The following is a 144,179-nucleotide window of genomic DNA, read 5'->3' as shown; positions in this document are numbered from 1 at the left end:
TTCTCCCTTTTATCCTGATTTTGTGCTTCTTCAAAGTTCATGATGCCTTTGGTAGAGGCTTTTCTCCAATTGGAACGCTTGCAGGCCAGTGATTCCCAGTTGTCAGTGTTTATACTACATTTTTAAAGATTTGCCTTGAGAGCGTCTTTGCACATTTCTTATGTAATATAAAGCAATAATCTGGAATGCTCAGTAAGAAGGCTAATGAAATGAAAATCCAGACAGATGTTTCCCACTTCCCGGCTTCTTTGGTTTCTCGTTTCCTTTTTTTGCCCGAGGCTACTGGCCAGGGAGATGAAGGTGGCTGAAACTGTTTCATCAAGTGAAGTTAAACATACACCCAACTTCAGAGGAAAACTTCAGCCAAGACTGCAGAGTGTTCATAAAATGGCAGAAAATCAGCAGAATGTGAATTGTCAGCTTGGAGCGGGGAGAGGTTCAGTGATGGACATTAATGTAATATGCCTGCTTATCACTTCCTGTGGATATTTTTGGGGGGTGGGAGGGAATCGGATGAATGCTAAACTTGCAATCCTATACTTAACAGGGGGCAAACTCTATTGAATTCAGTGGGATTTAACTTTTAGTAGACATGCATGTGTTAAGTCGTGGGTGACCATATCAGACGACACAGCAATTCTTCAGACAGCTCTTGTTTATTCACAGGCCAGAACAGAACTGGGCTGAAGGGTTCAGCCAGCCTGATTACCGTATTTTTCGTCCTATAGGACGCACCGTCCCATAAGGCGCACCTAGTTTTTTTTGGAGGAAATAAAGGGGAAAAAATTATTTCCCCCCCAGGCGCGGGGCTGGGGCGGGGGAGGCCCGAGCTTCCCCCGACCCCAGCCCCCGAACAGGGAGCTCTCTGCAAGCCGTGGGAGTCCAGCGCTGGCTCCCGCGGCTTGCTGAGAGGTCCGCGAAGCCTGGACGCGCTGAGCTCAGCGCGCGCAGGCTTCTGCATGGAGGCAACTCTCCGCAAGCAGCGGGAGCGCTCCCACTGCTTGCGGAGAGGTCCGCGAAGCCTGGACACGCTGAGCTCAGCGTGTGGTTTCAGCATGCAGGCCACTCTCCGCAAGCAGCGGAAGCGCTCCTGCTGCTTGCGGAGAGGTCCGCGAAGCCTGGAGAGCGAGAGGGGTCGGTGTGCACCGACCCCTCTCGCTCTCCAGGCTTCAGCGAAAGCCTGCATTCGCCCCATAGGACGCACACACATTTCCCCTTCATTTTTGGAGGAGAAAAAGTGTGTCCTATAGGGTGAAAAATACGGTATATAGAGCTCAACTATAAACAACAGTAACAGCTTTCTGTAACTATCCAATCACTGAATATCACTTTCAATTCCTTATTTGCATAAGTGGACCTGAGTGAAAACTATCTAAAGTATCCCCCTGCTGGCCCAGGGTGAGAACTTCAGTACATAACAGCATGATTATCCTTCTGCAGGCTGTTTGCATCACAGTCTCATAACAGATTCTATCAAAGTTAACATTTGTGCTAATGATCTGGAGGGGAGTGGGAGCCAGTAAAGAGAACCAGTGTGGTTGAAACTAACCTGAACATAGGTGCCAACTCCCTGATGCCCTGGGTGCCCAAGCACCCACTAAATTCCCCATGAAGGGGACGGGCACCCACATATTTCAGTTCCAGGGCCATGCATGCAGCATGGCACCTACAGCCCATGGCACCCATGGTTGTAGGGCCAAGCTAGCAGTCCTGAATTTGAAAGTTGTGAATGGTGGGTTTGTTGTTTTCTGTTGTTTTTAAATATTCCTGTTTTAAATGTTTTTAAAGACAGAATCATAGAATAGTAGGATTGGAAGGGATGAGGGATCATCTGCTCCAACTTCCTGCAATGTTGGATTTTTTTTGCCCAGTGTGAAGCTCGAATCTACAACCCTGAGATTAAGAGTCTCATGCTGTCACCCAGTGCTTTTTCCTGGAGGGACACAGAAGTATGCATACCCCTAAACATTTTGTGAATCTCTGTACTTTTGTCCATTTACTGTATCCCCCGCCCCCCCCATTTGAACTATAAAATGGTGGTTTTCTTGAGTCAAAATGAGAGTACCTCTAAACATTTTTTTAAAATGCACTGGCTGTAGCTACTGAGCTTTTTGTTTAATTTTTAATTAATTGCATTGTTTTTCTTCTTTACTGCTTGATGCCTTGGGCTCATTTGGGAGAAAGGATGGAACAGTAACAAATCTTTATTGAAGACTTAGAAGCATGTTTGCTCTGTCCATTACATCCTCAAATATCACTGCGCGTTCCAAAAAACTACACTACAAATTGGAACCGACACGTGAGCGAGCGATCAGCGCCAGTCAGTTGCCTCTGCTTCCCTGTAGGGGGCAGTGCTTCAAAATCCCAAAGCGAGCACTCACAGGCGCCCCCGCCTTACTCACATGGCCGTGACGTCACCACCCAGTACCAGCACCCCTTAGGCTGGAGGAAGAGCTCTTCCCGTCGCCCTCCTTTCTACTCCCCTCAGAGTGAAGGCTGCGCTCTCATTGGCCAGGGCTCTCTACGCACGCGCAGTTTCAGTCCCCTCCCTTTTCCCCTGTCTTCTCTGCAGCCCTGACACTGACCCGGACCACGTGACAGGATGCTGAGGGGAGGAGGAGTAAGCGGAAGTAGGAAGTGGATTCCCGAAAGGAGGAAGGAAAAAAAAAAAAACTCCACACGGAACACAAACAAGCCGGGATTTTAAAGAAGCAGCAGACGCCCTCGAACCGGAGCTCACTTTCCTCCCACTTTTGCCGGCCCTGAAGCGCCGCCATGTCCAACATGGAGAGTATCCTTGGTAACGCCGGAGGGGGGAGGCGGGGGAGGGGGGATCTCCGGAACGGAGCCTGAGGGGGCAACGGGAGCCCCTCCCCCGCTGCGGTAGACAGGGGCGAAGGGCGTGGCTATTGGAACCACCCGGACGGCAGAGGGAGCTCTCGATTGGTGGGCTTCGGGTGTTCTATGGGTGGGCGGAGCTTCGGAGCAGACCTTTCCCCACCTTGGTGTTTCCCTTCGGGAGCGACAGCTGAGGGAGAGGGCTCTAACCCCTTCCCCAAAAACCCCTCTTAGGAGGTGTACTGCTCTGTTTACAATAATAGAGAGGGTGGGGGGTGTTATTGCATTTTTTGCATACTTGTTTTATTTAATAATAATAATAAATTTTTATTTATGCCCCGCCCTCCCCAGCCAAGACCGGGCTCAGGGTGGCTAACAACCAATAATAAAAACAAATTGATTAAAATACAATTTAAAAAGATTAAAACACAACATTAAAACATTAGGATGCAGCCTCTTCACAGGAGGAGAAAGGAAAAAGGAAGAGGGGAAGGGAATGAAACTGATTCTAAGCCAAAGGCCAGGTGGAACAACTCTGTCTTACAGGCCCTGCGGAAAGAAATTTATTTATTATATCATTTTTCGTCCAAGAAGCTTTTGGTTGGCCTCCCCATTTTTTAAAAAATCCTCACAACAAACCTGTGAGGTAGGTTAACCAGAGAGGCAGTGGTTGGCCCAAGACCACCTGGTGCGTTTCATGGCAGAGTAGGCATTTGATCCCTGGTCTCCCAGGTCCTAATCTGACAATTTCCCCCCTTTTCCTTTAGATGATTTTATTAATCACTGCACCACACTGGCACTTTTCCTCCCACACACCTTTGCCTGTGTGGTAAGATGCTTTGAGGGGGTGGGGGCTAAACTGGCCCTAAGCTACTGCTTTGTGGCTGAATTGTACTTTGAACCCAGCCCTGATCCAGTGCTTCAACCTGTACACCACTATGGTTTAATGGCACTACTTCCTAAGGCAAAAGAAAGTATCTGTGGTGGTACCATAAAAGCTGATTGCAGGTTTATTGCAACGTTGGCTTTCATAGATGCACCAATTTGTGCATCTGTAGAAGCAGATCTGAAGGTATTCTTACATGAATGAGTACAGAGAAAATAATTGCATACAGTAGCGGGTGAAGAAAACATGAAAGGTGGCCTTTCTTTCTTTTTTCAAAACACCCTGCAGCATATACAATGTAATTGTACAGTGAAACCTTGGTTCCCAAACTTAATCCATTCCTGGGGTCTGTTCGATTCCCGAAACAGTTTGGGAACCAAGGCACGGCTTCTGATTGGCTGCAGCAGCTTCCTGCAGTCATGTTCGGCTTCCAAAGAATGTTCAAGAACTGGAACAATTACTTCCGGTTTTCGTTCATTCGGGAGCTGAAACGTTCGACTCCCAAGGCGTTTGGGAGCTTAGGTCCCACTGTACTGTCCATACACAAGTGTAAATGGTGGTAGTATGACCTTCTGTGCTTTGTGTTACTTTATGGCTGTATGTGTCTTTGTGAAGTGTGGATGGCATATAATTTACAATGTCTAGTTCATGGAAGTTTCTGCCACAAGCCATTAGGTTCTAGCAGTACCTTAAAGACTTCTCTCAGTGTGCTCCTTCTCCCTGTTCTTGTCATAGATTAGCATGGTTACCCCTCTCGTGCTTGCTAAAATAAACAGGAGCAATACAATTTCCTTCTAGGATTTTCCCCACCACAGTAGTCCTTCTCAAATTAGGGCTTGGGACCATTCATTTGCAGGGGTCCCCTCTTCTCCTCTCCCCCCTCCCCCAAAATTAGGCCACACACTCTTAGATGTTAGGCTCAAATATCTCAAGATCTGTTGCTCTGCTTAGCCCAGGACTAGTAAGGCAACAAGTGGGAGACCATAGTGTTTTCTTCATTATCTTTTAGCAGCAAATACAGTTTTCATTCATGTGTTTAAAAATCTTGTACAGTCAAGTAAATGGACATAAATTTATCTCTTTCCCCCACCCTCGTCTCCTTTCCTCCTCCTCCTCCTCGTTCCCATTTTCCCCCCCACCAGATTGCCCATAATGGAATGTCTGTCATTATAGGGTGTGTCCTATCCTTTTTTGACTGTTTCTTAGGAGTCCAGACCAGTAGGCTCCACTCTATATGTGTGGAAAGACGCACACTATTGATGTATTTCTGTGAGTCCTTTTAAGCTGTAGGAAATGACAGCAAAGGGGTAGTCACTTCGAGTTGAGGCAAGGGCAAGAGCACCAACAAGTCTGCTTGGTTTTATGCTGGGGTAATGTGTAGTATGGCTCTATGAGGTGTGGCTGCAGTTTATGCCCATACTTGGTTGGTTAGCGGTCCCAGGACTGTTCAGATTGTGAGACTGATTCAGGCCTGTTGGGCTGGTACCCTGGGTGAGAGACTGGGTGGGGATTTTGTTTGTTTCCCAAAAGAGATTTGGGTGAACAAATTATTTAACTAGTGTTGTTGGTAAGACGGTTTGCTTCCTGTTACTGCCTGTAATGTGAGTCTATGGTTGGCTGGAGCAGTGTGTGCTTCTGGAGGGGAGGGTGCTTGACAAATGTGTCTGGGAGGGACACAGATCTCAAGTATTCCTGTGGGTGCAGGGAGAGATAGATATAGCTGTATGGAGACACTTGCAGATGCTTGCATTATGTTCCCTGCTTCCCATCTGTAGTATCACTTGAAGCTTGTCCGGTGTGCCTATTAGTCTGCTGTTGTTTTATTAATTTTCTTTTCTCAAAACAAGTATCCAATATCATTGCTAAACATACATTTTCCAATTTCCCCCCTCCCTGTTGACTTTCCTCAATTACCATTTCTGGTTTATTACATCAGGTGATACATTCTGCTGTTTATATACAATATTATGTTATCACATTGTTGTACTTCTGTGTAAATAAAATTGTCAATGTTTATTTAAATCCTGCCAGCGAGATCATTTCTGTTGTTTCTGCAGATATATTGTAAATGGTTCCCATTCTTTTTCAAAGTCACTATTCTCCCATAATGACCCTGTTGATCTTCTAGATGATCTGGATGTTGATCAATTCTGGATGAGAGACTGGGCAGGGGTAATCAGGAATATCTTTGGAAGCTCATCCAGTGTGCCCAATGGTCTGGTGTTGTTGTTTCTCAATGCTACTCCGATTAATAAAAGGACCATGTTGAACATCCTAACATGAATGAATAGCTGATGTAGTCTGTGTTGCAGGGCTAGGTGGGCCTGATCTGACACAGCTTTGCCCAGCTGGATACCCTGTGTAACACCAGTTCAGACCAGAGCCTCTGAAGATGCCATAGTTTATAGAAGTTCTCTTTCCTTTACTAGGAAACCTCTCAGCTTAAGAGCTGGACTGGAGAGCCCTGCATGTGGCATGGGGCCATGGAGACTGATTGGGGATACTGTTGATGTACTTTCCACTTTGCTGCCCAACAGCCTCCCTTACTGAGCTAGCTGAGGTGGTCTCTAGTGTGGGTTTGGATAGACTCAGGACTCTAGCCCTGGGAGACTTCACTACCTATTTTGATAATGCCTCGGAGCCAGCTCAGGATTTCATGGGAACCATGGGACTGCCTCAGATGGTCTTTGGTCCCAACCCATAGAACAGGGCTTTGGAGAGAGGGGGGGGGCATCTGAATATGGTAGGAGGGCTTGTCTTAACCCTATTGTCACTGTCAGACTGCATCCTAGTGAAGTTTGGACTTTTGGCAGCAGTCCTACTCTGCAGGAGTGATAACTGATACAGATGGTCCAACCCAGAGGATAAATGAACCTGGTAGGTTCCTGACTGCTCAGGAGGATTTTCCAGAAGCCAGAGCTAGTGATACTTTCAAGTCCCTGCTGTCATTATGGGATAATGAGATGAGGAGGGTTATCAACTCAAACACTCCCAAGATGGTCCTGCAGAGTCTGCACTGCATAAACACTCCCTCTGGTCCTACAGAGTCTGCACTGCTTACCAAGGAGCTGCAGAATTTATTGAAGGGATCTGTAGTTAGTGAAGCAGACTTGGAGACAACTGGAGTGTTGGTGGCTGAAAACTCACTCCAAATCGGACACAACTGCATACCAGGCAGTACTGAGGGCAGTGAAGGAGAACTACTTTGCTGCTTCCATTGCATTCTCCAAGAGCCAGCCAGCCAAATCATTTTGGGTGGTCTGGAGACTAGTTGTACCAGGGATGATGGCTGGACTTCTGGAAAACTTGGCAGAAAGTTGTGAGCACTTTGCATGGCACATTGAGGATAAAGTTGCTTGGCTCCATAGCGCCATAGATACCACTGTTGTTGCAACTCCAGCTGAAATGTCCAGTGCAATGCCTTCTCAGTGGGATCAATCACAGTTTATGTGGCCAGTTGATACAGGCAGGATTCTTGCAATGATGCAACCAACTTTTTCTTTTATTGATCCGAGCCCATCCTGTTGTTGGGTGCCTGTAGGTGGACACTACAGAGATTTTAGAGAGTTATTGTTGCTCTTATTATTTGTTGCCTGCCTCATTACTGGAAGAGCTGATATTTCTACTGTGTCCCTCCCCAAGACTATCAGAAGGCTAATAGTCGGGATATACTAAAGAACAGGTTCCCCCTCCCTTTTGGAGAGATCCAGGAACTTTATATAATAATGAGTTTTAGGCTGTCCAGACAGCTGGGAAATGGCTGAAATTTAAATCACAAGATACTTGGGTTGGCTTTGTCTGTATCATGGTACCTGGTTGAAGGACCAATGAAATGGCAGTGGCAGAGCCGAACAGATCTTCTTCTCTGATGCCATTGCATCAACAGAGATACTCATAGTTGTGAGGAGACATTTTTGTGTGCAGATCAAATGTAGAATTTTAAATCATTGCTGATTACAATCTCTGGGATGTGGTTTGAGTCTAATGCTGCTGCAGCAGAGCCTGGGCTGGAGATGTCACAAGCAGTTGCTTAATTGCTTCAGCTTGCCCACCCCTGAAGAAAGTAGACAAGGTGCATGGATTTTTGGAGGGCACTATGTATAGCTGACTGGTAAAGGGCAGATGAATTTATTGGGAATTTTATTGATCAAGGTTGTCAGTACTTCCCGTTAGGTGGGATTGGGGTGTTGGAGTCCATCTTTTTAATAATGGCCTTGTCAGCAGTGAACTATCAAATCCAGTACTGAATTTAGAGAATTTTGTGTACAATGCCATGGATATAGCTTTAAAACTTCAACGAGACCATCTTCATACTGTCAGCATTTATATTACTTGTTAACTGAGAACATCATCCTTAACTTAAATTTAAGAGCATCTTTTTAACTTGAAGTTTGCTGCCAAAGAACTTAACAGAAATGCCAAAAAGTGTGATAAAGAAGAAAAGGTTGAAAAAGCCAAAATTAAGAAGGTGAGACATGAAATTATATTGGAAGTTCCCCATATATACTGTTTGATAGTGTGTGAGCACGATCTTTCGCTGTGACAGTAGGAAGCTATAAATAAAAGTTTGCACTGTTTATACACATCATTGGTGATGGCACAGTTGCTTACTGCAATATGTTTGCATTAGAAACTAAAAATAACATATTAATTTATTGCAAACTAATTAACAGAATATCTCCATCCCCCAACACATGTAGATAATGGTTGAACATGAATCCTTGGACTCTAAAGCAGCCATTTTCAAAGTGGATTTTCTTCTCTTTTCTTTTTTCCCTTTCCCCATCCCCCTTCCCCCATTTTTTTCCTTTTTCAGTTGGGGGAATTATTGAACCTTACCCAGCAGTAAATTTACTGGCCGAAAAGCCTTTAAATCTACAGTGTCAGTTTTCATACCCATCCATACAGTACCAGCTCCTCATTCAGAATCCAGTGTGTGTGTCCAGGAGAGTGGGTAGTGATGGGTAGTGATGTTATCCCATCTGTAGCAGATCATCTGATTTGATCTTTAGTTGGACTATTGGTATGTGTCTGCCAGCATTTGCAAAGCTTTGATAAGCTCTCCTGAGGGACCTGCCAGTTTGGTGTTGTTAATGTAGAGTGCTGGCCTTCTTCCTGCATTTTTTTTAGACAATGAGAGCACTGGTACCCAAGGAAATAAGTGTAATAGTAATCATATGCCATCATCCTTCTTATTGCCATGTGTGTACCGGAATCTGACGGTGACGGTCTAGGTCTGAAAGCTAAGATTTATTAGGGTGCATTTCTTAATTAGTTGAAAAGCTGTGTTCTGCTTCTCTTTGTTTAAATAAAAGGCAATTCAGAAAGGCAATACTGAAGTGGCAAGAATACATGCAGAAAATGCAATCCGGCAGAAGAATCAAGCCATCAACTTCTTGCGGATGAGTGCTCGGGTTGATGCTGTAGCGGCAAGAGTTCAAACAGCAGTAACAATGGGCAAGGTAATCAGCTTTATCATGTTTTAGCAAGAAACACAAGTTTCCAAAAAACTTGCACTATGTACGTTTTCGTAGGATGGTTTGTACCACAGACCTTTTGCTGCTAAGTAGGTAAAACTCTGTAGAATTTCAAATGCTGTATTAAATAGAAATGTGGTCTATTTGAATCTCCTGAAGAAGCAGCTAACTATTGTAACAGTGGCTAGTGTTGTGCAATTTCATGTCATGTTAGTTTATTTTGGGCTATAGTTGCCCAAAGTTTCAAATAAGAAATTTAAAAAATGTGGTTACTATGTACGTTGTTCTCCTAGGTAACGAAGTCAATGGCTGGAGTAGTTAAATCGATGGATGCTACGTTGAAAAGTATGAACTTGGAAAAGGTAAACAAATAAATTCAGAAGTTGAGTTTTAAGGTATTTCCTTTTGTTCCTGGCTTGACATCATTTGTGCTCCTGGCTTGACATCATTTGCTTATGTGCAGATATCTGCCTTGATGGACAAATTTGAGCAGCAGTTTGAAACCTTAGATGTTCAGACGGCACAGATGGAAGACACAATGAGTAATACTACTACACTAACAACACCACAAGTAAGTAACATTGAAGTAGATATAATTTGCAATTGGCAGTCCTATCTAGCTGCCCCTGGGAGCTTTCTTGACTAATATGAGAGAGAGACTTTCAGAGAAAAATATGGCTGGGCTAAATAGACTCTGCCCTTAGAGCTGGACCTTCTCTGACTCAGCTAGAGAATGGAGTCAAGTTTACTCCATTTATTCTGCTGACAAAATAATAATAATAATAATAATAATAATAATAACAACAACAACAACAACAACAACAACAACAACAATAACAATAACAATAATAAATAATACAGTGGTTTTTCACTGGGCTTCCTCAAGTGCTTCTCAGCGATTATTTAATGAAGAAATCAGGAAGAGCTTGGAAACTCTCCTGAGCAGCAGCTTGTCCATCTCCTCTGATTTTTTGCAGTGGCCTGCTGCCAATATATTTCGGATGATGGCAAGGCCCGGAAGATGTGCAGCCTAGAATATTCAGAGAATATTCTCTACAATAAGCAGGGTTCCTCTGCAGACGAGTCAGTATGGAAGGTTCTCCTTGAAGACAGAAAGTTAGAAAACCATTAGTGCATCTACACTAGGAACTTTGTCAGTATTAATTATTGGGTGTGTGTTTTGTTTTTTTAAAAGTAGGAAAAATTAGTACTGTTACACCTTGAGTTGAATGTGCTTCAGGTTGAGCGCTTTTGGGTGGCACGTTACTTCCGGGTTTTGCCGTTCGTGCATACGCAGACGCTCAAAATGGCGCCATGTGCGGAAGCGGCAAAACGTGACCCATGCATGCACAGACGCGCCGTCGCCTCTTACGTTCCATTCAGGATGCGAATGGGGCTTCGGAACGGATCCCGTTCGCATCCCGAGGTACCACTGTAACTGTTTTAGTAGAATGCTGAAGGCATCCCTGTGGAAAGCCCTCCCTTCAGATGTCAATGAGATAAAGAGCTACATAACTTTTAGAAGACATTTGAAGGTAGCCCCAGTATCGGGGAGTTTTTAATGTTTGATATTTTACTATGTTTTATATGTGCTGTAAGCCACCCAGAGTGGCTGTGGAAACCCAGGCAGATGGGCAGGGTATAAATAATAAAATTAATATTAGTGGTAGTGGTAGTAGTCTCAGCAGCAGCACCTTTAAGCTATAAAGTATACATGCAAATGGAGTGATAGCATCACTAAATGATGAATAAAAACAAATCAAAAATAGGCTTGAATGTAATGCAGCACAATCCTATGAATGGTTATTTGGAAGCAAGATTTGCTGAGTTCAGTAGGGCTTACCCCCCCCCCCAATAAATAGGCATCGATAACATTAGTTTTAATTGCTTTTTAAGAAGCTGCATTTTGAGAGGCCAGATTTGCTTTGTGAATGTGTTAGCTCCCTCTAGTGGTATTCAAATAAACTGCACATGATCTTTTCTATTACGCTGGATTCCATGTCTGTTACAATGGTAAAACTGATTTGGTTCTCATTTTTTAGAACCAAGTGGACCTGCTTCTGCAGGAAATGGCAGATGAAGCTGGGTGAGTGTAAACATTTGAAGACTGAAACATCGAGTATTCTAATGGCAGTGCTTAATAAGGTTTTAATGCACTTGAGATAGCAATAAATGCTGCCTTTCCTCTGATCCAGGAAGCATAATGTTAACTAAATATGTTGCAATGATAATAGAGTGCTGCTCTCTCAGGACAAAACATGGCTATTTCCACCTTTAGATAGATAGATAGATGATAGATAGATAGATAGATAGATAGATAGATAGATAGAGATAGATAGATAGATAGATAGATAGATAGATAGATAGATAGTGTCAAGTACAGTATCCTTACTTTGACTGAGAGATCACTATGAGACCAGAATGATAGAAAACTACTTGTTGGACTTCTCTGAAATAACTTGAGTAAGAAAAAACTTGGAACCCTCTAATAATGCTATTTAGTAGCAACAGTGCTAAGCACTATTTATTTATTTATTTATTTATTTATTTATTTATTTATTTATTTATTTATTTCTAGGCTGCACTTTTAATTAAAAAAACAGCAAGGTGGTATACCACATACAAAATTACACAGAAGTGGCATAGTCTCCATCTTGAACACTGCAAAGATAGAAGAGGGCAAAAGTGAAGGGGCAGAAGAGTAACAAATGTGAGGACAGCAGAGGATTAATGCACCTCTTCAGTGGTGCAGATATTTCATAAAGCTGATCTCTTATACCTGCTACTCTGTTGTTAATTGGCATATTACATGTTGAGGACTGGAGATAGAAATGAGCACAACTGGGAAGCTTTCAGCTTGTGGCAATAAGTGCACCTGAGGTGTGGGGCTACTATCAGAATAACTTCTTGTATACTGGTTTCTCTTCTTCTGAACTCTAGCCTTGACCTGAATATGGAACTACCTCAGGGACAGACAGGCTCTGTTGGCACAAGTGTTGCTTCAGCAGAACAGGTAAACCCTCTTTTTGCTTGCTTGGTATTTCTTCTCTATCACAGGAGTGGGGAACCTAAGGCCCAGGGACCAAGCGCAGCCTTTTGGGGCTTCTCCATTTGGTCCTCAGGACACCCATTATCAGTCCTCCTCCACACCCTCCTTAAGTGCATTGGCTTAGCTGGAATGTATGCTTGAACTGTAGTGATGCTTCTTGCTTGCCTGGGTGGAGAGAGGTGTGCGTAAGCCTCTGCTCTTGTGGGCCCGGAATATAGCCTGGTTTGCAGAGGTAAGAGTCTCACCTGTTGCTCCATCAGGCCTTTGGCTCTGCCCACCACTGATGTGGCCCCTGGAAGGATGCCCATAAGGAAAAGTGTCCCACCTCTGCCTTAATAGCATGTAAGATTGTCTCTTCAGTTGGAGCAAGCTATTTTAGATGTACATGAACTAACTATTGCCAGCTCATAGTTTGGCTAGATCTCATACCAGGACAAGCAAGCTAAGAAGCAGCAGCCTTACTGCTTTTCATGCCCTCTCAGTTTCAGAGTTTGCTCGTTTTCCTGTTCCTTCCCATTCCTCTTGCACTGTGTTTATAAGCCTATACAGAGCTTAGAAGGAGTTAGTACAGGCAACTCCCCCACTTACGCAGGGGTTACGTTCTGGGGCCCCATGTGCATAAGTGAAATTGCATAAAATGGGCAGCACCCTCTCTGCCACTCTTGCTTCAGCCCAAACCAAAAATACTGCATCCCAAAATATCCACAATTAGAATTGACGCTCTGGGGTCGGGAGGAGGCTGGAGGAGAAGTGGAAAAGCTGTTGCTGCGCTACCATGCACATTAGCTGTTAGGCAGGGAAGCTGAGCAGCATAAATAAAGCCCCACTGCACCACCAGTCTCTTCAGGGCTTCCTCCACCCTCACTGATGTCCTTTTTGGGCTCCATGGAAGGTCTCGTGAGCCATGAGGACTCTGCATCTCTCTCTTGCCATTTCCAGGTTTGAATTGAATTATGTAATTATTTCCCAGCGCTTCCCTTGAGTTGATCAGGCATAAGAGGGTAGTTACCCGTAGTCTTATCATTTAGATGTAGATCTTCAAGCCTAGCAGAGCTCAGTCTCTCTTTGGTCTGGCTGCTGTTCTTCTAGAAAGTTAAGTCTTTGTCCCTTAAGTAGTGCATTAATGAATGCCTTTTGTTGGTTGGTCTGAATTCTGCAGGATGAGCTCTCACAGAGACTGGCGCGCCTTCGTGATCAAGTGTAACAGGAAGAGTTGGAACTGCTATCTTCTGCATTTGCTTCCAAAGCATTCTGTGTGCATAAATCACAGCCTGACATAAGGTCTCCATCTCTAATATTTCCAGTTAGATATACTTAATGGGCGCTTCTCTTTTTGTCCTACTGTGCTTTTAAAAATGTGTTAACCCAATGGTGATATGAACTTCAGTGTATTTTCTAGTTTTAAGCATTTTTTAAGTCAAGGGTTATATTTTTGCAGATACTTTTTCCAAGACACAGATTGAATTTTGCCAAGTGTCACATTGGATTATCAATCCGGAAATAGAGTAGCACCTTTTAACATATATGATTTTAAGTTATGTAGCAGGGTTTTAAATTATAAATAATCTCTCTCCCCCCCCACCCCCGCAAAAGTGGGGAGTCCCTCAATATCTGTGGGGAAAGACCAGTTTGACAGAATGATATATTTGTTTGTGTGTTTGTGTACTGTTTAAACATCCCTGGATAATCTTTCCATAGTGTTGCAGAACAAGCTTACTTATGGAACAAGCTTAACTGTAGTAACACAACAAAATGATAGTTGTTATGCTGTCCTTGTAGCTGGAATCATTAGCATCATCACTTGACCGAAGGAATAAACTATATTTTTAAACACTCCTGCCTAGATTATATACTGTATATATTACACTCTCCCAGAAATTTCAGGAATGCTTCTTAAATAACTAATTAAAATGCTAGCTTTGAAATGTCATCTTATATCGTGGCAAAATTGTATTTTATATTCTTCTATTGGTGGGGTGGGACAATGGATGTCTCAAAAGTGGAAATGAACTTGCATAGATAAAAGTACATACTCAAAATTCTTGCTCAATCTTGTTTCACAGCTGAGCTTAAAACTAATGGCAGCTTCTTAAAAAGGCAGTTAAAAAGCCTGCATTTAAAATGCAAATATTCTGGATGCTTCAGTTTTGCTAGGATTTACAAGCCTTGGTTGTCATCATCTGTTCAAATCATAGATGTCCACAGTGCCCACCATTTTGATGTATCTTCCTTCTATCATAATTAACTAAAAAGTTCCTGGGTTGACTGAAAACCACTACTAAAAATTGGGCTGGTATAATAACTTGCACGTGCCTATTGGTGCAAATCTCAAGACTGTCTTTGTGCAATTTAAGAGTGCAGTGTTTAATGAGGCCATCAGATAGGACGGAGGGCAGTGTGATGTGGTACAAAAGAGGACAAGGAGAAAGAATGCTATCTGGGCATGTTAAAAATTCCTACACTTGATTTCTGACTTGTAGACATTTTCTTTGTATACAGCCAGAAATGTGAAAGTCCAAACAGTGTGCAAAACCAAAAATTATAAAGCTGTCTTCCTAGTGAAACAAAGGTAACATGCATCTGAAGGAAAGCCTATCTTTAATTCTGTCATTGGCATCCATTCCCATTGTTTTATTTCCCCCCTATGAAGCCTACAGTCTTGTCGGCTGAGGGGCTGGGGTATAACTGGAGACATCAACTTTCTACTACTACACGGCAGCAGCTGCTGCTGCTGCCCTTCTATACAAGGGCCAGGATGTATAAAAGGGGTGAGAAGAAAAGAAGTTCCTTCTGTTCAGACAACCTTTACAGTGACGTTTATTGATTGCACTTTGTGTGTTTCAGGATGGAATTTAAAATATAGTTTATATCCCTTAAACTCAGGTCTATTTTTAAAGCAACGTTCTGTTGCTTTTGTTGAGACATTGGAGCGGGATTAGGTACAAATCCAGATTTATTCCCACCAACCCCTCCCTAAAAAAAATGTGTACATTTTTTCAAACAGGACACCTCAATGGAAAATACATTACAGTGGTACCTTGGGTTACAAACACCTCGGGTTACAAACACTTCGGGTTACAGACTCTGCTAACCCGGAAGTAGTACCTCGGTTTAAGAATTTTGCCCGAGGATGAGAACAGAAATCGCATGCGGGCAGCAGCAGGAGGATCCATTAGCAAAAGCACGCCTCAGGTTAAGAACGGTTTCAGGTTAAGAATGGACCTCCAGAACGAATTAAGTTCTTAACCAGAGGTACCACTGTATTATACTACATTTTCTCCTCCTGGGTTGCTTAGAGTGGTGTACATTGTTCTCTGTCTTCTTCCTTTATTCTCACACTAATCCTCTAAGGTGGAATAGGCAGATGGTGACTGACCTAGATTCAGCCAGAGAGCTGCTTTGTGGTTGAGTGAGGATTTAAACCTGGGTCTGCCTGAACCTAGTCTGACACACTAGAAACTGGACCACAGTGCCTCTTTGACTTGGTATTGCTCACTGCTTAATATTTTCTGTAGTAGCTTGCTTTTGGATTTCTGTGTAATCGTGAGAACAAGCAGCCAGTGTATTTTTAAAATGCTCCTTTTTCCTGCTTGCCTTTTTTCAATGGAACCAGCAGAGGGAAGTAGAAGACCTATCTTTTGATGGGAAAGGTTTGCTTAAACAGCAAAGGCTAGGTATTGCAAATATATATTCCCCCTTCTGTCTTGCTTAGAGGGTCTGTTTAAGAAACCGGAGCTACTTGCTTGTTCTAAATTTTAGATTAGATGCCATCACTCCTTTTGTCATTTTTTAAAAACCAAGATTTTGATAATTCATGAAAATAAGATAATGTATATTGATGATTTATTGGTTAATTTCTATATCACTTAATATATTAAAAATATCTATGTCACTTAATAAGTTTTTTTAAATCTCTCAAGTGGTGTACAAAAAACTGAAGCAACAACAGACAACTTAAAATATTACAAAAATACACAGTTACATATAAAAATGTTACATTAATTCAAAGTTTGTTGTTGTAGTTTAGTCGTGTCCGACTCTTCGTGACCCCATGGACCAGAGCACGCCAGGCACTCCTGTCTTCCACTGCCTCCCGCAGTTTGGTCAAACTCATGCTGGTAGCTTCGAGAACACTGTCCAACCATTTCGTCCTCTGTCGTCCCCTTCTCCTTGTGCCCTCAATCTTTCCCAACATCAACGTCTTTTCCAGGGAGTCTTATAAAAATCTATATCAATTCATTTTCCTTCTGACACACCCTCTCTCTCAGCCTCTGGGTTTTCACCCAGGGTTCAAACAAACTCTCAGCTCACCCAAAAAAGTCTCACAATGAGATTTCCTGGAAACAGCAGACATCACCCTAGTCTGCCACTTTAGACTTGCTTTTTATGAGCAGGCCCAAGGTGGATGGTATTTCCTTAGGCTGCCCATGGCTGTGTTCTGCTCAGCTGCACTCTGCATACCCAGCTCCAGGTACTGCAGATTTGATGAGTTTCCCAGGGGGTCCAAAGGAGGGGAAAAGGCCCCCCCTCCACTCACAGCTCGCTCTTCACTCTGCAGTTCTCTCCTCCAAGCAAACCTTAGAAATGTCTTGCTTGCTCAGTTCAATTTCCATCTATTGCAGAGTTGGGGGACCTGTGACACTTCAGAAGTTGTTGGACTCCAACTTCCATCAGCCCCAGCCAGCAGAGCCACTAATGAGAGGTAGTAGGCATGGTAGTTCAGCATCTGGACGGCCGTGGATTCCTCTCCTAAATCTAGACTTGCCATTTGCGCATCCTAGAAAGATCAGGGCAGTGCCTCCAAGGTGGTTTACAAAGGCAAAAGAGTCATTGTCTTGTTTAACCACCCAAATGATCAGATATTTAAAGAGTGGCTGCCTTTAAAAAGTGAATGGAGGTTGCATTTGGTTACCATGGCTAGTAGCCATTTCTTAATTTGCCTAATCCTTTAAAAAAATCAAATTCTTATCAATCAAATTCTCAGTTTGTTACACCCCCCCCCCACAAAAAACCAAACAGACAACACAAGCCCACATGCAATGATATCAGAGTCCTAAAGAATGTTTGCATGTTGATTATTTTGCAGGCAGGGGGAAAATTACCCAAGAACAGCCGTGCTGGATCAGTCCACTGGCCCATCTAGTGCAGCCTCCTGTTCTCACAGTGCCCAACCAGCTGCCTGTGAAGTCCACAAGCAAGACTTGAGTGCAATGCCACTCTCCACAGCTGTGATACCCAGCAGGTGGTGTGCAGGAACATAATGCCTCCAACATGGGGGTGCAACGTAGCCATCAGGGTTAATAACCATGGAAACCCCATGAATTTGTCTGTCTTTTAAAGCTATCCAAGTTGTTGACCATCACTACTGCTCAGGGGAAACTCCATAGTTTAAGAAGGTCTACCTTTTGTCAGTTACAGATAGGTAGCCGTGTTGGTCTGCCATAGTCAAAACTGAATTACAACTTATCACCAAACTTAAAACCATGGAGAAACCTGGCTTGAACAAAGACCTTGGATTCTTATCTCATTATACATGACAAAGCCATTTTTCACCTTTTCACCCCTTGCTTCTTCCTGTAAGACCTATTGCAGTCGTTAAGAGTCGTCAACAGGCTCATCACAGCTATCTGCCAACCACCCATTCCCACCACCCTTCTGAGTAATACCCCTCCCCACCTTCTCACTATATAGAAGGGTCTGGAAACTTCTGTTTCAGTGTATCTGAAGAAGTGTGCATGCACACGAAAGCTCATACCAAGAACTGACTTAGTTGGTCTTTAAGGCGCTACTGGGAGGAATTTTTTTGTTTTACCTTTTGTCAGTCCTGCATCTTCCAACATTCACCTTCATTAGATGGACCCAAGTTCAAGTAGCAGAGGGAGAAAAGCTTTTCTGTACTCATTTTCTCCATGGGAAACGCTTATTATGCCTACTCTTATGTGCCTTTTCTCTAAACATTAGAAGCCCCAACATGTTGTAACTTTTCCTTCTTAGCTAAGTTTCTCCACGCCCTTGGTTGCCCTTTTCTTGCTCTGCAATGTCTTTTTGGGGGTGAGGCAAGCAAAGCTCTGCATGGGTGACCACATAATAGTTTTGTATAATGGCAGTGTTATATTGGCAGGTTTATCTTCCATTCCTTTCCTAATAATCGCTGGCATGGAATTTGCCTTCTTCAGAGCCATTGGACGCTATTCATTCAGCTATCCACTCCAACCCCAAGGTCTTGTTCCTGGTCACTCACGGCTAGTTCAAACCCTTAACCAGATATGTGAAATCAATTTTTTTTTTAATGGTAATAATTTATTACTTGTACTTCGCCATCCTGTACTCTAGGCAGCTTCCAACAGAATATATATATAAAAACAATGAAACATCAGACATTAAAAACTTCCCAATACAGGGCTGCCTTCAGATGTCTACAGAAAGATGCATAATTGCTTCTCTCTTTCTCATCTGATGAGAGGGTATAGTGGGAGGAGTCCACTATACCAAACCTTGGAGAGCTGCTGCTAGTCAGTGTAAGCAATACTATGAACCAATGGTCTGACTTGGTATAAGGCAGCTCCCTAGGTTCCTCTGGAGCAGTTGGGTTTTCACCCTATGAAGCCCAGCTCTCCTCATCGCCTCCTTGATTTGTAAATTTCTTAGTAACTTCTATTTGGCTTTCACGAAGACTACAATAAGAACTAGCAGTGATGCATTTTAAGAGTTGTGAACAGCATGTTGCGTGTCTTTGGGGAACTCCTCTATACCTGCACATCTATGCTGATTTAGTATGACTCTTCTAATAAAGAGGAGCAGAAGGTCATGCTGGAGCCTGTTGGGCCGCTAACATACCCTCCAGGGAGTTAAAAGGGCTCAGCTGACGCTTGAAATTGGTTACAGATTGTCCCAATAGGCCTTTTCCTTTATTTGAATGGTAATGACAGGATAGCATGCTTTGAAAAGAGACTTGCTTCCGATACATGGAAAACCACTGACCTCCCTTGTCATTTTTTTTTACTTTTTTTTTTACCAAACACACAAGTACTTGGCCGACATGAAGACATCAGGCAGCACTTTCTGCGGGCTCCAATTGAAATATTGGAAACACCACATTTTAGAAGCAATTTTAGCTACATTGCAAATACATCACGAAACAGATTTCTATCAGATGCCTTCCAGATCCGCAACTGAGGCTGACCCTCAGTTTCCTCCAGGGGATCTTAAAATTCTGCATGTGCATGGTAGCCAAAAGCATTGCAAGAAGTTCTTATTTGGGCTGACTTAATAGTCTGAAGGTTCTTCCAGGCCATTGCAATTTCCGGGTGGAACTCAATCACACATTGGCAAATTCAGGTTGAGCAGTTATAGTTTGTCGGAAGGTCTTGCTCAGCAAGCCCACTTTTCCCCAAAGATCTGACTTTTTGTGATGAGGAAAGTGATGGAAAAATGTATTGGGAAGTGTGGGATAACACTTGCTTTGGTGCAACAGCATTCATCCTCCCTGCTAACAAATCAGAATGAATGCTAAGTATGTCATCTGATCTCCCTGCAAACAAATCAAGGTGGATGCTCAGTAAACAAATAGGATGGTGTATATCTAGCACAATTGGCAAATGAACTTCCCTCCATCTCCACATGTCCCACTAAATCTATTCTGGGTTGTACCCCCAAATTTGGAGGTGCAGATTTGGAGAGGGCATGGGGGTGGGGAGAGGAGAGGAGAGGGAAGGAAATTCCATTCCACAAGCAGAAATCTTTGAGCTAGCAGATCTCTTTATAATTGGATGCTGCCCAGTGTCTGAAAGCATTCTGAGCTACAGATCAGGTACCTCCGCAGTAGCCTTTCCTGTGAACTTGGATTGGCCGTTGTCTGTCAGGGCTCATCTACACTCACCTTTGGCCCCATGCTTTCTAAGGCACAGGTTTGCTTCAGTTCAGTGGTAAAGAGCAGGTATTTTTCAGGGAAAGCACCAGGCCAAAGCAAAAAGAGAGAATAAGTGCTTGGGTATGGTACGGACCTGTGACTAGAAACGCAACACAAAAGGAAGTCTGGATGAGCCTTCAGCTTCACTCCTGCCTCCTTAGCACTATTTATTTGGAATATTTATAAATGGCTAAATCTTTACAAAAGGCCATAACATGGCCTCATTCTTAGTAAAACGATGCAGGATATATGACAAAAGGTGAGTGCAGACTGATAGCTAGAAATGTGATAAGGGGGCTTAACAGGCTGGGGAATAATTGCAAAAATATGCAAAAATTCATTAACCCATGACATTTCAACACCACCTAATACATGGAATCTTAAATCTTATACAATGCCAAAACAATAATAACATATGCAACTCAAAATCTTAAAGCCAAACAGTCCAAATATTCCTGAAATATGTCCATGAGAAAAACTCTCTATGCATATATTTGTGCTGATGCAATCCCAAAGGAACTTGGACAACGTCAGTTTGTGATCGTGTTTATTTTCTAAAAGGTCCTCAAGGAAATTTATCGTTTTAGTGCAAGTGGTTCCTAATATGCTTCTGATTTGATCCCGGAATGTCCCTATTTCCCCCATTATTACCGTCACTGAGCTTGAGGAGGTGCCAGAGCCTCTCTTGAGTGGTGGTGGCGGCAGCCGAGTAACTGCTACGACGAAACGCCCCCTTGCCTCCTTCCTTGGGCAGCTTGTAGCAGCTGCTGGAGAGCAAGCAAAGGGGGGGGGGGGAGGCGTGGCTGTCAAGGTCCAGCCCCATGTGGTGTGTCAGCTCTGAAGGGCAGGCAGAGAGCAGGGCCACCCTGCACAGGAAGAAAGAGAGAGCCAAGCAGAGAATAAGGAGCCTTGATTTTTATTTTACCAAAAATAAAATAAAATAATGTGTTGCGCTTCCACGTCTAATCTTGCTTGCCCCTTTCTGAAATTTATTTATTGGTGTGTGTTTTTTCCCCCGTAAATCTACCAAAGAATAAAATAAAAGCAGGATTAAGGGGTTTTCTCAGGACGGTGGAGGGTGTGTGTGCTGTGTCGCATTGATGAAGCTGTGGTGGCACTTGTCCTTCCAATAGGAAATGCTCTGAGGGGGGCAGGGACCCCAAAAATAGGGGGAGGGTTTGAGGAGGGTCAGGGGAGGGGAGCGAGAAATATCCCTATTTTCATCTGAGGAATGTTGGAGGGTATGGTTCAGTTAGGTCAACAGATTGAGCAGGTGCAGAGAACACCAGTTCTGTCTTCCCCAATATGTCAATACAAATTGTATTTTTTTTCTACAGTTGAATCTACATACCTAAAGCTTCTCCTTGGCTCAATCAGTAGAGCATGAGACTCTTAATCTCAGGGCCATGGGTTCAAGCCCCACTTTGGGCAAAAGATTCCTGCATTGCAAGGGGTTGGACCAGATGACCCTCATGGTCCCTTCCGATTCTACAATTGTTGGATTCTATGATACACAAATTTTGTACAAAAAAAGAGGATGTGCATCCTCTTTTGGGGTGGGATGTCTGCTTGAGAACTGCCACAGTCATGGAGAGAGACTGCCACTTTCCTTTCCTTTCCTTTCCTTCCCAGACCAGACCAGACCAGACCAGACTACTGGTCGCCACCAGTGCTGTAAGTCTCCTGAGCCAGAGAACCCATTCCCAAGAATTTAATTAGTTTTCGTTTATTTTATTTAAACCATATCTTGGCTTCCAGAGTAAACGTTCCAGGGCAGCTGACGACAAAAAATGGAAATCATCCAATCAAAACATGACACCAGTGCTACCATAAAGCAGCAATAAAAGCAGAGACAGCAAAGATAAGCATCAAAGCAGAAAGATCCCAAAAGTAATAAAAGCAGGGGAAGGGGGAAGAGAGAAAGCATCATTAAGAATAGAGAAATTGTAGCAGCACATCAGGTCTTTGATTCAAAGTTTGGCATGCTGCTGTTGCTCATTGTAACCATAAGAAATGTGGCCTACCCACTTTATCCTAACAACAACCTTGTGAGGTAGGTTAGACTGAGTGAGAGTAATTAGCCCCGATACAGAGTATTATGAGTTTTGAAGTTGGATCTCCTGGCTCCCAGCTTGACACTTGAACCCAAGACAGGGAACCCTTTTCAACCCAAGGACTGCATTCCATTTGGGGCAACCCTCTGAGGGCACCATGCCAGAGGTTGGGTGGGGCCTGAGACAAAAAGTGGGTGGAGCAACAAATATGAATTTTTACCTTCATGAAAATTCTGCACACCCCTCTCTAGTTTCCATTTGGGCAAGCGAGAAGCATGGTCAAAGTTCAACAGTTTGTTCCAGCCAGGCCTGGGAGAATCCAAAGGGCCAGAAAGACAGGCAGGGTGCATGTCGTCCCCTGGCCTGACGTCCTCCACCCCAGTTTTAACTCTCTTGCCCCTCCTCCCCATACTTGATGTGACAATGTCTGTCATTGTGGGAAGGCAGGGTACACAACTAGTCTTCATTTCCCTTTAGGGGAAGACATGTTTTGTTGTTGCCGCTGTTGTTTAATTCCCCTTCCCAGCAGGTTCAGGTGCCTAACTGCGAATTTAGATTTTGTCCGGTGTACAAACTTGGTTTCCATCAAGATGGTCATGGTAGCATTTGACTCATGGCATGTGTATATTATTCTCTCCCCAGCCCCTTGTGTTTCAGTCTTTGCAACTATAATAAAGTGCCCGCCGTGTGGTTTGAAGCTCACGGCAGGCACAGACCTTTCCATCAGGAGTGCTGTAAATTAGTTCCAGTCTGCAGGAGAACACTGGAACTAATTGATGTGACCTGGAAGTTGGCAAAAAAAGAAAGAAACGAAGAATAATAATAAAGAAGTCCATAGCAGTGAAATCAACCTTTCCCTTCAATAACTTGATGCATATATAATCTTTTCAGGTTGTAAATAGATGAGGCCTCCTGCTCTGTCCCAAGATTAAGGACCTGGCTTCCCTTGTCGAAGTGATAATGGCTTTCAGTTTTTCAGTTGATTTGTACAGCAGGTGCCTTTAAAATAAAATAAAGAAGAAGAAGAAGAGTTTGGATTTGATATCCCACCTTTCACTCCCCTTCAGGAGTCTCAAAGCGGCTAACAGTCTCCTTTCCCTTCCTCCCCCACAACAAACACTCTGTGAGGTGAGTGGGGCTGAGAGACTTCACAGAAGTGTGACTGGCCCAAGGTCACCCAGCAGCTGCATGTGGAGGAGCGGAGACGCGAACCCGGTTCCCCAGATTAGGAGACTACCGCTCTTAACCACTACACCACACTGGCTCCCAAAACACCAGGAGGTGGGGTGGGTGCAGGGAAGGTGGTGTGGGGAGGATGGGGAAAGGAGGAGATGCTAAAGAAAGCAAAGGCAAATATCAGGCGCACATACCCGCTTCCTATATCAGTCTTTGATTATCCAGTTACATTTTCCTCTGGATCTTTTTACTTATCAGATGTAAGTCCCATCACTTAAAAGAAGGCTGAGGAATGTGCAAAGGTGAACACATAACCATAAATCTAAATTGGAGAGCGGGCGTTTAAAAACACACAGTACCAAATACTAATTTCACTTTGCATTCCTTGTTGACAGCTTTTCTTTTTTACCGTAACTTGGGGGTGTAATTTATTTATTCAAAATATCAGATAGGATTTGTATCTGAATTTCTTCCATTCATAGTCTCAGTGGTGTCACATTTGCTGCACACAGAAGACCCCAGGTTCAATGCCTGGCATCTCTGGGTATTGCTGGAGAAGTTGTCATTTTTAAATCCTGGAGAGCTGCTTCCAGTCACTGGAGACAGTATTGGGATAGATGAGCTAGTGGTCTGACTTGAAATAAAGCAGCTTCCTATGTTCTGATTTAAACTAGCCTGTTGTTCAGAATCACAGAATTGTAGAGTTGGGTCTGCGTGGGTTGTCTAGTCCAGAGGTTTTTTAATAATAATAATAATAATAATAATAATAATAATAATAATAATAATAATAATATCTTTATTGTCATTGCCCCCTCTCAGGGACAACGAAATTACTTGGCTGCTCCATCCACCCAGATAGGGCACTCCACTTAAAATCAAAACAACTATAAAAACACCAATTAAAACAATATAATATAATACAGCAAGGAAGATTAGATTTTGCCTGCAGCCTCTCACTCTTTTTCAAATAACCTCCCTTGTGGAGTCTCCCATCGGCCTCCTCTCTTTCCCCCTCTCCTTGAGAGTCCTCTGAGCAGCTGCAGCTGCCACCCCCTAGTCTCTGAGCTGCTCCCCCTTCCCCAAAGAGAGGTGCGTCCCCACACTGCCCCACCGGGACCTGGGAAGCACCTGCTGGCCAGCCCCACAACCAAGCTTTGGGGAGGCAGAGACACAGAGGGCATGAAAGGACGGAGGGAAGGAAAGAGGGACAGAGGCCGGTGTTGCCTGTGGAACCCCTGACCATCATTCAAGGCACCCCAGGATTGAACAAGGCACCCCAGGGAAGCCCACTGGTTGAAAACCACTGGTCGGGTCCAACCCTCTGCAATACAGGATTCTTTTGCCTAAGGTTGAGCTAGGACTCCTGACACTGAGATTAAGACTCTCATGCTCTATCATGAGGGGTAGAATCTTAGGACTCATCCACATTTCCACCTACCTGTCCCCACTGCTTCCTCCCAGGAAAACTCGCTGTTTGAGAACCCATGGAAGTGTTGAATTTGGCATGGGGGGGCGTTTTTTATTTTATTTTGCAAACAACTTTGCCAAAAAAAGCTCAGTGTCCATATTTTCACTTTTTGAAATATAAGGGTAAAAGTAAAGGGACCCCTGACCATTAGATCCAGTCATGACCGACTCTGGGGTTGTGGCGCTCATCTCACTTTATTGGCCAAGGGAGCCAGCGTACAGCTTCTGGGTCATGTGGCCAGCATGACTAAGCCACTTCTGGCGAACCAGAGCAGCACACGGAAACACCGTTCACCTTCCTGCCAGAGCGGTCCCTATTTATCTACTTGCACTGCATGCTAGGTTGGCAGGAGCAGGGACTGAGCAACAGGAGCTCATCCCATCACGGGGATTCGAACCGCCGACCTTCTGATTGGCAAGTACTAGGCTCTGTGGTTTAACCCACAGAGCCACTCGCGTATCCCCCAAACTTACATATAGTTACCCAGTTAAATGACCTGGTTGAAAAATAAAACCATCATGGGCACCACCATTCCATGTTATTTTGAAGCTTGGATAGCCTTCCAGTTGCTGCTGGACCACAGCTCCCATCATCCCTGATCAGTGTACATGTTGCCTGGGGCTGATGGGAAGTGAAGTCTTACAGCATTTGAAATAACTTAGCTTGGGGTACATGCTCTGCCCACAATGACTTGCTATTCTTCAAAGAATGAACGGGTGTGTCTACTTCAGGGAACCATGGAGTGAAGCAAGTAATATTTCACTAAAAATGTTATAGAAACACTGGCTCCACTTTTGCTCCAGAGATATTTGACACCAGCATATAATTATAGGTATAGCAACCATTTCAAGTTAGTTTCCCCAAAAGATGTAGGGTCTTGGAATCTTGGCTCTTCCTTCCTTCATTTCTTCCTGCTAAAATTGGTGCCTCTTCACCCTAAATTGCCCTTTATAGTTCTCTTTCCTAGTTATAAAACCATTGAAAGCACCTCCCATGTTTAAACAGATGTTTAATATCAAGGTCCATCATCGACTTGAGTGTGGTTTCCAGTCACTAGCGTGCTTCGTAGAAAAATGTAGTAGGTACTGGCTGTGTACCCTTGGCAGAAAATAAGACAAAGTAAAAGACGCAAATCCTGAACCAAGAAGGTAAGCCAAATGCCCCTGTGAGAAAGACTGAATTGTATGCAGAGATGGAATAAGGGGACGTGATCTTTGAGGCTGAATTATGGCTATGAATTTGGTTTTGCATTGTAAAGATGTACAACAAGATCTGCTTGAAAACCTTGACAGTCATTGCCAGTCAGTGTAAGCCACTGTTCGGGTAACTCCAATCTATTGGCCAAATTTGGTCCACCAAGGGTTCAAATGCGGCCAAGTCCATTTTCCTAAAACTGCACACATATGCCTCATTCCTGACATCATATATGATGTCAGGTCGCTATGTATGGAGACAGAGGGTGGATCTAGGCACAGGTTAAAAATACTATAAATAAGTCAGAAATTAAATCGTTACAACAAAAGAAAGGGGGGAAAGCTTATCTAAAAATCCATACAAACTCCGTTTTGCTCTCTGGCACCATCTGATGTTGGATATTTATATCGTATTCAAAAGGTATTATTGCGACGAATGCAGCTGAGTCAAGAGGTACATCCACCAATGAGAAACTGGGAGTACTCCTTATTGTACATTGGTATGAGAAAGCAAGGGACGCGGGTGGTGCTGTGGGTTAAACCACAGAGCCTAGGGCTTGCTGATCAGAAGGTTGGCGGTTCGAATCCCTGTGACGGGGTGAGCTCCCGTTGCTCGGTCTCAGCTCCTGCCAACCTAGCAGTTCGAAAGCACATCAAAAGTACAAGTAGATAAATAGGTACTGCTCTGGCGGGATGGTAAACGGTGTTTCCGTGTGCTGCTCTGGTTCACCAGAAGTGGCTTAGTCATGCTAGCCACATGACCCGGAAACTGTACGCCAGCTCCTTCGGCCAATAAAGTGAGATGAACGCCGCAACCCCAGAGTCAGTCATGACTGGACCTAATGGTCAGGGGTCCCTTTACCTTTATCTTTATGAGAAAGCAATCTTCAGCTTGTGGGCAGTAGAGCCAAAGTCTATTGGTTTGGCTGTGCAGACGATGCCTGCAGAAAGATGTATAGCTGCTTACAATATAGCCGAAGTCTGAGGTGTTTTAAAGTGCCATGCAAATCCTCTGACTACCTTGCAGTGCCTTTGAGACTACATATTTGCCATAACTGCATTGTTTCTGGGGCTTTCAAGCAAATTGCTTATAGCACTACTTCTTTATTTTAGAAAGGTACATCAGAGACTACCATGTTTCCTAAATATTTTAAAACATATACCTTTGGATTGTTTAATTTGGGAGAGCCATAATTCGCAGTCAATTCAATGGCTATATGATCCCAAATTCAAAAAAATGCTGAAACCTGCTGACGTTTAACATCGCCAAAGCTTTAATTGATTCATTGCATGGTATAGATATTTGTATGTCATTACATGCTGCAGAAAGCCTTTGAACTGATTCTATATCCTTGTTGCAGAAGCTGTTGTATATATCAGTCAAGTATGTTACGTGACAGTATATTATGGTAAGACTGCCTGACAGACACACCAGGGGTGGAGAGATCCTGGGAGGCAGCTGGTAAACATATTTAACCGGTGGGGTAGTTAGTCACACTTCTGGAGTTTTAATTGAATTACCTTTGACAGTGAACAGCAAACCTAGTGGGCGATCTCCTAAATTAAACTGACGAATGGGTTCCCCCAAAATCAATTAGCATAGAAAGCTGGGGGCATGAACACATCCTGTTGCTTAGCGGGGACTCGAAGCAGACTTAGAATGACAGCAGCAAATGTGAGACCAAGTGAAAACAAGCATCTCCTAGCGCTGCTGACCTCTGCTCCCAAACATGAAAGAAAAACAGGAGCTCAACAGGAGCTGAAAAACTAGAACAGAAAGTCATTCGAGATCCGTTCTGGCTGAGATAATACAGGATGCTTCGAAAGAGCTTGATTAATGCCAAGCAGTATATTAAAGAAAAGATCCGGCAAAAGTACGGAAGCTAGTTTGAAGTGCCTTGTCCAAGATATAAACATTCACATCTGCTCCATTTTTTTATTTAGAGATGAGCAGGTAAGAAGAATGTTCGTCCTTCTGATGGCTTCAGTTCATGGGACTGGAGGAATCCTTAATGACCAACCGCATTCAACAGATGCTATGACCAGAGTGGGCAGGAGGGAGAACTCAGGTCAAGCTGCATATATGAATCATATATGATTCACCATTTGCATGAGAATGTAGGAAGAGCCCTGCTGGATGGAGTAGGCCAAAGAACCATCTATTCCAGCATCTTGTTCTCACAATGGCCAAGTAGATGCCCTGAGCACACCAACACCTGGAAGGCTAAGATAAGACAACGTAAACTGGTATAAAATTAAGCAGCATGTTAGTACAAATTTATTCTAAGAACATATTTGTAAATTCAATTTTGCTTAATACACCAATTTTTCTGAATACAATGCATTTTCGTTTGCAATTTTCATTAATATATGCATTTTGTATGCACAGATTACCCGAGTATGTGCATTTTATGCAAATTTTGGATAAGCGCAAGTTTCAAAGATTTGCTGTATTTTGGTTTGTGTATTGTTTCGGAATGTGCAAGCTGAGTGGGTTCGCCTATAAATGCAAACTGAGTCAAATGTCTTCCCGATCCCAATATCCATCACCCAATAAGAGATAAAGCCCTTCCTTATTGGGATTGGAAGATATTTGATGATTGGACTCCATATACCGTAGTCCAAGACCAAGTGATTTGCTTTTATACTGAGGGAATGGCTTACTCACAAAGAAGGTATGTCTGTAGCTAAAGATTACGACCCACACACAATCCAGATATGTGCTGTTTCATCCCAGAATATCTGGACCCCTTAGAATGGGGTTGGTTGGGGGGTGGTGTGCCTTTCTTTCACTTCAGAGGCTGTTCGGTTGAATGTCTGTGAGTGACAAGCAATATGTGACAACTGAAAATCTGCTGGAACTGATGCCCAGACTACTGCTGAATATTTTTTGGAGGGTAGATTCAAGAAAATGGGGAGGGAGTAGAAGAGGGTTGAACATGAGTACACCATACAGAAACCTTTTATTGTAGGGTCCATTTGTAAATCTATATTTCACAAAAAGGAAAGAAAAAATGTGCTTATCACCAGGTCTGTCTGGGTTGGGTTTTTCCCCCCAGTATCCCAAGCAAAGAAGAACACATTTTCAGAGCTGAACAATAAATTTTAATTCTATGCTCTTTCAAAGATCATGATTACACCCTACAGCCCTGGTCTTGTGAGGATTACATCACTTCATTTGCACAGCAAAGGCACACCAGGGAAGATCAACATGTGTGAGGGTTTTATGAAAATGGGAAGCACTCTTAGGAACAGGATCTCCAATCTTCCACTGATCGCTGGGTTGTCCTGCCTAGCATTTGGCTGGATTGAAAGAACATTCTGAACTGCTAGAACTGGGGAAGATTCTCCAACAGGAATAGGCAAGAAATTTGATCCAAGGTGAACATGCCTAATTCACAATGCCTGAAACAACGTGAGAACCAAAATACAGTCACTCTTCAAAGCTTGCACTTTCTCCCTTTCTCCCTGCAAGGCAGTTCTCCAGATATGTAATGTCAGTGGCGTAGCGTGGGGGGTGCAGGGGGGGCCGGCCGCACCGGGCACAACATCGGGGGGGGGGGGGGGCGCTCGCACTCGCAGCTCTCTGCCCCTACTAAAATCCACGGGTTAGGGGGCGCAAATTACTTGCCTTGCCCCGGGTGCTGACAACCCACGCTACGCCACTGTGTAATGTGTCAGGAAAATTGCTTTGAAATACTGTACATTAGGCAATGTTACATTAAAAATGTGTAAACTAGGAGAAATCTGCACTAAATTTCTGATTACTATTAACGACGACAGATAATAATAATCAGAAACTGATGTAAAAATGTGGGGAACTTAATTTAAGATTGGAAAAATGATAGGGCAGCCATATGTCTGAGTGGAAATTGGGAAAATGTCTGTGAAAATCCGGACGTATGGCAGCCCATGGCAGCAGCCCATGCTGTCCCCCCCCCAAAAAAAAAAATTGCCCAAAATGTTCAACGATTTTTCTGCCTGGGTTTTCAGTGTTTGAAATACGACAACCCTAAAAAATTAAAACAGAGGGAAATAAAAATTGATAAACTCCATCATCCCTATTCTCCAGTGATGATTTCAATGACAGGGCAGTTGCATATAGGAGAAGGTAGCCCTGCAGACAACTGGACCACAGGATTGTTATGGGCGTTTAAAAAATAATTGAATAGGGCCTGGAAATGGGCCAGGAACCATGGCAAATGACAAAGCACTGGTGCAATGTGGTAAGTATTTACCATTCCCCATTGGTAAATGAATTGCCCTTTGGACCAACTGAATTTTCCAGGTAATTTACAAATGGGCTCATATGCCAGGTATTTCTGGTAGTATGTATAATTCACAGCATCATTGCAATAAATTAAAAGTTATTTGTATTGATGTCTTCCTATGCCTTGCATGTCCAAACAATGTGGCTGAAATTGAAATGTGGAAGTCCTTTATATTGTGAGGGGTTAGTGGTGTACAGCAATGGTTCCTCTCATGCCCAGACCTCTTTTTTTTATTTAAGGGGTCTAGGACCCTTTAATTAGCCCGTGGTACCTCGGTTTAAGAACAGTCCGGTTTAAGAATGATTTGGTTTACAAACTCTGCAAAACCAGAAATAGTGTCCCAGTTTGAGAACTTGGTCTAAGAATGGAATCCAAATGGTGGAAGGGTACCAGCAGCAGGAGGCCTCATTAGGGAAAGTGTGCCTCGGTTTAAGAACAGTTTTGGTTTAAGAACAGACTTCCCGAATGGATTAAGATAGTAAACTGAGGTTCCACTGCATTGTGTTTGGACGCCTGCTGATGAAATGGCTAATATACTATCTCTTGTGTAGTCATGAGCAGCTCTTGGAAGCGCTTCAAGGTGAGCCACCTGTTAAAGGAGCACTGGTATCTAATCAAATAGCATCCAAGAAAGCTTATATTTATTTGTTTCATAAAATTTAGACACCACTTGCTTGTAAAAAGAACCTCAAAGCAGTTTACAAGAAGATAAAACGATAAAATCCTGGAAACTAAAGGGATTAAGCTGTCTGCCTTTTGCTTTTGTTTTGCTCCTTATTTAGCTTTCTCATCCTGTCTTTAAAATAAAATTGTTTTCAAAATATGGAAAGTAGCAGGGTCATCAAGAAGGCTGATGACATTCCAAAGGCCCGAGTAAGCAAAAGGAGGTTTACTTTGCCCCTAAATGAAGCCAAAATGGGTAACAACAAAATATATTTCAAGAGGGAGTTCTGTATTGCAGCCACTGCCATAGTATCAGTGGTTTGGGTTGTTAATGGGGAGCCATAGACAATATTGGGAGCCATAATTGCATAATGGCCAGAGTGTTGGACTAGGACCTTGCCTCCCAGGGTTTAAATCCTCTCTCAACCATGAAACTCACGAGGTGACTTTACGCCAGGCACAACCCCTTCCCAACAGCCCCTAAATTATTGGTACAAATCATCAGGCAACAATGACAGTAATTAGGCCAATTTATCCTGTTTATCTAAAGCAGGAGTGGGGGATCTTTTTCAGCTTGAAGACCACATCCCCACCAATAATGGTTGGGAGATCAAAGCAAAAGTGGGGAAATAAATGAGTATGAATTTCACCTTTCTACAGTCTCTAGGAACACCCACACCCCTGTCTCCATCATTGTCAGTATTAGCATTCAAGGACCCATTCCAACCAAATGAGGATATGAAGCAAGACTGACTAGAAGTATGGCCTGTGCGAAGAGGGTGTGGCTTGTGAGGAGGTGTGTCCTGAGGAAAGTCCCTAGCTCCAGACAAAGAGGCTTGAAGTTCTGCAACAATGGAATATTAATATGTTTTTCAGGAAATTTTAGAAGAATTTGCACATTGGTTGTGTGTTTCTGTGTCTATTTTGATTCCTAACTGTCACCAGATTGTTGACAATGCTTGGCCTCTTTACAGTTAGGAACAGTTTGAGAAGCAATTAAAAAAACACTGCTGCTATTTTGGTTTCTTGCAGGAAGTGGAACCAAGGTGTATTATGGGATGGAATCCCAGGATTCAATGGGAACCCCTTTTATGGACCCTTTTTATGGTGGGCTCTTGAAATATGTGGTGTACCACGGCTGGAATAATTTCTGTGATCAACTCAGTACAGCCCTGTTGCACTTCAAATGGAGACATTCCGTTGGCATTTTGTGCAGTGGCTGCAAGCCGGTCTCATGGCAGAGGAATTATCCCAGTTGTTGTGATCTAATGCCAAAGTCTTTGTAACAGAATTACTCACAGCCATACATTTGGGGTAGGGAGGTTGTAAGTGGGCACATAATAAGCTGGTTTCGATGTTTGCAGGAATTCATAAAATAAACAGCACCCTCGTGTAAGAAATGAGAACTTAAACATTTCATCCGGTTGTGGTGACATTTGCCATAAAATAGATTAATTATAGGGTTCCCCCCTTTTCTATTTTGTACTAAGCAACCATTTGATGGAATACATAAGTGTGTGCATACAAATACATAACAGTTTCTTTGAGTCTTTGTTTGCTCAGCATAGCAATATTTATATACAGTAATGATGTGCAATCATGGGCTCATTTTAATGGAAAAGTATTCAGAACAGAAACTGTTGCTTGAATGTAAGGGATAGATCTCATGTACAGCAATGCACTGTGCACCCATGAGGAACTCCCTGCTGAACCGGTGTTTGGCACTGCTCTGCAAATGCTGCTGACGTATTGCCTAGCTTCAACAAGCCCTGAAAATACATCATGTGGACTTACATTATCTGAGCTGACTGGGGATAGAATCTGTTCAGCAAGGAGGTGAGATTGGAGGCACCTATGTCATGTGGCCCTTGGAAGGTTGCCTGTGAGCAGTGGTTCCCCCCCCCCAAAAAATGTTTAGGGGTACTCTCATTTTCCTACTCATATTGAAATACTGCTCCTCAATGAGGCCAAATTTAGATTCACAAATTGCTTAGGGGTATGCGTACCCCTGCTTCCCCCCAGAAAAAAGCACTTCCTGTGAGTATCTGTGGCCCTCAGGCCAGGATCGGGCCAATACATTTTTGTACCTCCGGAGAACCATATAATGGCACTCCACACATACACTGAGGAAGAAGGGGTGAGTGGAAATCTACATCAGAAACAAGGGCATGGGGAATCAATCAACCTTACTTGACAGCTGAAGTGGGAAGCAAAGACCGTCACAAGGAGAAAAGGGATCCACTCCATCATGCTGGACGGGTGCAGACCCCAGGAAACCCTAGGGGTGGAAATAGCCACCCTCCTATTTGCCCAGAAGCCCCTGTGGAGGTGGCATTGGGTGGGAGCTGCCAAGGAGGTACAGATCCATTCTCCGAGAAGTGCACAGCAGCAGGGGATGTGTTGCTTGAAGACCAGATCTGCTGCCCCTGTGGATCCTGGTGCCTGAGGCGGTCGCCTCACTTTGCTTTATGGGTGGGCCAGTCCTGATCCAGGCTGAAAAAGGTTCCCCACACCTGATCTAGTAGTTCATACTTAGTCAGGCACTCCTGATTGCCCTTCCCATCTCTGCTGCACGGGAGCAAATTTCATAGTTCTAGCTGTCCATTGTGTGAAGAAGCATGTTCTTTTGTCTATTCTGATTGTTCCAACTTCCAGTTTGAAGATCCAAGATTCTAGTATTATAAGGAAGGGATAAGCTCCCCATGCACACACCATCTTGGTATATAGCAGCAACACTCTTGTCTAGAGTAAAGGCACAGCATTGCCCCACTGTACTGGCCGATCCTGAGCACATAAGTGTATCTGGATCTGCTCCCATCACTGAAACTAAGACAAAAGCCGGTCTATATTAGGGTTGTTTACAGTTCCCCCAGATATGCCACCTAGCCCCAGTCTGTACCTCCTAGGGGACCACCAACCCTAGACCCCAAAGTAATTGTGGAGCTGAGGAAACCCTCAGTTCAACATATGGTTGGGTTGGGGAGATAGGAAGGGAATATGCATACTATGTCTTCTTCTCCCTAAACTCTCCTCCCCCACAACTGAGAGCAAGGCAGGTTCAGTCTTGTGGGATACTGCTCTGGTTTACAGTGCTAGGAAGTTGTTTGCTTGTGAAGAATGGAATCCTCTCACTTGCCAGCTGGTAAGTGGGAGAATACGATCCATTCCTGTGCCACGCTACACAAGTGGCTTTCCCTACACTCACAGTGAAGCTGTGATGGATTCCTCTTGCTTACCAACTGTTAAGGAGGAGGATTCCATCTTGCATGGTACTGTTTCAGGGGGTGGGAAGAAGGAAAGGCCTGAGGGGAAGCAGGAAAAGTTATGCAGGAAAAGCACTCACCCACTCCTACCATCTGCCATGAATATATAGCTGCCTTGCAGCGCCTCTTTATCATTGTTTATTATTTTTATTTTCTGCCCACACCTGCCACTCTCTCCTGTGCCCCATAACCCTGACAGACCCAGATCACTCTGGGTCACCCAACCCACCTGCAGTGATCCAGGGCTATCTCAACTTGACTCAACCAACACATGGACTCCCTTGAATTAGCCTGATTCAGTTCAGGGCTCAGGACTTGGCTGCAATCCATTGCACAGCCCTTCCATGTATACTAGAATGATGTGCACATCAAAAACACAAGTGAAGACCTGGATCTAACTTGTGCCATTTTAAATAAGCAATATGGATACTGAAGGACATACGAGTCTCTGGACTGGGCCACTGATAAGTGTGTGTGTATGTCCCCCCCCCCAATCGCCCCTTTAATTCTTAAAGCTCCATTTCTAATTGTGTAACATTCTGATGAACCATGTCAGGCTGAAATCCTGGATTCAGAGGCATGTTCAATCAGTCCGAAGAATGCTCTGCTGTCTCGTTTATTTCCAAAATAATGATAGATGACAAGTTCGCAAGAAAGGATAGCCAAATCCCGGAGTCTGCAGAACAGATGACAGTTGCACAGGGAAATGCAGGGCTGCTGCAGAGTGATGATTGACGGCCAGGGTCAGAATGTGGAATGCATTTGTAGGGCGCTGTCAAATCATAGGGAGCTGCTGACAGCTTATTCTACAGTTCACTTCCTTTGCACACTGTTGAGATTTATGCTGCAGTTCTGGAGGTGCTAATTAAACTCTGCTTTGCAGATGACTCATTTGAATTGTGTGGCAAATTTATCTACCTGACTGTCTGTCTGTCGTCTACCACTTTTACAATCAGTCTTTATTTAATAGCCCTGTAGGATTTAATACAGGGCTGCAACTTTTGTCATTTAAAAATATATATATTATAATAGGGATGAAGGAGAAATCCTATTCCATATGCATTTAAAGGTGAATCTGTTAAATTCACACTTTATGAAACAATATGTGAACTGAAATACAACTTCTCGTTAAAGTTCACACTGATCTGAATTTTGTGGTGCTGTTTCTCTAACCAGTGTTTACAAATATGTATAAATTCAGGACAATTGATTGCAAAAATGTGTACATTAGTCAAAACTCCACATAATAATGTGTTTATTAGGAGAAATTAATAGTAAAATGCTGGTGAAATTTCATGAGGATTTTATTTTTAAAAATCTGTAAATATCTACAAAATGTGGAAAAATTAATTCAAGACTGGATAAATGAGAAACAAGAAGAACTGAAATTGACAGAGCCTCTATATTACAGCATATTATTTTTGTAGTGAGGACAGAACCAATGGTAGAGAGAAAAAGGGCCGAAGCAGACACACAGCTAGTTTAAACAGGACTTAACTATTCTGAGAGCAGCAAGGTATACTTTAGCATCACAAAGGCAGGGGCCTTGGATCTGACAGCCTGACTGCTGACAGGAGCATCCAGCAGCATAAGTACTGGATAAATATTACTTACTTACTTATCTGTCATTATGTTCTTCCTCCAAAAGTTACCCAGGGTGATAAACACACAAACAATAAAACAATTAAAACATCTAAAAACATCATTTCCTGATTGGGAAGATCTTTACTTAATAGACTTATTGGAAGAGGAAGAACTTCAGTAAGTTGAATAGACAACAGAGATGTTGCCTGTTTAACATTTAACGGGAGGGAATTCCAAGTGGTAGGGGCCACAGCAGTAAAGGCTCAGTTCTTCTATTGTGCAGAACAGGAGTCTCTCTCCTGCAGAGCTCAGGAGAGTGGGCATAGAAGTGAGATGATATTGTAGGTATCGTGTGGCTTCATATCATATAGGTTGTCATACACTAGAGCCAGCAACTTGAACTTTGTCCAGTAGCTAACTGGCAGCCAGTGCAGACATGTGGGAAGGAAAGCTGAATAAGCAGAGCCAACAGAATATACCTTTCCTCTCTGCCTACAGCCACCAACCTGGAGGTGTTGAGCTGGCCTGTTAAGCCCTTGAGCCCCATGAAAGCATGCAAGGAGCATCCCCTGCCACTGGTTATGGTATGTACATATAGCCCAATCGCCCTGAAATGTCCGGCTATGGTGGATGCACCTAAAAAAAATGTTATGAGCCACCCCAAATCCCTGCTGATTGGTGTGAGATTCTAGGGGTCTTGACACCTAACCAGGATTTGCGTTTCCACTGGAAAAATTGGGCACAGCGGAGACTGTAGTGTCTTTAAGCTATATGGTTATTTCCACACATATACACCTGAGGAGTACTCAGGTACTCAAGAGAACTCCCTGCTGTGGAGAGAGTTCAAAACATTTATAGTCCGTGAAGAGGCAGCAAAATCAATAAGAACAGATTTGCAGAAGACTTCCCCCAACACACACATGCCTTTATCTCCCAGGATGAAGATGAAACCAAGAGCAACAGACATTTTTCATCACTTTGGATCCTTACATGTTGACACTTAAGTGGAAAGAACATGTTGAGTCCAAAAGAACATGTTGAGTCCCTCAGGAAGAATCAGTTCAAGCAGGCATGGGACAAAGCTGTTTCCCCCACAAATAGGCTCTTTTGTTTTCTGGGGTTGCTGTAAGTTGCAACATACACATATCTCATGCCAGATGATTCATAAACTGTGCAGGACCAATGGGAAACATATTGATCTTCTACTTTTGACTGGTTTCCAGTTTGTTAGAGAAAGGAGTCAGTGTTTGTTTTTCAGGATGTCAGTTGAGTAACTGACTGGGACATCTCTGTTCATCAGCTGCAAATCATAATGAGATGAAGGGCCGTAGCACATGTGCTTCATGCAGAAGGTCCTAGGTTCAATCCCCGGCATCTCCGGGTAGAGCTGGGGATGTTCCTTGCTCAAAACCCTGAAGAGATGCTGCCAGTCAGTGCCAACAGTACTGAACTAGATGGGCCAATTGTCTGACTTAGTATAAGCCAGCTTCCTACATTGTTCCATCCTATGTACCATTATGAAACCTGGCTATGTCTTGCTTTATGCGTTGTTTCAGGAAACACAAATTAGGCAGGTTTGCCTTTAAATGCAAACTGAACTGAATTTCTCAGCATCCCTACTCTGCATACATGCTCAACCCAGGATTTTATTTTTCATAGCAGAACTGGGTGAGCACACAGTCCTTTCACATGCATAAGGTTTGTTTCAGCAGCCTAATTAGAGACCCCCCCAAAGTGTTTTGTTGCTGCTGTTGTTAAACTGGCGGCAGCAACATGGCCCCCAGTGTGCCTACCAGTACCCCTGATAGCGACCATGAAAGGTATCAGTAAATATTCCCTCAAAACTCCACAATGCATAAGAAACTGTTTGCTCTAGCTGATCAGTCCCTGTTTGCACTGTCCTGGCCCCTGCTACATTGAAAATGCCCCCTTAAATATTTCCATATTTAGATGCCAGGAGTGACTAGCCACCCTCCCTACCATTCTGAACAGAGGAGAGGTGGAAAGAGCTTCTCTCTGTTAGTGTGGCAGTGGCTGATGCAGTTACCTTCTTAAATGAATGCTAATAGGAGGGGGTGGTTTACAAAGAGAAATACACATGCCTGGTTGCCATTTTGCCTAACAACATCCCTCTACTTCTTAGTAGTTACATCCTCTGCTCATTTCTAAGCCAAGGAGTTGATTTCGGTATAAATATTGGGGGGGGGGGATTTCCATGTTGTGGCAAAAGCCACCAGGATAATTCGCCTTTTGTGTATGACCAGAGCTGGGCTTGCTTGATGCTAAATCAGGCTGTTGGGTTGCTTCTTTTAAATCTGGAATTGAAATTTAAAGTGACGCTTTTGTTTTCCATGTGTTCCTCTGGGCTTGCCACCTGCCTCCTCTGTCTTTATCCAAATAGTTTGGTTTTCAGGGATGCCCGTTTGGAGGTCAGTGACCCACACTGAAGAAACACCATTTGTCTGTTTGTTGTTCCAGTACCAAGAGGTACAGATAATATTTTTTTCCAGAGTAGATTAGAAAGTAAGGTGCCTTCTTTTCAAATGTCTTTTCTTTTTCGAATTTTGGAAAAATAAGAAGTTATTGAAACTCCTAGGGGAGACAAAATTTGGATTGCCAACTTTTGTACTGGCCCTGCTCCTGTGGCTTAAACTAGTGTTGTCACTTGAAAGTACTTTCACTAGACAGATTGCAGATTTAACCAGCAAAATAAAGGAGAACAGTTTTAGAAGTCTATCTGCATTGTCCAGCTCCTCATTCTCATTCTGTGATGCTGAGGCTACCAGATGCTGAGCTGTTTTCTTTGGATAACTCAAGCTGATCCCAAAGGCTGCAACCTGATGCTGCTGCCTTAGCCGCCCCTTCATCTGCTTCTTCCACTCTTCTCCCCAGATTATATGTCACAAGGGCCATCCTCTGGCATGTACCATCCATTGCTTACACATGTTTGCCTTAACCTTTCAGGCTGTTAATTTGTTAGTAGATTTTCAGCAAATCTCACAGGGGCATAATTTGTCTCAATGGACCTCCAGCTTTAATATGTATTTCATTTAGGAGACCCCCCCTTTTTATCCACCCCCTTTTTTTCTTCCTGTAACTGATGAAGCCATTGGAATGTTGTCAGACTTGGTCCTACCTAGGAGGTCTTATCAATGGTTATTGTTGCTTCACTTCAGAAGACAGGGGTATTGGAGAATGGTCTTCCACCAGTGCTGCTGAATAGTAGTGGTGCTAATAGTAGTAGTAGTAGTAGTAGTAACAACAACAACAACAACAACAACAACAACAACAACAATGTTTCAAATCCATCCAGGCACATATAACCCTATTATCTGGGAGCTCTTCACCCAGATATATGATGATTGATGCTCTGTAGCTAATCAGTGGTTAAAGAAAAATATTGTGCACCTGCTTAGAAGTCCAGTCCTCTATTTTCCTTTGTATGTTTCAGATTTAAGCCCTGAAATTCAAAACAAAGGCAAAACAAATGCAGTGGGATGGATCCCGCTGGCTGTCTTGGCTTCCTCTTTAGCTCTTTGGGGCTGGGGGGGGTGGAAATATTTTTTTCCCTTGATTTCCCCCTCTAAAAACTAGGTGCGCCTTATGGAGCGAAAAATATGGTAGTTAGGGGTAGAAACTGGAGTGGAAATTGCTGGTGTTCACTTATTTGCCCCATGTCTGGAGCAGGAATCAAACCAAGGAATACAATGGACATTCAATGTTGTTTTCAGTCCACAAACAACATGTACATAATTATTTGTGTCTGTCCCCCTGCCCCCAAATTTGCATTGTATTTCCTTTTTACTGATATCAGTGGTGTGGGATAAAATAATGCTAATGGGATTCATTATGGAATTCATTATGCGAAATCATCCCACAGCAAGACAAATACCTTTTTATTTTGGTGGAAGACAAACTGCAGCAGAATGGCAACAGTGCTGCATGCAACAAACATGGGTTGTAAGAGAAATCGATGCTTTCTTAGAACCCAAAGGTAGTCTTGGGGGGTTTCTGCCATCAGCAGAACCAAATGATAAACTCTTCACATGCCTGTACCACTTCAGGCTGTGAGTATGTTTGAGTGCTCCTGCAAAAACAACAAAACACCTCTTGCGCAGAAAGCTAGATTGAATTTGCCCCCTCCCAACATGCTAGTTTTCCACATGTGGGACATTTTCTCAGAGGGAGGCATATGCAATCATTATCTGTAGTCTGAAATGGGACAGTTGGGTCCAGGAAAAGTTGTACTGCTGAACCTGTTGACTGCATAAACTAACCGTGTGGAGCAAGAAATGAACTGATCCAAATATAGTTGTTCTTGGTTGGTTGTATGTCTTACTCAGAGGAGTAAATCTAAAATTTTGCAGGCTGGAGAATCCAGCAAAAGAAACATATTACTTGCTAGCATTAACTCTTTCTTTAACTTGCAATGGTTCAAAATTACTCTTACTTGTTTCTGGCTCCTTAACCCCAATGTCTCTGAGCATTATTGTTTTTTTTTTTTTTAAAAAAAAGTCAATATCAATTTTCTTTTGACATGAACCGCAGAGATGACCCTTTCTTCCCTTTAGGAACATAAAACACACACCATGTCATTTCTCTGTGAGAGGGGGACTTAGCTGTGGAAACAGTCAAACAGCTCCCCTCTCCCAAATAGGAAATGTATTTCAGTATGGGTTACTCTTTATAAAAATAAAACAGTCCCAAATTGAATCCAATTTTTCCACCTCCTCTTCCCACATGTTCAAAGGTTCCCCTAGCATGCAGCTGTTTCAAGCAGCTCTTTCTGTAAATCTTTCTATTTATTCGCTAACTCTGTAGGGATTCTTAAGCCACCCAATTTTGCTTTGAGATATCCAGGTGGAACTCCCATCATCCAAAAAGGGAACTTATTTAACATCAGACAAAAGTGATAACAGAAGCATATGGTATGGACATTTAGGATTGGGCTTTGCTTTTTGCCAGCAACTCCTCAGCGTTTTATACTGATTAAAAAGAGTAAGAGAAATCACTGACTTAGAACTCAAATCTGATCATTTCCTGTTCTTCCTAGGCTGTACAATATATAATGGCAAAATGTAGTAATGATTGTGAGCTCATTGCCTCTGTGATTTCTGCAGCCATAATTTTTTCATCTCTGACGGGACTGGTTCCCCACTCCCCACCCCGCTTTTTACAATCATAACCTGATATATTTATTATTGCTGTTTGATTGTGTTAATGAATTATTGTAAACTTCATTCAGCCTGGACACTGAGCTCCACCTCTGAGGGTTGTCTGGCAGCTTCCTCACTGAGAGTAGTGAAGTTACAGAGAACCAGGCAGAGGGCCTTCTTGGCAGTGGCACCCTTCCTGTGGAACACCCTCCCGCCAGATGTCAAGGAGATTAAGAACTACATAACTTTTAGAAGACATCTGAAGGCAGCCCTGTATTGGGAAGTTTTTAATGTTTGATGTTTTATTATGTTTTTCATATTCTGCTGGAAGGCACTCAGAGTGGCTGGGGAAACCTAACCAGATGGGTGGGGCATAAATCATATTACTACTACTACTACTACTAATAATAATAATAATTTCCTAGACATTGTACTGTTGCTGTGTACTGTCTGAATTGAAAATAGAAGCAAATATGCAAGGTTTATTTTGCACACAAAAGGCAAGTAAGTGCTGGGTAAAAATGACGTCCTAGCCCTATTTGGGGATGGAGGAGGAGAGGCAGAGAGGCATTTCATCGAATATTCTCCTGGGGAGCTTGTGTATCAAAATAGGACCATAGCTCAGGAGTAGAGCACCTGCACCATATTCAGAAGGTCTCAGGTTCAGTTCCTAGTATCTCCAGACAGGGTTCATAATAACTTTTGGCTAAAACTCTGGAGAGCTGCTGCCAGGCAATGTAGATGATACTGAGTTAGAAGGCAGCTTCTTATATTCATTGAAGGAGGTGCTCACCGCTAGCATAATCATCATGGCTTATTTATTCTTGTTTGACTTTTTGGTTTAGTCGCCACAAGTGGCAATAGCAGAGCTCTGTCACAGCTGCCTGGGTGCCATTCTGTATTTCCAAAAATTTGACTGGTTGTAATGCTATTCTGAGGGGAAATGGTAGCCATCTAAAAAATAAAGATGAGGAACCATCTACAGAAATTTCCCGATTCGAAACTGATCTTGTAAATTCTAAAAGAAAAACTCTTTCCAAAACTTATTGACTCCTCCTTGACTGGACAGTCAAGGAGGAGGAGGTAACAGTGGCAATGGTGAGGTGGTCCCAGGATTTTGGCAATTCAGTAACCAAGGCCCAATGGGAAAATTTATGGAAGATCAATTGGAAATTCACAAATTGTTACACGATTAGAGAGAACTTTCAAAAAATGCAACATCGATGGTATCTAACACCATGGAAACTTTCAAAAATGTATAAAAATGTGTCAAGTAATTGTTGGAGATGCAGAGACTCAGGAACATTCTATCATATGTGGTGGATATGTAGGAAAATACAGGTATTCTGGGAGAGTATCCATGCAGAGCTGCAAAAAATGCTAAAGATCTCTTTCAATAAAAAACCAGAGGCCTACCTCCTGGGAATAACGGATTTGGATATTCCACAAAAGAGGAAAGGTATCTTTTTATATGTGACGGCGGCAGCAAGAGTTTTGATTGCAGCAAAATGGAAGAGTAATGAAATCCCCTCTATACAAGATTGGATCCAAAAGCTGTCAGAATATGCCGAATTAGATGGTTTATCAGAAAAAATAAAGAATAAATCAAAACAGGAATTTTTTTCAAAATGGGAGGTTTTCAAAGAATATCTGAAAAATAAATATAGTAGTTTAAATTCTGTTGCAGCATTCGAGGAACTTCAGTAATAGTTGCAAGGTAGATATAAGAAATTAGATTTATTAAGAATAAGTTTAATTATGATAAAAGTATGGATTGGCAATAAGTAATATGAATTTGAAATATGGAATAGACAGGAGGTTGGGTCTTTAGTGTTAAGACCAATAGATGTTTTATTGTTTGTGAAGAAAATTATGTGTCTATGGTTATTCTTGTGTGTAATTTGGTATTTGTGCTTTTTTCCCTTTTTTCTTGTTGTATCAATAAAAAACTTTATAAGAAAAGGAACCATCTACTAGAGGGTGGAGTCAATGAGGTCCTACCCAGAGTAGACCCACTGAAATTAATGAAACTAAGTTAGCCACATCCATTAACTTAAGTGGATCTTCTCTGAGTGGGACTAGTGTTGAATACCACCTTATGAGTTTTGGAAAGTTATTTGTTCTCTATGGGCGGAATTCAATGTTGTGCTAATACAATCTGTGCATCAGCACAAACATTTCTCCCTTCTCATTGTGCATTGTTCTGCAGGTTCTTCCAACCCCCTCAGAGCCAATCTGGGGGGGGGGCACATAGAGGGGGAAGTCCTGGTGCTGGAGCAGGACTTGTTGAACCAAGATGGCAGGTCAGACCTTTCAAAACTGCCCAGAGTTCAAGGCGCAATTATTTTGTCCTTTCTGAATGCCATTTTGAATCATTCTGGTGCACTCAGATTATCAAAATCACACTGATTTTAACCACTGATTTGAAAACTGTGCTGATTTTTTATTTATTTCTTAGGCATCCCTAGCAATGCTAGGTGCAGGCCTGCCAGTCTGTTAATATACAGCAAAATGACCCTCTTTGGAAAGGTCAATAAGAAATAGAATTTCAACCACCCCACCAAACAAAAAAGTCTTCTCAGAAACTTCAGCATAATCTCTACAAATATCCCCTACCATAAACATAGTGTCCCTGAAACTCTGGGGAGCTTGAGTTGATCACCCATGTCCTCCTGTATTACTCCTTTTACTGTAACTTGCACGAAATCTTTAATGAAGTTTTCAAATTTGCCAGGGTGATCAGGTACATTTTATGTCCTAATCCTTTCAGACCAACATTCATCTGTCACTCTTTCAGTGGGTCAACATATCATTCTGCACTGAACAAAACCCACCAGGAACTGATCCCAGACACCCTGTAATTTTTTTCTCTTTGGGGTTATTGATAGGATTCCTTAAGTTGTTAATGCCCCTTTTATTCTACTGTATTTTTTTTAAAAAAAACTACTTTATTTTATTTTGTTCCATTATACACATTTGAATAATGTGCTTTGTGCTTCTTATCTTGTTTTCTTGATGCTGTTCAATGACTGTAACAATGAAGATTTAAGCACAGTCTCTGCAAAATGCTCAGGATCATAAAAAAAAAAAAAATTGGGTTCCCGCAGACCCAGCCTAAAACAAACACGTAGCATGCGCCATGCCTTCCTCCGAGCAGCGCTTCAAATCAAATGAGCAAACATTCGCTCCTGTCATCCTTCCCTCCTCCTCCTTTCCCCCTTTTCCTTTTCCATATGGCCTTTTCCTCCCTCGAGGCTTTAGAACATCTTGAAGAGCAATTTGCGAGCACATGTCAGCAAGTCTTCTCCGTGCCATTGTGGTATTTCCTCACAAAAGTGGATTGATTGGCATGTGTCTGTTGAGGGAGAGGTATCCTGTTTCAAGGAAAATACATGTCAGGTGCACATGTTGGAAAAAGGGCACTCAGACGCTGGAAGAATTAAGAACCTTAAATAATTTGATTTAGCTCAATTGATTGACTGGTGCAAACAAGCAAATGGAATGTTGAGTTGAGGTGATTAACTGTGATGGGGCCTGTCCTCCCCCGCCCTCCCCATCCCCAACTCAGTGAAAAAAAATACCAACGGCAAGACCAACGAATTAATACACTGCTTATAAACACACACATACAGGGTTATTGGAGGAGGGAGGATTGTCAAAGAAGAGGAAGCAAATAGACAACAAAGCAGAATAATCTAAATACACAACATAGGACTGTTACATTAGTAAAAAACAACAACATTTTAAATGTGTTATAACTCTGTGACACCAGTTGGCACTGTAGAGTTTGATCCTTCAGCAACGTGATTTCCCATTATTAACTTTACAACACATTTTCCTGAAATGGTGTTTTTTAATGTGTCTAGATCCAGTCATAGTGTACTGGAATCTACAATGCAAATGGAGGAACTGCAATGGGGTGTATGGCACATAGATTTTGTTTTCAAGGCTATCTAGGAATAGGGATGTAAGGGGGCACCATTTTGCTCTGTGATTTTTTCATGCAGCACTGTTTCTGATCCGCTGCAGTTCTTCTGCCAAAACCCATGTTACTTTTTCAGCTGTTCTGAAACTGTGTAATTTTGTAATTATGTAAATTACATCACAGCCTGTTATTCAATTATATATCATTTGCAGACTGAAAGCAACAGCAAAAGCTAATTCCGATCATATAGACTGGCTTTGTTTCTTTTCTGGACATGGAATGAATAAGTGAACATTGGCATTTTCTGGTCCTATTTTTGTTTTCATCTGGATTCCCTAACATCCCTACCTGGGAAGAAAGTAAGGTTGGCATTTGCCTTCCATTGCAGTTGTCTTTTTAAATGATTGTCCATTCCCAGCCTGGTTTACACTTAAAAAAACAAACAAACCAAGAAAGGAGAGCAGGAGGGACCTTGAAGTTGCACACCCACAGTTGACACCTGGACAGCAGACTGAGGAGGAACAGGCAAGTCACCTGGTCACAGTCGTCCCTCCGTTCCCGTCCCCCCGGCAAGCAATGGCTAGATGTATTTCTACTGAAATTATAATATTTTTAAATTTGCATCTGTACACCTACTGGGTTGTATCCAGTATTATTCATAAAATAGGCCTATTGAAATTGATGGGTGTTACTACCTTAGGTACATTAATTTCAGTGGGTCTACTCTGAGTAGTACTTAGATGCAACCAGTTATTACGAATAGCATTAATTTTCCAGTGCTCCAGAGGGGAGAACCCAAACCAATGGATTCAAATTACAAGAAAAGAGATTCCAACTAAGTATTAGGAAGAACTCTCTGATTGTAAGAGCTGCTCAACAGTGAAATTGACTACAATGGAAGGTGGTAGACTCTCCTTTTTGGAGGTTTTTAAACAGAAGTTGGATGGCTATCTGTCAGAGATTCTTTAGCTGTGAATCCTGAATTGTAGGGGGGGGCAGGTTGTACTAGATGACCCTTGGGGTCCTTTCTACCTTTACAATTCCATGTTTCAATGATTTATTACCCGCCCCTTACTATAAGGTCTCAGAGCAGGTCATATAACATATAAACATACAGAGATACAAAATTAAAATACATTAAAACAATTTACAGTCAAAAGAATTGGGTGGCTCTCTATAGTATATTGTGTCCAAGGCTAGGGTAAATTATCATATGCCAATGTTATACAAATCTATGTCCTCTTTCGTCCTTTTCCTTAGAAATGCATAATTGGCTCCCTAGAAGAGCAAGAGAGAAAATGAACCCTCTTCTGTTCAGCAAAGAGATATTTGTCTTGTGTATGTGAACAGAGCAACTATTCCGGTAAACGGGGGAAAGCTCTGGATTGGGTTACCATAGTTCAGCTCGTTTGGATGGGACACCCTGTGTTTTTAAAGGAAGGCCTTAGCCTTGCATTATCTGTTTAATATGCTGCAAGCCATTTATGGCATAAACATTTCCAGTTCATTTTAACTTCATATCAGAGGAGAATAATAAAGACAGCCCACTTATTGGCTGCAGCTGTGGCTATGTGCGAAATGTAACCTACAGAATTAGACTGTCAAGCATCTGGAGCCAGGGAGTATTGTTTTCCATTCTAATCTTGCCAAAAAAGTTGAATATAGGGTTTTATTTATTTTACCCCCCCAAAAAAACCCTTGCAATTAAATATATCTCACCTATAAAGATCAGCTTCTTAGTTTTATATGATGATGGATATGTATTATACATTTATATAAAGATGATGGGGCTTTGCAAACTTACTGACAGCTCCCTCGATAGAACATTGACATTTGTTGCCATGCTTTCCAATTAGTCATTGCCCTTAAATTTAGTGCACACACAGCCAGAGATACTCTGACCATGAACACAGCTGAACACAGAACATTTGCACACTTCTTCCTGAAAATGGACACAATGGCTGTAGCTCAGTGGCAGAACATCTGTCTTGCATTGCAGAAGGTCCCAGGTTCAATCTTCAGCCTCTCCATGTAGGGCTGGTAATTCCTCCTCGCATGGGCGTAGCCAGGATTTTTGTTGTGTGGGGCAGGACTTTTGTTAGGGGGGCAGAACTGACGTGATTGGTCAGTTAGTTAAGTATTTCTATTGTTTTACCAGATCTGGGGGGCAGCTGCCCCCCTGGCTACGCCCATGCCCCCTTGTCTAGAACATTGGGCAGCTTCTACCGGTCATTGTAGGCAAAGGATGAACCATTGCTCTGACTTGCTATAAAGCATCTTCCTATGTTCCTAATACTCCTTTGCTTCTGTGATGCAGCAAGGGATGTCTATGTGTCCTGATTTGCAGCCCAAGTTTTGACGTGTGGTAAAGAACCGCAAATAGGAAGAACAGGAGGGGTCTTGAACTTGCCCATCATCAGTTTGCACCTGGAGAGCAGATTGAGCAAACACATGAAGTCACCTGGGCATAGTCTTCTCCGCTATGGGGAGATGCAATGTATTTGCATTTAAATTAGAGCAATTGCTTCTCAATTTGCATTTAAATTAGCTTATGCGCATTATCAAAACCTGCATCCTTTTTCTGGACAACGTGCAGGTGCCAGCTCTAATACCGCATGGTGGCACCAGGCCAGGCAGACACAATCATGCTGTTCCATATACAGTCATACCTCGAGTTAAATATGCTTCAAGTTGAGCACGTTCGAGTTGCGCTCCGTGGCAACTGTTTCACCACTTGCGCATGTGCAGACACTAAAAAATGACATCACGCGCATGTGCAAAAGCAGCGAAAAGCGATGTGTGCGTGCGCAGACATGCCGTCAATAGTTATGTTTGCTTCTAGATGCGAACGGGGCTCCGGAATCTAGATTTACCACTGTATATGCATTCTGATGGACATCTGAACAGGGTGCATGTATCAGGCCCCTGACACAATATGCTCCACCTTCTTGTTTCTGTGTATCAGCTCTCTGATAAAGGGAAGGGAGGGTGCCAAGTCATTTTTGCTAATGTGCAGCCTTGGAATTAGCGGGTCCCTAGGGATGGCTATAGGGAGATAGCAGAACACCTAATGGTTAAGCATCTCCGTTCATTTCAATAGTATGACTAACTCTGCATATGACTAATATTGGATACAACCCAATGCTAGTTGTATCAACACTGAGAATAATACAGTGGTACCTCTGGTTACAAACGCTTCTGGTTACAAATGCTTCAGGTTGTGAGCTCCGCTAACCCAGAAGTTGCTGCTTCTGGTTGCGTACTTTGCCCTAGGATGCGAACGGAAATCGCATGCTGGAGGCACGCGCACAGCAGGAGGCCCCAACAGCGAAAGCGCACCTCAGGATAAGAACGGTTTCAGCTTAAGAACGGACCTCCGGAGCAAATTAAGTTCATAACTAGAGGCACCACTGTACTAGTAGCAACGCTGCTAGTAGCTGTAAGGCATCACTTTAATATATTTCACCATGTTACTTTAAAAAAATAAAGATGTTCATCCACCTTGAGCAAGTAGGATACTCACTAACTTAAGCCACTGTGTGAAAACTTGCTGCAGTTTTACATGGGTAGTATTTTGTGAGCCTCCTGGAAAAAAGAGAATAGTCCCCCCCTGTAAATCCAGGCAACAGGCATATGGTTCCCCAGATGTCAGTGAACTCCAATTTCCATCAGTTCCAGCCATCATGGCCAGTTGTCAAGGATGATGAGGGTTGTTGGCTAGCAATCCCTGGAAAGCTATAGGTTCCCCATGCCTGCTTAAAATGAAATATACCAAAGAAAAGGGAGCTTGCCTCAAATCCTGACTTCTTGGAGACTTGTCCAGGGTTCCTATAAACAACTGCTCCAGTCTACTATATTCTGATCAAAATATTCTGTTCTCAGTACATTGCAGGCAATGCATCATGCCGTAGTGTGATCACTGGAGCGAATCATCAAAAATAGAAAGTAGAAGTACTCAGAGCAGCTTAATAAAGCCCAGATTGGCTCTGCCTCTTAGGAAATGTTTTAGAAAAACACATACAGGTGTATTTTGTACAGACAGGAACAGATAACTCAACGGTGAGGACAGGTGTCTATTGTTGGCATATGGCTGTCAAACTGTAAACCATTAGATTAAGCCAACCAGCTACAATTACTGGGAATGAATTAGGAGGAAATACTTCGCTCTGACTACATGTATGAGGGTCCTTTGGGGGAGGGGGAGGTTAAAGCCAGCAATTATCTTGAAATCATTCTTTCATGTCTTTACCTGCCAAAGACATATCCACTTTCAAACTCTTCAGAAATGACGAGAGCCCCAAATGTATTTCCCGTGATTAGCAAATGAGCCATTATTTGCTAAAAGTCTTCTGTCCGTCAGAGGAAAAATATTTCAAGGCAGTTTGTCCTTTGGGATGATGCTAGCTCCTGTGGATTGCTTACAGAATGGATGCTAGCTTCTGCGATGTCAGTTGATCCCTTGTTTACTCAATTCAGGCTCTGTATAAGCACTGCTAACCCGGCAGGTTTATTGAATGGTGGTATATACAGCTCTCCGGCAGTGCTCCTTTCTCTTCTTAGGGTTCTCTTTCAACTTTTTCAGCACTGTTGTCCCAACTTTGGAATGCCTTGTGGAAGGAGGCATGTCTGAGGCTGACATTAAAAATTTGCTGGTGCCAGGTGCAATTCTTCCTGTTTTTCCTTAGAGGATGGACCTGTTGCCTCTATGGATCCTTCTGCCTGAGGCAGTCACCTCACCTTGCCTCATGGGTGGGCCAGCCCTGACTGCTTGGGGGGTTCATTCCAGATTGCAGAGTGAACCAAAATCATCACCCATCCCTATTATACAGGAGGATTAAGGACAGTCTATCCCTTCTCACTACCTCCAAGTGATCATGCTTACAATCTTGGTTTTTTGTTCTACTTCTTTTTACTTGCACACAATTTTCCTCTTAGGCCTTTCCTCCTATTGTCAGCCTTCTTTAACTTCTTTAACATGCCTGTAGATGTGTGAAATGAGGCAGTGTTTGAGCTTTACATATGTAGTTAAACTAACCAAACACATTTTAGTATCCACTTCTTCTTCTTCTTCTTCTTCTTCTTCTTGCATATATTTGATATTACCTCCTACCTAAGGGTTGATTGTGGCAGAGATGAAAAAGGAACCAGAGAAAAAGAGGGAGAGGGAGAGAGAGATGAAAGAAACAATGGAATAAATAAATTATTTGCTCCAGGCTTTTGAGATGTTTATAGTAAAAATGGCAGAAATTGGCCTGAACTCCTAAAAAATTCTAGATCTTCCAGGGAGGGGAGTCTTGTGTTCACTGCATTTAGCATGGAGAAATATTTTGGATCTCAAGTCTGTTTTATTCGCAAAGTTGACTTAAAGCAGATGGACCTGTCAAAGATCACTCACACAGGTGAGCCAAATTGAGCTGATTGGTTGCTAAGTGTTAACAGCTGTTTGGTTAGGCAGCCAAGGAAATTGTTGCAGAGATCACGGCCTGCTAAAAGATGAGATCTGAATCAAAACATTAGGGAGAAAAACAGAACTTAACTGTGCAGTTATTCCATTGAAAAAGGCCTTCAGAGAAGGGGGGGACAATGTGGCACCCTCCAGATGTTGTGGAATCCAACTTCCATCATCTGCAGCCAGCAAGGCCAATGGTCTAGAATTATGAAACTGAAGTTGAAACATTTGTAGGGCACCACATTGGCTATTCTTGCTTTTGAGCATACATCTCTTGAGCAGGATAAGACGTGTATGCTTCTTCATCAGTTTCATTCTATCTTCACGCCCTTTATATGTTGGAAGTGCAACTGCAGGGATCATTTCATTTGTATCTTAGGTGTTAATTATATTAGTCTTAAAGCCAAGAAGTTGGTGGGTAGAGAGATGTTGCTTTGCAACCAGGCAGGGTAGCATGGTCTCCATTGAAGCAGGGCATTCTCTGATTGTAATATACAGTGGTACCTTGGGTTACATACGCTTCAGGTTACACACACTTCAGGTTCAGGTTACATACGCTTCAGGTTACAGACTCCGCTAACCCAGAAATAGTACCTCAGGCTAAGAACTTTGCTTCAGGATGAAAACAGAAATCGTGCTTCAGCGGCGCGGCAGCAGCAGGAGGCCCCATTAGCTAAAGTGCTGCTTCAGGTTAAGAACAGTTTCAGGTTAAGAACAGACCTCCGGAATGAATTAAGTACTTAACCCTAGGTACCACTGTATAGTAATATACGACTCTTTCGTGTGCATTACTTGGCTAGAGAACTGCGTTGTGAAATCTGGAGAAATGTGAATTTCAAGGTTAGCTGCTTTTCCATCCTTGTATTGTTTAAATGCCAGTTAGGTAGGTTTGCTTTGGATGTGAACTGAATCAAATTTCTCTCGCATACTTAGTCTACGCTGAGCCTGGATCCAGACCAATGATTTGGAGCAGAGATGCATGAGACTGGTTGTTATTAGGATCAAAATCACCTCTTCCCCAAGAAAAAAAAATGCTCATCGGGCTTTTGCCATGTGCCCATGTGGGTGACGCATAAAAACACTTTCTGCAAAAACAGTGAAATGTAAATTGTTATGGGTAGTACTCAGCAAATGACTTCCGGCTGTGCTACAAAACTTCCTTTCTTCCTCCTCTATTTGCTACATCATGCACCCCTTATATCTGTTCTGGGTTTTCTCCTAACCCTAACCCTCTGGAGCAGATCTTGGAAGGGTACAGGGGTGTACGGAGAGAGGGGAGAGATTGGAAGTTCCCTTGCACAAATGGGAATTATTGCACTAACTGAACTGCTTAACTGGATACCGTCCTGCGTATTTGTTACTTTCAAATCAGTTCCCCTGTAATCCTGATTGGATGCCTTTCTTCCCTTTTCACTTGTTTCCACCCCTTCACTCTGTTCATTAACTTTTAAAAAGAAATTAATCATTATCTCCTGGTTAGTTTACGGCATTTGTAGATTGAGATCCTTATTTAAAAATTAAAAATTTTAATTGAACTTGTGAAGTTTGAAAATTGTACTTTTTAAAACACACAAGCATACATATGCAAAATATCCATCACTAAACCTGAAATATTGATTCCCCTACATTTCTCCATGGCATTGGAGTCTGTTTTGAAAAAGTGAAAAGTAGAGAAATGGGTTGTGAGGCAGCCATAAAACACGAGATGTTTAGTAGAAAATCACTTGTGTGATCCATGGTCCAGAAGCCAAGAAACCATGATGTCATTTCCAACATCTGTAAAAACTCTACAAGTCAGTATTGCTCCCCATAATATATGGATGGCTGAAATCCACTGTACCAACAGAACTCCATTTACTTTGATCTAAGAAGCTCCATCTGAAACATTTATACCTTTCCTTGGCCCAACAAGATAATGAACAACAATTTCCACAGTAATTCCTTTTGGTACATTTGCTTTTTTATGGATCTTCTTCTTCTTCTTCTTCTTCTTCTTCTTCTTCTTCTTCTTCTTCTTCTTCTTCTTCTTCTTCTTCTTTTGTGTCCCCTTGGCTTGACACCCTTAGTAGGGGAACCACCCTAAATCCAGCGCTGGTATAGATGTGTAGAAACCTTTGGCTTTGGCATGGCTGGTGTGTAGCCTACTGCACAAGGGAAGACCTGTTTCTTTGCCCACATTCTGTCTCTTTTCCAGTCCATTTTTGCCTCTGGTCCTGCCCGCTACTGGCATGTGGGCCCCAAGGAGGTTGCCCATGGGAGAATGTGGGACCTGGCTGAAAAAGGTTCCCCAGGTCTGTATCAGTGGGTCTTAAAAAGTAAAGTAAAGAAAAAAAAGTGCCTTTAAACAATAAATATTTACATGCAATGAAACGGATAAATGTAGGAAGGTGAATCTATGAAGCTGCTTTGTCCTCTAAGACCTTTGTTTCACCTTACACAGTATTTTCTAGTCCACATGAAAATGGCTCCAAGTATCTTAGGCAGACGTCTTCTACTTCAGTGTTTTTCAACCACTGTTCCGTGGCACACTAGTGTGCCGCGAGATGTTGCCTGGTGTGCCGTGGGAAAAATTGAAAAATTCGAAAGATTTAAAAATAAAGTATTTTATCATTTTTCATATTTCTGTTTACTATTTCATAATAAGGTAATTATAAAATACTTTCTTTGTGTTTATTTGATTCCTATTCAAGAGAATTACTTTATATATAGTCAGTATAGGCACAGAGTTAATTTTTTTAACATTTTCTAATGGTGGTGTGCCTCGTGATTTTTTTCATGAAACAAGTGTGCCTTTGCCCAAAAAAGGTTGAAAAACACTGTTCTATTTCGCTTACTATCTGATCCTATTACCTGGATATGCCAGAGAACATATGTGGGATCTTCTGTTAGCAAAGTGACATAAATAACACAGATTCCAGAGAGAAAAGTCCTAATAGCATTTTACTGAGCATACCAAACAAAAGCTGTGTATGATTTGAGGAGAAAGTTTTGCCTTTCTTAGGTCAGACCATGCACACAGCAGGATGACATTCAACCAACCAAACAGTAAAAACTCCCTCAGAACTACACAGCAAATTGGAGTGTGTGCTACCTCATACCTACTTGCTAATCAATGCCTCCAACTGTCCCCCTCTTGGCTTTAACAGAATTAACCCTTAATTTAAGACCCTGATGTTGGGAAAGGTTGAGGGCACAAGGAGAAGAGGACGACAGAGGACGAGATGGTTGGACAGTGTTCTCGAAGCTACAAACATGAGTTTGGCCAAATTACGGGAGGCAGTGAAGACAGGAGTGCCTGGCATGCTCTGGTCCATGGGGTCACGAAGAGTCGGACACGACTAAACAACTAAACAACAAAACCCTTAAGTTGGACACTATATGATCCCTGCTGTTACACTTCCAACAACATCTGCATTCAAATCACTGCTTGTGCTGCTTCTATTGCTATCCCTACGGTTAGTCCCAAAATATGGCTTGCAAGCATATGAGGTCACCATTTGCTGTGATAAGCAGGTCTGGGTCTGGTCAATGCTTGGATGGGTGACTGCCTGGGAACCATGTGTAGAACACCTTGGGTCCTATTATGGAATAAAGGTGGGATATAAATGTAAGAAAAGGTTGCATCTCTGTGTATAACATCTCATACATCTACCTTTCTATGTGCATTATTGCTCATCCTGTCCTCATCACTCATTCCCACGGAAAAGGTATCACCAGGTTCGTGGTAACCCCAAGATCTGCAGAAGTATAAAAAAGTTAAGGGGTGGGGAGTCCGGTAACTGTTGCTCTGCTTCTGCTACACTATAGCATAAGAATACAGTGGTACCAGTGGTACATCTAGATCCATTCCAGGGTGCTGTTTACACCCCAAAAAGTCCGTAACCAGAGTGCCGCTTCTGCGCACACATGTGGCGTGATGGAGCACTTCTGCACATGTGTGAATCGCACAGAACGCTTCTGCGCATGCGTGAAGCACACAGAATGCTTCTGCTCACGCGTGCGGGGTGAAACCTGAAAGTATACACTTCCGGGTTTGCTGCGTTTGCAAGCCAAAAAGATCCAACATGAACCTAACGCAACACGAGGTATGACTGTACTGTCTCCCTTCCACCAGATGGCATTAATGCAACGATGTCGGAGAAGCATCACAACACAAATATTAAAGTGGACTGATGTGTGGACAGTCCAATATAAATCCACCAGTAATGCACTATTACTATATCAGCTACATGTGGCACAATACACAATACAAAAAAATTTAAAACCCTAGGGTTCATCCACACTTACCATTGCTCTGCATTTCTAGGTACAGGCCCATGCTTTAAAGCTCCCTGTCCAAGGGCTATATATATATAATTGCCCTGGTACTTTTTCCAAATAAAACACTCTTTAGAACTGAATTGGAGTCAACAGCAATCCATGGAAAACCTGAATTGCTGTTTGTTCCGATTCAGCAGTAAAGAGTGGGTTTCCGAAGGGGGAAGTGCTGGAGCAAAAACAAAAACAAAAACCCAGTGGTCTGACAGAGGGCTTTAAAGCTTTAAAAGACCTGTGCCTAGATAGCTCAGGACAAAAGTAAAGTGTGGATGAGCCCCTAGTCTGGAGGGACCCTATGTCTATATGACAATGAAAGGAACAGATTGATATTGTATGTGCATGCATCTGCTTCCAATAATATCTGTTTACATATTAGTGTGCAGTACAAATTTGTAAACATGTACATTTGAAACTTTTGAAGGAAATGATACAAGCTTTTCTCCTTTATTGGAACAGCATGTTTGAAGTGGCTGAACCACACATGTAAATATCTTTAATACTGGACAGGTTTCAAACAGTATGCGTATACCTATCTGCCTGTTTCATATTGTCATCCAATCCTGGTTTGTTTATATAATTCCGATACAAATTATCATCTAATTGCAGACCAAACTCAAGGAGTGTGTGTGTATGTGTATATATATATATATATATATATATATATATATATATATGAAGGAACACATATCAAAGCAACAACCCACCACCGTTTTCAAGCTGTGCCTTCAGTTTCTTTTAAATTTTTACCATAAACATGACTAAATTCTGGCAAAACCAGCTGGGGAACTGAACTTGGATACAAATGCGTTCTTTAATTTTGGCTCCTGGAGGATCAAAACGCAATACATTTCAAAGAGGTTGTAAAATCGCCGTACTTCAAATACTGTCAAATCCATTCACCCATTTCTGTAAATGTAAGCAGACATAGATGGGGGGTGGGGGGTGGAGAGTAGGGACTCATGCATTGACGTCTCTCATGCAAAGATGGAATATTTATAATGGGTTAAGTTTTAAAGCAATTGCAAGTGTGAGGGTTCTGGAAATTTGTTGGAGGTGACCTAGCTGAAGCTGGGAGGGTGTGAGCAGAACACATGAACCTCCTGAAATTTTATTTCTGCACATGCAGCCTATATGCACATATATATTTCTGATGTTGCTGTAATCACAACACGCAAATGCAGAAACTGATTGTGGCCACAGGATTCAGTATCATGCAAGCATTTTAAATTCGGCACAGAAACTAACTGGCAGCCAGTGCAGTAGGGCCATGGTTGGCATCTTCTGCTCAAACCATCTTCCTTTAAAGGGAGTGTAACCCCACCAAGGGGATGCAGGTGGCACTGTGGGTTAAACCACAGAGCCTAGGACTTGCCGATCAGAAGGTTGGAGGTTCGAATCCCCATGACCAGGTGAGCTCCCGTTGCTCGGTCTCTGCTCCTGCCAACCTAGCAGTTCCAAAGCACATCAAAGTGCAAGTAGATAAATAGGTACCGCTCCGGCAGGAAGGTAAACGGCGTTTCTTGAGCTGCTCTGGTTTGCCAGAAGCGGCTTAGTCATGCTGGCCACATGACCCGGAAGCTGTATGCCGGCTCACTTGGCCAAGAAAGCGAGATGAGCGCCGCAACCCCAGAGTCGGTCATGACTGGACCTAGTGATCAGGGGTCCCTTTAACCCCACCAAGAGCAGGCAACTTCCCATCCATCCAGTCTACAGTACCACCCGCTAATAGTGCCACAGTCTTCTCTGGATTTAGGTTCAGCTTGTTGGCTGGTTTTGACCTATAAAGCCTAAAACAACTCAGGACTACAATACCTCAAGGACCACTTCTAACCATATGAACTGACCCTGACCCTGAGATCACCATCTGAGGCCCTTCTTTGTGTACCTCCTGCATGAGAGGTCTGGAGGGTGGGAACATGAGAATGGGCCTTTTCTGTGGTGGCTCCCCACTTGCCAATCAATCTAGGGTGTTGCCTTTGTAGATTTCACTAGGAAGGTAGGCAAGGACAAAGTCAGAAATAGTTGTCTTTTCCTACCATTGGCTACAAGGAAAAGGGAACAGCAGAGGACGAGATGGTTGGACAGGGTTCTCGAAGCTACGAACATGACCAAACTGCGGGAGGCAGTGGAAAACAGGAGTGCCTGGCATGCTCTGGTCCATGAGGTCACGAAGAGTCACGCACGACTAAACAACAACAACCATTGGCTATGGCTCCACTTACTGTGGCCTCCTTGCCTTTTATGATGCCTGTATCAATACCACCACTGGCAATCAGGGTTCTAAGTTAGGGGCAGGTAACCTCACTTGAATGCAGTCCTGCAGACTGATATCTCTGGCCCTTAGAATTCTCCCTAGGCCACACACCCTCACCCTAGACTTCTCAATGGTCCTGCTCTGCATCTTCAAGTGATTTTGCCTGGCTGAAATGTGCCCTTGGGCTGTGATAGTGCTGGCCTGGATAGAGCAGTGTAGAAATCTCTGATGGTATAGCCCAGGCATGTCCAACTCCTAAGAGACTGCGATCTGCTCCCCGTATATAAAAAAAACTTGCAGTGATCTACCCATTGTCATTGGAGGGATGAGGAGCATGTGTGGGGTGGGTGTTTTGGGGCAGGATTGCACAGAGTTGTTTAGCTTTTTGGGGGCAGGATTGACCAGAGTTATTGAAGTTTTTTTTGAGGGGAAATGCCATAAATCGTTCACCTAATAATCCGTTACTAAAGCCAACCATGGTATCCCCAATCGCCAACAGCAGATGCCAAACGACCTCCCACTTAACGCGACGGAGGGACAGAGCGAGGGGGGCAGGGGGCAGAGACATTCATTCCCCCATTTTTAAAATCCCGTGATCGATAAGGATCCTGCAATCAACCAGGAACACCCGGGGATCTATCTGTCACTTGCGGTTGACCAGCTGAACATGTCTGGTATAACCTATTATACAAGGCTCCACCCACTTCCCCAGTCCCACCCACCTTTAGCACACTCACCCCTGAAGGTGCACATGTGGGAATGTGGCCCTCGAGTAGAAAAAGCTTCCCCATCCCTGTTCTAAATCATATGGGCAGTTCTAAATCATACTATAGCTCACTGAACTGTCGCCTGACCCAAATTAGCACTAATAGTTAGAATTGCAAACTTTAAAAATCTTAAATATTAGTAATGCACACTCAGAGATAAAATCATTATGGGAAGTGGCTCGCCAGCTTATTTCTGCATGTCAGTAAACCCTCCAAGTGTCCCTATTTTCCAGGGACATCTCTAATTTAGAGAAGCCATCCCAGTTTCTGATTTGATCCCAGACTGTCCCACTTTTCCTTAGGATGTCCCTATTTTCATTGGAGAAATGTTGGAGGGTATGGAGTTATCTAACCCCCAAGCTGTCTGAAGGCAATCCTGTACAGAGAACTTTTTAAAAATGTTTAATGTTTTATTATGTTTTCATGTATGTTGGAAGCTGCCCAGAATGGCTGGGGCAACCCAGTAAGATGTCTGGGGTATAAATAGTAAAATTATCATTGTGGAATGAGACGTCCCTATTTCCATTGGAGAAATGTTGGAGGGTATGTGTCAGGATGCTGTGAAAAGCTCTGAGGCATCACCATTTTGATTTCTCACAATATCCTGGAGCAACAGCACATCCAAACTTCAGCTTTATTTATTACCTTGATACCTTTCCTCCGAAGCCGTCAGGGTGGTGTACGTGGTTCTCCTGCTCCTCATTTTATCTTCACAACAACCCTGTGGTGTAGGTTGGGCTGAGAGACTGCAACTGGGCCAAAGTCTCACCCAGTCAGCTTCATGACTGACTGGGGATTTGAACCCTGTCTGACACACTTAACCACTTTTAATCACAACATCAGGTGCTGGAGTCAGTCTGCTAATTCTCTAGTAAACATTTGCCCCACAGCACGTGGGAGTGGTGGGAGTTTTCTGAGGCTGTCACATGCTAATGACCTAGTTCAAATTAGGAATGGAAGAGAGATTTGGTTCACTCTGCATTTCAAACACGAACCTGACTAATTTGTACTTCCCAAAATCAGTATGCGAACAAAATTCAGCTGTCCTTCAAAATTCTAACTTCTCTGAATATTGTGATGGAGTTCTCTAACTAAAGCATGTATACAAAGATATATCAGTGGATATATCTTCATATATATATATATCAGGGGAATGTGTGTGTAAGAGGATATATATGAAAAATAAATTTTAAATGCCCTATATTGGGGGAGACTCTTTGAAAACATATGTATATTGGGCAAGATTGTGCATGTGTATATTATGAGAAACGCATGCTAAAACAGCAACACTTTTATTCTTGGTATATAGCTTTGTTCTGTTTTCAGTAGCTTTTAGGAACTTTTATCACTATTTTATGTGAGGGCTGCAATTAAGAGTGTTCACAGTTCGAACAGACTGCTCCTGCTCAAAGCAGGGCTGCTTGCTGTCACTGTTTAATGTCAAATTATATCTGCAATATCCTCCACCAGCTATGCATTCTGTAGCTGAGTGTGCTTTACTGTGTTAGAGGGTTGCACAGAGGGAGTTGCAAGGCTGTCAGTTTGTCTGACCATTTGCCCCCTTCTAAGCCTCTGAGGGACGCAGGTGGCGCTGTGGGTTAAAGCCTCAGCGCCTAGGACTTGCCGATCGAAAGGTCGGCGGTTCGAATCCCTGCGGCGGGGTGCGCTCCCGCTGCTCGGTCCCAGCGCCTGCCAACCTAGCAGTTCGAAAGCACCTCCGGGTGCAAGTAGATAAATAGGGACCGCTTACCAGCGGGAAGGTAAACGGCGTTTCCGTGTGCGGCTCTGGCTCGCCAGAGCAGCGATGTCACGCTGGCCACGTGACCCGGAAGTGTCTCCGGACAGCGCTGGCCCCTGGCCTCTTGAATGAGATGGGCGCACAACCCCAGAGTCTGTCAAGACTGGCCTGTACGGGCAGGGGTACCTTTACCTTTAAGCCTCTGAACGGGGCACGGGTGGCTTGCTGATCAGAAGGTTGGCGGTTCGAATCCCTGTGATGGGGTGAGCTCCTGTTGTTTGGTCCCAGCTTCTGCCAACCTAGCAGTTCGAAAGCATGTCAAAGTGCAAGTAGATAAATAGGTACCAATCCGGTAAACGATAAGTAAACGGCCTTTCCGTGCACTGCTCTGGTTTCACCAGAAGTGGCTTAGTCATGCTGGCAACATGACCAGGAAAAACTGTCTGTGGACAAACGTCGGCTCCCTTGACCAATAAAGCAAGATGAGCGCCACAACCCCAGAGTTGTTCACGACTGGACTTAACTGTCAGGGGTCCTTTACCTTTAAGCCTCTGAGCATACTGGTAATTGTTTGCATACTAGTAATCTTTGTTGTGATCATCTTGAGGGAAAGCCTACTTGATTCCTCCGTGTAAATAAAAGACATTGCATAACTTACCTGGAGATACTGAATGACTTTTGATTGTCATTTTCTGCATCTGTTCAAGTAGCGCCCAAGGTAATCACCCCATCAACCCACACCTTAAACCCTCCAGGGCTGGCAATATGGAAAGGGAAGCCAATTTGACAGCTGGATGAATTTTGGTGGGTGTATATGGCAATGATTTGGGAGCTGAAGGGGGGATAGCTGGTAGAATAGGTAAATTTCCCACAAATGTAGTGATGCCCCTCAGCTTGGTGGTATTAAAAGAGGATTAGACAAATTCATGGAGGATAATGCTATCAATGTCTGCAAGTCATAATAGCTATGTTTTTCGTGTACAGCTGAAAGCAGTATGACTCTGAATACAAGTAACTGAGAATCACAAATGAGGAGAGGACTTTCCACAGCCATCTGATTGGCCACTGTGAGAACAGGATGCTGGACTAGATGGGCAACTGGGCTCTTCTTGCATTCTCAATTATTAGCTACATTTTAGCATGAGAAATTCTGGGAGTGGACTTGAGCCATTGGCTTAAAAGCAAATTCAGCCCTCCGGTTCATTTAAATCGCTCCCTTCAAGTCTGTAGTCTGGCACACGGGGAACTCTGGCTCAAATCCTCCCTCAGTGATGAAGCTCTCAGAGTAACTTAATTCACATGGAACGATGTTCTGCTCTTCTTATACAAATGGTGAGCTATAATGTGTGTGGCTTAGTTTACTTCTTTATTCTTTTAGGGAGGGGGATCCCTTTACTTGTTTCTGTCAGGTCTAATTTCGTTGATTAAAAAACAAAAAACCTACAAGCATTCCCTGCAGAGGCAAGATCTACTACCTATCAGCCTCACACTGTTTGCTAGAGACAGATGGAAGGAAGGAAGGAAATAAGAAGCTGAAGGAGTCTGGAAAGGTTGCTATAAGGCAGAGATGAAAAGTTGAATGTGGCCCTCTGTGCCTCTTTAAGTGGCCCTTGGGACTTCTGAAGCCACACCTTTTCCCAAGGCACTCTTTTTATAGGTCCTGCTCCATGCCTGACTGGAATGTGTCCTTGAACTGTGATGATGCCTGGAGAAAGGATGGAGAGAGGTACAGGGGTGGGGTTTTATGTAGAAACTTCTGGCTTTTCCATGGCTGAAATGTAGCCTACTGTACAAAATGGTGAGTAATGCCAGTTGCCCCACCCACTTCTACTTCTGGACCCACCCCACTACTGGCATGTGGACCTCCAAAGGTTGGCTGTGAGGGAATCTGGCCCCTGGGCTTGAGAATACCTGTAATGGATTAGGACCAACAAAAAGAATGTGATTGGCCTTGCATGCCTCCTTTAAAAAACAAAACAAAACGCAGTAGCTATAGGAAGATCCACACTGCAGTGTGGAAGGAAATTGGGTTTAACCATTTGCCCTTGTCATAATCTTGATCTGGACAGCACACCTGTTCGCTCCTGGAGGGAAAGTGAGGAACAAGCCAGACCATTGGTCTATCTGCTCTCCAGAGTTTCAGACACGAATCTGCCTTAGCCCTGCTTGAAGATGTCAGGCCTTTTAAAATGTAAACAGGGCTGTATTGACAGCATTAGAGGCCCTGAGCATTGAAAAGATTATGGTGCCCTGCCATTTGTAATCTGAAATGAAAACAATACTAAACTATAAAACAAAACAAAACAGATTTATTGCAACGCACAACAGGATCTGATTTCCTGGCATTATTTCTATCTACATTTGTAGGAACGCCCCCAGGTTCAGGTGGGGATAAGTAATAAAAAGAGAACCAAAATAAAAATGGAGAAAGAGTTGTGGTGGAGTGTAAGAAAGTGTGTGTGTTTCCATTTTGATGGAATTTGATGGGTCTCCTTTTTGTGTGTGCCTCTGCTGTTTTGGTGCCCTGAGCACACGTTGGCAACACAGCACTGAATGAAAAGCATGTGTACAACCACTAAGTACTTTCCCTCCACCAGCGCCCCAGTAAATATCTGCCATGCTCAGAATGGGAGACTGAATCCAGAATGGGACTCTGGATACCTGCCCCAAAGTCCTGTCCTGAAAGCACCACTGCCACTCCCACAAGTACTATTCAGTGAACCAAACTAAAGGCACATAAAAGGACCAATCACATGCTTCATGTCATGTCTAGTTTGTCCCTCTGTTCTCATGGTGGCCAATTCGTGTTTGGGCTGGAGCAATTCAGACCACAGATGTGAGCCAGCAGGACTGAAACCTTCACTCAGAATATCTCCCTCCATATATTAGATGAAGTGTCAAGAGAAGGGTTCCAGACCCTTCAAGTGTCCTTATTTTCTACGGACGTCTCTGATTTAGAGAAGCCATCCCAGTTTCTGGTTTGATCCCAGAATGTCCAGCTTTTCCTTAGGATGCCCCTATTTTCATTGGAGAAATGTGGGAGGGTATGGAGTTATCTGACACCCATAATTATCATTATGGAATGGGACGTCCCTATTTTCATCAGAGAAATGTTGGAGGGTATGGGGTTCCTACCTAGAATTTTCTCTAACATGCTAATTTTCTATGTGCAGGGCACTTTTTAGAACATATATAAAGAACCCAGAGGAAACAGGTCTATGACACTGAACATAGAAAAGGTTAATAAACAGTTAATAGTGATTGGAGGCAAGTGGGGGAGGGGGGAGGGAGAGAGAGATTGAATGGGACAATAGTCTAATAAGTGCTTTGCTCTGAGAACAGGGAGAGGGAGTTGGGGACAGGAAGCATTGAGGCATCAGTCCTTTAAAAGATCCATGAAATCAATTTGAGTATGCAAAGATATTCTCAAAATAACTCTGAGGAATGAGAAAAGCACAGAGTCTGGTGAAAATAACCTTCGGATCACTTTACACTTCAGTAATCTCGTGGATGCTAAAATTCTGCTGCAAAGTGCTTTTTAAGAAAATAAAAGAAAGTCCAATCTACATTTTACCCAAATTCTTTAAATGACTGAGTAAATTAGCAATCTCAGCTTTCCCCCTATTTCAATATCTTTCATATTTTGTGTAGTTATTATGAAGACAGATGGTCCCTTGAGAAAACCAGTGAGGGAGATTGGGTAGAGCTCAGCCACAATTTCTCAAAATAACTTTTTTTTTTCTGAGTAGAGAGCAAAATTCTGAGTGGTGTTTTTTGTTGTTTTTTTACCCTTGAGCCTTCCCCCACAAAAGGAGGGTCATTTTGTCAAATATTCACCAAATAGTGTCCACCCCTCCCCGCCACCAGAGATACACCAGAAACTATGTGTTTCCCATCTTCCGGGAATGATGCTGCATCTCTATTTCTGAGGCACAGTGGAAGACACTATATAGTGTCCAAGCAGCCAGGGCTGAAGCTCTACTATTGATACACTGCCAGTAATAACGCTGAGTCTCCCTCCCGCAACAAACAGATGGTGGATTTTGCCCTTCCAGTAAATATTTAGCAAACTCCACTCCCTAAAAAAAAACCACGCACAATTTCACTGCCATAGAGAATCTCAGGATGCCAAAGTTTTGCGCTCAACTCATCCGATTATGGTCCACTCCATGGTCCACTGCCAACAATCCATCAGCTTTTGCTGAGGAACCAAAGCCGGAAGCTCTGCAGGGTTTGACATGCCCCTGCTTCTGTGATGTTAAAGGAATCCCATTAGAGGCAGTGGTTAATTGCAGAAGGCCAGGGAGAGTGGTTGCACCTGCTCTCTCTGAGAGGGGATGGAACACCGTCGTTTGCTTTGAAATGTCCTGTTGTGTTCATCAGCCTGGATGGCATCGAGAAGTTATAGCCGTAGAAACCATATGGAGGATGTAAGGCACAATTAAGGGCTTCCTGGGTAATGGGACTTGATGGGAAAATGTTTCCAGATGCATGCAAGCCATACAGCATATGCCCAGCAGAACTGGGCCCTTGGGGGCTTGGTCCATTTAAGTCTTCTGCTTTGCCACTTTTGACGTTGGTTATGCTCAGAGAAGACAGTGCAGGCATCTCCACCATGAAGTGAGGCAAAAGGGGTGGGCTGGAAGCATTTCCCAGTTTAGGATGGCTTGGGAATATCAGCGATGGCTGTCTTAAAAGGCCGGTAGGGCAAATCTTGTAGCAGACGGGGAGGCCAAAGTGGTGGAGGTAAGATTCCGGGCATGACATTCTGAGGTTGCTTGCTGACAGGTGGAGTGTAGGAGGAGAGCAAGAGGGGGAGAGAAGAGAGCTGAGAGGAGACGGGGTTCCCCCGGGGGGTGTCACAGGGGAAGATCCAGGACTTCCACCTACAGTAAGGCAAGGAAAATTATGTTGTTAAAATATTTTTTTTTAAAGAGAGAGAGATTTCCCTTTCTCTCTCTGGTTACTCCCAGATTGTTGCTGTTTGGAGGTGGAGTCCGATCACATGCTTGAAAATGCACCATGCAATAATAGAGACTTAGGAAGATTATGTACAACAAACCTGCATCTCCCAAAAAGTCAGACTTTTCCCATTAACCAAAGTGATGGGAAAGTGTTCTGAGAAGTGTGGGATAACACTTCCTTTGATGCAATGTCATTTAACCTCTCTAGAAACAACTAGAACGAATGTTCTTTTTAAAAAATAAAAAACCAACAGGCATAATCTATTCTCCATGCAAACAAATCAGAATGAATGCTCAATAACCAAGCCATCTTGCCGTGTGCTCTGTCTTTCTCTGTGTGTCTCACTCAAATGCTCAGGATATCCAGTGGCAGCAACTTCTGGGGCTACTACTAGGAATGTCCAATTCTATACTCTATGACCCAAACTATAGCCCTGGTGGTTTAAGACACAGGTGCTTCATGTCTTAAACCACCAAGACTATAGTTTGGGGCATTTCCCTAGACCAGCCTTGGGAAACCTCAGACCTGAAGGTTGAAGGTGGCCCTCCAGTCTTCTGTATCTGTCCCTCAGGACTCTCCCCAGATCATGCTCTCCACTCTCCTTGGGTGCTTTTGTCTGGATGAAACGTTCTCTTGAATTGGGCCAGTGCCTCTTAGGGTTCCTATAGTCCCACTGCATTCTCCCAGGCAGGGGTGCCAACTTGAATAAAATATTGGGGGGCAGGTAAGCCCTGCCCCACATAATCGATCACATGACACAGTGCATACACACAATTTGAATGGCAATGCCCATCAACTTTGGGGCCCCAGCTCCCTCAAATATCTTATTGGGGCTGCAAAGATCCCTAGAAGTTGGCTCCTATGCACCTGGGAAAAACTTCTATTTAGTGCTCAATTGGAGCATGCAGCAATTTTCTGGATTGACATTTGCTCCAAATTAGCACTAAAGAGTGGGGTTTTCCCTGAGAAAGGAGCAGGGCAAGGAGGAACCGCTTGGACCCACACCTAGGAATTACATGTCAAGCAAAAAACCACTTGGACCCATGCTTTCTAGGCATGGGTCAAGTGGAAGTGTGAGCGAGCCATAACTTGCCTGGTTGGAGGATTAAAAGTGTTTTTTTGGGGGGGTAGAAATCTCTCCATTTTGTGTGTTTAGAAAGTGGCCTACTGAATCAACCACTCTCATCTGTTGCTCCATGCACTTTTGCTTTTGGCCCTGCCCACCACTGATGCATGGACCCTGGAAAGTTGTCCAGGGCTGAATGTGGTTGTTGGGCTTAAAAGGGTCTCTACTTCTGCTCTAGGATGTAAAGAGATCCCAGGTATTGGAATGAATCCACCCAGGTTGGCCATTGGCTTGCCTCGACAGGAAGAGCTAAAGGGACTTCCTGTCTAAACACAAAGTTTGCCTGAGCAATTATGGTTTTTTCCTCTCTATTTTCTCCTAACCTGCTGGCTCCATACCCACCAACTGCCCCAGAAAATATTGGGAGCCTTGCTCTGTCATGATTTTGGGCCGAGATCTCATTCCGGGTCTGTGTTTGGTCTCCAAAGGTATGAAAACTATTAGCCTAACTGAAATGATGGTGTGTGCAACATGGCTGAAATTGTAACCCGGTTTGACAGAATGACAGAAATTCAACTAAGAATTATTACTGGTACCAGTTTTTGAGGGAGGGAGGAGGTAAGTGCCATGGTAAGTTCTCTGACTGCCCTTGTGTTCCCCCCTCTCTCTCTTTCCACACACACACACAGTCATTATGCCATTTCCACACTCTTTTGGAGAGAGTTTAAAGTGGAATGAATGTTCCTTGCAATCAAGCATGTGTAATTATCTCACCAGAATGTAAAGCTGGGTATTTATCCAGGCTGCAAGCTTTGAGCAATTTAATTGATGGATTAATGAGCAAAATCTTAAAAGGGGGCAAATCCCCCTTTGATTAATCAGTTGGGCTCAGAAGAAGCCAAAGACCTGGGATTCTCAAAGGACAAGCTGCCCGCAGGCCCCCAAAGATGCAACAGCTCCCTTTTTGCTAGGCTGATGAAAAGGAACTGTTAAAATAGCATATCCTCCTTCTACTTGGCATCCAAAATCAGCAAATATTTTAGCTTTCTGTACGAAATTATTGCAGAATTATTCAGAATGAAAATAAGGACCCCAGGCAACTGGAACTCACTGGAACTAATGTAGCAGCATAGTAGCTAAAGCCCCATTGAGTGAGACAGGACCTGCCTTATTATGGGTGAAGCTACCCTTGCGCCTGGTGTGAAGGCGCCAGCTGTTGAAAAATGTCGTAGCTAGACTGTTGGTGGAGATAGACTACTGCCAACACATAACTCTGGTTCCTAAAAGTTCACATTGGCTGCCCATATGTTACGAAGCCAAGTTCAAGGTTCTTGTATTAACTTACAAGGCCCTGAACAACTGGGGTCCACAATATTTTTAGGACTACCTGCTCCCTTATATCCCTGCTCAATCAATGAGATCCCCTTTGGTGTTCCCCAGTGGCACAGATGAACAGCTCATAACTACCAGAAGATGTGAATTCAGTGTAGTGGGCCCAAGCTTGTGGAACTCCCTCCCTAATTAAAGTTAGAAAGGCACTCTCTTTTCTGAACTCCAGGTGCATGATGAAGTCCCCCTTATTCCAGCAGGCATTTTAAGTTAGTTTGAGTTTCTGTTTGGTTCTGTGATGATTTCTTTGGTTTTGTTACATTCCTTGTATGGTTTATTTTTATGTACACCAGGTAGAAATGATTAAGCAATATGTAAATGTCATAAATTTACATATTGCCAGTGGCAGATGATGGGGAGAGGGGTGCAGCAGTAAAGGTTGGTCCACTTGGGGAAATGAGGCACTGCCGCACCAACTGCAGACTATCCCCAATAACCACTGCAGTGTGGATTCAGTAAATATGCAAATGGGAGAAAACTGGAATTAATTGGCTCTGCCTCCACTTACTAATGGACAGCCTAGCTTCCACCTTGCCAGTTCCACTGGGCACCAGACACCACTAAGTGGCATCTGCCACTACCCTATTACCCTTCCTGAACCTCTCTGCTGGAGATTAGAGTTCTTTTTGCAACTACCGTCATACACAGCATAGGACCATTGGTCCCTCTACTTCCCCAGGCACTCCACCTGAGACCTTCTGCATGCAAGGCTATGGCATTTCCCTAAATGAACCTGCTTTCTTTAGGGACAGTGAATGAAGCTTCCTGTTGTCAGGGTTGAAATGGGATTCAGCAGTATCAGTCCAGTCAGCTTCTGTGCACGGGTAAGTGGGACACTATCTCATCCTTTGCCTCAGGCATCAAAATACCCTTAGGCTGGCTCTGCAGTGAGACTGACTCCTGTGTAAACAGGCCTGGGACTAGGCTGCACAAGGTTGAGCAATGAACCAGAAAGCCCTTCAATTCAACTCTTGCCTCTACCAGGGATTCATTTGGTGGCCTTAGACAAGTAGCTCCCAGTCAGTCCCTCATGGGGATAATCAGGTCCAGCATCCATCATGCTCAGGCAGCTGTTGGGGTCTTGGTGTTCTGATGAGACCCATCACACTGACCTATCTCCATTCATTCCAGAGTGGATAGGGGCTGGGGGCTGCCATTGTGTTTTCCCCAGTGCCCTCGACCAGGCATGTCCAACTTTCAAGAGACTGAGATCTACTCCCACTATAAAAAAAAAGTTGTTGAGCTTTTTTTAGAAAGCCAAAGTTGTTGAGCTCCCCCCCCCATTTTTTATTTAAATTTTTTGGGGGGCCATGATCCACCAAGATCTACCACAAACCCCCCACAATCGACCAGAAGATTGCGAACTACCTGTTGGACATCCCTGCCCTAGACCATTGGTTCTTTTTGTTCCCCAGGCATGGAACTAGATTCTCTACCACCAATCTATGGTCTTTCCAAAGGAAATCTGCTTCTTCTTAAAACAGTTTAAAAGGAAAAATCATTCTGCTCTGCTCTGGATTCAGGCTTAGCCATGCTTAGAGTAGACCTGATGGGGCTCAAGTCAGCCCAGCTCAGCCTTATATTGTTGTGAGACATGGTATTGGTCAACATGGAAAGGCCCTTTATCAAATGCATTTCGTGAGCATGCTGACATACAGCGTTAACCTGAATATAGGAAGCTGCCTTATACCAAGTCACATCACCAATCCATCTTTCTCAGTATTGTCTGCACTGACTGGCAGTACATCTCCAGGGTCTCATACAGGAGACTTTCCCAGCCCTGTCTCAAGAAAACAGGGAGTGAAACATGGACCCTAATCCTAACCTTCCCTGGGGCAGGGAAATGATGCTTTAAATCATTTTAATTCTCTAGCCCAGAAAGTTAAAAGCCAAATTTGCATGGCCATCAGATACAATGTCTTTACTGAAAATTAGCTTCCTTGCTATCCCAGTATCCAGGTTGCCAAAACCTCCGAGGAGCTGACTGCACTGAACATGTTGAAAAGCATGCCACTGTTGCTTAAAGTTCAGCATAATGATCTCAAAACCAATGGAGAATTCTGTACTTACCCTGACTTTCTGCACCAAAAGACTTAAAATCCAGGGTAAGTGATGGTCTCCATGGATATGATTCCAGAAGTCCATCCAATACTCCTCTACAAAGCAAAGCATGGACATCAGCCTAGCACTTGCATGGGAATATGTTCCAAAGGCTGGTTGAGATATTGACAAGTGGGGTACTATTTAGCAGAGTCATAGCCATATAGGAAATGGCCAAATAAGGAAATATGAACACTTATAAAAGTAATCTAATTTCCACTTTCCTTTATGAAGATGGGGGGGGGGGGGGGAATTACAGAATTCAAGCAAAATATCCCTGCATCACACTTTCTTTCTTGCCCACGATCCTAAGAGACCAAGGCATACAAAATAGGATATTGTTGAGATTATCAGTGTGTCAACCTACCAATGACTATGTACCAAAAGTTGATTTACACCCACCCACCCACTTCATGGAAAATGAAGGCCTCAGTTCTGATAGGGGCAATCCAAATGCAAGTTTCCACACTAGGAATGCACACTTCTCATCAAAGGGGAGTACAAGTGGCTCAGTCACACCAGGTGTGAAGCTTCTGGGGCATTGCAGAAGGTGCTGCAACTATGACGTTCAATGGAGGGTGAGTGATTGGGGGGGGGCACATTAGATTTTGTGCAGGGTGCCACGTGCAGAAGCTTCTGCATCCAGCAAGTTTGTAGACAGGAAGCAAGGCAGTTTTATTGCACGAAATAAACAGATGTAGTGACAGACTATTCACATATAGCAAACAAATAGTCTGCAAATAACCTAGTTTGGCCCTCAAGAGGTAGGGAGGGTTGTTTTTAGAAGGTGGGTGTCTCAGAAGCTCTAATGAGCACTCAGGACTTCCTGGGTGCCTCTTGAGATTCTGGCAAAAATATATCTTACTATGCACATGAAAGTACTATGTGACACACAAAACAGATTGCAACTGATTAATCTCTTTTTGTTTATTTAATTGCTTAGCTTAAAATGTGCTCCAGTTGTTAACTTAAGGAAAGCCTTGCAGCTGGATCAGAACAAAGGCCCATCTGCCCCAGATTTCTGTTCTGACAATGGCCAACCAGATGCCCATTATGGGAAGCCCACAAAGAAGACACAAGAGTAACACTGGCATTCCCTCCACTTGTGGTTCCCAGCAACTAGTATTCAGAGGCATACGTCTGAATATTAGAAATAAACATAAAATATTGTGAAAACTGCAAGTAATAAGGACCACTTTAAAATAGGAGTCTCTCCTCCCTTTCTCCCACATTGGGTGCCTCCTGCAACACCCAAGGAGTCATCAGAAAACAAGGTGAGGGGTTGGACAGAGGGGTTCGTAACTATTGTTTTACCATGTGCAAATATTATTTATTATTTCATATGTGTTTATGCAGCTTAATAGCAAAGCAAACTCTAAGTGTTCTAGAAAAATAACAGGTGAAACTGGAAAACTGCAATATTATGTAATAGAAAACTACAAGGCAAAAGCATATACTACTCCATTGGTTAACCAATTATTACACTGAAACTCATACTATCAATTAGTTAGGATAGCCTTCATGGATCTGGTCCCCTCAAGATGTTTTGAACCACAGCTCCTCCCACCAGCACTTGCTGGGGCTGATGGGAGTTGTAGTCAAAATATTTGGAGATCACTAAGCTGACCAAGGTCGGACTATGGTGCCTTTAACTAGTGGACAGCCCAGCAAATAAATGGTAATAATTTACCTGTTTCTTCCAGGGTCTCTAAACCCTTTAGCAAAGGGATTCCGGTCAATCTTCAGTTTTGTTATCTGTGGACATTCACAGCAAAACAACAAAGAAAGAATTGTTTGAGTGCTGTAACCAGGTCAGCAAACTTTTTCAGCAGGGGGCCTGGTCCACGGTCCCTCAGACCTTGTGGGGGGCCGGACTATATTTTGGAAAAAATAATAATGAACAAATTCCAATGCCCCACAAATAACCCAGAGATGCATTTTAAATAAAAGCACACATTCTACACATGTAAAAACACGCTGATTCCCGGACCGTTCGCGAGCCGGATTTAGAAGGCAGTTGGGCCAGATTCAGCCCCGGGGCCTTAATTTGCCTACCCATGAAGTAACCCAACACTAGAATGGCAAAAACCTAGTTAGACAGAATGTCATTCATTTGCAGGAGAAATTTGATTCCATTCACACTTAAAGGCAAATCTGTGACATCTGCCCTTTCTAAAACAATATGAAAACATAACTACAGTCATCCTTCAAAATGCAAATTTACCTGAATTTTGTGTTGCAGTTCTCCAAACAATGTTTTTTTAAAAATGCATATATTAAGGGGAAGTGCATAAAAATAAATGTAGTAGTGAAAAACACAAGAAAAATGCATTATATTAAGGGAAATTGTTTGCAAAAATGTGTACAAAACAGCATGCAAAAATGTTTGCTGGGAGAAATTCACACTAAAATGCTGATTAATTATTCTTTTTTTAATGCAGATTGCTGCAGAAATGTGGAGAAATGAATTGAATATTGGATAACTGAGAAATGGACAGAACAAAACCAACACATCCTTCCATCCCTACTCATATGCGCCCAATGTTAGAACAGGTTTCTAAGAAATTGTCACAATTACCCTACATATAAACATGAGCTTTTCGTGGTCACTAGAGTCCACTCTGTGAGTTTTGTGGAGCACTGTCCTCAGTAAGGGGTTTTAGGTATACATGAGTATACATGAGTGTAGGGAGAGGGATATAAATGGTGAGACCTTGAGAGGCCATTGTTCTTTGAGTTTGTTCCACTCCTCTTGAGTCCCGGTTTAACTAATAATCATTTGTTGGGTTAGAATGTGTTGCATTTGCTACACCTTTGAAGTCATTCCTTGATTGATTGATTGATTGATTGATTGATTGGAATTCATATACTGCTAATATTTTTTAACCTCTAAGCAATTCACATAAAATAAAATACGCATTTAAATTATCAATAAAAAGTCAGAAGTAAAAGCAAGTTCATTTTTAAAAGATACAAAACATAAACAAAACCAGCATAAAATTGCATATTAAATTGTGCATCAGCTTTTCATATCTGGATAGGCTTTTGCAGACTTATACCCTAATGTTACTGGACCACACTTGTGCCCTGATTCTTCTAAAGAGATAACTTCACCAAATCAGTAGTTTTGATGTGATCTTATGCATGCTCACATCAATATACTTTCAGTACTGTTCTATTGATGCATCCATGCAGTTTGGCACACTTGTGGTTAAACCACCACACAATTTATAAGTAATAATAATTATCATTCAATTTATGTCATTTAAAGATCTTAAATATGAACAAATAGTTTGTGAGCAAGAAGTGACCTCACATGCATAATATAGTAGGGATTGTTTTCAGTGAGTTTTTTTATTCTATTAATAACCTTGTTGTATTGTTGTTTGTGTTGTCCCTGTTTTTAATTCTAACTCAAAATAAATTCCCATGAGTGCCGCCTCCTGCAAAGAAAACACCCGCCCCCCAAAAAAAAGAATTTTGGTATAAATAACTGAACTAGGAATGAGAGAGCAATTCATTTGGGTTTCACAAAGCCCACACTTCCCTAGCCCAAACATGTGAATCGGAACACAGCTCTTCTTTCCTTTTGTGTGCCCTTGTTTGGATACAGTCTTCCAGCTAAAGAATGCAAACAAAAATGTGTATATAAGTGCAAAGGATGTGGAAGGAATTCATCCATCAGCCAAAATAACATGGATAAATCCACTGTACAGAGGAAACCTGACTTGCAAAAACTGTATGACAGGAGAAATGTGCCTGAAAATGCATATGAATTTTCACGAGGGCTTAAAATATAAAAATACCTGAAAAGTATGCAGAAATGGGGCAGACCAAACTTAACACTGGAAAAATAAGAAACTAAATTACATGTAAATTGACAGATTCATTCACATTAACATCAAGTTTTGTATAGGGGCAGCATTTAATCAATATTTTACTGACCCAAGACATTGAGAAAAACTGCAATTTGGTCCATGCGCGCGCACACACACACTTTTCCATACACAGAAGCTGACCTTATTGGTAGCACCTTCCACCACACCTGAGGGATGCGCACTAGGGATAGGTGAATGTGTCAATTTCAGTTTCTCTCAGTTTCTCACATTTCCTGTGTTAAATTCAGTTCTCCACCTTTCCACATCAGCTTGTATTTTTTAAAAAAAGAGTTCTCATGAAACTCCATTGGGATTTTAGTGTGATTTTCTCCTAATACACACATTTTAGCATGATAGTCTTCCTAAACTACACATTTTTACAGAGCAGTTTTCCATAATATAATGCATTTCTGTGTTGATTTATTTGTGTGGGTTGTTTTTTTTTTAATGCATCAGTCCCACTTCAGGGGGGAAAGAAACTACCTTAATTTGCACAATTCCAAATTCTGAAGAGAAATGAATGGAAGTACCATTTTTGAAGCATCTCTTAAGTAACTTGCCTGCTGGTTTTGATAGGCTGTGACAGTGGTGAATTCAGTTTCCTTAAAGGAGAAGGTCTGAACGCCTGCTGCTGGCAGTGACTGGATCTGGGACAGATCAAACCGGGAATCCTGGACAATGACATGGACTCTTGGCTTGTATTTGTGCATGGACTGCAGAATAATCTGTAAGAGAAGACAGGCAAATGTCCTTAAAAACCTCAGGTCTAGGGCCCCAGTGCTACTATATCTGGCTCTTGGGACTCTCCCAGCCCTATTCTGTGTCCTCCTTGGGTGCCACTCACTTGCATGGGTGGGTGAAAGGGTGCATAGAAGCCTCTGGCTTTTGCATGGCTGAAATGTAGGCAATTGTACAGAGGTAAGAATCACATCCATTGCTCCACCCACTTTTGCCCCTGGCCATGCCTACCACTGGCATGTAGCCCCCAGAAATGGAGATGTGGCCCTTGGAATGAAAAGATTTTCCCATCTCTGGTTTATAGCATCAGTGCTGATCTAGGTTCCAAGGGAGGTGACTTTGACAATGGGGTGGTAAGGAGCTCCATCATTGGATCTTTATGCCCTTACGTTACCAGAGCAGGATGAGAGGGACAGGTGCTGCAGCACAAAGGGGCTCCAGCTATGCATTTTACCCGATGTGGCCCTTGCATCACTGTGGCGACTTCATGGTAGAGGAAATCATACACTTATGCACAGAGACACAACTGTCTCTCCCTCACTCACAATTTCTTAAATTCCAGTCTACAAAGCATGTGGGGCTGTGACTCTGAATGTAATAATGCTGAAAGGTAGATGGACTACCAACTTCCTAATTTATTGTGGGTTTTGTTTCGTTTTAATTGGCATGAGCTCCCCTAGAAATTTTGGTAAAATGAAAAGTGCCATATACAATGGTTTCAAATAAACACACATACAGTGGACGCTGAGGTTGTGAACGTGATCCATGTGAGATGCACATTCGCAACTTGGTGTTCACAACCCGCAGTGGTGCGGGTTGCGATTCGGTGCTTCTGCGCATGTGCAAAGCGTGATTTAGCACTTCTGCGCATGCACGACCGCCAAAACCCGGAAGTAACCCTTTCTGGTACTTCCGGGTTTCGGCAGGTCCGTAACCCGAAAAACAGCAACCTGAAGCATCTGTAACCCAAGGTATGACTATGTATAAGGAAGTCTTAGGGCAGCCCTAAAAGTTATTTCTTGTTCCAACAAGAAATCTCTGTCCATCCCTCCCTTCTTCTCCCATTATAGCAGTGCACCCTCCAATCCACACCTACATGCCCTTTGTCGTCCATCTCATTGTTGGTCAGTTTCACCCGATCAAAGCTGATGATCTGTCTCATCCAGGTCTCTCCAGAGCAAGGGGAATCTGGGTGGATGTAAAGCCGGGGTGTGATGCAAGAATGGTCTGTGTTTCCGGCCACCATCCACTGGGAGCTGTGGTAGACATACCTTCATAAGGGACAGAGGTCGTGAGGTTAGGAAGCAGCAGAACAATCCGATGCAGAACCCCCATTAAGTCCTGTATTTGGCTTCTCAACACACATAAGCACATTAGATGCACCTGCCAGATCAGACCAATGGCCTATATAGTCTAGCACCCTCTTCTCACAGTCAGACTCTGCCTGTAGGAAACCCATAAACATTCTTGAGCACCCCCCCCCAATATTATGCCCACTTTCTGAGTTATGCAGAGTTCACATGATTGGCAGCAGTGCTGAGTCACCTGGCAATCAGAGCCTACCCTGTCAAGAGCCCTTAAAAATGGAATGCTGAGCACATTCCTTCATCTCTCACTGCCCATTCAGAAGGCTACCTTTTTATTACATTTGCCACTTCTTTAAACTGTTTTTTGTTGGTAGCCTAGGATTCCTTTTCTGGTGTAAAGAGAGACCAAGAAGCTCAATGAAAAAAACAGTAAGCACTTCACTTGATGCTACCCTCCAATACCAGTCATTAGTAGCAGATCAACTCTGAGTTGATCTCTAACAATAATGATTAAATACTAAATCCTATAGTTGCAGTTTCCTCCCGGTTCTTTCTGTTCTGGGGTCCTGTGAAATGTGCACGGAGTTTGGGGGCATTGCCTGTGCTTTATTATAAATTCAGGGCTCCTAGAAAGGGATTCCAAAAAACTGACCAGGTGTGCAGCATCCCCAGCAGTCAGGTTTTTAAAGCCTCCATTTCCTTGCCGGACACTCCGCGGGACCGTAAGTGGCTCGCGATCGTTAGTTCTCAGCCTTCTGCCCCCCCCCCGCCCTATACTCATACCTTTGCTTTGCCCACAAAGAGATTCTGGTTCTATTTAGGACTCAACGCTTGCAACATTCGCTTCCTGAAATTCACTCGTATCAGTTAGGAGGACAAGGACAGGTATCTGAACCCTGATTATGTTTCTCTCTGCAGCGGACATCTCAATATTTTTTCACCTTTAGAACACCGACAGAAGGACCATATGCATGCTTACTCAGAAGTAAGGCCCAATGAGCTCTACGGAGCGTACTTCCAGGCAAGGGTGTATAGCATCGAAGTGTTAATAATCCTATTCTTTTGTTTTAGGTAGTATCTCCTATGGAACTCGGGGAACTTTCTTATGTATAGGGTTGCGCTGCGAAAGCAACGACAGAGCAAAAACGCGTCACTTATTTAAAGCACGGTTAAAGCATATGGCTTCTCGCAAAGAATTATGGGAACCGCAACTTTCCTCTTACAGAACTAGTTTCCAGCGTGCTTTTCGTATGTGTTGAATATCCTAAATGTGTGGGGCGGATCTTCCCAAAAGGAACACCGAAACTGGCATTATTATTGTTTTTTTAGAAAGTATCTCTGATTTCCGTGAGCAATTTAAACAACAAGATTACATATCTCGCATTGAAACCTTTGGGACGTAACACGCTCACTGTTGCATTAGCTCAAGACTCCTGCTGCCTTTGATGTGGGAGAGAAAGGCAGCTTTTTCAAAAGGCAGCCCCTGATCTCAACGTGTCAAATTATTGTCGAAGGCTCCCTGAGGTCCTGCGAACTGTTTGTTTGCTTTGCAACTTTCCCCAAGCCCTTTGGGTAAGGGCCGTAGCTCAGCGGTTAGGACGTCTCTTTTGCCCCGGCATCTCCTCCTGGTAGGGCTGGGAATATTTCCCTGAAACCCGGGCGCGCAGGCAATAATCACGCTCAGTATAGGGCAATATCCCGTGTTCCTAAGAGTCCTGATCAAAAGCATCTATATTGGAAAGAGGTACTGTAGAAACCAATGTGCACATCGTCTCCCAGACCAGCGGTGGAAGGAAGAGCACGGGATGAAAGTAAACGGGACTGTGGGGCACACAGCTTCTGTCTGTGGCACATAGAATCTCTCGCCACGGGGACGCAGGCCCGCCGTGTGTGTACGTATACTTCTTAACCTGTGGAACTCTCTCCCTCATGAGGCACTGGCAGTGATGGCCACCAACTCAGGTGACCTTTTTCTTTTTTAAAAAAGGGGGGTTTAGATAATTTCATGGAGGACAAGGCTGCTAGCCTCGATGGTTTTGTTCTACCTCCACGATCTGGGGCGCTATGTATCGGAATACCATTTGCTTGGAACTGCTGCTGTTCTCAGGTCCTGCTTGCAGGCTTCCTACAGGCTTCTGGTCGGCCCACAGGATGCTAGCCTGGATGGGATATAGACCTGAACCAGCAGGCTTGACTTATTATGAAGGAGTTTACTGAGGCTGCAATGTTAACCGCACCTGCATGGAAGAAAGCCCCATTGAATTCAGTAGGGCTTACAGTACTTTTGTGCAGACATAGGACTGCGCTTTAAGAACTCGCCTTTAGAACGGACTTGGATCTTAGCTTTCTGTCAGCGTCTGAAGAGCCCTGCCTACAATCCGTTTTTGCTTGCTGTTTTTCGGTCCAGATACTTCAAAGTATTTGGGATGTCGTAAATTCGTGCAAACAGCGAGCTATTGATATATTTTGCCAATGGGTCAGAAAAGCTTAAAAATGAGGAATCAGTTTACGATTACTCCGCATAACTCCGGCCCTGAATGATTTGAGGACACGCGGTTATTTCCTAGAAGGGGGGCGGGGGGGGGAATCTTGCTGAATATGAGAAAATAGGCATAAGAGCGGACTGCAGTTTCACGTGTAAGTTGATGGTCATATTATGAAATTAGGAAGGGAGCGGGGGAAGTATTTAAAGAGAAAAGGGAATCCTGCACGATGCGCATCTGCTTGCTTTAAAATGGATTCCAGGCCTACTGGGGTGGAGGGGCAGGTCCCTTCGATATCAGCGGGACTGATTCACACGTACATGTAGGAAGGAACCATCCTGTAACTGGCAGTTGAAGCTGGGAAAAGATTGAGTGTGAGGGGATGCTACCATATGCGCATCCCTTTCTGTGCTGGTTGGGGGCTGGAGGCCCTGACGCAAACAGGAGGCACGTCGTCGTCACCTCCTGCTGAAGTCATCCGCGAATGAGAGCGTGCACGTGTGAACTGACCCTATATCTTGCTTAGCTTCCGAAGGAGAACGGCCCGCGTTTTACCTGTATCTTTTCGAATCTACCGGCACCACGTCTATGGCGATGTAATATTGCTTCATCGAATCCAGACCTTTCACTTTGACTCTGACCGACGGAAACATTCTCCTGCGAGAAGCGTAAGAAGAGCAATAGGTTTCATTTGGCATCTAGTTCCTTGGTTCTTTTCCTATCCCGCTCTGTCTCCACTGCTCAAGGCTCATTGCGCAACTGTCCACAGCCATACCTGAAGGGATACCTGCCGCTTTATGAGCCCCGGAAGTCTCAGGCCGGCGAGCCTGCCTTTCACACCGCCAGCCTGAGCGCATTCCCTGTGACATTTGCAGGAGCACTGGAGTTTAAGGGACACCCCATTCCCTTTGCATTGCAAGGCTTACAGCTGATGGGACTTGCAAGAAATGGGCATGATCCTGTGCGCGCTGACTTGGGAGTAAGCCCCTTTGAACTCAATGGAAATTACTTTCGAGTAAACATGAACAGGTTCCGGCTGAGTTTCCCTCTTTTGCTGCTCCCTCTATTATCATCACCCCCATTCTCTGTCACATCAGAAGGGGAGAAATGATCCACTAGCAGAATCAAAGAATTGTAGGATTGGAAGGGACCCTGAGGGTCATCTAGTCCAACCCGCTGCAGTGCAGGAATCTTGCCCACGAACCACAAACCTTCTGGTTAATCGCACTGTCACATTGCGCCACAGAGACCTGGTAGAAACCGCGTGGAAGTAATAGTTTGAACCCTTCCTAATAGTAAGAACATAAGTAGCTGTAGTGTTACGCAAAATACTACTAAAAGTCGTAAATTGCTGGTTTTTGTTATAGTGAATAAGCTCGATTAAAAGTGCTTAGTATTTCGTTTCGTTTTCCAAAAGCTTTCTATATCCGCGAATGCGTGTGAAATCATTCAGGCGCCATTATCAATGCTAAATCTTAAAACATGCTTCGTGGGAAAAAGGATCCCAACCACAGCAGGATTTCTCTCTCTCTGCCTCCAGCAGATTGTCAATAGGACCAGACTGTTCGTTCACCAAGCCTTGGGCTGCGGCTGAAAGGTAGGAAGGGAAGTCTCAGAAGGACCGAAGACCAAGGAGAGGAGAGAGTGGGGGCGCAAGAGAATGTCGATGTGCCAGCTACGTAGAGAGGTTTACCAGAAAAACAAGTTTCCAGCCCAGCAGTGAGGAACAGAGAGCCAGCAATGATGTAGTGGGGAGAATGCTGGACCAGGACCTTTCAGGGTTCAAATCCTCACTCAGCCATGAAGCTTCCTGGGTGACCTTGGGCCAGTCACCATCTTTCAGCTTAACCTACTTCACAGCGTTGTTGTGAGGATGAAATAAAGAAAAGTTAAGATGTGAATGTAACAGTAAATGAACATGTCAGATGGTCCTGAACTATACAACTCTCACCGCATCTGATTGTTGGTCATGGTGGCTGGGGAGAAGTTCAGAAACACCTGGAGGGCCACAGGTTCCCCATCCTCCTCTAGTCCCCTAACAAATATGTCTGCAATCCTATACTTGGGGTGTGTTCACATTACCATTTTAGAAGGCTGTGAAGTTGTTAACATACACACACACCTTTCATGGGTCTTTCCTCTCTCCCTGTTCACATCAGCAGGGCTTCATAGCGTCACATTCGTTTTGTTTGTGTACACACTACAGGATGGGGGTGTCTTTACCCTGTGCAAAGGAGGCTAGACATAAATTAGAAAAGGCTTGAATGCTCCAACCCATGTGAATCTGGTTTAAGAAACAATGCATCAAAAAAACAGCTGTGCTTAAAAAAACAAAAAACCCTGCAGGAAATGTGCATTTTTAAAAAAATATAATGGCCTGTGTGAACACGGCACAGAAATGTGGGTACAAACCCAACACAGTGAGTGCACAGTAATTGAGAGTGTGAACTCAGCCTTAGTTAGCTAGGAGTGAGTCCCAGTGTATTCAATAAGGCTGTTATCTGAGTAGAGTTGTATAGAATTCCAGTGCACCTCTGCTTTTAAGGCACCACAGAACTCCTTACCCCATGGACCTGGCTTTGCACTGCAGTGCTGAGGTCAAGGGTAAGGAGGAGAGCGCAAGCAAGGCATGGATGGTTTCCCACATTTTGAAGTATTACCCTCTGCATAGTACTTTTCTGAAGACCATTCTGTCTGCACCACTGCACCTGCTATCCAGGGCAGAACCTTTTATTGCCCTAGACTTCAGGGGTAGCTAACATGGTGCCCTCAAGATGCTACTGGACTTCAACTTGACCATAGGCCATGCTGGCTGAGGCTGATGGGAATTCCTATCCAGCAACATCTGGGGACACTACAGTGGCTTCCCATTGTTTTAATAATCTTGCAAGGGATGTTGCGTGAAGTGTTTTAATTAAGGGGAGATGTCTATATTCTGACTTGGCCAGGTATTTTTACTGCACTCTGACTCCTCACAACTCTTATCACTTGAGGATGAGGCTGTCAATGGCTACTAGCCATGATGGCCACGTTCTCCCTCTGTTGTCTGAAGCAGTAGCCTTCAGTTGCTGAGAATCACAAGTGGGGAGAACTCTGTTGCACACAGGTGCCACTTGCAGGTTTCCCAAAGGTTGAGAACAAGACGTCTTTGGCCTGATCAGACTGGTCCCTTCATATTTTCTTACGTCCTTCATAAATTAATCTCTCTTCTTCCCTCTCTCTGCAAAGAACTGCAAAAATGTTCAGCCAAACAGCAATTGGGTTCACAAAGTTAGCAAAAGCATTTAAAGCCATGCATTTCGTCCACCTAGCTACTGAGTGCCAAAAACACTAGAATCTTGAGATTTGGAATTCCACAGCACACATCCTCAGGCAAGGAAGTTCAAAAACAATTTTTTCAAAAGCATCTTCCTCCCTCCCTCCCTCCCTCCCTCCCTCCCTCCCTTCTTTCTTTTAATGACACCATACTGGTGACAAGATCAGCCTTCTCTCTAGGAGGGCTTATCAGATATGTGTTGTGTCTCTTTCTGACCTTATAGTAGAGGGCAGGTAAGAAATCAAATCAAGTACTCAGAAGTAAGTCCTGCTTGGCTTAAAGGGCCTTACTCCTAAGTAACCATGGGCAGGATTATAGGCAGATCAAATCCATGCACAGGATTCCTCCAGTAGTTAAAAGGGCACCTACTTAGGAATAGGTTGCCTTGAAATGCATTAATATCAAACCAAGGATGTTTAGCATCTTGATGTTAGGCTCCTCACATTCTTCCTTCTTAGTGACATGTCACCCAATCGTACTAACTCAGTGGCAGAGCACATGCTTTAATTTTTGGTATCTGCATTTAGAACCTGGGAAGATTATCTTTCTAAAACCCTGGAGAGCCGCTGCTAGTCAGGGTAGATAAACTGTCAGTATAAGGCAGCTTCTTCTGTTCCTTCATGGCTTCACTTGGAAGTAAGTCTCACCGAGTTCTTACCCTCATGTAAACGTACATGAAATTGCAGCCTCAAGCTTTGCCTTAACAGCTTGGCCTTGGTGATAAGTGACTCTTCATCCACTAATTTATGGAGCTCTGGTTTGGGAATCGAATAGATTTAATGGAGAAAAGAACCTGCAGAAGGTTATCATAGTCATTTCTCTTGATCAGCGAAGGATGAACTTGTGAGAGAGGCGGTGGTAAGAGAAAGAATATCGTGGGAAGAGATTGTCTTTTTATCGATTCAGTGGTGCAGTTAACGTAATTTTAGACTCAGAGTTCATTGGTTTACAGCCCTCCCCGCATTTAAGGATGGGAATATATTTTACTTCCTTTTCACCGAAACCTGCTAAGTTGGCCCTGCAGCGTTGGCGAGCCCGGGACTTGAATAACCTTTTATTTAAAATGATATTAGAAAATGGCTACTGCATTGTCGGTGCGGGAGACCAGTGATAAGTTTTACGAATATCACAAAATCCCCATAGTAAAGCGTCGGCCACCGAATTATCCATTAGCTCATCAGTTTTATCTCACTCTCCCAAATCACGATCTCACCAGGATCACTGTTATTAAGGAGGAGCTTTTCGCTACAGAATTTATTCCAGGTCGTGAGGAGAGGGTAGCCTGCAGTGTATATGAAGGACAGGAGCAAACGGTAAACATATCTGCCTGTGCTTCCCCCATCCCCCGTACTGCAAATATTTGGTTTGAAATAAGGAAAACAAATGATCTTAACTCTAAGCGTTAGGGTGTGTGTGTGTGTGTGTAGGAATTACAAGATTACAAGGATTTTCGGTTCAGGATTGAGCAAGGACCAACACACAACCGCGCCTCCAGAGAACTGGAGCAGGCAAAGTAATTGTTAAGGTAGATGGAGCAACGGTTCTGAATTGTGATTTATGTAAGGCACTTTCAGCCTTTCCTGTATCCCTTCGCCTTACCATGGACGGAAATTCTGCCTCAGACACTGAGGTGCTGAGTTTAAAAAATGTAACCTCTGGCAAGAAAGGTCCCTTGATTTCCCCGTTTCGTTTTCATTGGAAATAAAAGAGGGAGGGGGAGGATAGCGACGCCTCTCCCTGAGTTGTGGGGAGAACAAATTTGTCTCCCTTGTAAAAATAAGCCTCCCCCACCCTCTAGAACACAGTGTGGCTTACTTCTGAGTAAGCATGCCATTTGTGCATAGTAAGGGCACGACCCACCCCGACCAAAGCACTCTCAAGGATCAATCAGTTACTTTCCAGGAGAGAGTTGAGCAAGCGCTGAATTATTTGGCGTTGAAACCGGCGGGACTTGGAAAGTGTCCCTCAGAAACAGGATATTAATAAGAATGAATGAAAGGTCGAATGTACCAGAAACCACCCGTGTTTGTTAAAAGAGGCCTTACAGTACAATCCTATACATGTCTATTCTGAAGTAAATTCGACTCAGCGCAGTGGGACTTGCCTTACTCCCAGGTAAGCGGGTACAGTATAGGGCAGCAGCCTTAGTAATTTACTTGATCGAACCCACAATTCCGTGAGCGCACAGACTTCGGACCATGCCAACGCTGGTTTATTGGAATAGAGCAATCGTGTGCATTTTTAGCACAGCAGCTGACACGCCGGCAAGCAAAGTCGCTAACGCGTTACTGGAAATTTAGAGTGCTATCTGGGGGGCAGATCGTGCGCAGCACACGCATACACACAAAAAAAAAAAAAAAAAAAAGGAAGAGAGATATGAAACTGCGGGCCAGATGCCCTACCTGCCGGCTTTGGTGATAATCATTTCAGTGCCGATTTCGTGAAACCTCTTCCATAATTCCGAACCTTGCAGGTCCACTTGGATCGCTCCGGCCCCTTCTCTGGTTTCCTCCGGGAGGGAGCCCGCCGTTTCTCCCTTAGATTTCTTTTCTGGGAGGAAATAAATGCAAGCGGGGTACGGGGACAGAACTACAGCGAGTGCCCGCGGCTTGGACATGCCATTGGCTCCCTTTCCTTCCGTGTGGCTCGGATCGGAATTCAAGCGGAAGCTGCAGGGATGCGTTGCGAGGGCCATTGAGAGCCATTCGTTTTTAGGAAGTGCTCTCAAATATCCATTGGACGTCCTGGAAGGATTTTCTAGACAGAGTATTTGTAGGCACCGATAATTCCTATCGACTGCTGGGAGGAAAATCTGATGGCACTCGAACCTGCTCCATTCACACTATGGATTTAAAGTACTTTACCAGCACCACGAAGGAATCTTGGGAACGGTAGTTTGTTAAGCACTCTTAACAAGCTACAGCTTCCATGAGTCTTTGGGGAAAACAGAGAGCTTTTAATGTGCTTTAAATAGACAGTGTGGATATTTTTTTAAAGAAACGATTCAAACAATTGCACGCACGCACACACGCACACATATGACTTATTTTAGCAGGGCTTCGTTCCTAGAGAAATTGTGGGGAAATAAGAGCTCGCAAGTAAATGTGTGGAAGACGAGAGTAAATCCGGGATGAGGAACTCTTGGTCCCTGCAGGTGCTCTTGGACCACCACCTTCCATCTGCTCCAGTCAGTCTGGTCAATGGTCAGGAATGATGGGAGTTACAGTCCAGTAACATCTGCGGGGTCGTATGTTCCCTGGGGTGCAAATAACGATGGGGGGATTTCCTCTCTTCCGCCGCCACTGAAGCAATTACCGTACTTGGCATTCAGTTGAGCGCTAGGTGTAGTTTTCACTGCAATTGGCCTCTCTAAATTTCATTTGAATTGCACAAGTTTAAAGGTTATGCCCGGAACAGAACACAGATCACCCACAGGCCCCAGATTAATCGCTTTGTTCTTCCCTCGGTGTAAAACGAGGATTTGATCCATTCACTTTAGTAGAACTGGGAGCACGGCTGAGCCCTATTCACATTTAAGAATCTTAAATTAAAAACTCACAGTTCAGCACTCAGATTTGGAAAAGTACCCCCTCGGCGTGCGTCCGTCTTCATTGTACAAAGTCCCCAGTTATTTTACCCTTCGCTTATTCAACACAGTCCTAACTTTTTATTTGGGGCAAGCGTTATTGAAAACAGAGCAAGCTTTAGGGGGACGCCGGATTCTTCTTCCGGCTGGCAAATGAGGAAATACAATAAAGAATATGTTCCCGTGCCATGCTTTTCTTAAGGTTGTACCAGGGAGTAAACCCTATCAGACGCAGAGGGAGATTCAGCTGAACAGCGCAATCCTAACTCAAAAGTAAATTCTTTTGGATTAAATGGGAATTTGCTGTCAGGGAAGCTGGGGCAGGAAATTAGGACTGAAACCTTTCAGGCTACCATTCTAAACGCGCTGACCGACTTCCGAAGAATGTATAGTTTTGGACTGCACGATTCGGCGGTTGCCCGACTAGCACTACAGTGAGAAGAAAGAAGAGAGAAGGACGACTTTACCTGGCGCCTGGTTTTCCCCGAAGACTGTCTTCTCGGCTGCTTTCTCAGCAGAGCGCTCCTCTTCTTCCAAATCCAGAAGTTTGCGCTTCCCCGAGTTGCCCACTAAAACGTCCACGGAGAAAGCGTGCGCCCTGGAGCTCAAAGCCATGATCCCCGTTCCAAATGTGGAGTCTCCTTCTTCTTTTAGAGAATAAAATAAAGAAAGATCAGGAGGGAAGCCTTCCTTCTTTGCTTCCCCTACTCCCCCCTCTTCAAAGCCGAAAAGAAACTTCAGCCCAGCTCAGAAGGGCTTGTGGCCCGATCAACCCCCTTCCAACACTTTGCGCAGCATCCTAGAGAGTGAGAAAATATATCCAGCTTCCCAGCTCCATTCAGGGATCCTAATGGCTCTCCGAGAAAGCGACTACCAAAAAGAAGACGACATTTCCATCCCTACTTTTAAAAAAATGTGGTGGTGGTGGGGAGAGAACAGAACTGCCTTCTTTGGCAAATCCCAGGGACAGAGGAGTAAGACTGACAAGGGTAAGAAAAGGAGAGGGAACGCGAAGTCAGCTGAACCTGGATCGAGCCAACAGACTCCACTGTTTGTGTTAGGCACTGTTGGAAGTGCTTAAGAGAGAGGATGAGGGAGAGGGGGAAGGGGTGCGGGGGAGAGAAATGGCGAAGGGGAGGGGATGGCCATGGGGTTGAGGAAAACTCGCCCCTCCTTACCGGGATGTATGTCGGAGACTCTGTTCTCCTTTCCGTCGGCAAACTTAGAAGGGAATTCGACATATATTGCTTACTGGGTGCCAATTTGCCAGGCAAAGCGCAGAAGCGAGTAGCAATAGAAGGCGTCTTTCTGGGCGTCCCTTTTGCAATCCCCGTCTAGATCTGGCGAGTTGTCTCCTGCTAAGTCTTTGCACCACGGGGCGGCGTGGGAGGGATAAGGAATTCATGAGGGCTAGAAGCAACGTTTCAAAGAGTTTGCTTCCGGACCTTTCCATCGAAACAAACATGCCTGCCTATTATTATTATTATTATTATTATTATTATTATTATTATTATTATTATTATTATTATTATCGTTTAATTCTGTTACGAAAACAGCAACAACAAAATAAAATAAAATAATCAGCAACAACAAAGCTGTCGCTATCCCAGCCGCTGCAAGCCTATGAGTCTTTACTTGCAAGTAAGTGGCAGAGAATTTAATGGAATCTAATTCTGAGTAAACACGGACAGGATCGGGCTGCATTTTGAATTCTGCGCGCTCGGGGTCAAATCTTCCGATGAAGCCTTTTATCGGGAAGGAAGTTCAGTTGAAATCTCCCCACATCTACTGCCCAGTACAGTAAAAGCGATACGTTGTAAGTGATACGTTGGTTTCAAGTTATTGTTCCACGCAGGCTTATTTGATAAAATGGCTTATCTTGAAGTTGTTTAAAAATGCCCCAAAGAGGCAACTAGTTTCGTCGGAACTGAGGGTGGGAACGGCGTCTCTTTGAAGATGCTGATCCTGAGTTTCATTCAGCGCTTTACAACAGCAACGCGTGAAACCTAATGGGGCTGGTCCCTGCTGCGAGGCGCTTGCAATCGAACCGCACGATCCGGCCAGCTAGGCGCGTTGAAATTGCTGTGGATTCCAATAGGAAACAGCTAAGCACGTCCTTATGCAATCAGACTTAAATGAAAAGTGCTTTTAACTTTGGCTAGAAGGTGCCCTAAATTCCCACTGGGAAGGGACAGCAATAGGGGAATAGTAAGGGATGGATAAGTCATAGCATTCATTGAACGTTGATATTTCAACACATTGGCTTCCATTTAGGAGTACAAAAAGCATTTACGCAGGCCGCTTAAATCCAAATACTGTACTTTGGTTTCAATTCCTCTCTACTTAAGCAGTGGTGAATGGCCGGGCAGGCAGACGAGTTAGGAGGAGGGCGGGATTTTCATTTATTCAGATCCTTGTTTCAGGCTTAAAACGGTTTGGTGATTCCCATTTGACGTTCAGAATCCAGGATGTGATACTTCCTCATTTTGATTTTAAAGCCACTCCAGGGACAATCGCATTGTTGCAGAACCACCCAGAAAAATAACTGCCTGGAACAGACTAGGCGAAGGAGGAACTCCATCAATGGAAATAAATCTCGCTGGGTTTGCTAATTTCAGCTGCCTTCTCAAAGCCTTTGCATTTGTCCAAATATCAGAACAATAGCATGTTTACCTGGAGGCAATTCCCTCCGAGTTCCATGGGGCTGAGAAATATGGGTTGTATTCAGCTAAGTTTTACGCATTTAATGGACCGTAGTCCTGCCTATTAGTTTCAATAAGTCTGACATGAATATGACTAACGCTGGGCACAACCCTGGATTAAACAGAGTGGACCCCTTGAAATTAGTGAACAGGACTAAATTAGGTACTGTAGATTAGTTGCAATCTAGCCAAAGTTCAAAGCACTTTTAATTTCTGCTTGATTGCATTGGGGCGTACTTAGCTCCTCTTGGAATCAGTGGCAATGTCAACGCGCTTCGCTAGCCGGATTGTGCCCTTCGACTGCAGGATGCTACTCGCGTTGTTCTTGTAATGCGTTTTAGAAACCTATGTTTATGCAGATCTAAATTTAAATATTTAAATATGCAGTATACCGCCCTTCATAACATCCCAGAGCAGTTTACAACACAAATTTTAAACCAGCAAATTACCCCGCGCAAGAATAACTGGTAAACCTAACACAAACAAAAACGTGTGTTTTAAAAACGTGTATAAGAGGTGGAAACAGCTCAAAAAGGTCATCTCCTGGTCACTCCCCTAAGTCCTACTCTGGTGACTTATTAGTATATGCACGTTTATCGGAGGAAGTAACCCCCTGTTGAACCGAGTGGAATTTACTTCTGAGTAAACATACATTGCCAGCGCTACCAGACGCTTCCCAAATACAGTAAGGACAGGAATGAATCAAACTAATACGTTGCAGATGTCCCGGTTATAATATTAAACACTCTATTACTGCATTTATAATATCAGTCTATTGTAATCATAAATATTTTTATTGGTGTAAGTAAAATACACACTGGTATTGTTAATACGTCACGATTTTAGAATGACATCCTGAGCAAGGGGATCTCCATGTGCGTGGATTTTTATTTTATTTTTAAAAACTAAAAAAGTGCTATTTTGGCTGCAATCCTATTTCCACTTACATGGAAGTAACCTTCACTTACTAACATATTATTATTATTATTATTATTATTATTATTATTATTATTATTATTATTCCCTGTCCACTTGGCTGGGTTTCCCCAGCCACTCTCGGCGGCTCCCAGCAGAACCATTAGCCCTATACAGAGGATTGCACTTTTTTTAAAAAAAAAATGGGGAGGAAGCTTATGCTACTACAATTCCACATACTTCCAAACGGGAAGCAGATGTGCATTGATTTAGTCCAGGCACCCCCAAACTCGTCCCTCCAGCTGTTTTGGGACTACAGTTCCCATCATCCCTGACCACTGGTCCTGATAGGTAGGGATGATGGGAGTTGTAGTCCCAAAACAGCTGGAGGGCCGAGTTTGGGGGTGCCTCATTTAGCAGTACTTAATCATTGTGTACACAGTCCATTCATTCTTCAGGAAAGTGAAGTAATGTGCATTTGTCATTTACATATTGTGCATATCTTAATGCACAGTATGCTTTGAGGAGGTTCCTAGCCTGCTACATATATATTCTTTCACACAAATTAGTCAGTTATTTTTTAACAAACAAACAAACAAAAACAAACAAACAAACAAACAAACATTACTCCACTGCAAAGATAACTCTATTTACAATCTCTCTCCTCTCCCTCCCTATCCCCACCCTCAGACCTGGGACAGTCACAAGCTAGGAAGGGCAACATTAAAAGGTAGTGAACGGTCACTATTTCTTTTACCATATGATGTGGGTAAGATGAGCACCACTTGGACTTCCTGTTTTGTCCCCCAGATGCCTTGGTCCAGCCTTGTCTAGACCAGGGGGCTGCTCCCCACCACCACACCGCATGACTTTTAGTGAAGAAGGCCTGTTGGTCTCTAAGATGTGCTACTCGTTGGAATATTGCCTATGGTTAAGAGACTAATGGGGAAATTAAATTTTAAATCATTGAGATTTTTGCCAGAGATGTGAAAAAATGCTTTTCACTGCAAACCTCTGCTTGTTTGCTCAGAAGTAAGCCTTGCTGTATAAAATGCAGCTTAGGAAGTGTATTTTGTATCCTTATTATCCACCAGGGTTTTTTTTTGGGGGGGGGCATAATTCATCACCACAGTCCTAACCAAGATGGATTACTTCTGTATTGGGAGTAAGGCTTCTCCTAAACCTGAATGTTGCACTTTAGCTAGTGTTCAGGACACTCAGCTCTTTCTTCCACACTCAATTATACATGGTGTGAAGAGAGCAGATAGAGAAGATATTTTCTCCCTCTGTCATAATAACCCAATGAAGTTGGAAGATTCAAAACAGGCAAAAGAACACACCTTTTCACGTGGTGCATCGTTAAACTGTATTTCGTTCCTATAAAATGTAGTCATGGCCAGCAATCTGGATGGCTTTAAAAGAGGATTAGACACATTTCTAGGGGATAACAGCTTCCAGGGGCTGCTAGTCACTATGGCTGCGTGCTGCTTCCACTGCTGCAGGAAAGGCTAGTTGCTGGTATCACAGGTGTGGGGAGTGTTGTTGCACTTTGGTTCTGCTTGCAGGTTTCCCATGGGTTTGTTAGTAGCCCAGATGGGCCTTTGGCCTGATCCAGCAGGAATCCTCCAACGTTCTTATGTTCCTAACTAATACTTTCTAACTAACCAGGACACTATATAGTTCATTAGTACTAATGATGCACAGAGGGCCAGTAACACTTCTGGTGTAGAACATATGAACTGTGCAGATGCATAGCTGCAATGTTATTCCACCACAGAGCCCCCAAAATTTTAAAAACTGGATTCCTCTACAGTCAAAAAGCATACCAGCAATTGTTCCTGACACAAATAATGCACTAATCAAATGAGGCTTACATCTGAGTAGATACATGTAGGGTTGCACTGATAGGATACAAGTCTACATTCTCAGCCAAAGGAAATAGAAAATAAAACAACAACAACAACAACAACAACAATTTATTAATTATACCGCGCCCATCTGGCTGAGTTTCCCCAGCCACCCTGGGTGGCTCCCAGTCGAGTGTTAAAAACAATACAGCATTAAATACTAAAACCTTCCATAAACAGGGAAAGACATCAGATGTCTTTTAAAAATAGGATGGCTGCAAAACAAAAGACTGGCAGTTCAACCCTATGCACATGAACTCAGAAATAAATGCTATTTAAAAAGATTGGGGTGTAAGATTGCAGCTTAAGGTTGATGCCCAGTTCAGTCAGGCTCACTGAAATAAATCATATCATTCATATATATATATATATATATATATATATATATATATATACACACACACACACACACACACACACACACACACACAACTTAATGCCATAATAGTTTATAAGTGTATGTGTGTGTGTGTGTGTGTGTGTAGCATATTCATTAAAATAATTAAAATGCACGGCGGGTCTACTTTGAGTATGATTCCGTTCGTTTTGAAGAGGAGGAGGAGAAAAACGGGGTTTGGTTGCTGGGGGTCGGTTGCCTTTGATAGGAAAACGGGTTTGTTAGGAGGGTTTTTTTAATTACGATTTTCATTTATGGCCAATGAGTAGCACATCTTAGAGACCAACAGGCCTTCTTTACTAAAAGTCATGCGGTGTGGTAGTGGGGAGCAGTCCCCTGGTCTAGACAAAGCTGGACCAAGCACCTGGCTCACATATGCATGTAGCACATCTCTCCGTTGCTCAGCACTTCGTCAGTAGGAGCTGGATGTGTGACTCCATTACAAAGCGCAGCGTTCCAGGCGATAAGGAAAACTGTGTCCCCGGCCTTTGATCTAGAGGCTGGTCCACGAAGACGAAATCACTAGAAATCACTTTTCGAAGGCGCAGCAACATGCACATGTTAAAAGGCAGCTACAGAGATCGGATCAAGAACCTTGCAGTTCACTCATCCCAAAGCCTTCCTGACAGGACAGCTCCCAATATTAACGCCTTAAATAATCTTTGGGGAAGGGCCTAGCTCAGTGGCAGAGCCACTATTTTGCACGCAGAAAGTCCAGGCAGGGCCGTGAATACCCCGTCTGAAAACCATAGAGAGCTGCTGCCAGTCAGTGTCGGCAAAACTGAGTTATATGGACCAATGGTCTGACTCAGTCAAAGACAGCTTTCTTTGTTAGTGTTGTGTTGCTCATTTCCTGCGAAGCCTTGAAAGAAAGAATGAAAGGGCTCTTAAAGCTCAGGTTGCGCACCCCTGGTTTCTCTCTCCAGCTGGAAAATCGCAAGCGTTGCTAGTGACCCATGGCTGATAAAGTGGCAAGGGCGGGAGAGAGCCGATTACCAAACTCCCTCCAGGGTAGGAAAGCGAAAGCCACGCTGACTTGTAATGGGCAAGTTGTCTCGTAATTGACAAAATCTCATGTCAATTACGAGGCGGAGAAAGCGCGCGCCTTTCTCGATTTCGCTTTCCGAGGGAAGAGATGGGCGCGGCGGGCGCGGCGGGGAGACTGAGTGATCCGATCTCCACCTGTTTGTTTGCAGTGAAGGAGGCCTGTCAGTAAAATGTCAACAGGCCGAAGTAGGGCGGGATCATCCGCAGGTTTTGCAGAAAGAGAGGGGCAGGATCCCTCCCGCCGCCTCCAAAGCATCAAACATGCTGAGATTGGTTTCCAAATAAGGATTTCCTCTCTTATATCGACTCATCTAGATGGGAAGCAGATGCATAGATAGATAGATCTATATCTATATCTAGCTCACGGGATAGTGCGGAAAGGGTAGGAATACACAATTTCAGCTGTGAAAGGGGTGGCAGTGGTGACGCTCCCTCTATCCTATCAAGGCAGCACGTGATCTGGTTCTGTCGATTTGCCTATCCCTTAATCCCTCCCCAATCCTTCTTTGCTATTGTTTTCAAACCGATTTCTAGAGTGATTAGGCTTTGTACCTGCACTCATTCCGAAATTCTGGGTGTTCAGCAATAATCTTTTCACACAATTACAAGAACTCGTGCAGCATTAACTACTCTTCGGGTTGTTCAAAGACACCTCCTGCGAATACAGTGTCCCAGCAAATCTTTACAACGACCCTGAAATGTAGATGAAAATTGTATTCCCCTGCGCGGCAGTTAAGGGAGGCTAGCTAGCCATTTCGTGAAAAAATACCGACCGAAGCAAGATTCGAACTAGGGATTTCAGCATGTTTAACATCTATCAACTAATGAATATAATGCGCGCATACACAAAAGTCACTTGTAGTGCAATTTTCACGTTTAGATTGCAGGGTTGTTTGTGTTTTTGTTCTTAAAAAAGGCGTGGCATTTATTCTTCCAGTCCATAAAGTTTCACGCACCTCCAGCCGGATACTATGCATATTTTCCCTAGATGTAATCCCCTCTCTATACAATGCGTCTTACTCCCTAGTAAGCTTGTGTAGTATATTTAAAGTCTCACTTGAACACAACGAAAAGGGGCTGCGGGTAGGAGAAACGAAAGAAATGAAGGAAATATTTGATTTCCTCTCGCCGCCGCGTTTCGACTTGACATTTCTTGGACGTGGGAGGGAACACAGGGAAGACGCTTACTCGCTCTTTCCCTAATTGCACACAAGTAATTTAAGATTGCTTATTTACATCGTGATAACTTTAAGTGGGGGGCGACTAAGGAAATGAATAAAAGAGACAGCAGAGCAGCATCAACATTCAGCTGGGATTTGCTACCGAATGGTGTCTGCCCTTCCTTCTATGCTATATCTTTACATATCTAAGATCCAGTCCTGCTGAATCGGAGCCCACCTAGTCCAGCATCCTGTTCTCACAGTGGCCAACCAATGCCTGGGGGGAAATTGTAAGGAGGACATGGGCGCAATAGCGCTCTCCCCTGTGGAATACCAAGCAAATGGACATCATCTGCGAGTGGACTTCCTTAGTTTCAACTCTGCGTCGTATGAGGATATACATTCCGCTTCACTGGATGCCCCGGAGTTCTAATGTTATTGATTACTTATTGTATGCATATGCCTCCCTTTAACCATAACGGATCCAAGGAGTTTACAATTTTAAAAAATGTATTCAGTCCGCATATTCCAAACCAGGTCGTTTTGCTCCTTGCTCAGAGACAAACCCTGGTCTTTCATAGTGTCCGCTCAGCGAGGAGCTGTAGCCCAAGCAAGGCTTAGCGGCTGTGTGATACACCTGCTTCTGTTTGTTTTAGGACCTACCCAATTCTATCTTTTGTCTCGTCCAAGTCTCTGGAAACCGCCTCTGAGCAAGGTATTGCGAGGTATTCTGTTCCAAACCTTTATTCCCACGCTCCAATTCGATTCAAGGGCTGAAGTTTAAAGAACCCTGGCTCTCATCACACCGAGCCAAAGGGAATTCTTTCTATCCTCCACAAAGTTTCACAAAAGGTAGCGCTCACAATTAAACAGAGACAGACAGAAAGCCTTTGCAAAGACATACTGGAAGTATGTGCATTTCCACTGAAAACCTCAGAGCATTCCTTGATCCTTTATTTCTTTCTCTGAGAACAGGCAAGGCTGTCTGTACAAAACCAGGCGATCATGAGGAAATTGAAGTTAAACCGGAGCTCACGGTAGCGGGTTTGGAGGCGGAGGCGAATTTGGAACTGTTCGGGAGGAAAAGGAACATTCGATTTTAGAACGTTCCAGGATCTTTCAAGCAAATCGAGAGGGGCGTTTGCCGTTTATCCAGTCTGAAAGAATTCGCTCTCAGCGTGGCAGTGATGTTCTTTCCTGCCCAGAAATCGCTAATCATCCACTAGGTCTTTCTTTTATTTCAGCAAAGGCAGCCTCAAAGATTTGATCGTGGATATTACATTTGGGAGCCAGCGATTTACATTCAGTGCGTAAGTACATTTAGGAACTCAAGTATAACTACTGCTCATTGAACTGAACATCTAGCGCCAAGCAGAACTGAAAAAAGAATAACCGACTCGAACGGGATAAAGATTCTCAAGCAAAACACACACAAACACACGCCAGGTACTTTGAAAAACACAGCTTGCAAAAATCCCAAAGAACGATTTCCCAATTCAATATTTTTAGGACTCTTGTCTGATTAAAGAAACCACTTAAAACTCCTACAATTGATCAAGCTATTAAATTTGCATAAATTTGCATGTGTGTAAAATAACATCCCTGGATCAAAAAGCATACCTCTTGTTTTAGATTGTACCTGTGTCTAAAAGGCATAAATTTAGAAGAGGGAGCTCTTTTGGTATGATAAGGAAGAGAGAATATTAGCGCTGTTTACAATTTCTATAAGTGTTTTGCATTAGTTTCCATTTGTTCACTTTTACCTGAGAGTAAGTCTTAGGACCTATGTATGAGTAGATTTGCATATGTTTGCACAATCACAAGAAGCATTGCTTAATAGATAAAATGAAGTTTAAATATATTCATCTAATTAAATAAACCATTCAGATTAAAACTAATACTAATAATGAAACAGACAATACATTTGTTAGGCCAATCAAAATGCCACAAAATAGTGTACATGTTTTTGAGTTCTCCAGAACTATTGATTAGGCTAGACAGCACCAACAACAAAAAAGAAGCAGGGGAAAGGTGGCCAGTGCCCATCTAGACTGGTAGAGCAGAAGGCAGAGAGACCAACAGGAGGTGGAACCAGAGCCAATGAGAAGCAGAGCCACCCCCTAACTGGCAGTAAGAAAGAAGACAGGCACATGTAGGTTGGCTAATGGCAGTTGGCTTGGTGGGGCAGTGCCTCATCCTCCACTAGGTGAGGGGAAAGGGAAAGGCTGGCTGAGGGTGAAGCCTTGTGCATTGGCCTCAAGATGGAATGCAAGAGGAGGTAGCAGACATTCAAATCTGGCTCTGTTAGGTGCTATGCAGGCTCCAGGTTGCACCAAAATCTCTTGGGGCGAAAGGAACAAACAAGGGTTCATCCTCCGGAAGACCAAAAGGGAACTGAAGTTCAATTTCTGTTGGGCTCCAGGGAGAATCTTAGAAGCCTTCTCAAGCTACTAAAAATTAAGGCTGCATGCCACTGTGCTTATTAAAGCAACCCACATTTTCACCCAGAAAAACAACAACAACAACAACAAATTATGTGACTGAAATTAATGATTAAAGATATGGCTCTATTGGATTCCCTTGCCCTTCCTGGCTATGAGTTAGGCAGTGGCTACACTGCAGGGGTGGAAGGTGGTAGTATGAAGGCAGTAGGATTAAACTCTCAAGGAGGCAAGCTCTGTATTGCAGTATGCAGTATGCTTGCAATAGTACAGGAAAGTGCCTTTGATTTGAAAAAAAAGTAAGTAATTTAGAGGAGAAACATAGATGTCCAAGGGTCATGGGAGTGGCCAGATGCATTTTTGGTGGGTGTTGTAGATATCTTTTGTGCTGGGTCTTTTTGTGCTTGCCCCTTCTTTCTTTATTACTTTTTTTTTTTAAGGGAAAGTTGTTATTATATTTAACTCTGCTTGCAATTATCCATATGTCCCACCTGAGGGAGTTACAGATGATGGTAACACGAGAACGGCCTTTTCACCAGTCCCCCCTGTCTGTGGAATGCTCAACCCAGGAAGACATACCTAGTGCCATTGTGTCAGCCTTTAGGCACTGTTACAGGAAAAATCCGAAGGCTCCCTTGGACAAAACAAAGACACCAACCAGGATAACTTGGAGCAAAACAGCAGCCTGTAGGCTTGGCCTTTATTGAACTGTTGCAACAGGGTATTCCCCTCACGTGCAGGAGAGAGGAAAGACCCAGTAGAATAGTGTGCAAGGTCTTATAAAAACTTTTGAAATTCCCCTCCTCTAGATCAAGCCCACCCCCAGAAACATCATGCATACATTACAGAAAGGAGGGGTTGAGGGAGGAGTTGTGGTGGTAACATCATGCATACATTACAGAAAGGAGGGGTTGAGAGAGGAGTTGGTGGTAACCTGAGTGTCTTGTCACCTGGCTGGTTCCTCCCTTCTCCCCTCCCCCTGAGTCACTTCCAGGAGACAAAGGGGAGTTTGCAGTTTTCTGCCCCCAGAGGGAAGATCTGATCATTGTCTTTTGTTTCAGTCCATGCTGAATCCACTCCCATATGCAAGTTCTTTGTGATCTTGATTGTCTTCTGTCTGGGATCATCAGGGTTGGCATGGGCAGGGCTCCTGTGGATGTGCTGAGATTAAGGGATTATGGCTGACCAGGACTAAGTCACCCCCCTTTGTTAGTTCTTGTCATATGGAGTAAAATAAAAATGGAACAGTGCAAATCCGATGTATGGTTGATTTTCTATGAATTTATAACAGAAATGTGGCGTATGTAGTGTGTGTGTGTGTGTGTGTGTGTGTGTGTGTGTGTGTGTGTGAAGTTTATACAAACAGAATGATTGGGGTGGGGGGGTTCCTGCTACAGCACCAAGCTAACAGCTTTTTGTTCACCCAGGCCTTTGGTAATTAATAGAGTTGCACACGCACTGTGACTCCAATTAAGAGGGGACATCTGGTTGACAGTGACTCATCCTGGGTTGACCTGGGGACCACTTTCTACCCTGGATCTGGTCCTGAGTAAGTTTAAGGTTGGAACTAATGTTTAATTAGCATTTTAAAATGCAATTGAACAGATAGCTAGGAGAGGTGTGTGGGAAGGCGATCTTGTGTTTTAAGGTTTTCTAGTTTAAAACTGATGAGATGGGACGGCAGAGGATGAGATGGTTGGACAGTGTTCTCGAAGCTACCAGCATGAGTTTGACCAAACTGCAGGAGGCAGTGGAAGACAGGAGTGTCTAGCGTGCTCGGGTCCATGGGGTCACGAAGAGTCAGACACAATTAAACGACTAAACAACAACAACAAAGTTTAAAATTTGTTGAAAGTTTGGGTGCAAATCACCTTGCAGAAGAGGAGCCAGCATAGGGTTAAGGCTGATAGAGTGAAGGACATCCACATTCCCAGACTAGCCTTGTACCCTTAACATATCAGTTTACTTCTGTATCTCTTTGTTGTTTAGGCTGATATATACTGCATTAGATTACATCCTGTTTACAGCTTCCTCCTCCTCCACACACTTCTCTCTCAGATCTCAAGATGAGAGTTTACCTTGGAATTAACTTCAGAGAACAAAGGAGAAAGCATGGCTGCCTTGTTCTTCTCTAGGCTAGTTACTTAGGCTAGAAATGAAAACCTTTCTATTCAAGTTTTTTTTTATTAAATGTGCTACCAACAACTTTATCATTATCTTACCTACAAGCATATCTCTCTGTGTGTGACTGCAACAAGTAAATTCTACTCTCTAACCAAGACTCAAAAGCTTAAAGGCTGCTCACGCTACATACCAAAAGGATTTCAATAGGTAATTAACCCTGCTATCCCATTAAAATTGCTCTTATTTGTTGTATTTTACCTTGGCAAGTCACTTTGAGACCTCTTCTTTTGTATAAATTATCATATTAGTAGTAGTAGTAAAGGTTGACTGAGCAAGTTACAAAATGCAATACTGGTGGGACCTTAGCCACCTAGCACTGTAGTTTTCACATATGCAGTTGTTTATGTTTTACTAGGCATTAAACAGCAATTCTCACCAATAGATTGCAGATTGAGAGGTGGGGGGAGCGAATCTCACTGGACACAGAAAACCCCTTTGGCACTCCTGAACTCAGATAAAGCCCTAACAGCCACAATTCATTTCCTCATCCTCTTCCCATGTCGGTCTAAATGTGCATTTCTTCCTCTCTATAAATTAACCTATACACATTTGAGTCATGGGCCTGTCCTCATTATGACTTAAGAAGCAGCATTGCTAGGAGAGAGCTTTGGGGCAGAAGTCCAGGGCCCCACTCAGCAGAATGAACAGGAGGCTGCCCCAAACATAGCAGACCTGGCTATATTTGAAGTTAATAATGTAATAGGACAGTGATGGCTGGTGCCCAATGGGACTGGCAGGCAGAAGGCAGGAGGCTAACAGTAGGTGGAGCCAGAGTCAATGAAGACCGATCCAGCTACTTCCAGTTTTGTCCACATCCTTTCCCCTGCTGAGTTCTACAAGGGCAACATTGATAAGGAGGAGAAGGAAGTTGAGAGGCAATGCTTCCACCCTCTCAACTGGATGTAAGCAAGAAGGCAGACAGTTAGGCGTTGGCTGGGGATAGATAGCCTGTGTTGGTGGGATAGTGCCCCATTCACCCTAATGGATTAGCCTCCACTTATAATAGATTTCACTGAGCTCCCCAGCCGTACAACATAAGACCATTAAGTCGCAGTCTAAATTTACCTAACTGCACTACCTGGGAATGATAAGGAGTGCTGGAGCCCTTCAAGCAATAAAATTCCTCTTCAAACCTCCTCTGCCTCCTGAGATTTACTGGTGTGCTTTCAAATGTATCAATTTAATCCATAAGGACTAGCAACTTGACTTTGAAAAGAAGTACCACCAAGATTCTCAGGATGCCAAGCAGTGTTGCCAAATTCTGTGATACAATCACAGATGGAATTTGCATCACTCTGCCATAAGGTTTTTGTTCTGATCGTTTTGTTTCCAGGTCTATGTGTTTTAGTTTTAAAATGTAGGAAATGTGGTCATAGGGATTTTTTTGGAGTTGGGTTTTTTTTTTTTTTGGTGATGATGGAGTATTACAATTCAAGGATGAAATGTGGGTTTTTAAAGAGTGTACACACTTGTTTTTTTCCTTTGTTCTCTTATCGACTCTAATTGGAGCCAGCTGAGAGTATTATGAAGAAACTGTTATCTCTGCTGAGATGACATGTTATTTAAAAAAACTATTTCAAGTAATCTTTTATTTCCTTCACACTGCAACACATTTGAAAAAAAAGGAAAAGAAAACCAAAGAAACTTGGCCAGGGATCAACCAAACTTTTTAAATTTCCTATGGTGAAGAATTAAAGAAAAGCAAAACATGATTGAGGATGATATAATCAGGAATGGTTTGGAAGCTTAGGTCATATTAATACAGTATTATCCTTTTTTTCTGAAGAAAAGAAATGCAATGAATATGGAAAGCCTTAAACTTCACAGACAGATGCTGAGCCCCTTTCTCTGATCTATTGTCATTTGCAAATTATTTGACCTCACGCCCTGCTCTCCTGTCATCAAGAAATAGAGAAATCCATCTCATGGTGATGCTTCGAAGATTCTCTTTCTTTGACTTCTTGTCCAAAGGTTCAATTTCTGAATTACCTAGACTTTCCCCCCAAAAAGTGAAACCAATGTATTAAGGGATTGTCTATCGTTCATTCGAGAACAAGTGCTGTTCTTTATATACTCAAAACAGCACCATCCACACACACAAGAGGGAGCTATCAGAAGACTCTAGCAAACCCAAGGTTTGCAGAATTGTTTAAAAATCATTAGGAGCCCCCTCCCCTCCAAGAAGTGTAAGAACACAAGAGCAGCCTGCTGGATCAAGCCAATGGTCAGTAAAGCATCCTCTTCTCACGGGTGGCCAACAAGATGCCTGGGAAAGCCTGAAAGCAGGACACCCTACCCACCTGCAATTCCTAGCATGTGGTATTCAGAGGTGCATTGCCTCTGACAGTGGAGGTGGAGCATAGCCATCCTAGCTAGTAGCCATTGATTGCCTTGTCCAAAATAGTCTAGTCCTGTTTTGAAGACACTCATTTTTGTGGCCATCATCACCACTTACAACATACAGGTTCCCTTAATATTTCCAGGTTCTAGCATTATGGGAGAAGGAGGAAAACTTATCTCTTTCATTATCAGGGCTTGCTTTCCTTTTCTCTAAACTAAATGCTGTAAACTTTCCTCATAGGGGAGTGGCTCCTCCACCCCTTGAACATTTTTGTTGCCCCTTTCTGAACTTTTCCCAACCCTGCAATATCCTTTTTGAGTTGAGGGAACCAGAACTGTGTGCACACCAATCCGAATGCAGCTGCACCATAAAAACTCCTCAAATAACCCAATGAGGACTGGTGCATGCATCTGTAAGAGGCTGGTAATGGGCAACTGGGTGGGTGGGTGGGACAGAATGGAGTGTCTTGCAGGAGGGCTTTGTCTGTTTGAAACACTGAAAATGAACACTCCATGCTGCAACATTTTGTTGCAGGTCATGCTTCTTGTTTCATTCCTGGACTCTGCACAAAACACTGTGTATGCAAGTTTGCTTCAGTCACTTCCCCTTCCTCTACATCCCAAATGCACACATATACATTGAGAAGAGACAGTGCAGTATACTTCAGTAATTTGCACATTCAGCAACAGTTAATTGGAGTACTTGGCTCAGGGCCAATGCACCAGTAGTAGTAGTAGTAGTAGTAGTAGTAGTAGTAGTAGTAGTAGTAAAAAGAATAATTTTATTATTTATTTATTATTTATACCCTGCCAATCTGGCTGGGTTTCCCCAGCCACTCTGGGTGGCTTACAGCACATGTCTAAGGTTCAAGGACATTGGGAGCTGAGATAAAGGCAATTTGCTCTCAGTTTGTAGCAGGCAGTTGCATTTTGCACTCTGAAGTGAGACGTTCAGGTATTTGAGATTGCAGGATGAGCTTGCAATCTGCAGTGTGAGAACGGCAAGGTGGTGAGAAGAACAAAGCGAAAGGATTCTGCTTTTGTACATAGTCTGCCTATCTTTCAATAAACGCTATCTGTATTCAACCGCAGATGCTTCTGTTACGGTGCACAACCTGCTCAACAGTTGGCAGTATAGTGGTTACAGGGTTGGATTAGGATCTGGGAGACCATGGGTTCAAACTCCCACTCAGCCATTAAGCCCACTGAGTGACCTTGGGCCGCTCATTGTCTTTCAACCTAACCTACCTCACAAAGGTGTTGTGGGGATGAAATGAGGAGAGGGAGAGCAACGGAAGCCACTGCAGTACTAACCAACATAAAGTTTGGCCCTAACTTCCTACAAACCCTCTGACAAATATATTCCCAAGCCTCCACAAAATGCAGAATTAACAACATGGATTCTAATACCCTAGCACTCCAAAGAGGCACAAAACAAGGATGCCCAGTGTCTCCCTTCCTATTCATCCTGGCCCTGGAACCCCTAGCAATCTTAACCCGGGTAGCCCCTGACATCCGAGTGGAAATAAAAGGCAAAACCTATAAATTAGGGCTCTTTTCAGATGACTTGATGGTCATGACACTAGACCCACCCCCCCACAGAAACTACCTTAACTAAAGAACCCAACACATTTGCAATGATATCGGGCCTACAAATAAACTTTGCAAAATCTGAGGCTATGTGCTTCAACACTCACCTCCCCCATATCCAAAAAGAATTCACCAACATCACAAAGAGAAAACTCTGCCGCACCAAGTTCAAATACCTAGGGGTACAAATAACCTGAAACCTTAACAATTACAAAACCCTATGGTGACAAATTAACAAAGACCTGAAGAGATGGAGCAATACCAGCTTCATTCTCTCAGATAAAACAGGCATGATCAAAATGACCACCCTTCCAAAATTAACCTACCTACTCCAAACCCTTCCAATCTGGATTCCACCAACGCAACTCCATAAATGGCAGAAAAAACAACACTCATTTATCTTCTCACACGAAAAGCCAAGAATAAGCCCCAAACACCTGCACCTCCCCAATTCAGGATGTGAAATCCCCAACATAGAACTATACTACATCGCCAACCAAGGGTGCCACATAATCCATACATTCTAGAAGATGAGACGAAACAATTGGTACACTTGGAGAGAGACATAAACGAAAGCACTCCCATCCCACCATACACTTTCCTCCAAAACAAACTAAGGAAAATCCCCACAACACTAAACAGGTTCACACAGATCATGCTTAAAGCATGGAAGGAAGAAGTAGGCAAACTGTCCCCAACCCCATCCCCACTAATCCCTCTGGTTCACCACCCACTATTCCACCATGCAGCACAAAATCTCCAGATAAAAACCTGGCAAACCAAAGGCCTAAATCACCTAGCAGATTTCTAAAAATAGCAAACCCATATCAAAACAAGAAATACAAAACAAACTAGGGGACACCCAAATACCTTGACTAACACACCACCAACTACATGCCTTCTTAAACAACCCAGCGGTAATATCAACAGCCACTAGGCCCTTGACCACGTTTGAAAACTTTCTCCTAACAACAACGGGATGTTGCAAGGGGATGGTATCCACAATATATAAAACACGGCTGTGAAACACCCCCCAAAACCCCTTGATGCAATCAAAAAACAATGGGAGGATGACATAGGCTATGAAAATAACCCTACCAATTGAATTAGAATGTGGTCTAAACCTCCCTTAAAATCCATATCAGTGAAAAGAAAAGAACTCACTCTGAAACTCACTTACAGATTGTACCTAACACCATGGAAACTGGCGCTGATACACCCAGGAACCTCATCAAAATGCTGGCAAGGCTGCACCTCCACAGGCTCATACCTCTACATGTGGTGTGAATGCCCCCAAACCCAACTATTCTGGACAACACTCATATAAGAAATAAGCAAAATAACTAAAAAGGTACTAGAAGCAACCCCAGAACTGGCCCTACTGAATATCTTCCAAGCTAACGATGCCCACTCACCCTATAAAGAGCTCATAACCCACCTACTCTCAGCAGCCAGAAACATCATACCCAGACACTGGAGGGACCTGTCTGGAATAAAGATGGAACACTGATACCAAGTAGTATGGAAAACAGCCTTACTAGAAAAGCTAACCAATAGACTGAAACTGACACAGGGAGAAATAGAAGAGGGTGCCTTCACTCCAGCATGACTCCCCTTTATCACATACACATACACATGACTCCCCTTTATCACATACACAGACAACAACATGAACCCACTGACAGCATACAATTCAGTATGGCTAACTTAACCCAACAACCCCCCACCATACATAAACAAATCCCCCTGCAGCCAACCAAAGACAATCAACCACACCCCAGGCCACCCCAATCTCTCTTAGAATCATAGAATCATAGAGTTGGAAGAGACCACAAGGGCCATTGAGTCCAACCCCCTGCCAAGCAGGAAACACCATCAGAGCACTCCTGACATATGATTGTCAAGCCTCTGCTTAAAGACCTCCAAAGAAGGAGACTCCACCACACTCCTTGGCAGCAAATTCCACTGTCGAACAGCTCTTACTGTCAGGAAGTTCTTCCTAATGTTTAGGTGGAATCTTCTTTCTTGTAGTTTGGATCCATTGCTCCGTGTCCACTTCTCTGGAGCAGCAGAAAACAACCTTTCTCCCTCCTCTATGTGACATCCTTTTATATATTTGAACATGGCTATCATATCACCCCTTAACCTCCTCTTCTCCAGGCTAAACATGCCCAGCTCCCTTAGCCGTTCCTCATAAGGCATCATTTCCAGGCCTTTGACCATTTTGGTTGCCCTCCTCTGGACACGTTCCAGTTTGTCAGTGTCCTTCTTGAACTGTGGTGCCCAGAACTGGACACAGTACTCCAGGTAAACACCAAGGAAACATAACTAGTGAATAGAAAGAGAACCTACCCAAGTGACACTGACACAAAACCCGCATATATACACTAAGTAAAAGAACATAAGCTTCACCACCCCACTCCATCTCTCCCATCCCCCCTCTTTCCTTCCCAACCCTATGCTGCATATAACACCAATGTCTCACAACAAATGTAACTGATCCATAGAAAACACAACCTGAAGAAAGAGACAATGCATGTGCTTTTGTAAACGAGGAAAATCTTTAATATACATTATTTGAAATTAAAATTAAAATAAAGGAACAGAAGGGGTGGGGAGGGAGATCCATTAATCTTAAATTGCCTGCTGCAGAAACCAATTGCACCATACAAACTTGGCAGAACCCGGTGAAGGTTGTTGTATAGCAACTGCATTTGACAGATTGCACCTTTGATTTTGATGGAGGAACATTTGGCCTGCTAAGGCTACTTTTTTCCACTGAACAAGAACAAAAAAGAGCGAGAGAGGCAAGAATTGACATATGACTTTCGGCTTACAGTACAGAGTTACTGGTCACCTGCACTTCATCAGACGCCTGATACCTTTATCTTCTATATCTCCATCTGACATAATACCTTGGATGTATACAGTGCTGCAGTTATAAATCTGATACTAACTTGCCTTCAGTTCCAACATGGAGCTTTCATAAATTGTTCCTTCCAGTTTGAAGAACTCTTAGCAGGGAAACATTTCAGATCTGTTTTTACCATTTGGGGGCGGGAATGGTGGTTGGTTTCATTGCGGCACAATTTATTGTCACATGTAATTACTGTTGTTTATGGGAGATTTGAGCCTTAGCTCGTTGCCCACGGATGAGGTAGCAAACCCCACTGAAATCAACAGGACTTGCTTCCGAGGAGAGGCATATGCCTGAGCTGTAAGCAATATTAGCTTCATTGATTAGGAAAAATGTAAACTGAATTTCAGGCTATGAGTCAAAATACAAACTGCTATATGTCTAATGATCTCTTGCGTGTGTCTCTCCCATCATGTGGTTCTCTGAATTCTGGGCTTGCTTTAATTTCTTTTTAAAGGTAGTAAAAACTTGGCAGTAACCATCCCTAGTAGTCCAGTCTCAGTCATGCCCAAGTTATTTTTCCTTTATGTGCTCAAATGTCAAGTCCCACAGGATAGCTATAATTTCATCCTCCAATTTATCTGGCTCATAATGAACTTTAATAAGCCCCTGCTCCATAAATTCACTAGCACTGTAATTAAGGTTATGCCATAACTATTTAGTGTTTTGGGGGAAACATTTGGGCAGTGTTGAAAAAAAATGCCCCCTTGTCCCCTCTTCCTATTCATCTACATTGCCCTCATTTCTTTCTCCCTTCCCTAGCCAAACCTGACTAAAGAGTATAATGAAAACATCCCATTCATTGCAACGATCCTTGACTCATTGGGGTTCTGTGTGTGACTATTCCAGGAAGCAATACATTCACTCTCAGTTAATGTTGTTTGTCCTCACTGATGGTTTTATGTTGCATAGCCAAACACGGTTGGCTGAAGACCTGCACGATGTCACCCACGTCATTCTGTGATCCCCTGTTGGTTAGAATTTCCTATGTGGCAAACCCAGGAAGAGGAAAGGAAAAGGGTGGGAGGTGGGGTGGATGTTGCAGAAGCAACAGCATGTAGGGGTAACAGGACAAAAAGGGGAGTAAGTTTCACTGATAGGTTCTCAGGAAATGTTTCTTCTGACCATGCACCCCTCACCAGTATATTATACCCATGAATAAAAATGGAAATCCTAATTATAATCTGTTATTTGGTGCTATTCAGAAAAGTAAGCAAATAATGAGCACTGAATGAAACCATGAGCAGGATTATTAACCATTCGTCCAACCATTGATAGATCTAATGCTGCAATCCTATGCACCTGGAAGTAAGTCCCACTGAACTATCACTAAGTAGATTGCAGTAGGATGCACATTAAATGTAACCATTCATGTTAAAATTCCAGGATTTTCCTCCTCCATCCCTAAAACTGTTTTTAGATATGAGCTCTTTCCAGATAAAGAGAAATTAGTAGGTGGTTGGGTACATTTTTCGGTTTGTTTTTATCACAACACAACATGGTATCAGTCCTACAGCTAGATCTGATAGGTATTGAGTCCCCATGCAAGAACTTGAGCCCAGAAGCCATGCCAACTGTTTATTCCAGGTCCGTATGAATATGGACTGGTTTTAACCAAAGGGATCTCAAGCAGATGTTTCAGTGTTTCCTTAACTCCCAACAGGAGCATTCTAACCAGCCAGATGTGTTGGTCATGGGTTCCATCCCCCATGTCACAATTATTATTTTTTTGCTTTTGGCTCCAGTCCCACCAATATTTTGCACTTGGTTTCTCCATGTGACAAACTACAGACTACAAAGTAGATGCCACAAGCCTGAAATTTGCCCACAGCTGCTCTAAAGTGCCACACCACATAATGTAAATTTTACCAGCTGTTTTGAGTATCCATTTTAGGAATGAAAAAGCGAAAAAGAAATATGGTTGTTGTTATTATTATTATTATTATTATTATTATTATTATTATTATTACTGCACCCTCTGGCTGGGTTTCCTAAATGCAAAATAAGTATTAATGATGGAGCAGGGATCCTCAAAATTATTACTGCTTTAGGGCCTCAATGAACTTTAATCAAATAATGGAAAAGAATGGGACATACTTTTAAAAACAACATGTTTGGTGGAGTATGCAATTTTATTTTGCATTTGGACTCTTTCTTGATGCACCTCTTCAGAGAGCAAACACAAATCATTTTCCTGTTACCCTGCTGACCTTTGCCGTGAGATGTTTTGCAATCCCCAATGAAAGACCCTTTCTCTTGAACCCCTCCCTCTGAAACATTGCAAAAAAGAGACCTAACAGCCTCCCTTTCTCCCATTAATTGAAGGGGGAAATCCTCAACATGTGTTGAATCTCCTCATAATACTTAAAAAAATACTTAAAGAATGTGTAATAATAGGGGAATTAGAGAGAGGGTAAAATTAACCCATATGGTTAAAACTGAGTGGAAAAAAGAGGGGGGTTTGAGTGACATTTAAATGTACTCTGTCCAATTTTACCCTGGGGAGGAGTACAGGAATGGAGAATGATAGAATGTGCTCTTGCTTCCAGGACAGAGTGTGTGTGTGTAAGTGAACTTAGGCTCTCTCTTGTGAAAATGAAAAAAATATTCTGAAGGCCACTTGATTGGGGGGGGTGGGGGGGGTTACCTGTCACATGTAATGAGGGAAAATCTATCAGCTGTCTAGGTTAGCGTCCAGGAAAATCAAATGGTATTTTTTGTATTTAAAAGGGGGAAAAACACAGAGAGATTTAAGGGAAACCACCTCAAAGAAATTTGCCTAGGCATTTAACAAAGAGAGAGAGAGAGGGAAAAATGATTTTGACTCATTTCCTTTGCTCAAACATAAATCCATACTTCCTTCACCAACCAAACTTGGGTCATTATGGATTGACACCATTGCATATCAGGTTAGGGCTTTGTCCTTCAGGCATAATTTCACCTGGGGTGTCCCTTCACCTTCATGTAATGGGTTAAAATGAACTTCTACATGCACAGCAATCAAACCTGGTAGGAAAAGGCTATGTTTAGATAGGAAATTTATACTTTTCCCTGGCTTGTGCATTGATTTGGTCCATTTTAATCAGTAGCTAGAAGGGATGGGTAAACTTGTCAATTTTTGTTTCTCTTAAGTTTCTCATTTTTCAGATCTTTTGTTCTCAACAATTCCACATTTTTATTTATTTAAAGAATCCTCCTGAAAGCGAAGGAGCTTGAGCACCAACAAGATGGTGGCATAGGCTGATAGTTCCCTTATTTATGAAAATCATCCCTGAAAATTGTCTATAGAACGGGGTATGCTGTAGGGACCAAGCAGATCTAAGGACCATAACATTCGAGTGCATTTTGCGATGATATAAAAAGAACGTCACTTGGGGCCTGAGGGTGATGCCACGGCATCTCAAATGGCGTCAGAACACCCAGCTGCACCAGCCACAAGAAATGAATGAGGACACGCCAGTAGCCTCAGCGGCCTTGAAATCAGCTATGAAGGAGGAGGTGGCACAGAAGTTTAAGACTTTCCAACAATAATTAATAGACTGCTGTGCCACCTCACCGAAAATGAAGCTGGGGGTAGGGGGTAAAACAAGAACAGGAAAAAACATGAAACTGCTCCAGACATAGCCCTAGAAACATTACAGATGTCAATTAATTTAAAGCTCCAGGAAGTGGGGTTCTGACATTACTAGGGATTTCTCTTTCATTTAGTGGTGCCCCACAAAGGTGCCACTCACACAGCAACCAAGTATAGATTCTGCACTCGGAACTACTTGAAGGAATAAGGGCTGGGAGCCTGGGCAAAGAAGACAATGATGGTGATTTGGAGGAGGAAGAAGGCTGATAAGTAGTAAGCCCTCCAACAGCTAGGATTAGGGGGGAAATGGAATTTCGAGTCTCAGAGCTCTTCCAAATAGATATGACTGGCATTGAAACACATTGGATGCTTAGAGTTTAAACATCCCACATATACAGTACAGACATGCAGCAAGACTTAAAGTGATAAAGACTGGGAAATAGACCAAATAGTTAGAGATGTTTATTACAGAATGAACATCTCAAATAACATCTTTACTAACAAAAGAACTGGTAAATATTGTCCTTGCCTCAAATACAACATGGGTGTGGCAATACTAATAGGTACAGATTTAGACTTGGGGGGCAGGGGGCGGGAATTATTGAGATAAAAATGGCCAACACCTATTTGTTGAAGAAGTCCTGGAAAAACACACAATGGTCACGTTACTGTTGCTATAGGCACCGAGTGAAGAGACAGCTCAATTTTCTTCATAAAAGGCTTAAGAAATTGGGGAAGTTTACTTAAGCAGAGATTATACTTGGGGGAGATGTAAATTGGAATTGAATTTAATGGAAAATTAAAATCAGCAAGGCAGCAAATTTCACATATGGCCCATTTTATGTAGCTATTACAAAAATATGACCTTCATTAAATATGGACAGAAGCAAATTCAGGATGCTTTGTTTCTCAGATAATTTCAGAAAGTGTGAAGTAGGTACATTTGCCAGTAAGTGCAAATATAACTGAATTTCTCCCCCATTCCTAGCAGCTAGATAATCTGGTAAATCTATAGGAAGCTGCTTTAAACATCCATTTATCATTAGGTTTACCAGTCTTGCTCAACCTGGAATCCTCCAGATCTTTGGGACTTCAACTCCCATCAGCCCAGCTAGCATGTTCTTTTACTTCTGACTTTGCTGCCTGCCACACCACTGCTAATACCATCAGCTGATGTAGCCATGATATCTGGCTACCATTGGCTCAGCTGTTGTGACATCACAGAAGGCCTGGGTAGCAGAGACTCAGGAAGCTAAGTGCTTAAGTTAGCCTTCTTCATGGAAACAACTGAATATAAATTTATTCCAATAGGCTTTTCCTAGATAAATGAATATTTACAACAAATGTCTAGTTTCATGGTTTTAAAAGTGTTTGCTTGCTTGTTTTTGGTTATTGTATATCAACTTGAGACAATTTTTTAAATATAAAAAGCAATACAGTGGTACCTCGGGTTACATATGCTTCAGGTTACATACGCTTCAGGTTACTTACGCTTCAGGTTACAGACTCCGCTAACCCAGAAGTATTACCTCGGGTTAAGAACTTTGCTTCAGGATGAGAACAGAAATCATGCAGCAGCGGCGCAGCAGCAGCAGCAGGAGGCCCCATTAGCTAAAGTGGTACCTCAGGTTCTTAACCCAAGGTACCACTGTAAATAATAATAATTAGTGCTTTCTTCAGGGGGTACTTTAATTGTTAAAAAGTGTGGCACTTACTGTAACAACCTCACAGTGAGGGCACCTATTTTTTTCTAGAAAAAAAGCACTGATAATACTGCAGTAAGTTTATGGAGCCTTTTACCAGAAAGCAGTGTCGTAGCGTGGGTTGTCAGCACCTGGGGCAAGGCAAGTAATTTGTGCCCCCTAACCGGTGGATTTGCGCCCCCTAACCCATGGATTTGTGCCCCCTAACCCTAACCCCCAGATGTTGTGCCCAGTGCGGCCGGCCCCCCCTGCACCCCCACGCTACGCCACTGCTAGAAAGAGACCAGGAACAGTTGTAGATCATGTTGCAGAGTTGAGCCTCAGCTATTTCATAAAAAATGATGCATGCAGTCATCATTGCTAAGAAATTAATAATGGTGTTTCTTGAGCCCACAAGGGGCTGCTAGTTGCTTTAAATTTTTGGTAGCCCTGGAGATATAATGGTGTTACATTGTTTAAGTGATGGCTTACTTTTTTTTCTAAGGCACTATGCTGAGGGTTGCTGGAAATATTCAAATGATATGAGCATCATTTAACTATGATATTGACTTTTTTCTTTTTACACAGTCGGTACACCCATTATTCCCCCTCCTTGATGCTAAAGCAAAAGAAAAACCTATAGTTCCCAAGCATCCTTAGCAAAAACAACAACAGCTAAACGACCAAAGTCAATGTGGTGCCCTCCAGATGTTGTGGACTACAACTCCCACAATACCTGACTACGGGCCATTCTGGCTGGGGCTGATGGGGGATGTATTCTGTAGGGAATCCAAATTAGCTAGTCCTAAAGTCTGCAATGTAGCTACTTGGACATAGCTGATGCTCATAAATTGACTGCCTGATTTAATGAATTCCATGGGAATATATTCCCTCTCCACCCGTGCCCCTGACTGGATCTTTCCCCCCCCCCTCTGGGACAGTGGTGATGATGACTCTACTATGCACGCCATTCTTTTTTACCTATGAAGCCAGATGTAGAAGGTAGAGAACAGCTGCAGAAAGTGCTGGAGTTATGATATATCTCCTAATACCCACAGGGACAATCAATTGTGTTTTATAGAGGGGCTGTTTGTGTCTTTCATTTTGTGTGTGTGTATTAAGATCTTGATGAAACCTTTTCTTTCCAAAGGCCCAACATTTCTCTTTTGCTCAACAGCTAAAACAAGTTGCAGCTGGGTCCATCTCCCTGGAGGAATCTTGTAATTTTCATATGGTGAAAGAATTACCATTGGTCCAAGTGAGGAAGACTTTCAGGTCCCCTCCACTGCTGACCATTATAGCTGGCAACACATTGAAGCATTCCAAATCCATCTGATTCAGCTGTGTACTGGAGAAGTACAAAAGCCCATGTAAATATATCATGCTATTACTGGTTGGCACAATTCATCTGCCATGGATAGACTCCACACGCCTGGATATTAAGACTCCCTATTAATTTTCATTACTCAACTTTATTTTGTTATTGGATCCTGGCTTGTTCCAATGAATGAAAAGTGGGAAAAGTAACATTATGAGGAGAGGGGAAAGCAAAAAATAGGGAAGGTCATAGCCTCTTACTTAAAGAACAATAGAATCTGTAGATAATGAAGCTTTTCCATTGTACTCAGAACCTCCATCTTCATTTTCATGTTAATTTGCTAAGCATTTTATTCAAAGCAACTTTTTGGAAATGCAGCCAGAATGATCGTTTGCACTGCATGAGATCTGCCAATGCAAACATCTGACAACAGGATAAAATAATAATATCTTATTGAAACAAAGAAGGGGGGGGGGGAGAACCACCAAGCAACTTTCTGTGGAAAGTGATGTCAACCATGAAGCGAGCTATATATTCTTTGTATTGGAAATTAGAACCGCATGAACCCTCTGTATGAAAACATGAGTGAAAGCATGCTTTTTAAGATAATCCCCTGAGGAGTTCTGGTTATTATTTCCTGGTTTTAATTTTAAAGTAATAAATAAGTGCAAGTGATGGACCAGACACCTAGAAACACCAGCTTATTTGGACAAACATAGATCAATGTAGTTTTTTTTAATACAAATGAGGATGTTGGTAGTTTTAAAATGTATTTCTTCTTTTTATAACATGGATTAATAGAGATGTTATCCTGAAACAGAAAAACCAACTACAGCTTCAGTGATCAGCAAGCTGTACATTTTCATGAGTCAGTTTGATCACTGGACAGAAAAATCTGTCCCTAAAGTATTATCTCAGTTGCCTCCGGCTGTGCAGATGATCAGACAATGGGCTGTAAATTATCCTGCAAATAATCTTTTGCAATAAGGCAAACACACAATGATTTAATATACAAGCCCCTTAAACTTATGGCCTTTTCAGCTTGCAAAATGGGACAGTTTTGCTCAGATTCAAAAAACATTCCAAATAGCCCCCAAATTAGTAAGTAACCATCTGTTATGGTGGCTCAACACCTTCCATGACCATAAATTTCAATCTCAGCAACATTAACAAGGGATTTGCTTGGCAGAAAGAAGCTCCACCTTTGGATCATGGAGAGTCAAGGTCAGTACAAAAAGGTCCTTAGGTGGTTTTTATTACTAGATGTAGCTGATTTTGACAGGCAAACTCAAGAGGCCAAGATTAACTAGTGCCTGAATTTTAAATCCCCTCTCTACTGTATTGCAAATTCAGCTCCCCCCAACCCTGCAATTTTACTGATTACAAATGAGATCCTTATATTTGTCAGCTTAGGAGAAGTGTAAAGAAGGGTCCCACTTCTGATGGTGCTCTGCACTACTGCAGAACACAATGTTTTACACGTTGCTATAAGATGGCAGAGTGAAGGCTGAAAGTTTAAACAAATCAAAGCAGTGATGGGAAAACTGTGACCCTCTGTATATTTTATTGGTCTACAACTCACATCAACCTCAGGTAGCAGGGCCAATTATCAGGGACTCATAGTCCAACAATCTGGAGGACCACAAGTTTCCTATCCCTGAATTAAACACCACACATACATCCATAAACAGAGGAACATAGAAAACTGCCTTATACTGAGTCAAACCAATTGGTCCATCTAGTTCAGTTTTGTCTATTCTGACTGGCAGAGGCTCTCCAGGGTTTTGAGCAGGAGCTTTTCCCATCCCAACCTGGAGACAACAGGGAATGAACCTGGGGTCTTCTGTGCCTTTTTTTCACCTCTCCATAGTCATTTTTAAAAACCCTAAAACTAAAATGTCCGAAACATTTTAGCCTTATCCCATGGGAAATGTGTGCTCTATCATTTGGGTTGACATAAGAATGCAATAAGAGCCTGCTGGGTCAGGACAATGGTCCAGCCAGTCCCCCACCCTGTTTTCACAATGGCCAACCATATGCCTGCAGGGAATCTGCAAGCAGGGGCCAAGCAGCAGAGCACTCTCTCCTCCTGTGGTTTCCAGCAACAGGTATTCAGTAAGTGTTACTGCCTCCTACTGGGGCAGCAGAGCATAGCCATCGTGGCTAGTAGCCATAGATGCGGTCAGAGGCAGTGGTAATTCCTGCTGGGTCAGTGGTGATTCCTGCATTGTGGGAGGGAAGAGTTGGGTCCCTTACAACTCTACAGTTCTGGATTCTATGAATACCAGTTGCTTATGTTCTTATAGAAGGTGAACTCTTATCATTTGGGCTGGCATTTTCCTTCATCTTCCCCATCTCTGCAATGTCCTTTTTAAAGATGGGGAGTGGCTGAAATTGTACACACCGTTGCTTATTTAAAAGGCTTCTAGAAATCTTTTCAGGCGGGTCACCCCTCAAACCATAAAACTGAACAATAAACAATGAAAACACAGGGAAATCTAATTATGTCCAAAAAGTACACAAACCAACACAATGATAAAGCAAAGTAGTGCAATCTAACTCCAAATGAGGCCGTGCCACAAATTCATACATAGGCCCAATGCTAGTGGCTCAGTCTCTTTTCTGACAATCCTGAATCATTTATATAAAAAGGAATATCTGAATCTACAGGTGTTGTTGGGCTCCATCTCCCATCAGTTCCAGACAGCAAGGCCAGGGGACAGGGATGGTGGGAGCTGGAGTCTAGAGGGCCGCAGGGTCCCTGTCTCGGATTTATATGAATGCTTTTTAAAGGCATAATTTCATCAAGACTCTGTTACAAACAGGAAACTGTCTGTAAACAAATTTCTCTACATGGATGGCCAGTTGCCATCGCCACCATCATTATTTAACTCTCATTACCCTTTACTACACTGTTCCTACAAAGCAGCATCTACACAAACACTCATTTTGAGCTTCAAACTGCCTTGTGAAGTAGGTCAAGCTTAGAAATGGGGGATAAATTTGATTCAGTTAGTATTTAAAGGTGAACCTAACAAGTTTTCCAAAACAATATACAGAATGAAACACAGACACGTTTTGAAATCAGTGCCATTCCAGATTTTGCAATGTTGTTTTCCAAACAAGTAATGTGTACCAAAAATGCATATATCAGTTAAAAATAACATACAAAAATGCATTAGGGATAACTGCTGAGCATAAATGTACAAAATTCCATTAAAATGCTGATTAAAAATTGTGATGTGGAAATTTGGAAAACTGAACTTAAGATTGTAAAAATGAGAGAAACTGACACTGACAGATGTACCCATTTCTAGTAAGGCTAGATTGGCCCAATGTCATTCACTGAGCTCCAAGGATAATTGAGGATCAGAACTCTGCTTCAACTATTATACTATGCATCAGTAGTTCCTCCTTCTCTCTGTCACCTGATGGCATTTCTCTGTCTTCTTCATAAAGAGGACTTCCTACAACCGTTCTTCCTTTTGCTTCTAATATAGTCAAAGAAACCTTAAAAACATATTTTTAACCTCTCTTGCAAGCTTGAGCTTGTTCTGAGCTTTGACCTGTCTAACCTTGGCTACTCATGTATTCCCTTTCTTAATGATTTCCCCTTTATTCTATTTGTTATACATGCCCTTCTTAAATCTCAGCCCATCCGTAAGTTGCTTAGGCAGCCATCCCAGTTTATTTAGATGCCCGCCTTTCCTTTCTTGTTGGAGTTGTCTGCATTTGTGCCTTCAGTATTTCACCTTTAAGAAACACCCATCCATCTTGGCCTGCCATCTGTTTCTGACCCTGGGATCTTACCCAGTTGTTCCTTAAGTTTTTTGAAATCAGTCCAGTGTGCATGTCCGACTACACTCAGATTTCCCTTGCCTGCTTATAACGAAATCCAAGAGGGCATGATCACTTCCTCCCAAGGTTCCCAGTACTTCCACTTCATCAATCAGTTCTTCCTTGTTGGTAAGAACCAGGTCCAAGAGAGATGACCCCCTTGCCACTTCTTCCACCTTCTGGGAAATGAATTTGTCAGTGAAGCAATGAAGGAATTTGTTGAACTTTACATTCTTGGCAGAGTGTGAGTTCCAACAGATATCAGGGAAATTGAAGTCTCCCATGACTATTCTATCTCTCCTTTTTGAATGTTTGACACTCTGCTCTAGGAAGGCGTCACCCAAGTATTTAGTCTGGCTTGGAGGTCTACAGCAGATACCTACAGTAAGGTCACTGTTATTTCTGTCTCCTACCTGTTTTACCCATACACTCTCAATCTACCTTCCATACTCCATACTCATCTCTTCATGAGTGTGCACTTGTGAACTCACCACTCAGTTCTGCCTCTGGTTTTCTCCTCAGTCCCCGACAACTGACTTGCACCATGGATTCTGATTCAAAATGCAAAAATGCTCAAAGAGGGTATGAAGCAAAGCTGGTAAAGGGTGTGGCTGGTGAGGGAGTTTGGTTGATTTCTAAGGGCCAGATGTACAGGTTTGGAGGTCTGTATTTGGCTCCTGGGCTTGAGCTTCCTCACTTGTGGGCTTTGAAATTGAAGGTCATGATAACTCTTGTGCTTTGGAGAAAACCCAAAAGCCAGTGTCTAAAAAATTCTTGTTCATTTAACAACAACAACAGTTTACATCCACCCCAAGGCTGGAGGGAATGGCTATTCTTAAATCAACAACATCTTAATTATGGAACTGATAATTTTATTTTATTTGCATTTATACCCAACCAATGGGTCCTCTATGTCACAGCAGAGTCAAAGTGAAGTGTGGCTTAGTTTTAAGAAAGCAAACCATCCAAAATTCAAGCAATTTAAGATTAGCGTTCTGCTTTTGTGTGAGAGGTTGTGTGATCCTGCCAAGGTTCAAGGAGATACAAAGGGGCACAGTCAATCTGCCAAAACCTCTGGCAACTGCATGCAAAACGGTTGCAAGGTCTCTGCATTTGAGAACTGATCTAAGCCTGATATGAATGGATGTGAATGGGGAAATTTCTCAATTGATTTTTGTTTGCTTTGGCTAAAACTTTTGGGCATTCATCCAGCAAAACAGTAACAAGGGATTTTTCAAAGTGTTTCAACGAAACAATCTATGCTGAGTGGAAGGGTGATTTGAGGATCAAATTCCCACTTATATTCTATTTCATTCATGTATTACCCTAGTTAGTAGTAGTAGTAGTAGCAGCAGCAGCAGCAGCAAATAACAAATAGAATCATACCAGCATGGAGTGCTCATAGTAGCCCATATAATCTCAGTCATGCTTACTATACTTACCAAGTAGTTTAGCAGTTTTATTCCCATATTCAGGGAAGGGACAAAGCTTAGTGTCAAAGCAACAGCACTGTGTGTGGAAAGTTCCAAGTTCATTCCCCAATATCTCCAGGTTGCACTGCCAGAGAACTCTGCCTGAAACACTGGACAGCCACTGTCAGTCAGTATAGACAACATTGAACTGCATGGACTGCTGAGTCTGATTTGGCATGAAGCAACTTTCTATGTTCATATCCTGGTGAGATGCTACTAGTCAGTGTACCCCAGAAGTAGGGAACATTTTCTGGCCAGAGAACCAGATCTTCATCTCTTCCACCCCATAGGGCATCATAGTGACATCAGGTGCTTTCCTTTGTTTGAGGTCCAGATTCTTGGTACTTCAAAGCAAGTGAACTGTGGGACTGCTTACAAAGGGCTTTAAAGCTACCCCACTCCAACTTCTCCTTCAAACCTCTGTAGCTTGAATGAAAAGTGTGTGTGTGTGTGTGTGTGTGTGAGAGAGAGAGAGAGAGAGAGAGAGAGAGAGAAGGTATGCTCTAATCCACCCATAATCTTTACCCTAATAAATGCATTTTTGTACACTTGACTTGGATGGACAACTCCATTTCAAAATTCAGAGAAATGTAAATTTAGGGTGGCTGCATTTTTGATTGCATAGTGTTTGGGAAAATGAGAATTAGGTAGGTTTGCCTTTTGAAAGGAAAATAATAATAAAAATTATCCCCAGTACCCAGGCAGATCTTGGTGCAGTCATTCCTGCTTGCATGTTACTTTTGCATGCAAGCAGAGTGCCTGAAGAGGGCCACAGTTTTAGCCCAAACAAAACGTCCCTTTTATCTCTTCCTTCCTTCAAGGGCCGCAGAAGCTAATCATGGTGGGTGAAGCCAATTAAGAACCTAAGAATATTTTACTGCCCAAGAGGATGTCATAGTCTGATGTTCTGCTGGAGCACCGAATAGCTGCTAGTCCCAGTGGGAACACCCCTGTGCCAGGAGACAGGAACCCCTGGAGCTAGAAATGATATATTATCCTGGCTTGGGCCTGACTTGAGGCATGACATGTTATGTTACCTGGTGCTAAGCTGTTTAGGGCTTGAAAGGCTCAAACCAGGCCTTTTAATTGAGGCAGATGCAAATATGAAGCCAGCTGTAAAAATAGAGATGTATGTTTGGCCCCATTAACCACCAGAAAAGAAGTTGGCAGCTGCCTTCTGCACTATTGAAGCTTCCAGACTAGCTTCAAAAGGCACTTCCATGTAGAACTGCACTACAACAATCCAACATGGAAGTACCCAAAGCATGGGTGGCTGAAGCCAAGTCTTCTCTAGGAAAGACCCCGGCTGCCTTATGAGCCAAATGTGATAGAAGGCACTCCTAACAACCACTGCCAATTGGGCATCCAGGGATGGCAAAGGTTTAGGGAATACCACCAAGCCAAGGAACCACTGAAGACCAGTATCATATTTCTCCATCCTTATCATCTAGCTCAGAAGGATGTCATGCCTGGTGGTCTCAAAAGCTGCTAAGAGATCCAGGAGAACCAACAAGGCAGAGAACTCCCCCAATCTATCCTTCACTGCAGGTGACCCATCAAAGAAATCAAAGCAGTTTCTTTTCAAATACCAGTCTTAAAGCCAGACAGGAATGGATCTAAGCAACTGGTTTAATGCAGAAAACCTTGAAACAGAGGCTAATGGGAAGGCAGATTTTCCCCACTGTTTCAAATGTGTACTTTCCTCCCATACCACCAGGCTATTCTTGTTATTCCCCCCCCCCCCCATTCTTTAGACTTCAGAGCCTTTCCACATATGGGATAATGGATTTACTCTAATTTCCCTGGAAAACAAAAAAACAGAAATATCAAATCCCTGATTTTATGAATAGTGAATACATATGGCCCAGGGCTGTGTTTCAAACTTTTCCTTTAAACTGTGGCCTTTGGGATATGCCTGCTGGAAATTAAACAAATAATTCAAAATGCTGACGAGGTTTGCAGTTGTACGATGCTATCCCGGAACTGGGGACAGAGAACAATTTAGTGGTTATGCATGTATAAATTCATAGACGTAATCACTTGACCCTGCGTGTTTATTCTGCAGAATTCAGGGTCACGAAGGAAGCAGTCCAGTGTCTATCAAATCTGAAAATAATCACAAGATTTACAGGCTTCAGGTTAGTCATCATAGAATCAATGTTTTATAGGGAAAGTTTTGTATTCCCCGCCACCCCCTTAATGCTTAAATTATTACTTCAGTTTTATTCTAGTTTCCTAGAACCCAGAAGAATGTTTGCAAATGGAAAACCATTGAGCGTTTGCAAAATCAAAAGAAAGTGTAGTTCTCCATCTAGAGGCACTATGTCATATTCCCAGTCTGCAGGGATTCCAAGTTTTTGTGCACCCTTAAGCAAAATACCTGGCTAGATGCATTCTAGGTGTCATGCAAAAAGATGGCATCCATCTTCAGAAGAGAGGACAAAAGAGGTCACTAATTTGGATAAATTGTGTATATGCTCATTTGTATGTATAGACAAACATTTGGAATTGTTACTGTTACAACATGAACCAGCCTGCAGTCTTCATCAGAGGGTCCACTCTACGTGCCTCATCCAAGGGGGGGGGTACATGAGAATGGGCTTTTGCAGTGGTGGCCCCAATTTTGTAGAAAACTCTCCCCAGGGAATGTAAGAAAAAAGCCATGGTTTCAAGAGCACTTCCCAGCCAATAAAGCACACAGCACACAGTAACTCTTTACTTCTGCAGCTCTGGAGGCCTATGCACACCAATTCGGCATATAGGCAGCTATTCCCAGGTCTGCTCTTTATGGAGCAGTTGCAGCAACTGGAGACCACTCCCAGTTTATGTACCTTCTCCTGACGAGCTGTGCATACGTAGTCAGAGACTACATCTGCATGAAAGATGCTTCAGGTCTCTCACTTCAATTCTCTATTGGTTCTGGAAGACAGTGGTGCAAAAGAACCTGGGGAAGAACCTGGCCCTGCACTTACTTGGCACGCCTCTTCCTCCAGTTATGAAGCTTTGCCTGCCTCTGATTCTTGCTTCCTGGATGGGACAGGTCCCCACAGACCACTGCCCCCCTCTTCTGTGTCAGATGCCAGCCTCCCTTCCCCTGGTGCAGACACCAAGGGGAATGCATGAGGGTGCCACAGTGCCCATGGGCTCCACATTGGGGCTCCAAGCTCAGAAAAGTCAGAAGGGAAGCTGGGGTAGAGCCAGTGTATGGATCCTTTTCATCCTGAAGGCCACATTCTCTTCTGTGTAACCTTTCGGAGGTCACACGTCAGGGCAGGGCAATATAAATTTCAGCTTTGTACAAATGGCTTGTTTCTACACACTCCTCTCTGTCCTTCATCCAGGTAAGCAAGACTCATTCGGAGAGTTCAAGGGCACATTCAAGCTGGGCAAGGACACTAAAGCAATATCTGAAACAATGCCAGCAAGGTGTGAACTGGGGAAAGATGGTGTGGCTCAAGAGTTTGCGTGGACAGGCGGAGTCCCCAGATCCCGAGTGGTCCCCCCCGTCATGTGGAATAACGACTCTAGACAACGTGCTATGGGATTAAATTGGCCACAACTTTATTAAATTTCAAATGTGGGTAGACCTTGGCTCAGGCATTGGGCGTTCTCCCTCCCTAGTCCCCAGCCGGGGACCTAGGGAGCATCAGGGTTATCCAGTGTGTGTGGGGGGGGGGATGGGCCGGCTCTGGAGAACATATGTTCAAGCAGAGATAGCCGCCCCCGTTACGCCGCCGCAGGGGAGAGCAATGACGACCTTTCGGCGTACGGCCAAAGCCTCCCTTCAAAAACCCCTTTAACGGGGAACCCTGGTATCGCCGCCGCAAAGAGGAAGATGGACAAAAGGATTCCGCCCAAGGCCTGATACCGCCAAAGTTGTGACGTTTTGCTACGGGAAAGGCGAAACCTGCCAATGCAGGGAAATTCCTTTCCGGCCCTTTAACAGCGACCTTATCGTAGCAGCGCCCGCATACCTGTGGAGACAGGTTAACCTGCAAAACCTATGAAGAAAAGTTAACCTGCAAAAGAAGACATTAACTGAGGGTGGGTAGGGTGGGAGAAGCTCTGGAGCCAAGTGAGGATTACCAATTAAGATCCACCCTCTATTGTGTGGGCAGGTAATCCCTCCCCCTACCTGGCCTGGTTTCCCTGGCAACGCTTCCCCCAGGTGTGATTGGACAACTCACTGGGGTAGGCGGGGACCTCCAGGTATCCCACCTGAGGGAAGGCAAAGCCTATGCTGATGGGGCCACTCCAGATCCAGGGCTGCACGCATCCCCGCAAAGGGCGCCCCCCGTTTTAAGTGGGGAGCGGTCAATGTGTGAACTCTGTAGAGTTCACAAGGGCCACACAGAGATACTTGGAAGGTTGCATTTGGCTCCTGGACCTCATGGTCCTGACCCCACTGTGTGGCAAGCAGCACAAGTTGGTCTGTTAAAGAAAATGGGGCACTGCCACACGAACCTCAGTCTGCCACCACCTGCTCACCTTCTTACTTACGAATCCAGGAGGTGGCATTGGCTGTCAGCTTCCTCCTCCTGCTTAGACTCCATGTTTCCTTTGTAGATCTCAGCAGGGAGAAGGGGGCCTATTAGTCCCCATCTCCACTAAACGTTGTGGTGAACCAATAGAGATGCAGATAGGAATACCTTCCTACAAATTAAGTAATTTCAGGCTCTGAACTGCTACCCACAGGGCTCCGTTGGACCAGAAGGTCTCTAAAGGCCTTCCTGTTTGGGCTGAGCAGGAGTGATCTTCTTGGCTCTGATTTCCTGATTCATTTCTGAAAGCTGTCTATCACCCAGCCTTGACAAAGAGAAGGTGATCCTTCAGATATGTCAGCCTTCTCCAATTTGATGCTATCCAGTCATGCTGGCTGGGACTCATGGGAGTTGTAGTCCAAAACACGTTGACAGCCCCATGTGCCTATCTTTTGGTTTCTTCAAAACAGCTGAGTGAACACACAAAGTAAATAAGTATAAGGAAAAAACAGCTTGAAATGAAGTAGCCCCAAATAGTTGCATGATTCCTTGTCAATGTCCTGTGACAGTGCCCTGGACGTTGACCTTGGAAACTGTTCTCTTGTTGCCTATGGATTGAGCTGCAAACTTTATTATGTACATCTCATTTGTTTTTCTTTCTAAAAAGGAAAGCACACAGATGAGTAAACTCAATTTAGAAGAAATACTGGTAAGCCGTCCAATGTAATTTGATTTAAAAGTACTGGATTATACTAGCATTGTAAGAGTAACCTGATCCCTTTAATTTTTTTTTAAAGTGAACTTGGTCATTCTTTCTCAAAACCTTTGTATGAAAAAAGTTTTATCAACTTGTGACCAAAAAAAAGTTGGGTTTTTTGCTCATAGCTTGGAAGTAGTTAAATAAATTAAATGGCTTATTATTCAGTTGCTTAATTTCTTCATACACAAAGGCCTGGTTGTTTTGCTCATGTGGGATGGATTCCATCAATAACTTTTCTGTCAAAGCCCCATGGAACTGAATGGGAATTAAATGCTTCCCACTGACAAATACTTTATACCATATACAGTGGTACCTCAGGTTACAGACACTTCAGGTTACAGATGCTTCAGGTTACAGACTCCGCTAACCCAGAAATAGCACCTCAGGGTAAGAATGTTGCTTCAGGATGAGAACAGAAATCGTGCGGTGGCAGCGGGAGGCCCCATTAGCTAAAGTGGTACCTCAGGTTAAGAACAGTTTCAGGTTAAGAACAGACCTCCAGAATGAATTAAGTTTTTAACCTGAGGTACCACTGTACTTTTTTCTGCTCCACTGCCAATATCTTAGCAATGACAGGAGACGGAAGCTCTTACAGCAGTGATGGCTAATGCCCACGAATCTACTAAATCTCATTTTAAAGTGGGGGTGGGGAACCTGTAGTCCTTGGGTTCCAGCTCCTACTAGCCCCACCCAGCATGGCCAGTGGTCAGGGATGATTGGAGTTGGGCGTCCAGTAACATCTGGAGGGCCACAGGTTATTGACTCCTATTTTAATTTAAGCAAAAGGCTATCACTCCATCTTGTGGCAGTGAATTCCATGAATTAAGTATGCATTGTGCAAATAAGGAAGTGCATTGGTTTGCCTTTTCTGAATCTACTGCTCATCAATCTGACTGGGCGACCCCCAAGTTCATAGGGCATTTCTGCACTAGGCCTATGTTCACATCTGTGGATTGAAATGCTGCAAGGTCATTTCCCCCTGCTGTGTTTCCAAGTCGCTTTCTCCCATTGCTGTTAGCATCAGAGTAAGGGCAGGGATACCTTCACCTGATGACTTCTTTTTGCATGCCAAGCAAAGTTTTCATGTGCACATGTGCAAAAGTCTCCTCTTTGCAGCACAATTCCTTGTGGTTTTCGAATCACAAGGAAGCTGGGCTGAGGGAAGGCACATCAAAGAGTATTCTTCTAGAAGCAACAGGATACAGATGGCTTATCATCACTATCATTATAGAATTTATTGCTCACCCTTCACCTGAAGGTCCCAGGGCAGGTTACAACAATCAAGGCACAAGATTATACAATAATAAAAAACAGTTTAAAACAACTTAAAATTACAAGAATAGGGAAGCAGGTGCTTCAGTAGGTGCTGAAAAGACAGCAGAGATGGTGCCTGTCTATGCTTTAATGGGAAGGGATTCCAGAAGGCAGATGCCACAACACTAACAGCCCAATTCCTATATTGTGCATCCAATCATTGGTGCTGCCCAAATGCCCAGGAAAATACAAGCACTAAAAATGAAGGCTAGGACGAGCATTCCATAGATCAGGAGCAGAAAAAGCCAATTCTCTTGTTGCCAGCCTTCAGGCTTCCCTTGCATGTGGCACACAGAGGATGGCCTCAGGTGATGATCTAAGGGTCCAGGCGGGTTAATACACAGAGAGGTGGTCCTTAAGTATCCTGATACCTGTTCCTTTTAAACTGGAAATGACAGGGGTTGGACCTGGGGCCTTCTGCGTGCACTCTGGTATTCAGCTATGGAGGCCACACTCTCTTCAGGCCCAGCAACAGCATTCCTACTTTGGGGAAGAGGCTATCCTGTCCCTGTCACATAATCAGACCACAGTGAAAGGTAATGTAGATGCAGCCTCCTTCATATTGTTCCTCCATCAGTATAATTATCTCTTCTCCTACCAAACTCTCACATTATCCTGGGGGACAGCAAAGGGACCATAGGGAAGAGGAGGGCAGAGGAGTCCACAGCTGCATCCTCTATCACAGCTGGAGACCTTGTTAAAGAGACATGGTGCTCCTCTGTGTTATGACCTGGCAACTTTGCAAGGAAGAACAGGAGATGTATAAGGTTAGAAAGAAGTGTGTGTATTTTTCTGTCCTGGAGCTTAGACAGTTGCTGCCTTTCATGATTGACAGTACTAGTGCAGATGGAACACTTAATCTGGTTCGGCAAGTTTCAGTGGCGTTGCTAGATGATGTGGCAAAACGTCATCTTGGATTATTGTAGAGATCTAGAAGGGGCTAGTTTATGCAGCTCCTAAATCTCTACCATCATCAAAAGACACCCTTGACCTGTGTCATCTGGCAATTCTAGGGAACTTTGCTGAACCAGATTAAGTGTTCCATCTGCCCCAGCACTGTCAGTCATGAATGGAGCCAACTCTCCAAGGTATAAGAATTTGTCTATCCTTGGTCTGTGTTGCATATGCAGGTGTTCACTCATAAGTCCTTCCCAATCTGTTTATGAGTTAGCCTGCAATGAAAGAAACAACAGATCCACATTATAGCACACATTTGAATGAACATTTAGTCACATATTTTTAAAGACCTTTCTTTGCAAAATACACATTTCTACAAGTATTTTAGTTAAATAATATCTGGTTATTGGAGATAGAAGGAAAAGTATCTATACACAGTGTACTATCCAATTGCTTAGTAGGAAGTAAACCTGCTCTTGCCTTCCAGTGACCTGACCAATGAGTGCAAAAGCATTCGGATGACTGACAAATGTTGAACTTTTCTTTATTTTTTATTTTATATGGCCAAGGCTGGATTAAGACAGGCGTAATCCCAAAGCTATGCCAAGTATAAGAAATCCCATAGCATTATAAAAAATGTATAGTATTCTAACAGAAATGACAATGAAAATAGAAATGGACACTTGACCTAATTAATTTTTTGATATAAATTATAGTAATTTCTGCACATACTAATAAGCAAAATATGAGAAAAGAAATCACTAAACCATTGAGTATATTTTTGCCATGTCTGAATGATAATGTTTGCTTCTGACTCTTTTTTCACTGTTGAGTTTTTTACATAAAAGTTGCAATTCAGTGATTTTTTGCCAGTCAGATGTGCCTCATAAGGTTAATTCACATTTCAAGAGGTCCAAGAGGTTTTTCTTTCAGCCCGCCACTTTCCCGAGGAAAATCCGTCTTTTACTGCTGAATCAGAACAAATGCCAATCTACAGAAAACCAGATTGATATTTGTTCTAAGTCAATAATAAACCATGGGTATTCTGGGTGGTATCTGGTTAGCAGGCGGGGGCTTATGGATTCATGCCTAGAAATCACTGCACAAGCCCATAATCTGAGGCTCTAAACTGTGTGTAAATGTGGCACCATATTATTATTATTATTATTATTATTATTATTATTATTATTATTATTATTAATTATTATTATTATTTAGATTTCTATAAAGGTGAACCTACCTAATTTGCATTTTCCAAAGAAATGTGTGATCCAAAACACAACCATCCTTCTAAAAACTGCACTTCACTGAATTTTGCAGTGCAGTTTTTCAGTCAAGTAGTCTACACAAAAATGCATATAGTGTGCATAAAATGCACATATTTGTGAAAATAACATAAAAATGCATTATATTATATTTGCAAAAAAATGTGGATCGCTTACTATGTGGAGAACTGAATTTAAGATTGGAAGAATGAGAAACTGAGAGAAAGAAAAAATGACAGATTAACCCATCTGTAAGAGTAGCACCAGTTGCACTAAAGATCAGACTATGTTAATGACACATTGGATAGACCTACATCACAACAGGATTAGCTTGAAGTCCTTCTCAGAGGGGAAACTCCCAACCCCTCCTCCCCAAATTTGAGTGTGCTCCTGTCTCCAGCTGTGCGAAATGTTAAGCGGCATGAAAACCCATCCAAGCAAATTAGCAGAACTTTGGAACGGCTAAACAGCCCCCCAAAGGTCGCCTACAGTATAGTGCAGTTGAAAAGAGGAAGAGGCTGACAGCGGTGTGCAAACTGCCACTGAAATTCGTTTTGGAACTTGAGGGTTATGATCCTCTTAATGAAAATTTGACAAGATCCCATCAAGACAGACAGCTGTCACTGCTTTTAATTTTCTTTTTCTTTTCTTTTTTTTAAAAAAGTTAACAATATATCAGTTATAACATTCATTCCCCCAGCTAGAAAGGTTAGGCATCTGGGCCTGGAAAAAAAATGTTTAAAAAGAAATGGTCACCCCTAGAGACTCCACGGCCTGGAAATGATTTCACTGAACTGCTATGCAGATGGATTAATTCCAGTACTGTAAAGTCAACATGGCCGAACACTAGCTATATCACAGTCTTCATTACTGTGGTCTGGATCAGGTTTGATGAAGTAATTTCCCTTGGGTTTAGCACTTAGGAAGCATATAGGGCGTCCTTCTCGAATTTGATTTGAGAGTTGTCCTCCCCCCACTCTCCTCCCCACCTTTCCAGCTAAATTGGGCTTTATCAGTTGCACATGGACCTCTATGGTTTGGAGGAGTTTCAAACGAGGGCCATATGTTTTGTGGCATACAATGCCCAAACAATTGGATGCATGAAATGAGATTCATTTCTTGCTTTTCTCCCTCTCCCTCTCCCTCTCCCCCTCCCGTCTCAGTCATAGATGATAGAATTAATAACAAATGATACAACACTCCACTGAAGCATGTTCATATGGGGAGAGCCAGCTCTGTGGGGTCCTTGCTTCTTTGAGGCAGATCCTACCTCCACAAAGAAAAGGGAGCACTTCATTGCTAAAAGCTCACAATCACCTAGGGCTTTGAATTCTGATCCACCTGTTCTTTAATGATCAATGGCAGTAGTGCCTCTGGGGCAGGACTTTGGGACAGGAGCTCAGGGCCCCATTCAGCAGACTGAGCAGGAGTGCTGCTGAACACAGCACATTTTGAAATGTGTAAAGTAATACACGAGATCATCTTAAGAGATCTCCACCACCAACACCCGCCACACCATTAAGTTCAGAGTCTAGGGTTACTTAACTGCACTGCTTTGTCAAAGCAACACAAAACAGAGTGAAATTGTATCTATATATTTTTATTGGGTCAGTAAGTGCAAATGCATGAAATCCAAAACGGGTTCTGTATCCAGCACAGCACAGCAGTGAATGTCCTTTAAAACCTAAATCTACGGCCCAGATCAGTGATGTAGAACAGCTCCACAGAAGGCAGAACAACAGACTATTTGCACTCAGCTAAGGAGGTAAAACTGGCTGAAAAATTACTCTCATGGTCATCAGTATCAGGCCTCAAGCCATAGACAGACAGACAGACAGACAGACAGATAATGAAGATAGATGATATATAGATAGAGAGATATAGATAGATAGATAATGATGATAGAGATGATAGATAGCTAGATGATAGATAGCTAGATGATAGATGGTAGATATAGAGACAGATAGATATAGATGCATAGATAGGTGTCCCCTGCTTCATCCCCCATCCAACCATTTAAGGTGAGGAACCTCCAACCCTTGGACTTAATTAGCCCCACCAGGCCTCTCCATTTCGCCAAACCAAGCCCATCTGCTCTACACCTGATGTCTCATGTGGATGTGGATCAGATGTGGATCAGGTGAAGGCAGAACTGGGCCAAAGGCATTTTGCGAGCACCTGCAAAGTGCTTCTGCATGGTGCTTTGCAAGCACTGGTAATCAGCTGGCTGCTGGAGCTAGCAGCCGCAGAGCCTGCAACCATGAGCAGAATAGACTTTTCACCTCTTGTTGTTTCCTCACTCAGCATTGCCCCCCTCCAGCTGACTTTCCATCCACAGGGAGAAAACATAGTTGCCTGCCTCTTTTCTCTTGCAGGGCATGTTGGGTTGATTCTGAGCAGGAAACAGTCTTGGGGTGGGGGTGGGTTTAGCAGCCTTTTCACCCTCCACTTTGCTGTCTGGTTGCTAAAACTTGAAGTCTCCTATAACTGCTTTGTAAGAAAGAAGGAAATGAGGCCAGGAGAGGGGAATTCATGTCATTTGAGGGTCACAATCAGTTTGGCCCCGAATCTCTTCTATTTAGTGAGATCATGCAAATGAGACTTCAAGTAAAGCAACCTGCTAGCAGGGAGAATGGTGTCAGATGACCATGCTACTGTCTCCTGCACTGTCTATGAGCTCGAGGGTAAACTTCTTCTTCTTCTTCTTTTTTTAAAGCGTTTATTAATTTTCCAGTAAGAACATCCAATTAACATATCAAATCAAATCCAATAAAAATAAAAAACTAAAATAAAAAGTCCAATTGTCTTTCAAAGAGGGTAAACTTCTAAAGTGGGAAGTTTCCTGTCCCAGTAGAAGCTCCCCACATTGTTCAGGCTGTGCCTAGATCATATGGGGGAGCCTCCCACATGACACAATTTTAAGAAATTGCATGGATCAAAGAATTGTGAGAACTGTGGTTTATTTCCTGAGAGCTGTTGGAGGATGCCTTAATAATAATAATAATAATAATAATAATAATAAATTTTATTTATACCCCGCCCTCCCCAGCCAAGACCGGGCTCAGGGCGGCTAACACCAGATACAAAAACAATTGATTGAAATACAACTTAAAAAACAAGATTAAAATACAACATTAAAATACAGCCTCCTTTCAGTAGAAACTCAAATCAAAAACTTTTTTGGGAATGAAAACGTCAAGTCCTCACCAAGGCTAACTATCCAGACTGGTCCTACGTGGGCCAGAAAAAAGCCAAGAAAATCCCCAAATAGGAGTTCCATCACAGAAGGAGAAAGGAAAAAAAGAAAGAGGGGGAAGGGATTCCAAGCCAAAGGCCAGGCGGAACAACTCTGTCTTACAGGCCCTGTGGAAAGAAGTCAGATCCTGCCGGGCCCTGGTCTCATGAGGCAGAGCGTTCCACCAGGCCGGAGCCAGAGTTGAAAAGGCCCTGGCTCTGGATGAGGCTAATCTAACTTCCTTAGTGCCCGGGGCCTTTAGGATGATGCTATTTATGGACCTTAAGGTCTTCCCTGGGGTTAGGGTACCTCACAGAGCTACAATTCCCAGAATCAACCCCTCTTCCCAGGAAACTCTGGAAACCATAGCTTTGTAAAAGGAATAGGAGTTTCCTAACAACTCTCAGCACAGTTAACAAATTATACCTTCCAGAAGTCTTTGGGGAAAACCAAGGCTGCCATTACAATTTTCATAAAAGCCACTTCTGGAACTGTAGTGGAAGATGGCACAAGTTTAGTGCTTATTTCTGTGTTATTTGCTTCCAGAAGAAAGCCATTTGCAAATAATATGGGAGTGTGAAAATTGCACTATATTCCACTATAGCTCTCGAAATGGCTTTTACAGTGTGTGGAAAGCTCAAATATGTGAAAATTAGCAGCAAGGGACATGTTGTGAAAATGGAATAAACTGTCATGTGAATGCAGCTCATGACTGCCTAAAGTGGTATGATACTACTTTAATTGTGTAGTGCAGATGGAGCCTCAGTTAAAATAATCAGCATATTAAACTAACAAGAAGAATGGTGGAAAACAACATTATGGTGCTGCCAGTTGGGGGCTGAATATTGGCTGTTCAGATATCACAAACAGGAAATTGTGTGTGTGTGTGTGGTTTTTTTAATTTGTCAGATTTCCCTCAGAAACGGTAAATCCAGATTAAATGGCAGGGGGGAGGAGATATGGGCTGGCAATTGTTGTTGTCTCGTAGTTTTTTACACAAATGTGTCACAGAGTGACTTACAACATAAGGATGGAAATAATAAGAAACATTAAAATAGAAGAACAGTTACCTAAAATGCTCATCACAGATTTAAAAAACAAACAAAAAACAGGTCCATCCTGCCCCATTAAAAGGATGAGTACAGAAGAGTCTACAGGGACACTTGATTATTCTCCAAAGCAAGGACCAAAAGCCTGGGTAGATGAGCATGTTTTTGTCTGTGCCTAAAAACAGACTATGATGGCAAAAGGTGTTCCTCCCTGGGGAGAGTCTTCCACAAATGGGGAACTACCATTGATAAGGCCTGTTCAGTGTGTAGCCATCCTCTGTACCTCCCTTGGAGTGGCACATAAAGAAGGGCCTCAGATGGCCCACACATGGTCCGTGTTGGTACATGTGGAGATAGGTGGTCCCTGAGGGATTGGAGTCTCGAGTCACATTTTAAGGCCAGCGATGCCATGTAACACTGTGAAAAATATGCATGCTTGAGGAGCACTGATCCCGCAATAAACACCAGTGGTGATGCCTATAGGGGATGGTAGACCAGAAAGCAGAGAGGCCAATGGCCAATGGACTGAGAGTCGGTGGTGGGCAGAGGCAACTAATTCTAGTTTTGTCCCCATCTTCTTCTCTGCTGTGTTGTACAAAGGCAATGCTGAGACAGAGGAAGAGGAAGCTGACAGCCAGGGCCACCCCGTGGAATAGATGTAAGTAGGAAGACAGGCAGCTGGGTCCTGGCTGAGAGCAGACTGTGCCCTACAAACTCCAATGGGTCAGCCTCCCCTAAAAACTCCATTCTTGGAAGCAAGCTACATGCTCTCCACTGGAGCATATCCTAGGAACCTACAAATCCTTCAGCAAGCAGGTATGTGCATATAAGTGTTGCAGCCTTCCCCTACTAGTCATGATTTAAGGATGCCTCAGTGTTCCTTTATTATATTTGCTTTGGTTTTATTTTTATAGCCACTCCTGCTTCTTCTAACTGAGAAAAGCACTTCTCCATTTTTATATTGTTCCTCTTTTCAAACCTCTGGGAGGTAATCAGTCAGTTCAGGAGTACTGAGTCGGGCTGAGAGATAGGGCTGTTTCCCCAAGGGCCCATCTGAGAAGACACAGAAGTTCCTGGTGAACAAGGAACAAAACAGATCTCTTGCAAACTGAAATAACCGTCCAGCGGGTGAGCTGGGAAGGTGTAATGGGAACATATGATGGAGCATCTGTGATTTATTAGCTGCACAGAAAATGCATCTTTCCTGCACCAATTATTTTGCTTTCATCACTAATGAGAAAGAGGCTCAGGGGTCTGTTGCTCATGGCAAATTCAAACAGCCTCCCACGCATACTATGCATGCACATTTCTCATGCGCTATTGCGCATTACATTAAACAACAAATAATACATACAAGGACAATTCATTAGGACAGCAGCAAAATGCTCAAAATAGGGCTGGAACTAATTTGAAGGGAAGGAGGCAGAAACAATCTCAAAGCAAAACTTCCTTACTCAAATTTGCCTGTAAGAATTCAAACTTATATTGTCCCAATATATGTCTCTCTGTGTGCATATATAGGCTTACTTTTCTTCTTCAACAGCATCAACAGCTTATTTTCCCAGAACACCTCCCAACACAGGTATAAGCTGTCTTGACACATGTAGAATGTGTGTGAAATAATGTACATTTGCACAGCTCATTGATCTGTGCACACAGGTGCACAGGTGCAGTGAGTGCTCATAAGGGCCTCTGTATTTCCTTTTCTGCAAATACACTAAAGTCTAATTGTAGATCATCATTTTAGATTTAGCAGCCTATAACATAGGGCTGCCATATTTCAAAAGGTGAAAATCCAGACACAAAAGCTGATGAGCAAAATCTCAAAACCAAAATACCTTTTAAGGAAATTTGCCAAAATTGACATTACCGACATGGGTTGTCATACATCTAGATTTCCCCGGACATTTCAGGGATTTCTGCCTGGACACAATTTCTGATGGCCTAATCCTGGCAATGTCCGGAAAATTCCAGCTGTATGGTAACTCTAAGATAATGATGCAAAATCTGGGGCCACCATGAGGATTGATGATGGTATCAAACCAAAATGAAATGAATTAATAAGTGTAGCAACATCAAAACACAAACTCCAGCAGTGATAAACATCCTCTATTTTGATAAAAGATAAACACACTTCATCAAATCACTGTAATTAATGTGATCTACAAGCAGTACTCAAAACAAAAAAAAATCCTTCCAGTAGAACCTTACAGACCAACTAAGTCAGTTCTTGGTATGAGCTTTCGTGTGCATGCACACTTCTTCACACTTCTGCATGCACACGAAAGCTCATACCAAGAACTGACTTAGTTGGTCTTTAAGGTGCTACTGGAAGGAATTTTTTTTGTTTTGACTATGACAGACCAACACGGCTACCTATCTGTAACTACAAGCAGTACTGTTATACATTTCCCCCCTTCTGGTGCAAATATGAATGAAATCATATAATCATTATATAATGACACACATATTTGATTTCCCATATACCAGAATGCTATAAACAGGTAGATTCCAAAATTTGCCTTTTGATGGCTTGAAACTTGTATGCCAAAAAGGGCATCCTTCAGAGAAGGAGATGTCAATTCATAAAGATAACTTTCTAAGACATGGTTGGGTTTTGATGAAATAGAAATCTGGTGAAAATGTTGCCTCAGATGCACCATATCTAAGCTGACAAGATGAAACTAAAATAGTTCTTTGGATCCCACTTATTTCTAAGTAAGCATGACTTATTTCTAAGTAAGCATGTCTAGGATGGCACTTAACATTTTTTGAAAGTTCCTTTCAAATTCTAATCTCAAAATCAGCATTTGAACATATTCAGAGTTCAAACAGTTGATCATAGATTTCCCCCTAATATATGTTTCTTTGTAAGCAGATTGCCTAATATACACATTTTTGCAAATCAATTTCATTTTTATAATGCATTTGTATACACAATTTTCACTGATATGTCCATTTCCATACACATTATTTGACTAGAAAACTGCACGGCAAAATTCAGAGAAGTGTGGTTTTGAATGAGGGCTCTGTTTCAGTTTGCATATGAAACAGTGAGAACTGAACTGAATCTCTCTCTCACCCCTAAATCTAAACGAGCACTATCCCTTCTATCAAGCAGAAACTCTCCTAAATTTCAGACACCATTGTCCATCATTCACTGGCTGCTCTAAATTTAAGTAGGAACTGGAAAAATACTTAATACATCATCCATACTTCTTCAGAAGAACAGCTGTCACTTTAAGGTTTCTGTATTGTTAGATGAGCATTATTCTCATACTCCATCCAAAGTGAGCTTTTGCTTTTGTGTCGATACAGTGCTAGAATATATACTGTATTTTTCACTCTATAAGACGCACCAGACCACAAGACACACCTAGTTTTTGGAGGAGGAAAACAAGAAAAAAATATATTCTGAAGCCCAGAAGCCAGAACAGCAAGAGGGATCGCTGCGCAGCGAAAGCAGCGATCCCTCTTGCTGTTCTGGCTTTTGGGATAGTGGTGCAGCCTGCATTCGCTCCATAAGATGCACACACATTTCCCCTTACTTTTCAGGAGGGAAAAAGTGAGTCTTGTAGAGCAAAAAATACGGTAATCCCATATCTGAGTACCTCTTTCAATACTGAAATTTATTTATCCAATTCTGTGGGATTCTGCAAGATGGATGACCCAGAAGAAACCAGAATTAGACTTTACAAACACCCATATAAATTCACTGACGAGAGTGTTTTCAAGTGTAAGATTGATTGTTATCTTCTCTGCTATTTTATACCACTTTAATTTTTGTACATTCTGGCATACATCACTCTCAAACTTGATAATAAATGGAGCATTGGATATGAAATACTTATTACAACAATCTTATTTTTAATTTTTTTAAAAGCAGCTTTTGTTCATGCTCGTGAATTTAAGATGCTTCATCAGCTCTTCTGCTGTTTTATGCGTTCTGTTTTAGTTTGGGTTGCTTGTTTATTTGTTGGTTGAGCATGGTTGCTGTTTTTGTTTTGGATATGGCTAAACAAAATCACATTAATTTTTCTCTCACTTGTAGAGTGTAGCAAAGTTCCAGAGCACTTTCACAACACCTAATGTCAGAACAAGCACAATTGACTGTATCCAAGGCTGTCCTTTTGCTCACAAAAGAATCTTCGGCTCACAAAATCTGATTTTGTTCCTTGCCATAGAACACCAAATGAGAAAAGTGAAACTAAATTCACAAATGTCGTTCTGCTAGTGTAATACACTTCATGGAGTTGCTTAAATATGGCAATGTATGAGAATTGTTATTGAACCATATCTACCATGGTACTTTATTTTTTAGCATTTATGCAATGAACTACACTGAGATCTATGGTTGAACGGCAGTATACAAATTTAATAAATAATAATTTGTAGAACAGCTATAATGTCTATTTTCTTTCCATTTATAATTCATTGGTTCCAACCCTATAATCTGGATCCAATGCAATATCTACTCAATGGGAAGTTCACACATTTAGGTAAGTGATCTCAGTTAGGGGTATGTGTTTCTCCCTGCATTACCTTATTTCATCACTACAAACTTATTTCATCCCACCATTCATTTGTTTAAGGAAGGAGGGGAAACATAGGACTCTGGTGGCAGCCATCATTTCCACTACCATCCAGGACCAACTCAGAAAAATGCAACTTGCATTTTGAATGGGAAATGGCAGCTGCTAGAAGCAATGAATGAAGTCAGTTCTACTGCTGCTGCCACCAACCCCCAAAAAACACATCCCCAAAAGATAACAAACACAGCTAATAAAAACTGTGCCCATTGTCCTGCTTTTCACCCAACACACACAATGAGGTTCTTAAATGTAAGAAAGAGTTCTTTATTCAAGCAAGTAACAGCACAGGATTAGCAGCAGACAGAGTTCAAGAGGCATGATTCTGGAGTTTAGGGTTCAGGCAAGATGTGCACAACTGGACAGAAGCAACAAAGATGTCCCAACAGTTCCCATGCCCTACCACCAAGCTTTTAAAGATACAGTGTGACATCCTCACTCACAGTACTTGCTCGCTTTGCAGCAAACGTGTACTTCTCTGGGCGATAAAAACACTTTAATTGTACTCTGGTGTGCATTTGAATCCCTCCTGGGGGGGAAGCAACAGTCTGGATGCATCCCGAGTGTCTTAAGAGATAAGAAATGAATGAACGGGTAAGCATGCTGATCAATCCTTAGTTTTCAGAAAACAGAGATACATGAAATGGAACGTGGCAACTCCTTGCAATAGCAATTCAAGTTAGTTCATCTAACAACTGCTATCTTTATTTATTATTTATTTTTAAAGTGCCTTTTCTTTGCTGTCAGAAGCAATACGACTTTCAGGTGCTGAACATATGCAAACGCTTGGCAGGCACTTAGCCTCTTGTTAGAACAATAGCGACTGAACACATGCACAGGACAGCCTGTCATTCCCACAGTCCTAAATTTAAATGAGACTGTTGTGCTTTATATTGCTCATGGGGATATTCCTCAAGATTGTAAAATTTTAATGTTTCTGCTGGCTCAATTCTCCCCATCGCAGTTGGTTGACTTACACTGGGATGAGGAGACAATTGAGGATGCTGCTTTCTGTTCCGAGAACTTGTGGTTGTCATCAGTTTATATACCTCCAGGGGCACAGTTTGTGGTCAATAGAAAATTTCATTGCATCCAAAAAGACTCAGTGGAGGTCCAGCTTCCTGTCCATTCCGGTTGGGGGATTTCATCAACAATTTCATTTGCAGAATTCCTTGATACTGATAATTCAAGATCAATTTAATTTTACTGTCCCAGGAAGAGTAACATAAGGAATTCTTTATAATTTCCTGAACTGAAATGGTTTATATTACTAACCAGAATGTAGATGGGTTTTTTTTTTTGGGGGGGGGGGGAGTTTGAGTCTGTGTGGATTCTAGAGCACATTTTCCTAACTTGAGAGTGCTTACAGCAAATGTAAGCCCCCCAATCCCCCCCAATGCATATGTTCTTTAATTCGAGTCCATTTATTTATTTAGTAAGAGATCTCCTTATCAACATAATACATAATAAACAAAAGCATTCAAAAAATTATAATAAATTGTATAAACAGCATGGTTAAGTACTCCATAAAAGTGACTTAAACATGTCAGACACTAAAATCTCAGTGAAATGGGTGAGTTTTTAACTGGCATCTTAAATTATGTGGAATTGGGATGAGACACAACACAGTGAGAAGGTCATTCCAAAGACATGGTGCCATCACAGAAAAGACTCTTCTGTCTGCCCTTGAACTACAAATGAAGGATGGATACTTGTAAGGAAGAGGCTTGGACCCCAAGACAATTTAAGGAAATGAATGGAAGCAAATGAATCAATGAAAAATTTCCCAACTTGCCCTCTTTTGCCCACCCTCAGTGGCTACAACTACAACTAGAGATGGGAACACACTTTCTGAGATAATATACAAACTGAAACACAGCCACCTTGCAGAATTTGCACCTCTCTAAAATTTGCAATGCAATTCTCCAGCCAAGTAATGTGTACAAAATTGCATATGAGCATGCATAAAAATGCTTATATTTGTGAAAATAACATATTGAAATGCATTACATTATGGAAAATTTCTTTGTGAAAATGTGTATATTAGGGGGCATTGCATACAAAAATGTGTAAGTCAGAGGAGAAATTCATACGTACCTAAATGCTGATCTTTCTTTAAGTCTTCAAGAAAATGCCGAAATGATGCAGAAATGTGGAGAACTGAACCTAAGACAGGAAAAATGAGAAACAGAAAGACTCAGAAATGAATATATTCACCCTTCCCTTTCCTGTTTCCTGAACACTGTGGAATAAGACACAATAAATGTTCTTTCTGTGAACTTTCTTAAGGTATCATATCTTAGAATCAAAGACCAATTTTCAGTGATTCCCTCTTGCTCAGTAGCTCCTGTACCCCAGCCCACATTGTTCAGGGTAACCACCCAGGGGCTAATCTGGGTAGGGGGCTAGAATATTTGCAGTGGAGAGAAAGGAATGGAGGAAATTATTGTAGGAACTTCCTTATCTTATTTTAGGATCCAAATCAGGGTTTTTTTTTGGGGGGGGGGGTTTGGAAAGTATAAAAGTATTGCATTTGTTGATTTAAGAGTATCTCTGAAAGTCAAATTTAGCAGTGAAATTTCAAATGTTTTATTTCTTTTCAAAAAGAATGCTGAATTTCAAAGTATCATTACTTTTACCTCTGATCTCCCACATGCCATTGGACTCCAAATCCAACTGGAATTGGATATTTAAAGAAATTAATATAGTGACAAGTCTGGTGGTTCTTCTTATTCCACATCAGAAGAATTGGGATTGGGGAATTACTGCCTCATTTATTGGCTCCTTTTGGTTTAGGCAATCCAGGACTCTCAAATGTGGGGTTTAATGTTACTTCTTGAAATTGCACTGCAGTTATCATGTATTGGCATGAAGTTACAATGAGAAGATGGTACATAAAGCTTTCATATTACTGACTGCTCGACTAGAAATTGCAAAAACCTAGAAGCCGACAGTTAGCTTAACCTTTGAGCAATGGCTCCATGAATTTTGGCACATTGAAGGAAAATTAACATTCTGTATAAAATTAGCCAAAGGAAAAGCAAAACCTTTTGACCTTTTTTGCTACCTGGATTCCACTCATGAAATATGTTAAGGGAGACATACACACACAAGGCTCTTTTATCTGCTTTCCTGAGACTGTGGAACACCAGCTGAAATGGCTTTTGTCCTCTGCCATTTGGACGCTGTAATTTCTTTTGCTTTGGATATCCTCAGGAATCTTTTCAACTGCTTGTTCTACTGTGAGGGTGGGGCGGGACTTACCTGTTTCTATACTGTTGTTTTCTCATGAAAACCAATATACTACACAGAATATACAATACAGCTTTTGGGCAGGGGCACTCAAGGGTAAGCAGTACCGGAACCCATTTTTCCCTAGAAGAAAAGCACTGGTTTAAAATGTGGCACTCATAACAACTTCATGGTGAGTACTGGCACCTTTTTTTCTAGAAGAAAAGCACTGTATATATCTCTCTCTTATAACCCTGACCATTGGCCCTGATGGTGGGGCTGTTGGGAGCTGGGCCGTCTTAAGCATATCCGGCGCCATGGTGCAAAGCTCCCTCTGGCAGCCCCCCCCCCCGTTTTCCAGAGTTGTCTACCTTTTTTAGGGAGGACGGCACTGCCAGCGGGGCTGGAGGAGGTGGGCAGTGGCTGGAGGGTGGCTCCTCTGGTGGGGAAGAGGCGGAGGCTGGATGTGGCGCCTCCCAGCTCAGCTAACTGCTTCATGCCATGGTGGCCACGGAAGATGGAGGCTCCAGGCATGGTGCTGCTTTGGCGCAGGTGGCATGGCGGAGGCAGGCAAGGGCGGGAAGCTGATGCCGGGAGGCAGCGCATCCAGCCTCTGCCTCTTCCCTGGTGCCCTCCAGAACTTGGCGCCCTGGCACCCAACACCACTAGCCTCTAGGGTAAGACACCCCCTTGTTGGGAGTCAAATGCCTACAACAGCTGGGGGACCACAGGCTCCACATTCTACATTACTCTAGTTCTCTCTGCCCAAAGAGTCACTTGTTTAGGTTGGCTTTAATGGGGATTGAAAAACAAAACAATTTTGATGCTGTATGGTATCTATTTATATTCATAAAAAGAAAAAGAAAAGCATGCTGTGTAGCCCCATATGCCTCTCTGGGGCGAGGCCACCGTAACAATGCATGGTTCTTACTGCCAAAAGTGTCCCTTTTAGGAATCTGTTTCATTACTTCTGCAAACATTCGTTGAATCTTCTGCTTATTTAAACTGCGATAACGTGCTTCACACAGCTGTTGTTGTTCTTTGTTTCTTTGTTGTTCGTCTTGTTTTTATGTTTCTATTTTTGAAAATTTAATAAACACATCTTTGAAAAAAGGAATTCTGGTTTAGATTGATGAATTTCACTCCAATTAACTCCAGAACTGAAGCAAGCAGAATACGTCATAGATCTCGGTTCCTCAAGTTCCTTGACATATTTCGGCAAAACTGTTTCCCTTACACTTATGCCTACTGAGAAAACACTGCCAAAAAGAAGAAGAAGCAATTCTGATATAATCATAGGTATAATTGCATGAGGCATTTCATTTCGTTTTATTGGTGCACACACAGACAGGCACCCATGCACATTAGTAAAACATAGCACAAAAGAATTTGGATGCAACTGGATGCACAATCACAACAAAGTTGTTCTCTTGCTGAGTTGTATTCATGCATATCTGCACATTGGTAATGAACTGAAGATTTGATAATTGGTGCTGGTATGCAGTGCCTTATATACATTCAGAAATAAACATCAGAACAATTGGGATTGGGGATTACTATTCCATTAATTGGTCCTTTTTGGTTTAGGCAATCCCGGACTCCCAAATGTGGGGTTTGATGTTACCTCTTGAAATTACACTGCTGTTATCAAGCAGCTGCATTATACAGACAAAACTGCATAGATTGAGAACAGGCCTTGAGGTTGGATCAATGCAAATTTCCTTCCTTTGTTTTTCTATTTTCCCTTTTTGGCCTATTAATCCTAAATTTCTGGAGAACTGCATTAGCTGTGATAAACGACTTTTTGATACCTGAAAATCCCAAAATAATATTGTTATATCACCTTATAGACCTTTGTCAATTAAGTGTATTCGTCTGCCACCTAGTGGGCATTACTAAGAAATGTGTGCAGAGAATGAGGATAAATGAAGGCGTAGAGTCAGTGAATGTTTCTGCACCATGAGTAAAGTGGTTGTGCAATGAAGACATAGTTATAGAAAAGAGAGAGATAACTTGTGAGCATTTTGTTGCTGATGGTGGTTTTTATTTGAGGGTGGTAGAGTTAAAAAGAGCTGTGATTAACAGTGTATAGCAGAAAACCATGAGACTGTCCCAAGTATTCTCCAAAAGTTGATACCTACTGTTTGCTTTCTGGGAAAAGAGGCTGGTGGTTCTGCTGAGGCTTAGAACCAATTTGTTTTGCTTCCTGGGTCTTGTCCATGCCTGTGGCTGGTGGTTTCTGGAATCAATGCAAGAGTATTTGCCCTTTTCTCCAGGAAGTTTGGCTTGCCTTATCTCCCCAACATACCCATGGATATTTAAGGAAATCTGGCAAGTCATGCAGGTGGCTAGGATTGGCTACCATTTGAAGCATTGTCTCTCAGTGGTAGAGCATCTGATTTGCATGTATAAGGTCTCAGGCTCATTCCTTGACATCTCCAGGTAGGCTTGGGAATGCCCCTGTATGAAACGCTGGAGAGTCTTTGCTAGTCAGTGAAGCTAGATGGATCAATGGTTTGACTTGGTATAAAGGTAAAGGTACCCCTGCCCGTACGGGCCAGTCTTGACAGACTCTGGGGTTGTGCGCCCATCTCACTTAAGAGGCCAGGGGCCAGCGCTGTCCAGAGACACTTCCGGGTCACGTGGCCAGCGTGACATCGCTGCTCTGGCGAGCCAGAGCCGCACACGGAAACGCCGTTTACCTTCCCGCTGGTAAGCGGTCCCTATTTATCTACTTGCACCCGGAGGTGCTTTCGAACTGCTAGGTTGGCAGGCGCTGGGACCGAGCAGCGGGAGCGCACCCCGCCGCAGGGATTCGAACCGCCGACCTTTCGATCGGCAAGTCCTAGGCGCTGAGGCTTTAACCCACAGCGCCACCTGCGTCCCTTTGACTTGGTATAACCCACCTTAATGTGTACTCATTGAGACTGATGCTTAAAGACACTCTACTGCGTGTCTCTCAATAAACTTTCCTTTGTCAAGGTGTGTGAGTTGGTACTTTTTACTCCAAGTACTGCCAGCTGTCTTGTTTGAAAACAGTGAGAAAGTGACCACTGTAAGCAGATGAAAACATTAACAGGATTTTAATAACACTTGTAATAAATACTATGGACAGTATGGAATAATACCATGGATTATGAAATAATATGCAGTTGAAAATGTTGACAATAGGACCCATGGTGGGAAGTCAGGAGATTCAGAGAAATATCTAAATATGGATATACATTTGGTATTGTTATAACTTTACATTTGTAAAATCAAATAAAAAAATATTTCAAACAGAAAAAAGAAAACACTGAGAAAGCATACTCTTGTAATTCCTTTATGATTTTTTTTTTGCTTGTTTGTATACCCCCACCCACATAGAAGAAAGAAAAAGAAATGTTACTATTGCAAAGATGTAAACATGCAGCCTGCTCTAGCTATGTGAAAAGAAGTTGCAATATTACCAGGAGCAGCTATGGGATGCAAACAACCATTTTTCTGCTCTCAATATCTGCCTCTCTCTCTGAGCATCCTTGACTGGAACAGCCTTTGCGAACCTGGTGCTGTCTGTGTATTTTAGGCTGCAATTTTCATCAGCCCCAGCCAGCACTGGCAAAGGTTGCCCTAGCTAATTAATAGCGTGAGAGCTGCTGTAATAACCAGATAGCTAATATTATTGAACTGCAGTTTTCTATAATATTCTACTGTAGTTTTACAGATTCATTGTGCACACACTTGCTATTTTTGCAAACCACTTAGAGACTATTTTTTGTATTTTATGTCTTGGTATCATCTTAGTATCTGGTGTCTTGTTATTTTAAATTTAGAATTTAGTGTTTTGGACCACAACTTTTTGGGGTTTTTTGTTATTTCTGGGATGGGTTTTTTATGTTTAATATGTAATGTTTTGGACAGTGACCTCCATCAACCCCAGCCATTATGTACTGACTGGGGCTAATGGAAGCTGAAATTCAAAAACCATTTGAGAGTGCCAAGCTGGCAGAGTCTGGACTAGAGCTAAGAAGAATGTCTGAACCTTCATTTCCACTATAAGAGAACAATTGATTGCAAATCCCTGCAGATAAAAAGCAAAGAGGGGCAATAAAGAACCCAATGTGCATGGTTCTTTGGCATTAATTTCGAGCAACTAAAGCTGCAATCCCAATACAAGCTTAGTATTCCATTGAACATGGATGTCTCTATTTTCAATGGAGAAATGCTGGAGGGTGTGGCATGATGAAACATAGTTGGAGGGTATGACACAATGAAACCTATGTGTACTGGGCAGATTTACCATTTCTTAGACAAGGTAGCAGGAGGAAAAAATGACAATTTCCCCCTGAAAGCTGTTTTTATTCCTCTAGATTTTGCAATTGTTGTTGTTTAGTCATTTAGTAATGTCTGACTCTTCGTGACCCCATGGACCAGAGCATGCCAGGCACTCCTGTCTTCCACTGCCTCCCGCAGTTTGGTCAGACTCATGCTGGTAGCTTCAAGAACACTGTCCAACCATCTCGTCCTCTGTCGTCCCCTTCTCCTTGTACCCTCAATCTTTCCCAACATCAGGGTCTTTTCCAGGGAGTCTTTTCTTCTCATGAGGTGTCCAAGTACTGAAGCCTCAGCTTCAGGATCTGTCCTTCCAGTTAGCACTCAGAGCTGATTTCCTTAAGAATGGATAGGTTTGATCTTCTTGCAGTCCATGGGACTCTCAAGAGACTCCTCCAGCACCATAATTCAAAAGCATCAATTCTTCGGCGATCAGCCTTCTTTATGGTCCAGCTCTCACCTCCATACATCACTACTGGGAAAACCATAGCTTAAACTATACAGACCTTTGTTGGCAAGGTGATGTCTCTGCTTTTTAAGATGCTGTCTAGGTTTGTCACTGCTTTTCTCTCAAGAAGCAGGCATCTTTTAATTTTGTGACTGCTGTCACCATCTCCAGTGATCATGGAGCCCAAGAAAGTAAAATCTCTCACTGCCTCCATTTCTTCCCCTTCTATTTGTCAGGAGGTGATGGGACCAGTGGCCATGATCTTTTGTTTTTTTGATGTTGAGCTTCAGACCATATTTTGCAATAGCATTATGTTTAAACCAAAATGAAATCAGTTGCATATTAAACAGTTGCAATCACCCCTGAAACCTAATGGTGAAGGGCAGGTAATGATACTTATAATGTTGATATGACTATTACTGTATATCTTTAGTACAGGAGAGATGAAACTGTGTCTCTCCAGGTCTTACTGTACTCCAACTCCCATCAGCCCCAGCCAGCATGGCCAACAGTCAGGGCTGATGGGAGTTGTGATCTGTCAACATCTGGTGGGCACCAGGTTCCATCTGCCTGCTTTAGAGTAAGAGCAGTGATGCTTGACAGCTGTTTACAACTGCAAGTTGCCTTTGTTTCACAATGATTTCAAAAATAATAATAGTATACAGCAATAACATATGCAATTACTTTATACAAATTGAGCAATTGGCTTTAGAAATCCAGTCCTAGTCAGGAGCAATCTATCCTCTTTACTTTCTTCCCTGTTATGCCAAACATCAGAGTGCATTGTCAGAAAAGTTTAGATAAAATGAAGAGACGTTGCGATGAGCACGCTGGATGTCAGCATGGTTCATAACATGTTTGCAAGTGATCAAAAATTATCAGCTTTTCTCTAATGCCTCAAGATAAAAACAAATGATTTCCCCGTGTCTGCTATGCAATTTATCCTGCTGTCTGCCAAAATATATTTTTTGGCAATGGCTGGAAGCAGGAAAATTGAAAACTGTTTTGGAAAATATGAATAGAGCAGGAAGGACAAAATCTTAAACACGGCATTGTTGATAGATTTTGTTTCTCCAAACTGGAAAAAGGCGACCCTGTTCTGACTGAAGGCAAATGCATTGGGAAGCTTAATACAGTTCTACAAACTGTGTTCCTGGACACATGAAAGATACCCATCTTCGGCTGAGAGCACAGGGACAAATGGCAGTTTCTAGAATGCACAGGAAATCAATACAAGGACAGTGATACACAATTTTTGGTATATCAGTATAGATATAACAACAGGTGAGGACGTTCTCTTTACTGCAGGCAATCTGTGGCCTCCCATCAGTCTGAACCTGGTCAACAGGGATGATGGAAGTTGCACTCCCAACAGCACCTGGAAGGCTTCAGGTTCCCCCATCCTTGTTTTACTGCATTACCCAAGTAAGGAACATAGAAAGCTGCTTTGTACCAAGTGAAACTATTGGTAAATCAGGATTAGTATTGTCTACACATTGACTGATAGTGGCGATCCAGGGTTTCCGATAGGAGACTTCGTTAATTGACACAGACATTGAAAATGTATATGAATTAATGAAGGTTTAAAATGGATAATGGCTAAATGTGTGTTGCTCACATTGGGATTTATCCTCAGTTGCTTTCTAAAGGACTCTGAGCTCCTTAATTCAATTCTTTATTTATACGGCTATTAGCCCATAAAGTATGTACAAACATAAGAGCACAGAAGCATAAAGACCCATATATCTAACAACAGAAGGTGAACACCACGATGCAAGGGTGGGTCATTGAGCAGTGACAAATAACAGCTTGGGGCCCGGAAAGATCCAAGGGACGGTTCACAGAAAAAGGAGAACTGGAGACGAGACCCGTCATGCACTCTCATCATAACTGTCCGATTAGTTTTTGATGTTGTTGTTGTTGTTTTTTGGTGGTTTTTGTGTGTGAGATAACCGCATTCAGGAATCTCGCCACCTGCAGAGTTACAGAAGGATCTGTATCCTGCAAAAGCAGTGCGGCGTGTGACTCAACAGGCCTGCCAACCAAGCACAGTAAAGCAGGACCCAGGAATTTAGTCCTGGCTATGCTATGTAGGGGACAGTTGAACATTATATGTGGAAGAGATTCAACTGTTTTCCCGTCGCACTCGCATAGCGGAGACACCAAACCCTTGGAAAATCTGTGGCTCAGCAGGTTCGATGGAAAAACATTGAACCTTGCACAAATAAATGCAAGTCGGTGTGGTACAGATGAAAGAGATGACATGTATGATGGAAGGCCAAGTGGTGGGGTTATTCCGTGATACCTGGGGGAGCAGACACCCCCACCCCTGGAGAGGTTGTGTTGATTTTCAATGTCTGCTAATCTTTGCTCAATAAGGCTTTTGGCTGAGCGTAGATTCATCTTTAAGGAATCCGCTGGGGAAATTCCGATGCTCAGAAGTTGGCATGGATTTTTCCTACCCACGGATTAACAAAGTCATCCCGCCAGAGGCACTGAAAGAGGTAATGGTCGGGAAGCCTATGCCAGCTGGACAGCCAATAGCCAAAGACTCGCTTCCAGATGACAGTCTCCAATGATGCAATCCTTAACTCCAGACGTATGGCTGCGTTGCTCACACACATGGGGAGTTTCAGGAGGCGACGGAGAAACCGATTCTGCAATGTCCCCAGCGATGTTAAATTGGACCCTGGGGCCCAGAGCGGGGCAGCATAACAGAGGGTGGAAACCACTTTTGCGTGGTACACCTTCAATGCAGAAGGGATGTGGGAGGCTCCGTCGACCGCAAAAAATTGGAGTAGAGTATAAAGTATTGTTTTCCCTTTGTTTAGTAAATACTGTATCTGTGGCT

General features: G+C 42.9%; 2 protein-coding genes and 1 long non-coding RNA gene across 3 annotated transcripts; 1 reads left to right on the top strand and 2 right to left on the bottom strand.

The window, feature by feature from the left end:
- Positions 1 to 2,609: 2,609 nt before the first annotated feature.
- On the top strand, positions 2,610 to 14,180 carry CHMP1B (charged multivesicular body protein 1B). The gene is made up of 8 exons (XM_083722625.1): positions 2,610 to 2,791; positions 8,095 to 8,192; positions 9,040 to 9,186; positions 9,495 to 9,563; positions 9,665 to 9,772; positions 11,244 to 11,287; positions 12,142 to 12,214; positions 13,410 to 14,180. The coding sequence occupies exons 1-8, from the start codon at positions 2,776 to 2,778 to the stop codon at positions 13,452 to 13,454; spliced, it is 600 nt and encodes a 199-aa protein (XP_083578751.1). The 5' UTR covers positions 2,610 to 2,775; the 3' UTR covers positions 13,455 to 14,180.
- A 48,548-nt stretch (positions 14,181 to 62,728) lies between these two features.
- Positions 62,729 to 85,288, bottom strand: TBX22 (T-box transcription factor 22). The gene is made up of 8 exons (XM_083721517.1): positions 84,733 to 85,288; positions 83,082 to 83,229; positions 77,919 to 78,020; positions 74,670 to 74,844; positions 73,396 to 73,560; positions 70,648 to 70,712; positions 68,928 to 69,013; positions 62,729 to 64,323 (listed from the first exon to the last, which is right to left on the bottom strand). Exons 1-8 carry the CDS (start codon positions 84,878 to 84,880, stop codon positions 63,710 to 63,712), a joined length of 1,503 nt encoding a protein of 500 aa, XP_083577643.1. The 5' UTR covers positions 84,881 to 85,288; the 3' UTR covers positions 62,729 to 63,709.
- Positions 85,289 to 104,742: 19,454 nt separating this feature from the next.
- Positions 104,743 to 108,569, bottom strand: LOC310837115. Its single transcript, XR_014560435.1, has 2 exons — positions 108,492 to 108,569; positions 104,743 to 104,850 (listed from the first exon to the last, which is right to left on the bottom strand). It is a non-coding gene; the product is annotated as an uncharacterized lncRNA (long non-coding RNA).
- Between the last annotated feature and the right edge of the window lie 35,610 nt (positions 108,570 to 144,179).

Source organism: Podarcis gaigeae (assembly GCF_964106915.1).
Source record: "Podarcis gaigeae genome assembly, chromosome: Z".
NCBI lineage: Eukaryota > Metazoa > Chordata > Lepidosauria > Squamata > Lacertidae > Podarcis > Podarcis gaigeae.
This window is presented reverse-complemented; position numbering and strand designations above follow the sequence as displayed.

Excerpts from the sequence above, each read along its gene's own strand:
- CHMP1B (XM_083722625.1), top strand. Across the intron at positions 9,564-9,664 it reads AAAGTATGAACTTGGAAAAG|ATATCTGCCTTGATGGACAA; the intron begins GTAAACAAATAA and ends GCTTATGTGCAG. Across the intron at positions 12,215-13,409 it reads GTGTTGCTTCAGCAGAACAG|GATGAGCTCTCACAGAGACT; the intron begins GTAAACCCTCTT and ends TGAATTCTGCAG.
- TBX22 (XM_083721517.1), bottom strand. The coding sequence starts at position 84,880 with ATGGCTTTGAGCTCCAGGGCGCACGCTTTCTCCGTGGACGTTTTAGTG. Across the intron at positions 78,021-83,081 it reads ATTATCACCAAAGCCGGCAG|GAGAATGTTTCCGTCGGTCA; the intron begins GTAGGGCATCTG and ends CGCTTCTCGCAG. Across the intron at positions 73,561-74,669 it reads AGATGGACGACAAAGGGCAT|ATTATTCTGCAGTCCATGCA; the intron begins GTAGGTGTGGAT and ends CTTCTCTTACAG.